Raw genomic sequence first — 133,474 nt, forward strand, 5'->3', positions numbered from 1 at the left:
AAGTTCAAGTATTACTTGGACTTATTTAATGTTGTTGGGTGTTAGACATGACAGGATTCTCAACCCAGGGGACCGAGGTGGATTTATTATTTATCTTCCACGGGACTAAATATTCGTCAAGGTGGAGATTATTGTGCATGACTCATATTTTATGGGCTGGACAAATTTATGGCTTGAACAAAATTATAGAGTAGAGCATAAAGTCCACCTGTTGTTGGGTTGCAAAATGGGTTGGGGTGCGGGTAAAGTCCATAGTATGCATAATAATATGTATTGTGATATAACCTTATTGTTTATAAATAAGAAATAGAAATAGTCCCTCTACTTCCAAGGACGTAGATACACTTGTCGAATCTCGTTAAATCTCTTGTGTTTACATGTGTGTGTGTGATTTCTCTCATACCCTTTAGAATTTCGATTGTTATTGCTAACAATCAAGAACATAAGAAGAATCATAAATTTTTCACTTTGTTTTTCATAAAGTCTTAAGAATAAGCTACCAAACAAAACCCCCCAAAACTAGAGAAGCCACTTCAAATATATCAACCACAAAACAAAACATAAACTCATTGCATCAAATAAACTTCAAGGGTTCAAAGACATGTTAGATGTACAAACCACACAAAATCACAAAACTACATACAACACAATCATGTGAGACCCCCCAAATTTTGTCATTTTCAATAAATTTTAGCTAATGAGAGATGATGTTCTTAACATTTCTCGTAATTAGTTTCTAAAGAATCCAAACTTTGTCATAAGAGAAGAATATATCCATGAATTTAAATGATTGAGACTAGAAACAACATTGTTAATAGTAAAATAAAAACTTCAATCTTACAAACACCTATACAATCCTTATGCACAATTTAAGTTGCCACAAAGAGAAACAGCCTAGGCCTTTTCTCTTGGGGGATTCCTCCCATCCTAATTAAAATGGGGTTGTGATTTGTGTGAAACTGACAAGAATTTAGCAAAAACATCTAGGCAGGTCATTCTATAAGAGTAAGAAAAGGTGGCTCAATCAATCTTCTTAGTAATAGTCTTCTTACCTTTACAAGTTATGTGCATTCACAATCTACCAATCCATACTAAATTCATCATTTGAGCAAAAGCTTCACCTTTGGTTGTGAGAAACAATCTTACATTTGTTCTAAAGGGAGAAGGATCTCAACAATGAATAACATAGACACTAGTGCACGCTTAAACTTGGTCACCAAAAGTAACAATGAGATTAGAAGAGTAAATGCAGGTGCTCAATAGAAAAACGGTGCAATTCTAACCTTGCTTATCAAAAACCCAAAGACCCATTTCCACGTTCCCATCGACTTCAATAATGGAAATTAGGTCATACCCAATGTGCTTCCATAAACACCTAGCAACCAATTAAGTAATGCCAGATGTGCTTCTAGAAACCATTGTTTATGACTTTTTTGGTTTGAACATTAATAGCCCATTATCAAAATCCTTCATCAAAATTAAGTTTAAAGGTGAGGGTCCAAGTGCCAAGAATGAAATCACTAACCATTTAGCTCCATTTTACCAACAATGTCATGTGGTCATTCCATGGCCATAGTCTCAAATGTGATACAATCTTTGTCATTAGATCGAGACATAACATTTGGGTTAGGAAAACTAGTTTCATTAACAAAATGACAACAAACTTGTCTAAGTTGCTAAATACTCACAAAAGTTTTTAAAATTTTGTTGGTGCACCACCTCCTTAAAGCTTTGTTGTGCAATGCTTATAGAAGGCTCAATTGTGGTGAACTTTTCCTTATTCTTGTTGTGACTTGCACCACGTGCATGGGAATTGTTAAAAGAGCTTTGCGCCTAGAGATGACGTTACTATTTGGTTCGCATGTGACTTGGCATAATTATTAGCAACATCATGATGCCTTCTTTTTTCTTTTCTTTTTTGCTTATTCACATTTTAGCCTCTCGATCATCATGCTGTAGGACCAAGTTGTAGCAACATTTGAATTTAATGTTATTAATCGATGGTAATCTGCTTCATATCCCACTAGCATATTTCCTTATTCAAAACAGAATTTGTATCAGTTTCATTTGAAATAAATTCACTCTTAGCTTTTTTCTTCCATATCAATTGAATTGGTTGAGTTACGTTTTTTCTCCTTACAATAAGTTAATCCCCATGCATATATGATTCCATCGATTTTGGCTTGATAAGGTGTGGTGGTAACATCTGATTTTGCCTTCAAATTTGTTGATATTGAACTTAATGTTGCATTTTGGTAGTGTTTCTGCTAGTAGTCTAGCTGACCTGTGTTTGTGGTCCACCATCACCCTTCATAGGATTGGGCTTTAAATTACGATTTTTTTGGTTAAGTGTCTATAGCAACCACTCTTAAAACAAATTATGTGAAGACCCCATATTCAACTAATGGACATTAAGCCATACTTATTGTCAACTGATTGAGTGAAATTGATTTCTATGCAAAATGCCTTTCTACCCAGATAGTGTTATTATTAATCTTAATGGGTCTAACCACTACAACAATTGTTGTAAGTAAACAAAAATCATCATAATAAACCAAATTTAAACCCTAGCTTGTAAAAACATTTGAAATAACAATTGATTGCTAATGATTTGCTTCATGCCCCACTAGCTCATTCCCTATATCCAACACTGAAATTATCATATTTATTTGAAATAAATTCACTCTTGCCTTTTTTTTCTCTCCATATCATCTGCATTTTGAGTTTTTTTTTTTATTTTCTTGTAACAATAAGTCAATCTCATTCAAATATGATTCCACCGATTTTGGCTTTATAGGATGTGATGGTAATTTCTGATTTTGTCCCCAAATTTGTTGATGTTGAGTTTAATGTTGCATTAACTGTGGTGTCTCCATTAGCTCAATCCCCATACAAAAACAACCATACTTAACACAAATTATGTAAAAACCCTCTATTTGACTTAATGCCAATGGTCGTTAAGCCGTTTTCCGACGATCGATTAAGATCGATTTCTACGCAAATACATGCAAATTTCCCTCCTTCCACCTAGTAGTGTTATTATTAATCTTAATGAGTTTACCCACTGTAACAATCATTGCAAGTAAAAAAAACTTTTTTATCATAATAACTAAATTTAAACTAAAGAATATCTAGACCACGGTTCTTTTCACATTAGCATGTAGGAAAACAAAATATAGATTCCTTTTCCGTTACCACCAAATAATGGTAAAAAAAAAATAAAAAATCATCCATAAGCCTTTTGAAGTAATGTTATTCTCATGCTCTATGCGAAATTAAAAATCATAAAAAAAGGCAAAAAAGAACAAAAGAATGTTAGACTACCTGGCTTTTTGTACTTGGATCTCCAAGTTTTTGGAATACTCCAAATTATGCTTGAGCGTCTAAATTTGGGTCGATACCAGCAAAAACATCTCTGAAGAAAATTTTAATACCATGCCAGATGTACTGAAAAAGAATAGCAGAGTAAATAAAACATGTCCAAAAGTAAACCAACTCCTCGGACTGCTATGAAAGATAGGATAAATCAACTTTGACCATGTAAACCAACATCCTTAATGTTGAAACCACCATTAGGTTTTCAAATTTTTGAGAGTTTTTCTTTCATTGTATTGTAACAATGGTCTTTTCCAGACAGTTTAACTATAACATCCTTTCAAGGGCAGCATAACTCATGGAATACATGTTATTCCATATGTAACTTGGGAGCAATCAGTAACAAATATCATATTCTTTGCAAACTAGATTTTGAGCAAGCAAATTTGTCGACAAAGGTTTTGTACTTTCAAAGTTCGTATCAAAATGAGATAACAAGTGCCAATTGTAGTGTTGTTATGTCGTGGGAATTGCCTTTATTTAGTGAGTCATACGGCAGAGATGGAATCTTCATTGCCCTAATCAAGAAAGTGGAACCCTTTCTCACTACTTTGGCATTCATAAACAAATAAAAAGTTAAATAGAAAATAAAACATTTGAGCTATTTTTTCTTTTATTTAATGAATTTTACAAAATTTTATTAATGGAAAACATATAATGTATTAAATATATTCCTAATGTTTTTATGAAAATATTATACATTAATAGTCAAATCAAATTTAATTTTATCCCCCAAAACCTAATTCGAACAACCAATATCTCCAATTGTCTCTTATTAAAAACCACTAACTACCTGTTTCTATTTCCTCTTCATTAAATTTCCTATAATTTTAATTTTTCATGTAATGTCTAATAAAAAAAATTAAATTATTAAAAATATGTATTAACATTTTTAATAAAAATTGCGCGCATACTATCAAAACAATATACAAGTGAACCAAAAAAAAAATATAATCATGGAATTTAATTTTATTCTAGAAACCCACGTCATATAACCGATATTAAAAAAAGTGCGTGGCTAACGTTAGCGTTAAGTAATAAATGAAAAATATAATGGAAATTAATTAATTTAATCCAGAATAAATAAACAAATGACTTAATATTTTTTTATTCTTTTAAAATTGATTAATTTATTTTTTTAGTCTTAAAAAAATTATTTTTATTAATCCCTTTAATTTTTGAAAAATTATTTTTAATCTTTTTTTATTTTTTTGTGTTAATTGTGTTATAGTTTGTGATAATTTATCACCGTTAATTTTTTTTTTTCCTAATTTAATTTTTTTTAAAATAATTTATGATAATTTAACATAGAATATATAAAAAAGTTACAACAATTCTCCATTTTTTTTTATTTTTTTCTTTAAAATCAACAAAATATGTATAAAAAAATATCATCAAATCATATGAGTCAAATATTTGACAAAATAAAATAGTCACAAATCATTTTTTTTTAAAAAAAATTTTAAAAAATCACGATTAAAAATTATGAAATCATTAATATATTTAACAAATAAAAGTGACTTTTCAAAAATTTGAACAACTAATAAAAATAAATTATAAAAACAATTACTCAAATTGAATTAAAAGAATATTTAAAGTCCAAATAAATTGATGGGTTATTTTATTACACGACGTTGCTCCTTTGAAAATTGAATATTTGAGCAACGGAGAGAGAGCAGAGACAGCAGAAGTTGGGTTTTCCTTGTTTGTTCGAATGAGTGAGTCAGAGTAGTCAGAGTCAGGTTAGCAGCGCAGCAAAAACGCCACTATCCTCACCTCACGGGTTTGGCTCTCTCTTCCAACCAAACCCTTTTTTCTCTTCAAATCCTCAAAACTTTACTAGGGTTTGGGAATTGGGAACTAAACTCAACGTCACAACTCAATCCACTTGAAGGAATTTTTGTATATAACAAGCAATATTGGACATTGAGATTGAATTAGGGTTTTGATGTTCTTCGAATGCCGATTTTTGATGACTTATGAATGGAGATTTTCTCTGTCTTGTCGGAACCGTTTCTCGTCGCCCTCGCCGTGACCGCGCTCTGTTTCCTCTTCGCGCTCTTCGCTCTCCTCCGATCCTCCTTCTCCCTGCCCCGCAGATTCACGCCCCCGAGGAAGCACCACTGCGATTGCGCCTCCAATTCCGACGCCGGCGCCGTGCCCTACCTCAACGGCGGCTGCACTGAAATGCTCGAGCCCAGTCCCGTTCCGGCGCCGGCGGTGTTGACGGAGCGGCGAACGGGGTCGTCGATGATGGAGGAACTGGTTCCGGAGATTACAACGCACGCTCTCAGTTACTTGGATTATCCCAGTCTCTGTCGCCTCTCGATGACCAATTCGTTGATGCGAAAGGCTGCGAATGATGATAATGCTTGGAAGGCCCTTTATCACAAGGTATTTACATATATTATTACTCAATTCTAATTCTCGTGCTTCTTTTAACTGTTATCTTATGCTAAATAGACACCCAAAATCGTGAATGAGTGACTGTTAGGATTTTCTAATTTTTTTTAGGTTTTTCTTTTGTGCCGTTTTTGTAGAGTAGACATGAAGAATGCTGCAGGGTTTCCATTGATTTGTTTAAAATGCTTTGTAGCATTTTATTGGCGTTGATGACCTTTTTGGCCCTAATTGCATGTTTTGTACTATTTGTTATCCAAGGAAAAAATTGAATTGAATTGAATTGAATGTTAGGAGTTTTCTTTAAATGTTGTAAAATCTCAGTGACATTTGTTTCTAAGGTTTGTATGCAAAGCTTTAAGGCTTCTTATAAAGCTAGAAGTGGCATTAGGGTTTGTGTGAATCTGTTTGGATAATTGCTGATCGAATCATGCTTGAAGTTTCATTTACGTGCTTTTCCATCATTGTTATATAATAGAAAATCCTATTAATGTCTGTTTGGAAGTATGAAGGTGTTACCTGTCTTGCAAAACCTTTGATGACATGGTAAAGTGGATTGATCTGTTGCAATGTTGTTAAATAGCTGTTATAACGGTGCTATAGTGCTATTGTGTTGCACGGAATTCCTTGAATCAACATTTATGTTGGCAAAACTTTTGTTTGCTATGGGTGGGTGTTGTGGTTGTGGCACAGATCATGCATCCTCTTGTCATCTTTGACGAATCTCCAGTCAATTGAACTTTTTGAGTTAATATTGTGCCAATTTTTATGTTTTTTTCCATCCAATTTAATTTTCTACAATTGATAATTGATATATCTCATAATTTGAAACTGCTATGCAACTTTCACTATTTTCCTGTGATGCTAACTGCTATATGATAATGATATAGCGGATTATTGGCTTCCCCCCGTTTTCCACAATTCACAATTGATAATGCTGGTCCATTGGAACTTCAACTTGCCCTCCATTTAATCTAGAGAAAGAAGGGGATTTGTCTGTTGCGCTTTACTCCTTTAACCGAGTAGACTTCTACAAACAAACATCCGAATAAATGAAGTTTCTTCTCTTCCTTTGCCCAATATTGAAGTGTAAGAGGAGTGGAATGATAAAATAATACAGGGGGAAGTGATTGTGCTGTAGGATAGAGGCATAAAGCAAATTGACATAAATATGCTCTAATTTCTTCTATCAAACTGAGAATATGTGTAATTACTTTCATTGGATTCTTTAGATGAAATCCATCATTCTCATTTTGTCCTATGTATCTTCAGTTCTAACCTTTTTGAATTTCTGGGTTTAGGACTTCACGTTGGAACAAGATAGTGTTACGCCCACTAATGGGTGGAAGGCTTACTATGCTGCAACTAGAGCAATTGTGAATATTAATACAGAATTCTTCAACATTGTAAGAGATAAGTCTCTTCAAGCAATGAGTCGTTTTTGGCTGAATGCAGATTATGTCAAGTGCATTCATGCCTCAGGAGAACTCTTTTCCGGGTATGATTTTTTGTTACTTGAGTAGCTGGTCTGCTTTCTTGTTATAAACTTGTCTGTTTTGCAAGAATATCTTCGTGTTTTTGGACTTGCTGTTCATGTTGATTTTTTGTCGTGACATGTATGATATATGCTGAGTGATACTTGAAGATATTGTTTATCAGGTCTGATATATATCAAATTTACAAAAGTTCTTGGATGCTTTTTATTTGACTTAGGTCATTGAATTTCATTTTTATCGATAATTTAAACCTGGACCAGTGGTCTTGTATTTAGACCAGAAATGAGAGTATATATTATTATGTTATACCTATGCAAAGTTTTACTCCTTAGTGCTGATATTTCTGGGGATAAGAAAGGTGGGGTTTGTTCCTTGTTCTGGAGAGGTCTCATCTAGCTTGTGAGCAATATGGTAGTGCAAAATTCCTATTACTGTTCTTTTAGCATGGATGTTTTGGCTGAATCCTCTAGTATACTAGTTTCAGGCCCATAATACTGGTTTTTGCATTACTGAGGTGTGGAGCTTGATACTCCAGAGATACAAGCACTTTGAACATATGATAGAATATTTTTGCCCTTGGAAAAAAAGTTCTGTTTCTTCCATATATTTATTTTTAAGATTCTCACAAGCTTGTGAAATTATTTATTCATTTTTTTTTACCTTAATCCAATTTCTGCTGTACTAGCGAGCAATTATACAATCAGTAACACAATCATCCATGTTACAGGTACAATGCAGTTATGCAGAGTTGGCAACTCGCATTCAACTGGGAGCAAGGATTGAACACTCAGGTTCAAGATGTACGTGCTCGCATCTTGACAGATATGGCTTGGGTTACAATGAAAACATACGTTGATATGGATACAGGACCATTTAATGTGACCAATATTTATGAGTTCCATAATGGACGGTGGTATATGGTTCATCATCACAGTTGTGTGATGAATGGGGATGTGGACCTGATGATTGTGCATGGATAATAGTGAGAGATGATGACACAGTGTTATGTCTGAAACTGGTTACAGAAGGTGGTTTTATTTGCAGAAGCAAGATGCTTGAAATTTTCGTGATTTCTTTGGAAGATCCTTTTGCAGTTTCCATTTTAGTTTCATTTTTATAATGTATATAAGACAGGAAGTCGCTATGGTGCCAGAAAAAGAGTTATAAGTACAGTAATTGGATTAAAGTACATACAAAAAGATGGGCAGAAAGGGGTTACCTGTGAATGATACGTTGGAACAGGACGTTCGCACTTCGCAGGCATTCCAATGTTTAGACCGTCGAGACTTGTGAAAAGCAAGGCTGAGCAGTGACCGGGGCGGGAGCTAATGCACAAGTGTTTTCCATTTTTGTCGTGCATCTGCATCCTAGTTAATAGTAGTGTGCATCTTTTTCCTGTGAGTTGAATTTTGAATCATATGCTAACAAAATCATGATTTTATTGTAAAGCATGATTATGAGAGATTCAAAATTGATGGTCCGAGAAGTACCTGCTGTTACTTAAGCCCCCGACAGATTTTGGATGGCAAAAGTATAATTTAAGAATCTGCAGAAAGTTTCCAAAATCAGATTGTGTTTCAAACAATATAATCAAGTAAAATCACGGTCTAAGAAATATTGACGGGAGTTAATTTGTTATGTTATAAGAAGAGGTTTTTTGGTAAGTTGTTAGGAGAACAGTTAATGGATAATTCGAATAATAATTAATTAATTATAATGTTCAGCAAGACGTTAAAATAGAAATTTTGCTGAATGATACTTGGAAGAGTCTGTCCATGTAACTTGATTACTGATGAGAAGTGAGTAACGAATTGTGAAGTGTGAAGTGGCCACCTCGTTATCACTTAGGAGCCTCATATCATATTCGGAGAGGTTAATAAAATTAAAGTAGTGGCGCACGTTATCACTTACGAGCCTCATATCATATTGTTAATAAAATTAAAGTAGTGGCGCACGTTATCCTCTCCAGATAGCGCGAGGGGAGAGAGAATGACAATAACTGTTTTCTTAGTTCCTCCGACGCCTCATTTGTGCAACTACAAAAACTCATGGCCAATTTCCACTTATCCTTCTCTTTCTTCTTCTTCTTCCAAGTTAATTGTTCCACTGTGCTCTCCTTCCCCTCCAACATCTATTATCGAAGAGGGTCCTTCTCCTTCACCAGATGAACTTCCCGTTGTTGTTGATAGCTCGGAATTCACGAGGTATAATCATCCTTCCATATGTTATGTCTTGTCTCTTGCAACAACTAATTTTTTCCTTATACAGTGGTTGTAAGGCATGTGGAAGAGAAGAAATTGAGCAAGGATGCAATGGTGAGGGAAGGATTCAGGGTGGGATTGCAACAGTACCAGGCCTTGGTTGGTGGCCTATAAAGGCTTACAGGCCATGCCCTGCATTTATGGCATCCGGTGGTAGGTATAGGCGCCAAGGACAAAGCATGGACGAGGTTGTCTCCGGAAGTGGTAAAAGTAAAACACCCACCACCACTGACTCCAACACAAGGGACACCTGCAACAACACTATTCACTATGTCTTGTTTTTCACTTCCTGAGGATTCTAATATCACCTTTTTTATGGCTATCAGTTTTTTTCTTTCATCCTTTTAAGAAGAGTATCAACAAGAAATGAAAATGTTAAGATAGAGAGGTGTGACACCTATTGAGTAGAAGATGACTATCTATTAAGGTGGTTTGAACATGTGTAAAGAAGACCATTGGAGGCACCCGCAAGGAGAGTAGATTGTTTGGTCTTTAGCATATTATGAAAAAAGGTAGAAGAAAACCAAGGATATTAGAGGAAATTATTACAAGGGATCCCATGGTGTCCTTGAAAATTTGGTTTTTGAATAAGTCCAATGGCATCTTCTGCTAACCTAGCGGGATAACATATTGTTGTTGTTGTTGAGAAGAGTATCAACAGCTACAATCAAAGTCATTTCCCACTAGGTGGGTTGATTACGTGAATTCCAAAACACTACCGTGTTTTGTCCGAAACCAATTCTTCAGAGATGCCATTTGATTTTAGTTGGTTTGAATCTTATGATTTGCATCACTTTGTATATATGATATAGATCATAGGTCCAAGATGCCTAACTGTATGGTTTAATTTCCAATTTTCACCTTGAGGTCAGTGCTAGAATGCATCTTACTAAACTTGTCTTCCTTGTTGTACACAATTTTATGCCTAATTAAACAGAAACCCTGGGATTCCAGAGCTTCTTCCTATAGCTTCAGTTTGCATTTTATTTCCTCTTCCGACTTTCCTACTAGAACTGTACTATTTGCAAAAAAACATGTATTGAAGCACTAGCTCCTAGGTATGTTGAATAAGAATGTCCAAAACCAAGGTAAAAAAATAAGGTCTTGAGTTTCACCCTTTTGAGAACAGTATTTCTCAACGAATACAAGCAAACTCTGATGTAGGTGTTTGATTATCGAACGCCTCAACTATTGATTTGGCATGTCTAGTTGAGAACAGGTCTTGGGGTGGTTAGTTGAGCAGAAGTTGTTTGTGATATTGTGAATGTATTAGACCTGCATGATACTTTGATTTCACAAAAACGCACATAATCTAATTTTGCATCTGTTTTCCACTTTATTTCTGGTTTATTGTACATGCTTCGAAGCTTATACAGATAATTGAAAAGGTTGGGAACAACTATTTGTCAAGCCATGGTCCTAGGAAAATTAGTATTCCAGTGGAGAACTTGAGTATCTGAATTAGCTAGCTAGCCTAAATTATTGTTCAAACTTGTGTATTGATCTTATAGAGTGAGTTGAGGTGAGGTGATACTCTGTTTGAAAATCTGAGCTCTATAATTTGTCATGATTTTCTGATCTTTCACGTACCTCTGTAGCTTCTAAATAGTGTTGTAAAATGGTGCCAAATTTTACAGTATCAAAAAGGAAAGTTCGAAGAAAGCTAAGAGGTAAATGTTTGGGAGGAATATTCCAGTCGTGGCTCTATTGAGGTGACAAAAGCAAGAGATTTAAGGAAGAGGGGTAAAGAAAATGTGGGTGTTCTGGTCTGCTACAAATGTTTAAATTCAATATTCGATAAGGATTATGGAAAGCTATGTACGTCTTATAAATGCATTGGCAAATAGGGTAATGCCATGTAATCATGTATATACTCAGGATTTCTTTGAATCTCGACGGCTTTCTTCATTCATCATCAGTTATCTGTCATTATAATTACTTTAGGCTATCTTTGAAGATAGAAGAGAATGGAATATAATAAATTAATAATGAATATTTCATTGTTCGAATTGGTAAAATGAAGTTGAAATGTAATAAAAAAAAAACTATTTGAACTTTTTTTTACAGCAATAACCATTTGAACTTATTTCATCTTAATTTTTCTTTTAAATTTACATAAATTTAGACAAAATAAATCAAAATGGACCTATTTGACTTAGCTTTACGGGCTATTAGGTCAGACTGGGTTGCAAAAATGATAGTCCAATAAGAAATTTGGGCTGTTCCGAACAGCCCATTTAAAATTGAGATGCTGGACAATCATAAAAAAAAAATCTCGTCTCAAAAGAGTAGGAAAAAAAAGTGTAACCTAAATAATATAATTTTTTTTTACTAATAAATTAAGTATTTGCAAGGTCTGCATTACAATACTTTACATATCTAACAACTAATCAAGTGATTGAACATAGTTGAAGTTAAGATTTAATCATTCCAGAAATCCGCAAGTTTAATCCTTGCCTCTAGGTTGGCAACAATTTGTTTTTTTATAATATCATAAATAACATGTGCGAGTACTTATAAGTGCCAGTATTTTTTTTTTTTTTATCGCAACAAATTATGCTAAGTTTTTCTTACTAAATTCTTCTTGGTGTGCTTGAATTAGATTAATTTTAGAGATTGATATGTTTCCTTAAAAAAATTATAATTTGTTATATTTTCTTTAGTGATATTAGTGAAATTATATTATAATATTAAATTTCCTATTATAAGTTATTTTTTTTAACTAAATAAGTTACATTTCCTATTAAAAACTAATACAATATTTTCTAATGAACTATTATTTTTCATTATATTCCTCACCATTAATTAATTTAGATCATCACCAAGTGAATCAATTGATATGAGACTTTTTAATTTAGTTAATAGTTTAAAGTTTAACTCCTTTCAAAGAAAATACTTATAATTTGTAAAGAAAAGAAAAAAGATACAAAACCAATAATTACAAATATCCAGCGACTATTTGTTTTTTATACCATCATAAATAACATGCGCGGGTACTTATAAGTGAAAGTATTTTTTTAATGCAACAAATTAAAATTTTCTTACTAAATTAAAAAAAAAGACTAAATTCTTCTTGGTGTGACTGAATTAGATTAACTTTAGAGATTGATATGTTTCCTTAAAAAATTATAATTTGTTATCTCTTCTTTAGTGATATTTGTGAAATTATATTATAATATTAAATTTCCTATTATAAGTTGTTTTTTTTAACTGAATAAGTTAAATTTCCGATTAAAAACTAATATATTATTTTCTAGTCAACTATTATTTTTTTTTCATTATATTCCTCACCATTAATAAATTGATATGAGACACTTTCAGTTTAGCTAATAGTTTCAAGTCTGAGTCCTTTTCAAGAAAAAACTTATAATTTGTAAGGGAAAAAAAAAAGATACAAAACCAGAAATTACAAATAACTTCATACTATTTGTATTTTTATTATAAATTAATTATTTAGACAATCTAAATAAATTAAATCTTCTTAAAATATTTTTTAACTAACATATCCAAATATAAATCACATTTCTTTTTTTTTATTATTATTATGAATATAAACATAAGTGATTATATGAATTTCACATATTTGATTATTATAATAATCAATAATGTATATAATTGTTTGTGAGAACAAATAAAATTACAATAGTGTAAGTTATATGAACTATATTATTAAAAAATTTAAATAGAATGTAAATGATACCCATCCAATCATTGATTTATTATATATTACATGTAAAAAACTGTCAAATTTAAACAATATTTTAAAGATAATCAAATAATTATGTTTTTATGTATTTTCAAAACTATATTATTTTAATTTTGATGTACATATCAAATAGTTTTAGATTAATATAATTTTTTTAAATATAATCTATATGAAATGAAATTTTAATCTAATTGTAAATTTTGAAATAAAACTATTTAGTTAAAATTATTGAATATTGTAAGAGTGAGTATACTTTACAACAGTTTAACTTGATAACTTGATGTATCATCTTGATTATTAGAAATTTTCTTAAAAGCAATTAAATCTATACATAATTCATTCAATTTCTAGTTCATATTATTTTTAGAAAATATAATATATTTCTATGAAAAATCATAATTTTTTCCAACTTATTTGGTAATATTTATTAAAAAAATTATAATATTAATTTATTTCTATCACAGGAAAATATTTTAAGAATCAACAAAATTTTTTGGATACCATCATTGAAAACTAATATTTTTTTACTTTAAGTTTTTTTATTTCATCCCCAAATAATTTTATATCCTTTTCGTAAATAAATTATAAAAATTATTATTAACTGAATATAATAACAATTAATTAAATCTATAACTCATTGTTTTCTTTTATTCTGTCTTGTATCGAAAAAAAACTATAATAAATTATGAAAACAATTTCCTAGTTATTACTCTTTGGCTATGGGATGGGAACATGTAAAATTTAAAAAGTATTATTTTTATTTTCATAATTTTTTTATTAATTTATTTATATTTTGTTGGTGTTCAATAACAATTCTATTACATAATAATCTGACTTTATTAATAAACTAACTTTGATTATAAATAAATTAAATAATTTATAATTATTTAAATTCTCAAAAATGAATTAAAAACTTTTCATATTTAGACATCCTACAAGTTATAATTTTTTTTATCACTTTTTACATTTTCTCGTACTTTTTAATAAAATTAGAAATAAAAATAAAACATAAGTGAGTTCTAGTGTTTATTGAGTATTTGGTAAAAAGAGAAATTAATTTTATTAGGCACATAAAAAATCATCTAAAAAATTACTATAAAAAATTAACAAAAATATAAATATACAAAAATTAATAATGTTAAAATTTTTATAAGGACTCAAATATATTTTATCCTATTCTTTTTAACCGAGATTTCCGAGTTATTATGTTGCAGGCTTTCACCCTTCAGCAGAAAGTTAATAAGTCACCCAACACTGTGACACACATCCCCCCGTTTCCGTATCTCTCCGAAATTTCTGTTAGATTGTTTCTGTTCTGTGTCAGAGAAATCAGTGCAACAAAAATGGACGATGCCGAAACCAAAGGAAGAATCGAAGAAACTGTTCGCAGGGTTTTGCAAGAATCGGACATGGACGAGGTTACTGAGTCTAAGATTCGAAAACAGGCCTCCGAACAACTTGGCCTCGACCTGTCTCAGCCCCATTTTAAAGCCTTCGTCAAACAGGTCGTGAAGGCTTTTCTCCAAGAAGAAGAACAAAGACAGCAACAACAGCAACAAGATGAAGATGATGATGATGAAGAAGAAGAACAAGGAGGAGTTTCCAAGGGCAAGGAGTACGATGATGAAGGCGATCTCATCATCTGCAGGGTCTGTTTTTTCTTTCTTTTCTCTGAACCCCTTTTGGGCATTTTACAGGTGGCAATAGGAAAAAAGTGAATTTTCTTTTCTTTTTTGGTGATTTCAGCTTTCAGATAAGAGAAGGGTGACGATTCAGGATTTCAGAGGGAAAACATTGGTCTCCATTCGGGAGTATTATAAAAAGGATGGCAAGGAGCTTCCTACTTCCAAAGGTTACTTAGTGTTCTTTGTTTCCTTTAAGCTTTTTTTTTCTTCTTCTTTCGATTCTGCTGATTCTTTTTGTAAAGGGAAATCGGTTTTGGACTGTGGGGGTCTGAAAGTTTTGATTTTTCTTTTTGTTTTTCGAAATAGGGGTTGGTTATGGTTTTGTTTTAAGTTTTTTTAACCTTATGTACTAAACCTTGTCATTAAATTTTAGCTAATTAGCAGAGGGGGGGGGGGGGGGGGGGGTGGAGTTCCTTTATGATGTTCTATGGTTTCTGAACGCATCTTTCTCTAATTCGAAAACAAAGTCATTAGTCATGACTATAGCCTTTTTTTAAAAAAAATTTGTGGGAATCGAAGATAATGTCAAGAGGTTTACAATAACTCTCACATCCTGTTCAACCAACTGATGCATGGCTGCAGTTATGTTTCAAATGTCTTCAGTTTCAGCTCAACTTTAGCATTTCACATGACGGTCTATAGTTGGGCACATAAAAAAAAGTTTGGGGACTTGGTTATAGATTAACATTAGCTTTGAAACAGTAGGAGTGTAGGGCCAGAGTGGGTTGTAAATAAGAACATTTGGACCAAAATGGATTGGGGTTCTTCCCTGTCTCAGAATTACTTCATTATGTTAATTAATTGGACTGGTCTATATTTATTCCTTTCACATATCATTAAAATGTCTTGAATTGAAACTACCTACCTGTCTTCAATTTAAGTTTGGTTGCATTTTTCATTGGACTACACCTATCCACTCTATGTTGCCAATTTGACTAGATAGAAGCCTCAGTATTGCAGTTGGCATGCCAAAATTCATCCAGTTAATAAATTCCTCTGCAGCTTAGCATGAAAGTGCTTATGCATATTTGAGCCTATCTTGTGTTGCATTTCTGTTCTGCATTTGATTTTGCTTGCTGGTTGTAATGCCCATGTGTGGATTGATAAACAGAACCTTTTACTAACAAACATAGCAGCTTTTATACTATATAGAAAAAGCAAAATTCTGTATCTGCATAAATACATATGTTGTTTGTTCCTGATAAAGTTTTTCTTCTCCTATCTAACCTAGAACCAGAACTATGAAAAGAAAGTAAGATTTGTTGCTACTGCTTTTTGGCCATTTTTTTTTGTATATATAATTTTGGTTTCCTTATACAACTCATGATGCTGATCAATTATTGAAGGTTGTTTTCGAATTCTGACTTTCATTTTGTGTTTCAGGAATAAGTTTGACAGAAGAGCAGTGGTCAACCTTTAAGAAAAATGTGCCTGCCATAGAAAAAGCCATTAAGAAAATGGAGTCAAGTTGATACCGAGTTGACCTCTCAACTCTCAAGTGATGTGGCTTTGCTTGTTTCTTTTTGGTGAATATATCCTGCACCATGGTGCCCCTTTGATACTGGACCTTTTTGTTAAAGGACTTGAAGTCACTGTGAATGTTTTTTGTGTTTTGCAACCTGAGTGGCTAGAGAGCCATTTCAGGAAGGCTAAACTGAATGCCAGTGTAACTTCAAACTGAATACATTTAAGTCTATTATTTCCTTCAATGTCGTTTTAACTCAGTTTCTTACGTGCATGTTTTTGGATTACCCTTGCTATCCTTCCAAAATTACTTTCAACCCAAAAGTAACAAAAAGCATGTGTCCCCTTACGCATTTCTCAACCCTAAAGTATAAAAAAACATGTCTCTCCAAACTTATTTTTCAACCCAAGAGTATCAAAAAGCATTCTTCTCCTAACGTACTTTCAACACCAACAAATGGTAATTCAAACATAGCTTAAGTTGTCACAGCATTTGCTAGACACAGGCTTGTTTCCTGTTAGTAGTTTGCGATGGTTTTGGGTTCAATTTGGTAATGTGCTGCAAAAACATTGGATTATGGTGCAAACTGCGGATAATCATGAACACATTGTGTCCCCACTGATAAACTATTAGGTAGATTGTCTGCGGTCAGATAGAGACAAAGAAAGTGAAAGTATATTCTTTACCATTTATTTTGTTTTTATAGAAAAACAATTGAGCCGTGGGATTATAAATGCAAGGTTACTTGTGTGAATTTGAATGCAGAGAATTCGATTCTTAAGCGAAACTTGCTGCTAAGTGTTTATTGGATCTGGTTTTTGGGAGGAAAAATGTCTTTTGACATCCAAAATCAGTTAACACCTTGAGAGTGATGAAAAGAGGAACAAGCAGAAATTAGGAGTACTTGATATTTAAGGGTGTTGCGATTTTCTTTGGGAAGCTGTTTGATAGTCATGTGTTGTGATTTTATGCTGAGTAGATTTTCAAAAGTTGGAATGTGTGCTTTTTTAGTTCTGATTTTTTTTAAAAATAAATTAATCCTTGAATTTTCACAAATATAATTGAATATTGATTAATAATAATTCATTAACATGTAACTAAATAATAGAATAAATAACACATAAATCAATTGTACAGGTAATTACAATATAAATCAATAATAAAATAGAAATATTCATTATTATTAGTTATTTTTAATAAAATATATTTTTTATCATAACAATTAGTATTTCTTTTTGATACAGATAGCAATTAGTATTTAAGATAGCATAAGAATTTATTTTCTTATAATTAAATACACGTTTATGATTTGCTATTCTAAATTTGAAATTTGAAATAGAATATATACAGTGTACGTTATACTTATAATATAAAACGTGATAATAAAAAAATCGTGATAGTAAAAAAAATATAATAATCATAAAATCAAGATTCATTTAGGTTTTAAAGATTTTATTGAACAAAATATATATACTTGTTATAAGTGTCTTGTTACTATAAATAAATAAATTGATATATTTTTATGAATTTTAAAAAAAGAAAATGAAAGCAAGAAAAGAATGAATATGGTGATATATAATTGATAATTGGTGATAATTAAAAAAGAAAATCAAAATCTAAAAGTTGAAAGTAGGCGTCGAGTGCTGTACGTATCTTGTCATTACTTTGTTAAAGTGTTAATCTCTTCTAAGTTCTAAGGCATATTTCCGCTACACAAAGTCATTGACCATTGACAAAAGCATAGAAAAGTTTTTTCCCTTATAAAGCACTGACTTTCACGCAGAACTAGTTCTGTTGGTGTTGACATTATGGGCGCTGGTGACTACTACAAAATACTGAAGGTGAAGCATGATGCCACGGATGAAGAGTTGAAGAACCATGAAAGGAAGGAAGAGTTTGAGGCCAAGCTCAAGCAGCTTTCTGAGGCCTATGATGTGCTAAGTGACCCTAACAAGCGCCAGATGTATGACTTTTACGGTGATAATTATCTCCTTGACTCTAATACGAAGGATGCAGTGGTGGATCAATGCAGCTTTCTTTGTTCCCTTGAAGAGCTTTACAACGGTTGCAAAGAGAAGTATAAGGTCTCAAGGACGTACTGTTTCTGATAAATTCGGGTAATTATCTAATCCATGCCCTTCTTTGCTTCATTGCATACATGCTGAGATTTAGACACTGATTCTTAGCTATGTTATTGCCCTTTTTAAATCAGAATTGGAGTTTCATACCGGTAACTTACGTTGACATTTAATACGTGAATTAGCTTCGTAAAACTCTAATTTTGATTGAAAAATAACACTAAAAACACCTAAGTTTTGTCCATAACAGAATTGGAAGGGCCGATGTAAATTCAAGATACATACAACTACTATCATTAATTGACATCGCAAGTTTGTGTTTGCTACAAAGCTAGGCTTTGAATTGAAACATTACCAACAATGAACCTTTTTTTTTTAGGGCCACTAACATTGAACTCAAAATCACTTTTGTTTAACTTTAACTGTTATCAAATGTTTTTTTTTTTTTAATTTGCTGCTAATATGGAATTGTATTAAATAAAGTATGATGTTTTTTTTTTTGTTGTACGATAAATCTTGGACAGTTTGCATGGTACCATGCCTTGTCTGTCTGTCCTTTTGTTTGGTTGTCTTTATTATTATTGGTGTTTTTATCATTATTATGTTTGGATTCTATACTTGCTGTTGTTTTCGTAGGTTTTTTCTTTTGGCGTTACACTTAATTATTTGGCTTGATCATGCACGTTTGTCAAGCCACGCATATACCTAACATGTATCTGTATGCTGTGCCCACAAGTGAAGAAAAGAAGGTGAAATTTATTTGTTTTGGGGATTTGCGTTTCCCCCCTTGATGTTATGTGTATGTAAAATATGTTTCATTGGCTTGTGTGAATATCAGGCTTGTGTTATGTAAACTATATTTCTTTGGTTTGTTTGAATATAAGGCTTATTTTCTGTTGAACCTGTCTATTTGGATCGAATTTCTATCAACATAAAAGTTGGAGCATATATTTTTCATTTTTTGTTTTGTCAGAGTATTAAAGTCTGTTGAAGAAATTTTGAAGATAGACATAAAACCTGGTTGGGAAAATGGCACAAAAATCACTTTTCCTGGAAAAGGCAACAAAGAACAAGGTGCTCCAGCTGATCTAGTTTTTGTGTTGGGTGAGAGGCCTCATGCTATTTTCAAGAGGGATAGAAATGATCTTGTAGTGATCCAGAAGATATTACTTGCAGATGCTCTCACGGGAACGAGTCTTAACTTGACTACCTCGGATGGAAGAGATCTCACAATCCAAGTGACAGATATTGTAAAATCAGGCTATGAGCTGGTGGTCCCAAATGAAGGCATGCCCATCTCAAAGAAACCTGGCAAGAAAGAGAATCTTAGAATCAAGTTTGATGTTATCTGTCCATCAAGGCTGACCACACAACAGAAGTGTGATCTAAGAAGGATTCAGAGTGATGCTGATTACTAAACAAATATTTTGAGTCTAATAGTTGTAACTATCCATTAACCTTCTTTCACATGAAAATAAGTTTACACTGTATATAACTAAGTAATTCTAATAATCTGGGGAAAAAATGTAAATTATATTAAACCCAAAATGATACAATAATAAACGGGGTATACCCCGCAGTTAAAGAAAATAAAAAATCTCCTTGATACAAGATGCTAAAACAAATGCAACAGGTGCACTTGTCTATACATAAGAAATCCAATGCTGATGTTTGATGGCTTGGGTATAGGTAGAAGGTTTTGTATCAAGGGAGATAGAGAGGGAGTATGCTTTGTGTTGCGGTGAAAAGGAATCATGCGAGAGGTGGGAACTGATAGGATAGGAACATTTGGATCACTAGTGGGATTTGCATGAACCTCTGTAGAAGAACCACCATGGTTATGTTGCGAGGCATTGATAAGTGTGTTTGTTCAGCACTGCTCCAAGATGGAGCTCTGCTACCATCAAATAATTTTGAAGGAAGTAATTCTAATAATCTATATGAAGTCAGGGGTTGCTCCTGAGATTTTTGATGCCCACGAGCGAACCAAAAAAAAATTATGCTCTTATAATCATTTAAATATTATTCTTGTTTTTTTTTTCACAACTGATAAATAATTTGTTCACAATCAAGATTAAAAAAAACATTTTCAATAAGATTTTAACATCTTCAATTTTGATAGATGCATAGATGCAACTGTAACATAAATAATTAATATTATATTAAAATATGTTTTTTATTCTTAAGAAATAGGAAACGTTCATATTTCATATTTGTAAAGAATTTTGTTTATTTTTTGTCCTCATAAAATTATAATATGTCAAATTTTGACCTAAAACGAGATTCGGGTAAATTCGAACCTGCGTTGGTATTTTTTAAGAATAGAAAATGCAATCTGTGGCATTGTTTTTGAAATTTTTGTCAAATTTTTTACAATTTATGATATTTTTTAAACCCTAAATTTATGACCACATTGGCATTGTCTGATTATAACATTACATAGTTCTTAAGGCCCACATTAGCATTGAAACTTTAGAACCTCATTGGCATTGTCTGATTATAACATTACATAGTTCTTAAGGCCCACATTAGCATTGACACATTAGAACCACATTGGCACTGTCACATTATAACCTTACATATTGCTTAAGCCCACCACTGTATGAAGTTTGTGCATATTACAAATATAACTAAAGAAAGACTATATCAGGAAAACCAACTTTACTTGCTGATCATGTAACTAGTTAAAAGAGTGTAGCTGCACAAACATACCAGCTTGTTAGTTTCTTAGGTGACTTTAAAATGAGCATTCCATTGAAGCTGTGGAGTTGAAAGCAAGGGTGTTGCCCTTGTTGGAATTGGATGACTCTTTTTTTGATGTTGAAGAATTGAATGACTCTGAAAACCTTTTAGAATACGAAAAATTATAGATGATGGGTGCCATGTTGGTTCTTCTGGCGGGGAATTAATGATAAACCAAGAAGCTAGAGGAGTCTGAGGTTTCTTATTTGGTTTGGAATTTGGATGATGGCAAACTGGTTGAAACTTAGAATATATAGAAATTAACAAAGTAGTAGGAAGCTAATATGTGATTTCCTTTGAAATGAATCATATTCTTTCAAGTGGGAAGCTGTAAAATGGACCATTGGAGCTAATTAGACAAAATTCTAGAGCAAAAGTGCTAGAATCAGTAGCTGGTGCTAGCACCATTCAGTATTCAACGTTAGTTAAATGGCCGTTGGCATGACATGACATTATTGTGAAATAAACAAATAATTAAATGATGCAGCCATTTGAGTTTTCCTGTTTCCCCCAAGAAAAGGTATAATCCTGCTTTTAACAATATTTTAAAAGTACTAGAACTATATTGAATTATACTTGTATTAATATTTTTTTTAAAAAAATTTAAAATATAATTATTTTCTTAAAATAAATCGCTATTAAATTATATCGCAGATGGTTAGCTAAAGTAGGAAAAGACAATTCTTGCATGAGCATGAACAGCCTACAAAAAATTTAAGATGAACCGAAAGGGAGTAATTATATTTATAAATTTATTTCCTCTTTCATATCTTGTATCTCATTTCATCTATATTTATCTGTTTGTCGCATTATTTATCACACCCCCTTTCTGTTTTCTGCCCATAACCCTGAATATTAGGTGTACTCGCCCTCCTCCTTCCCCCCCCCCCCCCCAAAAAAAAAATGTTATCTGCAAGAGTATTCGCAGTTCTCTTTTTTGCAATTAGTTTTGAACACTATATCATTGAGTGTTTCTAATAATAAATCATTATTTCATTGGTAAAATTAAAAAAGAAAAAACTTATAATAAGTTATCTACAACGCATTTTTTGATTCTACAACACTTTCAGTACTTGCCCGGTATGCAACCGTGCTCCAGAATCCAGTATGCATGGTCTATTTTACTTTACTGTCCAAATGGCGCATCTTAATTTGTTTTGTTGTTCCCCTCGCTTCCCATTCATTCTAGCAACCTTTTGAATTATTTAGCCTCTCTTATCTTCCTCACATGGTACGATCATTGCTGTCATTTTATGGATTACTAGGCAGATAAACTCATTCCTTTTTTTTTTTTTTTTACTTATTGTTAGAACCTGCTCACCAACTGAACCCCTCTGGTGAGAAAAATCAATCCAAAGAAGTTCAGTTGAATACATTAAAGGGGCAAATAATAGGAAATGGATCATATAATTGCATGATAGTGTATTTACATATCGATTTTGTCATATTGGTGGAGCCGAACCCCTTGTCTAATGTTTTGATGTAAAAAATATTAGAATCGGTGGATGCACAATTCAAACACAACTATGCCTTTTATAAAGATGAAAGCTCAGACTTTTTCACTCCAACATTCACAACTGAAAAATGTTTAATAATCCTTACATTACATCCATATCACATCATTAATATTTGGACAGGTAGTCCAAATACATCATATATAGACCTAATATTTGTTAGAGAAAACTTAGCTAGCATACTAAATGCTTTTCTGCATATATAGATTATACAAATACAAAATAGAAAAGCTTTCCCTAACAAGAACCCAGGTACAAATTAGAACCTGCAGGGGCAGGGACAGGGATAGTGTCTTTAGCAATTTTCCCATTGAAGAGTGTTGTCTTCCACCCCACTTTCTTAGAACTCGTAGTTGGGCTTGGGCTCCTTGAAGGAGAAGGACTGGTAGTAGAACATGAAGTTGCAGCCATCCTCATCTTCTCAATCAGCGCTTCAGTATTCACCTGCTCAGACAAAATTTCCTCAAGTTGTCTCGGGTCAATCAACAACTTCACTCTCCACACCCCATTCTTAGCTGTTGGCAGCACTTCAAGCGCTGACCCATTTGACAAATTCTCAACATAATCACATGCTGCAGATTTGCACATTTCCTCTGATCTTTGAACCACTTGTTGGACTTTGTCGCAGCAACTTTTTTGGTGCTCCACTTGAACCTCCTTCAAAGGGAGAAGATAATAGAAAAGATCATAGCTTAAACTCTCTTGCTCTGGCAAAGGTGCTGAAGCATGACCCTGGCGGAAAATACCATAACCCGGGTAGTGTTGAAGCACTTGAGCCACTGTTTTAGGAGCTTTTAACTGCAAAATGGCACCACTGTCACACATAACACGAATAGAGTGGTGACATTCTCCAGTGGTACCCTTCATTGAGCAATTCCCCATTTGCTTGATTTCAGTGATGGCTTCAATGTTTCTCCCTAGTGTAAAGTGCTAGTAACTTCACTCCACTCAAAACTCATATTTAAGTTTGAAATTTGTTGTGGGAAAACTTGTCCTCGTAGTGTCACCCCACGTTGCTGTCCTGTTAGGACTTTGTTTATTTTAATTGGTGTATTTTTCTTAGCGGCGCGCATGTGAAATTGGACCGTTGGGAACTGCTTTGACAAATACAAAGGGAAAACAACAGAATAAGAAGTGGATTCTCAAATTAAATAGTATTGAGAAAGAATCAAACAACAGTTGAGGAGCAGATTTACTTAAAATATCCGCTCCAGAGGCTCTGCATCCGGCTCTGTTGTTTGCTGGCCCTTATACCCCTCTATGTTTTCTTGTTTGTTACAATGATTTTTTATTTTTCTTTTCCTGGTGGAAATTGTTTGAATGCTTTTGTTCTGCTTGGAAAAACTTATTGGGTGTTGTTGAAATCCATCGTATACACTCCAGAAATATAAAAGAACATAATTACTACACCTCCTCAGGTGATCACTTTTCTTTTATGGAACTTTTATTACACACTCGTAAGTTTTTAATAATACATCTTTTTTTTTTAAAGAATTAAGGGTAATTATATTTATAAACTCAATTTCTCTTTCATCCCACGTACACACATTTTTTTTTTGTGTGTTTATCTCTTTACATGCTATATTTATCAATTTCTCTATCTTTCTTCCCTTCTTTCTTTTTCCTAATTTCTCTCTTCCCTGCACATAAACACTTCAAAATGGAGTTTACTTTGAACGATTTTCAAGAATTAAAGAGCTGGAAGAAATTAAATTAAACAGTGAACAATTATCATCTTCACTTTTGTCAATCTACTATGTTATTAGTTTGGAGATATAAAATAGATTTGATGGTTAAAAAAATCACAAATTTAATTTTCTCTATTAACAAAACTAATATTTTAATAAATTAACATTTGTTAATAAAAAGATAAAAAAAAAACTGTGTTATTAGTCACTTGTTTATAAAAGGTTCAACGTGCAAGTATTTGGGTTGGATATCACTTGTTTATACAATAAAATCATACAATATTGTTTACAATGGTATTTTCCTTCTTTTCTTTACATTTTCAGTTTTTCATTATATGATCACCTTATCCCATATTTTGTGTCTTCTCTCTCTCCATTGTGTAACTTTTTTTACAATTTCTGTTTGGTTTGAAAACAGAAAGGAATATTTTTATTTGGTACAAAGAGACAGAGGTGGTACGATAAAATATTGAACTTTTTGTATCAACTTCACGTTCAAATCTTAAACGACGGGACTAATTGAATCATAAGTTCATTCGTTGAATTTTTACTTCGAACTGAAGAAAATTCCCATACTCTTGTCTGGACTTGAAGCACTTTTGGATAAAGGGGTAGGCGAATTTTTCTGAAATCTAAATTAATGTAGCTCATACTCATAGGTTCGATGTAAGGGCATTAATGGGGCAATAAGGAATACGGTTACTAAGAAACATGAGAAGATGCCTTCATGTGACCTTCCTTTTTGTCTATTTAGTTCGTGACATTTGTCCAAATATGCGAGGATTTTCAGGCATGTCAATGGCATTGGGATCATAACATTTTTTGTTTAACTTATTTTTTTACGTTGAAAGAGTAATTTTTTCTTTTTATTCAATACTTATCATAAAAGATAATAAGAAAATTTGTAAAAGAAATTAACTTTATTTGTTAAAATTACTCTCTTTATCTCAAGATAAGTGTCTTAGATCATGTATAATGAGACTCTTTGAAATGTCTTGAATCTTCGATTATTTTTATGACTCCTCAATGTTCTTTAGCGTGAATAATCAATGAATGTAAATAAAATAAAAACATTATACATAACGATCAAAATTTTTATTTAACACAAGTTACAGGATTAGTCAAACAGAAGTTGTTTTTACATATTAGTCTATTAGCTATGCACGTAGGATAAGTGTTATGTATAAAAAATTGAAATTTAATATGGTAAAGAGTAAATTGAAAATTTTCATTTTATATATATAGAAGCCAAACTAAAAAGTGTTATGTATAAAAAAAAAGTTTAATTTAATACTCACTTAAGAAACAAATAACTAATTTGTCAAGACCAATAAAAATAATTAAATTAGTTAATTTTAATTTATATTGTCATAAATTTTAGTTTTATTTCAAAAGCACTCTTTTAATTAATTGCATTAATGACACCACACCTCCACTAATAGTATGTATAACTTATATTGTTAATAGACCAATAAATATATGAAAAATGAGTGGATGTTTCATTAATAGATTTTACAAAATGAAGAGTATACTATGAAAACTAACAATTTAATACATCTCAACTGAGTAAATGTTTCTTATAATTAAGAAAATGAATAGTATCCGTTTGTTTCTCAATTATAAAAAGGATCAAAGGAGTATAATTAACCAACTGCGAGCAAATATCTCTTAATCACATAAAATGACTATATGATGATGTTATTATTGAGAATAGAGTAAAAAACAATTTTACATAAGGATTAATTTGAATTTTTATATAAATTAAATTAAAAATGAGCAACATCTACAAAGATGGAAAGTTTAATTTTACTTTAACTTTTCTTTTGTGCTAATATACCTAGTTTATTTCAATGTCTTTTTTTTTATTTTGCGCAAATATGCCATATTGGCATGAGATGAGAGATCATGAGACCATGGCGCCAAAAGTAAATAGTTTATAGGTAAGTCCAAGACCAAGTGCATCTTTGGTCGTATCTATGGGCCTGCAATTTCGATAGGTCAGACCAAACCAAATTGAGAAGCATAAAATATAAAAAAAAGCTTAGCATGATTTATGCGGGGTATTTGCTCCAGAACACAGCCACAAATGTCACTTGCCATTTGGAAGAATAGACAGACAGTAGTTGAGGTGGCACTATCTTGCAGGTCCACGTAAATAACACACAGCCAGACATTTATCGTAAGGCCCTCATCTCTCATGTACTCACACTCGCTGTCCATAATTTTGTCCATTATAAACTTAACCACATGGATAATCCTTCTACCAAAGCCACATAAATATTATATCGCACTCGCACCACGCGTGTATCAACATATGTATGCCATATTAGCATTATCATTATCAATAGATTAGCTTGCTAGCTCATCCCCTTGCCTGCTGTTTTCTTTTTCATTTTTACACTTCTTTCATGGGTTATTATTATTAATGATCGAACACATATATCTTGAAAAATATATTTGCATATATTTATATGATTTTTTTAAAAAGTTATACCAACTCTATTCCTTTTTATTTGCCCTTTAAGATTGTTTTATAGAAATCAAAAATTATAATAAATTTCTCTTGATTCTATTAAAGTAGTTGTGTGATGTTCTATTTTATTTTCTTTTTTTCTCACTCCACAATAAATGCATATATAAATTAATTAAAGATTAAAAAATAAAGTAAGAATATAATTGATAAAATAATAATTAATATGATCTTAAACTTTGTAAATGAATAATTTTTTTTCAAAATTCAACAATTTAAAAGGAACGAAGGGATTATGCTTTTAAATTATATAAATTGTTGAAACCACTAGAATCCATCTAGTGATGAGAGTTTGAGATAGTATGTATGAGGCTATAGGTTCAAATATGATTGCAATTATTATATAGAAAATAAAATAGGAATCAAACATAATACTAGAAGGTTAATTAGTGTAAAAGTTAACAATTTTTTTAATACAAAATAGGCTTAATTATATAATGATCTTTTAATTATAATTAAAAATTTGATTGAACCACTTAATTATTAAAAAAGTAAATTAGATTCTCTAATTGTTTAAAAAAACATTACAATCATACATTTTCTGTCACAAAAATAGATATTTTTACATTAATTTTCAATACATGTGTGAAACAATAAATTTTTACATGGGTTACATTGTATAAATAAAGTACTTATTAAGATTTATGGTTGATATAAATAAACATTCTACACCGATTTTCAATACAATCTACGTAAAAATATTTATTTTTACAAACTCATCTATTAAGCTAGTTATGTTGATGAAAATGATGTGATTATGATATATTTAAATAATTAGAAAATTTGATTGAATTTTTCAATAATTAAAAGACTCAATTGAATTTTTAATTATAATTTAAAAATCAATGATATAATTAAGCGAGTAAAATATCATATAATTGAATGAAAAATTTGCTGTTACCGTATTTAAATTAAATCCTATTTTTTATATTATTTTATTTTCATCAATAAAATAAAAGGCACACATTTCAATCAAATAAGTTGATAAAGATATGGATGGATGGTCCTATATGTATTGTGCAGTGTTATATATGATTTGCATATCGAGTGAATTAGAGAAAGGCAAATGGGGTGTGCTTCCTCGAAGCGTGTTGATGCGGCAGCAGTCCCCTACCGTCCCGCACCCACAAGCTTGGCGGTGTTCGACATCAACACCATCGAGGAGCCATGGCTGAAGCACCTCAACAACACCACCCCTCTCCCCCAAGACAATAATAAACCCTCCCTCCCCGCCCCTATTCTCCACAAACTCAACTTGCTCGACGCCACCGATGCCCCCCAATCCTGGGATGAGATTAGCAAAACACTCCAAGACCTCAAACCCCCCTCCACCTCACCCCAACAACAACCTCAACCTCCACAAAAGACCAAGTCCTTCCACACGGTGGAAGAGCTAGACGCCAAGCTCAACCCCAAGCCCGAGCCCAAGCCCAAGCCCAATCCAGAATTGAAAAAGCCCGCTGATCAGATAATTAACAGTAGCATAGTTACCGAGCCAGTCCGAGGGAACAAGTTGAAGGAAAACATGTTCATAGTTCGGGACAGGCTGGAGAGACAGAAGGAAGAGAAGGAGCTCACCTTCGAGCGTCTTCGTCGGGACCCGCTGAGCGCGTTCCCGGAGAAGTGTCCGCCGGGAGGGAGCGAGAAGGTGGTGTTGTACACGACGTCGTTGGGGGGCGTGAGGAAGACGTTCGAGGACTGCAACCGCGCGCGAGACGTGCTGGAGGGGCACAGGGTGGTGTTCGACGAGCGAGACGTGTCGCTGCACGGGGAGTTTCTGAGGGAGGTGAAGGAGCTGGTGGACGGGGAAGGGGTGGCGCTGCCGAGGGTGTTCGTGAAGGGGAGGTACGTGGGTGGGTTGGAGGAGTTGGTGGAGCTGAACGAGACGGGTCGACTCGGGAGAATATTGAATGCGACGCGTGTGGAGAGGGGGATTGGGAGGCAAACGTGTGGAGGTTGTGGTGGGGCTAGGTTCGTTCCTTGCTTCGACTGTGCTGGGAGTTGCAAGCTTCTTCACAGAGAGAGGTGCCCCAATTGTAATGAGAATGGCTTGGTCCACTGCCCTGCTTGTATTTCATAACTTCCATATCTGCTGTTTAATTTTGTTATTCAAATCACCACTAGAATCATACATATTTCACACCTTGTCTCTCTCTCTACCATCAACCCTTCCACCCAATATTTTTGGACCATCTTAATTGTTACCAATCTAGTTATGGGGTTAAAGACTCTCTTTTTTTTATTATCATACGCAGATAAATTTACTTGCGCACCTTAACCTGCACTTAGTTTCATGTTAAGGTTAGAAAAGTTCAAAAGCAATATATTAAAATCATAAAATGTATGTCTACCGAATTTTAACGATAAGAATAATATTTGTACTTATATATTTTTTTATTATTATTTGTACTTATGTGATTTTAGCCTACATGTTGATCTGCGAGCCCATTAAATTAGTAACAGTGGATGGAATTTCTGTCAAATAAAAAAACACAAAAACAGGGCCCAACCGGTTCCTCTTGATCTGCAGTCGAATGCTCTACCACTGAGCTATGGACCCATTGCTTGTTAAAAATGTCTCAAGCTATATTATTAAACCTATATAGCTTTAATTTAACCTTGTAGAAAACTAGAAATAGTCATAAAAATTAAAAAAAAAAAAAGAATTTCTTTAAGAAATGGCTCGTGAGGGATAAGGTGACTCGCCACCGCCCACCAGCATTGGCATCGGCGCAAGCATCCAAAGTAACAGTTGTGTCCGGCTAGTCTTAGCTTGTGACATACAAACTGCAAAATTCACGAAAAATTTAAATAATATATTGGCAAAAGAAATGAAAATGTGTATTGTCAATTAGTGGGAAGAAGAATGCTTCTTCGTTTCGACTCAGTCACTAACAAGAATATTTCTGGTGAAACATTTTTACAATCCCTCGAGAGACAGATAGTTCACTCCCACTGTTTTTGGTTATTATTGACAATTTCTGGCCTCCCGCAACAACTCCGCGAGTCTCTACATTTGGTAATCGAAAAATCTATTTCATTTCATTCCGTCCAAAATCAATTTTACGGTTATGACCTCCTCCACCTCCACTATGTCCTGGGGTAATGATTCCTCTCCCTAACTATTCATTGAAACGAATGTGGAATTAAATTTAATTTTCTTACAATTTTATATTATTATTTTTATTAACTTATGAGACGACGTTCCTTCAAAGTTTATCTATACCTATAATGAGATAATCAATTATTATTTATATTGGCCTTTCGTTTAAACCATGATGCACCGTGAGTCCGTGCCATGTGTTAGGAAATGAAGCATGTTCTTTTATCACGAAACAGATCACCTAATTCTCTTTTGATACTTTTGTCACAATGATCATCAATTTTAACCCTACCATTGTGATGACTGATGAAATGACAATTTCTTCTTGTTCATAAAAGATCATTCATTATTCCCGAAAGACACAGCACAAAATCTTGACGAAGATAATAGTCTAATTTCCTGGTCAATGTTAAATCTCGCCAAGCCTCACGGATTTTGAAGTCGTTGATTTAATGGTCTAGCTTAATTAATAATTACCCCATGATTACAATTAACCCCTCCTGAACCAGGTAATATCTAACTATATTGAGTCATACACGAACCATTAAGATTTAAGATTTTTAAAAACTTGAAAGCATATTAGTGTTAAAAGCACACATGTATCATGTATAAATAACACTGTAATGAACCACCATGGTTTCACACTTTTCCACTATATATTCAGTTCCTTCTGAACACAACACAAGCTACAACATATAGGATTCCATTTGAACCCAATCTGTAGTTTTTGTACAAGAACCCATATGCAAAAATAGTTCATTCTTATTCTATTCTCTTAGTATATATGTGTATAATACTTATAATGGACCATCCTCTATACAAAAGTACCAGTAATACATTATATATAGGTTGTTGAATATCCAAGCGCCCTCCGCTATATATTCATTTTGTTTTGTCTTTCGGACTCTCTTCTTAAGTCCATACTTAATATAACTTTCAAACCAACCGAAACCTCTAATTATCTATTGTCTCTGTGAGTGATATTCTTGTTGCATTATTTGCTATTAATCTCCTTTTATGCCGGCAAAGCCTCGAAAGTGTCATTGAAGGTGTCTTGTTCTGCAAAAATATCCAGAAGAGACAACGCCTATAAACCCAAAAAGCGATAGAGTTTAGTGGACCAGGAAAAATAAAAACACTGAACCATGTTAGTATCTTCTTTCAAATGGGACCAATATTCAGCAAGATAAAAATAAAATACCTCGGGCACATTCAGCTCAAGACGGAACTTGGGACCATCATAGTGGTGAAGGATTGGCCTGAAGGAATCTTCCTCCAGTGGTTCACAAGTTTTCCTAGTTATCACTCGTACCTGCAATCATCATTTATGAAGCATCTTAAGCATCCACAAAGTAATAAATCATACTTCATACCGATACCATTAATTAGTGTAAAAGAATTTTACACTAACAACCAATGTTATCATCAGTATGAATTGTAAGATAGTAATTATCTGTATAAACAATTTATGATTAGATAACCTAATTACTCAAATTAGAGTTGGATTACAGATTTACCTGAGCGGGGAAACGAGATTCACCAGGGCACTTCTTATCCTCCCAAGCTGATGGATCAATATTTGTCCCTCCAAAACTTGCAGCCTGAACAAACCCCACAACAAATTATGAGTTATGACTCATATAAATGGCCTACTCCTTAATTTAATGCAAATTGGGCTCCAGAACAAGCAGCCTCATTAATTAAATTAACTGAGAAAAAAGATGTTGAATTGTTAACAATTAACACACCTCAAAGATTCCATGAAGTTGGTGAGTAGAATAGTTGTAAAGGAAAAGGGGCAACCCCGGAGTAATGGCCCGAACAGAATCTCTGTATCGTGGAGGCAGACCTAAAAACACAAACATTTTCCGATGAAACGAATTTTAATTAGCATCAATCAGATATTATAAGTATACACGGGTCCTCACCTAACAGCTATCAGCATAAACTTTATCATAAAAATGATTCATCAGAACATGTTATGTATTAAGTTGGAAGAAAGAGAAAAAGGGACAGGATAAAATTCTTAGCAAAAGATAATTGATACTGAAGGTTAATGATAATTTAACAGTTCAAGGATTCAATTCCAGTGTATGACTAGGAAATTAAAAAACCTGAAGTATATTGTATCAATAAGATATAACAATTGCATAATTGAGTCTCAACAAGGAAATTAAGGAACATACCGAAGAGTTGTCTCTTGAGATTCTCAGCCATGGTATCATTGTTGCAAACAAAGATATAGCCTCCAATGGTTTCATCCCTAGGAAGAGACTCTGATGGTGGCAGCGTTTTGAATCTCTTGTCGCCAGCAGCCTTGGAATCCTTATTGTTATCATTGTTGTTGTTGTCCCCATGTTTTTTGTTGAGGTTGTTGTTTTTCTTGGAAGATTTGGATGGGTGAAAAAGCTCATCTTCAACCTTGCCCTTGTGTCCCTTAGGATTGATATTGAGATTAATATTGTTGTTGAGATTGGCAAAGGCAGGCTTGGAGTAAATTCCCTTGTTGAAGCCTCCATTGAGACCAACTCCACCAACACCCAAAATAATGTTGTTGTTGTTGTTGTTGTTGTAAGGCATGGCAAGAAGAGATCCATTCACGTTATCGTTGTAATCACAAGCTGGATCCTTTGACTTGAAAGAGTTGATCTCACCCCCCACTTTGATGTCAAAATTAATCCTTTCATCACGCCTCTTGGAGATGTAATTGTTGCTCCAAATCGAATCGTTTAGAGAAAGGTTCGCCAAATTGGATGCCTGTAACCTCAGCTGGTCACTGAATTGCCAAAACGACTGATTATTATTCTCCATGATATGCTAAACAAAACACTAAGCTACTTTGAGTATGAGTAGTAAATGTTGTATTGCCTTAAACAGAGAACAAGAAGAAGAAGAATTGGATTCAGAGCAGGTTCAGGTTGGAATGAGAAAATTTTGATAAGAAATCACTAGTGTTGGTATATAAAAGATGGGAAAAAATGAGATGAGATGAAATGTAACTTCGTGGAAAGTTACTTACGGGTTGCGTATGTAATTGTCAAATGTGAAATGAAAATTTGTTTTCGGTGGTGTTGTCATTTTTTTTTCATTTAATTTAAATTAGGTGGGGTGCTCCTTAGTGAGTGATGAGTGATGATGATGCCAAAACGCGTACACGTGAAAAGGTGGAGTGGAAGGTGGCATTTGGGTTTTGATTTGGTATACTATACTACGTTCTAGAAGCTGATAGAATCGTCTTTACTTTAGTTTGAGTTCAGACCAAGAATTGTTGTTTTTGTTTTACTACTCTGTAGGAAAAAGTATAAGACCAAGCACTGATGCTAGATAAATTAAATTACGTTATCTAATTGGATAATTAAATAAAAAAATATGGCTTCCATTAAGTTATGTTTTTGTTTTGTCGTCTTCTTTATTTGATAAAGTGGATGGATTGAACTTCCTTAGCTGCTAAGACATGGAATGGAAGTGTAGTCTAGAATAGAAAACAGTGTGGAGGCAGTGAGTGTGTGCATGATTTTGTGGTCCGTGACAAACGGGCACGTCGGTGTTTATGCCATGTTCAATGGATCTTTATTGACACCTGTGTCTGTGTTTGGTAGTGCCCCCTTTCTAATTACCACTTCTTTCTTCTTCTTTTTTGAAGCTTCTAATTACCATTTCAGCCTCCTCTCTCCATTCCTTTTTCCCATTATAAATCTCAATTATAAAAAATTAATAAATGTCTTTAAGATATTAACCAGACAATTAAAAATGTTTTTTTTATAAAAATATTATTAAAATTTATTTTCATGATTTTCAATACAATTTTATTATAGTTTTTATTCAAAATATTTATTAAACTTTAATCAACATTTCTAGGTACTAATTAGCAAAAATCTTAACTTCTAAAAAAAAGAAGCAAAACACTTTACTTTTTTAAAGAAATCACCCGTAATTAATATTCGGATATACTATTTTGAATCATGTTAAATGAATATTTGTTGTATAGTTTAAATTTTTTAAGAGCTTTTTTTTATAACTTATAATTTTTTTAACAACTCTCATAAAATGTTAATCAAAATTTACTTATTATTATCCTTTTCTTCACCTTTCCCATTTACATACTAAGTATGTATAAAGATATGAAGTTAATTTCATTTTTCTTTCGCCCTTTATATGTTTGGTCTGTACAAAGATATTTGTTAGCAGATTTTCAGAAGAAAGAGAAAATTACTTGTTAGCCAACAATTTCAGGCTATTCTATTTCGAAGTAGAAAAAATTATTAGAGTGGGTACAAATACTCTAATAAATCCCTTTTCATACACACTATCAAAAATGGAATTTAAGCAATTAAGCCTGTACCCACATGTTTAAGATATTTAGTTAGTTGTCAAATATGTCAACTTTTGTTGGGTCTTTTGCCCTTTATATCTGCAAGCTTGTGATAGATGTAACCTTTTTTTAATGCATAAATGTTTAAGAAAAAAGATAATATTGATTAAGAGATTAATAAATAAAATTTTTGTTGTGTATTCATACGTAACGAATGGCGATCCCATTATGTATTTGGGTTTAAGTACTCAACGAAAATGCAAATTGGGTGCAATTTGTATCATAATTAGTTTGAATATTTGAATTAAAATTTGAATGAATGACTACACAAGTTACCCTTTTAATTGTAGTTGAATTTTGTCAAAAAAAAATATAGTAAAATTAATTATGATACTAATTTGATTATGGTTGTAACTTATAAACGATAACTCATGTCATAATTAATTCAAATTCAATAAAAAAAGGTAGACTATATGATACTTTATTTGACTATTAGTAAAATCGGTAAATTGTATCTTAATTATTTTAATTTTAACTTAAAAAGATAATTTATATCATCAATAATTTAATTAGTATAAAAAAATTCACCAACATTAAGAATTAACTGCAAAAAAAATTATAAAAGTTTAACGTGACAAAAACGTGCTTTCCATTGTGTTAATGGGTGTAAACTCAATACATAATCAAAATGACCCATTAACACACAAAAATGTGTTTTTGTTGTGTATGGAGTTGCACACTTTAACACAACAAAAATTGTTGTGTATTTTGCTTGACAAAAACGCATTTTAGTTAGGAGTATTATCAATAATTGTAAAATCCAAACAAAGAATTAGATGGGATAACATAAAATGAGGTAAGAATAGGAGTTTCAGATTACTTTTCACTATGACTAATCCGGCGGGTGGATTGGTCTAGTTCAAGCCCAAAAAGACCGACCTACATAAGTTACTAGTTATATTTTGAGTGATGCTAAATACATTTAACATTATTACTGATGCACTCAACATTTTAAGTGAATGAATAAAAATATCATTTACTTAAGTTGATCACACATGAATTATACGGATCAAGTTAATCTGCATGAGTCATATGCATCAAATTGATCCATATGACTCATATTACGGATCAAGTTGATCCGTATGAGTCATATAGATCAAGTTGATTCGTATGACTCATACGAACTACTTTCATTTAAGTGGCACAAACTAGAATTTAACTTTTTTTTAAAATAATTTTTGCTTGATTATATGATTCTTTCATCATGTTTGTCAAGTTGATTATCCTTCATATTAAGAGTTGTTTCTTTTAATACCAAGATCATGGAATATTTTTTATATGATTAAAAAATATGATTTTTTTAAGAGCCAAGACAATTAACAATAAAAATTTATAATAGATAAAAAAGCATTAGATTAGGACGGATTTCTGAAATAAATTGCGTGCAAAATTGTTAACTACACTTATAGTAAAGAGTCAAATAGTACATGACTTGAGCACGTGCGAATCAACATTACATAAAAGGAAAAGAGTTTGATGATCCAACTTCCAAGCATCTAAAAGACACACTAAAAAAAAAGCATCTAAAAGACTGCTAGGATCCGTCACTAAAAAAGGAAAGTGTTTAGAGAAGTTGCATTTCATTAAAGTTCATCTTTTCCTTTACTAATTTGTTTTCTTCGTTTTTAACACATTCAATTTTTGTCATGATATTTATTTTTGGATTGATTGTTTATCACAATATATTAAAGTCGACATTATCAGAAGATGTTTCATTTTCTTTTGATTTGCCTTCCTCTTTGTTACTTCTTCTTTACAATATATATTATTTTAAATTAATGACCATAAAGTTTTAAAAAATCTACTATTTTGATCGTCAAAAATTTCATTCTCAATTGTTAGATATATTTATGCATATTATAGTACTATTATATTCACTTCTTAATACATGTTAATATATGTTGGTGTGATTAATTAGGATATTGTAATTCAATTTAAATTGTTCAAATCTAATAACTGATTGATAAATATGTCAGTTGTAAGACCGGAATGATTTGAATTACAATATATTTATCAAATATAAATTAACAAATAAAATTATTTAAAGGGAAATTTGAAAATTAAATAATGAGGTAAACAAGAGACAAGGCCAAATTTCATATTCTTTTCTATCAAGTTAAATAATAAACGACATAAGGCTGAGTTTTACAACCCAAACATTGACTTATTTCATTTATTTTTTAACCTTTTTAATTTGAAAATAACCTTTATTACACTCCTAAAATCATGTTCCTCTCTGTTTTTAATTTTTAAAGTGTATACATTATATAAAGGTATGAAAAACATGCCTTTTCATTCAGCATTCACCACGAATCCTCGTTTCTTTGGTCCAACCTGGCAATACATCACATTTAAGATCATTTCATGGAATAAAAGTACGTAATTTGGAGGCTATTTAATTTAGGGTAAAGTTTACATATTTTTTTATTGTTAAATTTTCAAATTAAATAATAAGACATATTTAGGGATCAAAAAAATAATAAGACGTATTAATTTTTATTTTAACCTAGTAGCATATTATGTCAAGGATAACATATATGTAACTCGATTAAGATAAAATATTCATAATATATTACTTGGTTTAAAATTTTGACGACAAAATTATAAGTTTTTAGTTTCAACTTTATCTTTTAATTTAACAAATATTTTATTTTTGAATCTAATGATAAATATTTAACCCACTTTAAACAGAATAAATAAAATTATAAAAAGGGAAAAACTTTTTTATTATTATCAAATTTAACGAGCTATATTTCCAAATCTCTCGTTCCATGTAGTATATTTTTTGGTAATGGCTCCATCATTCCATGTATGTACTGATAAATGACTACTATATGTAGTAAGTATTGAAGTTTGTAATAAAGCAGTGTTTAATTATTCCAAGAAGTTCTGAATTCTGAAGGTTCACCTAAACTGAAGCCGCATAAGTAGTTAGGACAATAAACATGATCCACCAACAACAAAAGTATGCCATGGACGACGACTTCTCTTTATTGAAGGTCCAATGGGGTTGTTTAGGTAGTTAGGCGATTAAAAGAAAGAAACACTGTTTTTTTCGCCAAAGCCATTGGTTACATAAACGCAATTCAGGACAATAAACACAATGACGGACTTCCCAAACCAAACGTTAAACAATACTTGTTTTATTTTATTTTAATTTACTCTTCTTTTCCATTAGTTCTTTCTTCCACTGATAATCCAAAGTTCCCTCCCTTACTTTAAATCAACAAACATCTCAAGAGAGTGTGTGTGAGAGATGGCAAGCATTGCTGGTACATGTCCTTTAGGAGCATTGCTCAGAAACATCTCAGAAAACAATGGGAAGATATCTGTCGTTCATTATGAGGGGCTTAGATTGCAGCAGAGACTACAAATGCATTCGCCAAGTCACTACATTTCAGCTTCTTCATGTAAGAGCCATTACTCTTTCCTATTGGTACTTGTACTTTTGCTTAATTATATATGAAAGGAAAACCTTGATGACTAGTAAGGGCATGATTGTATTGAAAATGTAAACGTGGTAGTGTGAATTCCAATGTCCTTGAAAATGTATATTGGAGGGAACTAATTACTTGAATGATTAATTGCTAAAATTTATCTCAATTTCACTTCATGTGATGCTGACGTAGACGTATATTTTTTTTATCAATAAATATTAATTGCTAATTTTTGTCAGTGGGAATTCAAATCCACCACCTAGGGATGTAACTGATCCGGGTTGAATTGAAATTTGTTTATTTTTCAACCCAATTCAATTAAACTTAATTGGGTTAGATTAGATTGTGTATATCTTTTTTATTTTGTCAATCCAATCATTAAAAAATCATGACCTTTTAAGTTTTAGAAAAAAATTAAAGAAATTCTCAAATTCAAAAATAGTAAAGATATTTTTAAAAATTAATATTCATAATAATTTATACTATGCATATGATAAACTAAAAAAAATGATAAATATATACTCACAAAATAAAATGGTCACCTAATTCAATTTTAATTAGGTTCAATAAACTAAAATCAATCTAATCTAGTAGCTCAATTCAACCCATAAAAATCTAATTGGGTTGGATTAGATTGGATGGATTCACCATTGGATCTGATCCACTTACATCCCTATTGCCACCTCTCCTCCCTTTCCTTCTCCCTTCACCGTTAGGCCAACCCTACGTCTCCTTGCCGTGTATGTTGTGTTTGTATGTTAGGGACTGCCAATAAATTAGATTCTCAAATGCAGATCGTGAATTAGAAGAGTTTTCTGTTTTCTCTTTTTGTTGGATAGGTAAACATAGTGTATCTAAGATTAATATTTCATTTATCATGTTAGCCACAGACTGTTTAAACGGTGTAGTCTTTTTTTTTTTTTTTAATGTCTATTTCTTCTGCTTTGAATGTGAGCTATTCTACATCCTATTACCAATCTCATCCTACCCATAGTACTAACAGGTTTTGGAACTTCTTATAGAACTAATAATCAACAATTCTGTAATACTGATCAATTAGGTGAGCCTAGCAACTCGCCCATGTTGGCCTTTGTTCACGCTCTATAGGAAGTAGTACTTCTATTGATTGCCATACCAATATTCGGAAGGATAAAGTAAGTAATGATGATTATTGTGAAAAAATCTAACAGTTGGTGTTCTAATGTATTTATGATTTATGTTATGTATGTAAACATAATATTAAATCAATGTTGACAGTGATTACTTATTTTAGCTTCTAAAGGGAATTGTTTGCTCTAGATGAGTCAAATCCCAATATTCCATGGGTAACCGTAAATATCAGGACTTAAACTAGAATGTAAACATAATATTAAATCAATGTTGACAGTGATTCTAAAGGGAATTGTGGATTGAAGCTTTCACCCTTGCACTTGCAGCAGCTCCAAGATGCAGAACAATCAAGGTCATGGCTTCACCAACTGTTGCAGCACCAAAGAGAGAAAAGGATCCAAAAAAGCGAGTAGTAATAACAGGAATGGGTCTTGTGTCTGTCTTTGGTAGTGACATTGATGGCTTTTACAACAAGCTTCTTGAGGGAGAAAGTGGGATAAGCCTAATAGATAGGTTTGATGCCTCAAACTTCCCGGTCCGTTTTGGAGGTCAGATACGTGATTTCTCTTCAGAAGGCTACATTGATGGCAAGAATGACCGGCGCCTTGACGATTGCTGGAGGTATTGCATTGTTGCAGGCAAGAGGGCCCTTGATGATGCCAACCTTGGACAGCAAGTCCTGGACACTGTAAGTGACAGAATTTTTTGAAGCTGCATTTGTAGTTGCCTAACTAATGAAGAAAATTCTGATTGTATCAATTTAATTAATTTGATTGTATTTAAATTCTTAGGTTCACTAACCATATCAGTAGTGATTGATTTGTTGTAAGGACAAATCTAGATACAGTTTCAAAGGTGTTGTTTGTGTTGTTTTTCCGATTAGAATTGCAGTTTTACCTTAGTAATTCACATAATAAAGGTTTGCATTAGAAGATTCGATAGATTATTAAGGTGAAACTCCAATTTTAATTGAAGAAAAGTACAAACAACACCTAAAGAAAGAACAGTATATAAGTTTTGTCCATGTTGTAATCATTAGAACAATGATTTAATAAGGAGGATTGATACGGAATTATACATTCATTATGTTTCTAGCAGATGGACAAAACAAGAATAGGAGTTCTGGTGGGATCAGGAATGGGAGGTATAACGGCTTTCTCTACTGGTGTGGAAGCTCTTGTACAGAAGGGGTATAAGAAAATTACTCCATTTTTCATTCCCTACTCCATCACCAACATGGGTTCTGCCTTGTTGGCCATAGACACAGGCCTAATGGGTCCCAATTATTCCATTTCCACTGCTTGTGCAACGGCGAATTACTGCTTTTGTTCGGCTGCTAATCACATTAGAAAAGGTGAAGCAGATATCATGGTGGTTGGTGGAACTGAGGCTGCAATCATGCCTAGTGGTCTTGGAGGCTTCATTGCTTGCAGGGCTTTGTCTCACAGGAATGAAGGCCCCAAGAAGGCTTCAAGACCATGGGACAAAGATCGTGATGGTTTTGTGATGGGTGAAGGCTCTGGTGTGCTGGTAGAACCTTGAACCCAAAATTTTCTTTTACACCATATGCATCTTTTGCTAGCAATTCTAAAGCAATATGGCTTAACAAGTTTTTGTTTTAACTTACTTTTGTTCACCTAATGACAACTTGATTCTCTATCACCGGAAAAAAAAAAAAGGTAATGGAGAGCTTGGAGAGTGCAACAAAAAGGGGAGCCAGAATAATAGCAGAATATTTGGGGGGTGCCATAACATGTGATGCTCATCACATGACTGATCCAAGAGCTGATGGGCTTGGAGTTTCATCTTGCATAAGCAAGAGTTTAGAAGATGCTGGAGTTTCCCCTGAAGAGGTAAGAAATAGAGAGTATTACCAAGTAACCAGTATCAGAACTGAACTGATATATATATATATATATATATACACTCCTTTAAAAACAATTCAGATTCTTACGTTCAATTGTTTATGTAAAATTGATGAATTCTAATTGGCTTGGCTAACCTCTAAACTGTACAGGTAAACTATGTGAATGCTCATGCCACATCAACACTGGCTGGTGACTTGGCTGAGGTTAATGCAATTAAAAAGGTTTTTAAGGACACGTCAGAATTGAAAATGAATGCAACTAAGGTAAGAAACATTTTTTTTAGTTTTAAATACTTCAGAATCTTAACAGCGTTCTTCTGTCAACCTTGAAGTTATCATTATATTTTCTTATCGTTTCAGTCAATGATTGGTCATGGTCTTGGGGCTGCTGGTGGTTTGGAAGCCATAGCAACAATCAAAGCCATAACAACTGGCTGGTTGCATCCAACCATTAACCAAGATGTAACGTCCTGAACTAGAAATTCATCTTAACCTATTAATCAAATGTTAAACTTTGTAACTTTTGTTGATTCCCACAACATTTTAATATTAAGCGTCTAAGTTTCTCACTTTTCCACAGAACTTGGAGGCTAGTGTTACCATTGACACTGTCCCTAACGTTAAGAAGAAGCACGAAGTGAATGTTGGTATGTATTATCTCTTCAATCGAATAGAGGTAATAATGTAAAATTCATCGTTTCTGATCTTTAGTGTAATCCCTGCAGGTATATCCAACTCATTTGGATTCGGTGGACACAATTCAGTAGTTGTCTTTGCCCCATTCAGGCCATAAGTAGAATTCAAACTCAACCTGAGTATTTCTTTTACTTTGTCTTTTTTTTTTCTTTACACATTTTGAGAACCAGTGATTTTTGGACACAAATTCATAGGACTATATGAGTTATGGATGGAAAATAGTTGTTTCGTATGTATTGAAATCATATACCCAGATCGTGTGGTCTAATGTAATGAGCCCTGAAGACTGAAGTCAATAAAATATAATTTTCAGTAATTGTGTTGAATACTGTCCTTTGCTAAAGTTACATTACGAATGAGAATTCAATCTGGTTAGTGTGCTTAAGAGGTAGTTTTGTTTTTCGTGAATCTGATCTTCAAGAGAATGCCGACACCCTACCATTTGCTTTTTGTAAATTCAGATCTCACACAAAAATTGGACAAACTTTTAACAGTCTAATTTCAAGTCCATTCTAGACATATCACCTTTGCCCATCATTTGGAACAATTGGCCATGGGGTGCAATACAATACTACACGAAAAAAAAATCAATCATTAATATATTCATTTTAAATTGGAAAAATTCCATTTGTACAATAATAACGTACAATTTTTTTCTTACAATTAAGACAGAATAAGAAGAAATAATATGAGATAAATAATATAAATTAGAGAAATAGAGAAAAAAATGTGTTATGGAAAAGCCTTTTAGAAGATTTGTATAGGAAATAGTTCATTGTGTGTCAGAATTAGTAATCTAACTCTTTTCTTTGAATATCGTAAATTATTTCGTGTTTGACTATGCTTATTTAAAGACAACAGTTTGCTTTTATCCATTTCTTGAGAGAATTTTTTTTTGAAAAATGATTTTTTTAAGTAGCTGTTTCAACGTTCAAAACATCTATTAATTAATATTTATAATTCGGGGCAATTAGATCCATAGAAGAAATAATATGAGGTATCTGTTCATTGACTTTTTTGTATGTATATCACTTTCGTTTGTATAATTTAATCTATCACTTATCAAAATAAATTAGTAAAGTAAGGTGGACTGCATGGATTCTGGGTATTGTATTCACTTCAATGAACGTAAATGGCTACACGTATTATCTTTCCCAAGGCATCCGCGAAATCTGTATGTTAGGGAAAAAGGGATGATGCATGGAAAAATGGGGTTATCATGTAGTATATATGTTTCTTGTTCGGAATCAATTCATTGACTACTTTTGTGGAGTGCTTAGGCATCCTCACAAGTCACAGACTCACAGCCCCAGGAGGTTCATTTTGACCATGCAAATTGTGGTTGGAGAAATGGAACACGATTTGTTAGATAATGGTTGTGATCACTCATCACGCTGAACTACGTACGCTTACATGTTTATTGTTCTAATACTTCTTTTCAACGCATGCAGCAGTCAAGTCTTGCAGATGAGGGAAGAATTAACATTTACTTTAATGAATTGAGCTTGGGTTTATATTAAGAGTGTGCGAAAAATCCGCTGTCACCCTAATAGATTCTGGTTAATGCAGATCTTGTGACGCTAAAAACAATACACTAAATTGAAATATTACACAAGTCAGCAAGCATTGGGTATTGGCCTCTTGTATATGTGGTGGTTTTTTATCAATTTTCCGATGATCCCTTTAAACTTATCCTCGATTTGGATTGACTCCAAACATGTCGAAATTTAAATTTAATATGCAACACGAATTTCGATGCTTGAGCGCTAACAATTTTTTGTTGCTTCGATCAAAATTAAAGCCTTTAAGAGGAATCAACCTCAAATTTATGAACCAATGCCCTTTTCTTAGACTCTTCACTAATAGTACTGTATAGGATTCATTAATCATTCTCACTAATGCCTGGTTGGAACATTTTTTGGTCATTAGTCATAAATTGAATCAAACTTCAAATTATTGAGAGAGATAAGGTCCAATACTTACAAAAGCAACCCTTACCCTTGCCAACAAGTAACGAATTTATGAGATAGAGACAATAAAAGAGAATATCAAGAGGTGTTTGGTTTGGTTGTCTTTTGTTTTCATTTTCACTAGAAATAAAAAATGATGATGAAAATGTGTTTGATTGGATTTCTGTTTTCATTTTCAATGAAAATATTTTTCCAAACGAACCAAAAATTGAAAACAATGAAATACCATTTTCAGTATTTTCACTTGAAATCAGGAATCTCATTTTGGTTAAAATAAAAACACGGTGGCAAGAAATATAGTTTTAAGCACATCTAAAAATATATTTCCTTTTGAAAACACATTTTCAGTGTTTTTATTTCTTAAAAGTAGAAAATAAGAAATCAAACCAAACATGTTTCAGAATTTTAATCTTTTAAAAATGAAAACAGTTTTCAAAAAATAAAAACAGAAAATGAAAATACAAATCAAACACACTCTTATTGCTATACACCGAAAGGGATATATATTTATAGGTCAACTTAGTTTGCTTTAAGTTATGAATAAAAAATCTATTAAAATGGATTGACTTAATCAGTTTTATAAATTATATTTGTCAAACCTAAACTAAACTAACCTAATCAACAATAATTTGACTTACATATATATAAAATATATGGATGCGATATATTTAATGAGAAAGTAACTTTTATACGAGAATGAAAAGAGTAAATGTGAGTCTTATATAGATGAATAATTAAGTTTTAAAATGTGTTTATGTGACTTTTTAAACAAAACTCGCATGACTTGTTTTAGTTTTGATAGTTTATGATAAGATACTTGTATTAAAAATAAATATTCCTACTCCTAATTTCAAAAATAATGTTTGAAGTGTATACCTCTAATAACGAGAGAAGAAAGCAAATGTTGAGAGTATAACATAAAGAGTTGGGCAAGTTAGAGGCCAGTCACCTCTAATTTACAATATATAAGTAGATTAGATTAGAAATTTTTTTTTATAAAGAAAATATCTTTTTTAATACAAATAAAGTTTGAGTAGTTCATGATTTTTAAAAAAAATACTATTTTTAGTTCATTTTTATTTTCACCAAATAACTATTTCAAATACAAAACAATTACTACAAACTATTCCATGTCCATTTTTATAATTTTAACATAAAAAGAATTATTTTAAACAATTTAAATAGAATACCTTATTTTAAAATAACCTCTTTACTCAATATATTTAAACATAAAAATTACTTTATATCAATTAATTAATTTGAATGTATTAATGGCATAAAAGTTTTTTGTACTATGATTAAATCATAAATTATTTATACATTAAATTTATTAACTTTTATAATAAATTATTCATAATTACTTTTAAAACTTATATATGAAATTATTTCTATTAGCTTGTCACAAATGTATATACATCCTGTTAAAATTGTTCAACTGAGTTTTCTGGGAAGATTACAGGGATAAATAAAATAAATAGATATTTCACACTAATATAACAATGAAAAAAATGAAAGAAATTTTTTTATATTAATTAACATATGCAAGTTTCAAACCTAGGTGCTTGAAGGTTGAAGGAAATGCTTCAAACCAACAAACAACTTAGGTGACGTTTCAGATCAATTAACATAATAATTTAGCAATCTTATCGGTGAATAATAATAATAATAATAATAATAATAATAATAATAATAATCTCTTAAAAAATAAATAATAATGATGATGATAAAGAATTATAATCATAATTAATTGTTAAAAAAAATCTATTTTAGGTACGTACTGCAAACACACGTATCTTTTTCCAGGTTTCAGTAAAGTCGCAAAACAAAGGCCTGCTTTTCTTTTAAGCAATCATTTGATGCTTTTCTTTTTTGCACGCTATTAGCTTATTCTCCTATCCCCAATTCTGCCCATAACCCAAGTAAATTCACTCAGATACTCTCACCACTTTCTTCCAAATAATGCGCATTACCATGATTGGCAAATGTACGTACGATCATCTAGGCTCCATCCAAATTCAATTAATGGTGGGGTACCAAAATTCCTTTCCAAATGCAAGGTTGCATATACGGGTAGGAATACATCAGGCCAAATTTTAAAAGGTATGAGGTTAGTCTATCATGAATTTTTGAGGTCTGAGCTTGGCCTATAGTCTATCAAAGATTTTTATTTTGGTTTAGCCTGTCTTGTTTAAAAGCCTAGTCTGTCTGATCGTCTTTTTAAAGTCTTTTTCACATTAAATCTTTAATATTGTTTTGCTCCGGAGGAAGTAATAAAAAAGTTAAAGGAAAAAGAAATGTTAACGGAAATAGGAAAAACCAATAAAAATAATGAGGAATATAAAGAGACACATGACTCACACCTAAATTATAAATAAAGTCTTATTTGATTATAGGAATAGAAGTTATGGAGCAGTAATGTGTAATCAAAGTCTGCTAGTTTAAAAAAAATTAATTGTACCCAAAAAATAATATAAATATATATTGGTACCCAAAAGATAATATATATATATAGGTCGACCTATCAGGCTTTTTAATAAGGCTAAGTCTAGTCTATTTAATTTAATAGGCTTTTAAAAAAACTTGAGTCTAACCTTTTAATTAAATAGGTCAATCCAGACTAGGACTTTATGTAGGCAAGGTCGTAGTTCCCTGTAGGCCAGCCTAACTTATTTTCACCCCTAGTTGCACATATTATGTTATGCATACCACAAACTAACCGAATATTCCAATGTAGATAAAGAAAGGCCACATTTTATTTCATACATTAATATTGGTTTTGAATATACAGAACTCTAGACTCATGAGGACCAGTTGAATGCCTCCTCCCCCTACAATTCAAAAGGTATTATTGTCTATTTATTATTTAATACATTATACATCATTCCCTTGAAAAATGGTAGTATTTGTGGAAGCACCAACTTCTTCTTGTTGATGAGGCAATGACAAGATGTGTGATGAAGAGCCTGAAACTCCACCTTGCCGTGTTGGGTCTGATATAATAGGTGGCGCGGGATTAAGGAACTTGGTAGAGGGAATGATGGAGCATCTACAAAGTGGACACGTGGAGTTTGATTGCAGCCAGTTACTTATGCAGCTTATATGAAACACATGCTTGCAATAAGGAATCTGTAGCAACTCTTCCTTCAGCTCAAATTCTCCTAGGCAAACACAACATCTGGTTACAGAAAAATTTCAACAACCTTTTAGCCTTCATTTCATGAATTTATAGTTACTAATATTAGCACAATCATATCCTTAGTTTTGAAATATTGATGCTCAACACTACTAAATTAAATCAGTAGCAGACAAGAGTTTGGATACGTGGGGAGGAAAAAGGATTACAGGGGAACAGCATAAGAAATTAATCCAAGAGCTTCCAAAGTGCAATCCAGCACTTGCCTACTAGAAATTCCCAAGCAAATGTAACCTATATCTATCTATCTTTAAAATTTGGTTTTTTTACTATCCACTGGGGTTACACGTGCACGAATTCTATATATTGTTTTTTCTTTTGACTTTATTCCTGGTGAGTCACCTTCAAATGTGCAAGTTTGGCATAAAAAAAAGGTCATTCTTCATATATTCTTTACACCTTATACTTCCTTTTTCCATATCACTTTTTATGAAAATAATGGATGTCATGAAAGGTTCTAAGAACTTTGGAAATCGAATATTCTGCTAAAAAATTTCAGCTTTTGAAGAACAACAAGCATTTGGGTATAATTTAGTAGAGATGAAACTACTGTATGGAAAATTAGCAATTTAAGTCCAGGGCACCTACTGTAGATACCCTATGTAATAGATAGAGATTAAAGCACAATAAGCAAAATCCAAAAAGAGAGATGGAAAAGAAACCAATAACTACACAGGTACACAGGCGGGGAGTCCTTTGGGATTGGAGGGAAATCCTTTTGCCTATGTGGAGGGTGTTCTTAATGAGGATAGCCTCAACATGTGGAAGGCAGCCATCTTTCAAAGATAATACAAACAAAAAGATCAATCATAGACATATAAAAAGAAAAAAGAATAGAAAAGAAAAGGCTTACACTGAATCTCCTGTTCTTAAATCCTCATGAAACAAAATTCTTGGAAGTTTGTCCAGAAATTGCACTGTCAGATCTAAACGGCAAGGCTGTGATATTAACAACAACAACAACATAGAGGCTAACATTAGTTTTTTATTCAATTACTGATATATAATGGATGCATGGTGGTGCAGTGCAGAAAGTTGTTGAAGCCAGCCACCTAAGCTAGTCATAGAATCTAGATCCCTTTGTTGTGTTGTGCAATTATGACTTCAAATTACAAAGAAATAAAATCTTACTCACTTGTGAAGGATAAGGATATGTAGTTTGTGAATTAGTAGTACTGGGAAGTATGTGGAGAGGTGGTGATGAGAGAGAAGAAGCCCTCCTTTTGAGGTAGAACAAGTAAAACAAAAGAACCAAAATGATGGAAAAGAGTATGGGAATTGAGAATATGAAGGCTTGGTAAAGTTTAAGCTGAATTTCTTGTGGATAGAGATGTTGAGAGGGAGGTGGAGGTTGTGGAACACCCATCACCACACCTTCAGTACTTCTTCCCTAACATTCACAGTAATTAAACCTTCTTCCACTGCCTTATATTTAGTACAGGTGCAAATGTATGGAACATATTAATAGAAAGATATTGTTGAATAGTAAGAATTGACAGAGAGTTGAAAATGTTATGCAATATTAGCTTTAGTTGAGCATGCACTACTTGTGATGATATGTTGATGGAACGGTGGTTTGCTACTCTAAGAGAATCGGGTTTGTTTGGTTCTTTTCTTTGTTTGGGCGGCAGAGAGAGACATCAAAAAATAAATGTTTGTTAGAATTGGTGATTAGGGAAAGGAAGATATTTACCAAATGTTTAAAATTGTCAATAGTCTATTTTATTAATTTTGTTAGTTGAAGGATTGAAATCTGGGAACTTTTTTTCTTTCCTTCTTCGTTTATTACTGGACTAATCTTATATATCCAGTATATTTATATTTATGAGATTATTATGTGTGACGTTTATGAAAATGATAATGGCATTAGTACATATTATGTGTTTTGTAATGGTGGAACAGGCCCATGATCCTCCACTACTAAGATGTGGACCCCAACGGCGAACGCCATGTATACTACTAAGAGAATTCTCTGTGTCATTATCAACATGCTAGTGCAAAATTGCATGTTAAATTAACTGAGTGAGAAGGTTATCAAAAGTCTCAAGAATTAGAAAAGGCTGGTTTCAAAATTAATAGTATTTCATTACCGTCCCGCTTGAGAGAGGAAAACCAAAAGTTAATTATGATTGTTGTAAAATGAATAATACCAACAGGCACTAGGCAAGTTGTTTACTCACCAAGTCATAAAATCAATTCACTTGACTGTTCCGTGGCTTGTATCGATCTTTATGAGAAATTCTTTTGTATTTTTTTTTTAAACCACATCTATTCTAACATAGGAGGCAATCTTGTTATATCTTTACAAAACTAAAAAAAATAAGACTTTATTTTAAAAAAAGCCTCTACCAGTTCAATCAATCTCACCTGTTAGTTAATTGTAACTATTTTAAAATAAGAAATAACTTCTTTAATGGGTTTTATTAAAATAGCAATTAAAAACCATTTTAAATACAAAATAAATAAATAAATTGCTTAAGTAATAAGCTTTAAAATTACGGAAACTAATCTCATACATAACTTAACTAATGAAACTAATCAAAAGAAACTTGTTCTAATATCATTTACTGGTCTTAAAAAATAACATTTTAATTCATTTAAATAATTAGTTTCATTTTTTAAATATTATATAGTAAAGCCGTTTATCTAAAAGAGAGAAAAGAAAATTTGGAATGATTATTTTAATAATAACTAGGAATTGCTACTATGTGTGAGATTAAATTTTTACTAGGTCGTAAGAAGAGAATAAACCCATCTTTGAAGAAGGTCCACTTATTTTATAAAATAAAATTGTAAACCTTTTTTTAATGATCATGTTATTAGTATGTTTACTAGTTTTTATCGATAATTAATGTGTCGAATAATTTAACTAATAATCTTTTAGAGATTTTCCCTTCATCCATGTTTTTCTTATTTATTATTTTTAATAAAAAAATATTTTCTAAAATAAATTAAATTATAGAACTTATTATTTATTCATTGATAATGTGAAATAGTTTTATATTGTCAATCAATCATAAATTATCATTTAAATTATTTTAAAACAGTTATTTTAAAAGTTAATAAATTTATGAAAAATTGTAATTGAATTATTAAAAGCCAACAAGTTTACATTCACCATGCATACCTCTTTTTCTCTAAATTATATGTATGGGTTAAACATCAAAATTAATATTTGATGGACTTAAATTCCACGCTACACCTCAAAAATACCAAAGCTGCCGTTGGAGAATTACAAATTAGCGTCACGTGATTCTTTTCTCTATGAATCCTGTTCACATAAGAAGAAGTCAAATACTTGTTTTTTTATTTTTGAGATTAAAGTAAAATACTTGTTAGTTACCATCCAAAGTTTATTTTGACTCTATATATTAATATACGTAATATTGTATTTGTATTTGTATTTCTTAAACGATGATCTTTGAAGTGATAATGGTAGCATGTTTAGATTTTATTCTTCCATGATGCGGACGAAAATGACATACTCTAAATCCTTTTGTCAAAACCAATATGATGAGGAAACACATTCTTCCTTTCTTTCTACTTTTATTTAACCAAAGGCGAGGTTTAGTACTTAGTGCCTTAGTGGTCTGTATGACTTATTCAAAGTCGAACAATTTTTCTTTAAACATGATAAATGACAGAACTTATCGTTGTCCCTTGCATCTCTGTTAATCTTCATATGTACTCAGAGATTAGTCTCCGGGTTTCGGATATCCAAAAATATTTACATAGTTTTTCAGTCAAAATATCAGTACAACGTTGTTACGTTGCATTAGGAAAGGTTATAATTTCGACATGGAGTATTATTTGGCTAAGAAAGTGGAGCATTATACACACACTATGTTTTGCCTAAAGAAAGCAAATAGATAGAAACAAAATGGTGATAAAATTGGTAAAACTTTAGTTTATTTGATAGGAGAAGAATGTGAAAGAAAGTGAAGAAAAGATTTTTTTTTAACTTGTTTGGTTAAATAGAAAGTAAAAAGAAAAGAAAAAACTTTTTTCTTAAATAGACGAACAATTATAAATTTAAAAGGAATATAATTTTATACTATAATATTAATATTGTTCATTTCTTTTATTTCCTTATTTTAATTTTTATTGCATCTCATCATATAACATAAATAATATTTTTTATTAATATTATTTAATGAGGATTTATTATAAAAATAAATAAATTCTCATTTTATCATTTGTCTCTCCAACTTGGCAACTTGCTAATTGTTATAAGGTTGAATAGATATTATGTCACAAATAAAGCATTAAAAAAATTAAGCATTAAAGTTAATGGGTGAAAATTGATTTCTATATATATATAAATTTTGTAATTCTTAGTAGAGACAATTTATTATTGTAAAATGAACATCACATCTTATTGCTTAATTTGGAAATTTAATAGTAAAAATATTCACATGAGTTTAATTTTAATGTTAAAACAATTGGGGGGGGGGGGGGGGGGGGGGGGCGATAGAGTAAAGCTTCAAGTTGGTTCTCAAAAGTTACACGCGTGACTGTATTAGTCTTTCAAAAAATTTAATAGTCTTTTGAAAATTTAAATGTTAGTATATTAATTAAGATTTTTCTATTACACACAGTTTCTGTGTATTCTTAAGAGACTAAAAACAAAAATAAAATAAAGTTTTTTTTTGTCAAATTAAGAAAAATGAATTATCGGTAATAACAAAAAATGATTCATTATTTTAGAAATTTCTACTTTTTTTTAATCAATTAACCATTATATCTAGTACATAGAATAGAAAAAAATAATAATAAATAAGTCCATCAATTCTACGATGCAGTTTCGAACTTGTTTTTTGGCTACCCCTCGTAGAGACCTACCTCATCCTATGTAAAAGTATAATGCACTTTGATGCTAACCTAATTAGGAGGGTCAAGGACTATGACACTGTGCACTGTTGTTGGTGGAACGTGATTAATTGAACCAATTAATTAAGCTCTTTTCTATGAGTGGGTTTAGGATCAGATCTCAATCTGAACACCATACCAGATTCTCTCTTGTTTCAGTGGGTGCAAAGAACCCTGCTGCTTTATTGTTCTACACATGACAAAACAATGTGCAACCACTTATGTTGCTCATGTTATATTTAATACTCGGAAGTACTTAGCATCTTAGAGATTTGCATATACAAAGATAAATTCTTGAGTAGACATTCAAATCATTAGTTTAAAGAAAAAAATGTCTGGTTGGCGGCTGATTCAGTTCATATCACTCTTTATAAGAACTTCTCACTTCAGTGTCCAAGATATCAAATGAAAAACGTGCAGAAAACCATGACCCATTTGACACAACACAACCTTCTAACATGACATGACATTTATTTTCCTAGTTAACAACAGCACTGCTGAATACAACAAATGTTTGGTCGCGTGTAAATCAACAACGTAATCACGAGATTTAGAACCTGAAATATGAAATGTTAGAAAGTAAGAAAGATTATATACAAAATGCAATGTGCGAATCTTACATTAGGAGATAATGAAATGTAAGTCATCAGGGTTGTCCTTCAATAAAATTATGCTAGTGTGACTTCCGGTCGACAATCCCATATACAACAACAACGTGCGCGTTAATTGATGGCTTGTTGAAGCAAACTGCACAGCTTTGCTAAACTATTCTTTCATTTCCCAATTACTCTTAGAATAGGATATATGTAAGGTAATTCTCATTTTACTTAGAATAGGATATAAGTTAGTTTTATAAGGTTCAATTAGAGTCATAATTTATATTTATATTTTAAGATAGTATTAAAGTTTAACATTTTAACATTTGTTATTGGACCTATTGTATTACTTACTTATTATCCGTCAACTAATTATATGACTAAAATAATATATAAATGAAAAATAATCTTTATCTTATTAATCAATTTTGTAAAGTTGAATTAGACTGAAAGTTATAATTCTAGAGACAAAAGTTCAGTATAATCCTGTAGAATACATAATATTTTTGTCCACATATTAAACTAGCATGTTAATACATTGAAGTTGATTAACACGATATGGTCCCTTAAAGTCACATAACATGGTGAAGCCATGGGACAAAAATTGTGAGTTTGATCCTTGCAATAGTTTTGAAAAATGAATTAGATGACTAACTCCACCAGTTATAATTGGGAATCGATGACGGGGTTGATCCAATCAACTTTTAGAATTGGAGCAAAAAAATTGGTCGAACAAGTTAAGAATATGTCAAAAGAACCAAGATAGAAAATTGATTTTAACTAGATTTTTATTATTTTTTCTAATTTTTTATTGTAATATTTTTTTTCAAATTAGTAAACTAAAAAGTGATGCTTGTATGAGATCTACTTATGGATTTTTTATTATTTAATTATTTATTGTAAATTTATTATAAAGAGTAACATTCACATAATTTCGTGCGTCCAAATAAATTTTAAATAGTAATAAAAGTATGTTGAAAAAATATTAATATACTATTCTTTACCTTTATATCTATATGAAATAAAATTACACATTATTTTTTTTGTTTTGACTTAAATATTAATATTTGCTTAGTTCATCAAGAAAAAATAATCATATTTAGTTCACGTAATACATATTTATCTCATATTTCTTTTAACACTTACACCTGTTTGACTTTTAGACAATCAATTAAATGAACTCATACGTCTAAAATATATAACGTTAAATAATTTAATAGTTGCATATAAATTTTGTGGACTAGTGGTATGAAAAAATTAATTCACCAAAAAAAAAGTGGTATGAAAAATTTACAACTTGATTGCCAACACTGCACAGGGCATGGCAACTCTGCAGACTGCAAGTGATAGCACCTACATCTCTCTTTTAATTAAATTCAATCATGCTACAAAAATCCTTGAATCCAAATGAAACGGGGAAAAAATACATAATAACAAATGATACTCTATAAGCATCTCCTTCAAGGAGTTACTCGAGACTTAAAAAGAAAAACTAATATTTCCTCTTCCTAATTTTGGAACTCATTGATCGGATAACATTATCATCCGTTAGCATTGTCTCCTCAAGAGGGGTTATTGATTCAGGCTTGGTGAAGTAGGTGAACAGGAGGTAGATGCCATCCAAATAAGTGTTGGTTTCCCCTGCTTTGTTTTTTTTCTTGATGCTATATGCTAGTGGAATAACTCCTCTGTTAAAAACCTCCACATACATGCCACCTCCAGCAACAAGCACCTGCAAGAAGTAAAACCAAACGAATCTCCCATTATTCAATAATAGCACACCAAATTCATCAGCACACATTGCAGTTTAAGTCCAAGCTCACTATTATTACTTAAATTGCAACGAGACTGTCCCCTCTAATAACACACATAATCCATTAGGCTTCAACTTCATCAAATCAAAGCAACGTCATCAAATTGAGATTCCAATCATGTAAGATTTAGACACAATGAAAAATAATTTTAAACTAGAAATAGATAAAATCACTTAACCATAAAACAAAATGTAAGCTTATATGAGTTTTCAATTTCTTTTACGATATGAGAAATGTTAGGATCACACTCTCTGACGCACTCTCTTTTATTTGTTGAGATTTATTGAAAAATCATAAAATTCAATGAATCTCACATCTTATTTAATGATTCTTTTTTATGATTTTGTAGTTTTCAATTATTTTATTCAATAAGAAAGAGTGTGTTAAGAGTGCATTGCTAGCACTATTCTTACGAGATTAGTTAAAAAAGAAAAAAAAAACGCTTAGTTAAATCGTGTGATCCGTATCCATGATGTTCACTTGTGTATTGTAAGGTACATAGTCTCGTTATGATACAAATGGATAGGCAGCCAAAACGTATTGAATCGTAGGAAAACCGCATCACGTCAATCATCTGATCATAAATATATCCATAAAAAAGCATTTACAATGGTCGAATTCAAGGACTGAGTCACTGAAAAATGATCCCTCTCAAATGAAAAGATAAAACATTCAGCACAACCAATCATACTGAAGACAAGAGTAGTTTCCCAATTATAAAGAGATACAGAATCACGGAACAAAAAACAAATTGCAGACCTAGCTATGGGATATAAAGTTCAATTTGATTATCTTATGTTATGTATGAAAAAAGAAAGTTAAAAGTGTTAGAGAAAATGACCTCCTCGTACTTCTGGGTGAGTGCAAGTCGTTCATCCTCGGACATGTCGGGCCTCAAAACCATCATAGTCTCGTACTGTCTGAGACCCGGTGGGCATTGGGGTTCCTCCTTTTCCTCCACGGCCGTGAAGCCGGGTCCGCCGGGAGAAGAAGGGTCGTCTTCAGAGCCGAAACCCCCTTCGAAGAATGAATCCGAGAAGTCTAGGGTCTGGGCTCTGATGGAAAACCCATAATCGTTTCTCTTCGGGTGAAAGTGGAACCTTGATTCGGCAAACAGGGTTTTGGGGGTGCGAGAGAATGCGCCAATTGGAGAAGATACAAAGCTAGCGGAAGCTTTGGAGGAAGAATGTGGAATGTTGAGTGAAGAAGATGAGAGAGGAACTGAAGTGAGCGAAGACGATGCCATTGCTAAGCTAAGAAGAAGGTGTTGTATCCTATCACCCAAACAAAGAGATACGGATAAGGCCAACTGAGCGTGAGGGCACACCAGCGTAATTTAGAATTTCTGCGTAACAAACAATATTTTTTAGTGATTTATTGTTTGTCAAATACATGGAATTAATTCTTTCCACGGTAGTATATTTCATTATTTCAATGTAAAATTTGTAACTAAAATTAATTATTAACTTTTAAAATATTACACATACATTTATGAACATGACATGACCTGAAACGAACTTATCTTTATTTTTATTCGATCCAACTTTTTAATAAAGTTTTTGTTTAGATTTTAATCTAATCCAATGAAGAAAAGATAATATATGAGATGGATTAGGTGAACCCAATTGTATATACATGAATCATGAAATTAAAGAAATATAAAAAATAAAATCAAGATATATTTTGAAACATATTTTAAATTAAGCAATATCAATACAAATACAATACTACATTACATAAAATATTATTCTTTAAGTTAAGAAATATATCTTATGAATTACTGGTGTAACGTATTACAAATTTAAAAATAAAATATAAATTGAGAGCTTTCAAGTATAATGCATTACAAATTTACACTATACTACATGATAACAATTTTGAAAATGTCGCTCATTTTTTAATTTCGTGAAATTCTGGCCATCATTTTCATAAATCCCTATTCCAATTCGTGAAATTGTAAATATTAATAATTTTAATCGCTAACTTCGAAAAAAACAAATTGATTTTAGTTATTCTCTCTTCATTTCCATCGTTATTTTGCTCCAATAAATAGCATAATGAATAACAATTTGTAAAATTAGTGATTAAATAAGAATTTTTTTTCAATTCTTGTATTGTTTTGTTTAATCAATATTCTTTTTGCTTCGGCAACTAAACAGAATCAAGCCTCAAAATACGACTCTCAGCCTTAAAAAGAATGCCAATCATTTCGTTAATTCTTAATGGAAGAATCCAAGTGGATTTGATACGCCCCAACCAGTGTTTTTCAAGGCCGACCCTGCAATTAAAAAAATGCAAAGCCTGCATACCTGAAAAAGTAACATTTGTTAGAAATTTATAATTTCAATTTAATATTTGAGAATCATATTTTGATACAATTATATTGGTTATAATATAAAGTGGTCTAATTACGATGAGTCCATAAATTGGCAATTGTTAAACATATTTTCTATAGAGCAGATTATATTTTTTCCCTAATCTTTTTCATATTTTAAGTTTTCGTCCTTTGTACTTTTTTGTGATTGACCGGTCTAAAAATAGATTGAGCCGAACAAAGTTTTACTAGTTCTGAGTCTCTAGTTTGAATTACAAGAACATGACATGAATTTGTCTTCTTTATCTATTAAAGATTTTTTTAAAGGACTTAAATCACACCTACATAAAAGTCTAGCATAGCTTACAACTTACAAGCATATTTATTGATTTAATTTTTGATAATTTAACACTAAAATAAAGATAAAAATATGTATGTAAAGTTTTATAATAATCAAATTTCACTTGTTTATATAATATAAGCATATTTTTAAGGTTTAATATAATATTTATGATAACTTATTTAAAAATATATTTTACAATAAGATATAAATTTATTTTTTAATAAACTTAATTAAAAATTTTAGCTTAACTCATTTGTCATTACTCTTGACTATGATAACTTCGTACTAATACATAATCAGGAAAAAAATTGTGTAAATCAACATGATTTATATTTAAAAAAAGATAAATAAATGTAAGATTTTAATGTATTATAAAAAAATTAATATAATAATAAAACTAATAATAAATTATTATTTATAATTGTTAAAATAGACCAGCCTACTAGGCTTAGAAAGCCTTTTGTGGCTTAGAGCTACTTGTTTAACTAAATAGCCTTTAAAAAAAATCTTGATTTAACCTTTTTTTTAAAAAAGAAAATCAAACCCAACCTAGGCTTGATGTAAGCTAGGTTACAGGGCCTATCAAGGAATCTAGCCTATTTGTGTTCCCAGTAACTGGTCTTGATGCTTAAACTTTTATTTTGTCCCTGATTTTAGTTATTTACATATATTTTAGATGTTTAATAATGACTTAACACTTATTTTATTCTACTATATTTTTTGACAGCTAAAAGAATTGCGTGACTGAAATTTTTCATTTTTCAGTGGAACATTGCCATAGATTCAATTTTTAATGGGTAAAAATCAAACCCACAGTGAATCTTTAAACCCGAAATCCCTCATCACCTTCATTGAAACCAAATTCAAAAACACCACCATCAACCTTCACCGTCACCACCAAACAGAACTCGCAGCGGTGGGGAAAGTTCACATCGAAGATTGGCGACTCCACAAATCTTCCATAAATCTGCTCACCACCACCTTCATCACCGCCACGCCGCAACGGCCCTCCCTTCTCCGGCGCCTTCACCGTGTTTCAGATATGATGCTTGTCGACGACAAGGACTGCATCTTCCTCCGTGGGTCTCTTCACCACCACTGCGAACATTCATCTTCTTCGCCGGAACCACAGCACACCGCAATTTCGACCACGACATGACGGAGCTCCTTCTGGTCATCTAGGTTGAGACGAGCTTGAGCATGTAAAATTTTTGTGCATATATTAGAAGCCTTTTCAAAATCCAGTACAGATTTCTAGTGCTTGGTTTGTTTGGTTAAAGTCATCACTGTATAATGGGTCTGTGTGTTTTACTGTATTGTGTTGTTGTGTTGTGTTCAAATGTTAGAAAGCATTTGGATTTTTAATTGTTCGTGTAATAATTTGTGATGACTAAAAGTCATCCTAAAGTATTTAATTATTATAGTTATGTAATTTCTGACCATTTTAACTGTAGAATAAAATAATCATAAAATAAATATCACATCATTTCTTCATACTTAAAATAAATAAAAAAGAATAAAATCATGGAAGAAATAAAAGTTTAAAGAACAAAATCAATCAGGAAAAAGTGTAAGACGAAAATCAGATGTAAAAAATATTAGAGATCAGAAAATATAATTTACTCTTTTCAATGATTATTATTAAATATACTTTTATTATTACACCCCTTACTTGTCACCACCCCTCAAATTTCACTTCAAAAGTAAAAGCTGATGTACGGAGCTGCTGCCAAAACATGTAATGTAACCATGTCATGTGTACACAACACTAGAATTATTAATGATTATTATGTAAGTGATATATATATATGGCCAACACGAAACAATATACAACAAATGCCGCATTGTTTGGGTCGTCTTTAGATAGCTATGGCAGAATTTTTTATGTACCTGATTTTATTTCTTTGCCGCTGTTGGCGGATGTATCTTCGGTCTCTTTCTATAGAGGTTGTTAATTGTTACGTGATACGTCAGTGGGTTTCTTCCCACTGTTTTTGACCAAAAAATACAAATAAAAATGGCGCATCAGTTCATGTCAGCTAGGCAGGAAATGCTTTCTTCATCTCAATTTATTATGTAAGTTATATATATGCCCAGGTAGCGGAAGGTTGCAGCAAGAGTATAATGTCTAGGACGTTGACTTACCAGAAGTAATGAGGAAATAAATTAAGCATGAGTTTAAGATGCATTACCTGTTAAAATCCAAGGTCAAAGCTTGGGAATGTTTCGCTTTCACACGAGAACTCCTCACCACTCTTCCCTCCATTGGTAATGAGGCAGGGTTGACAACCAAAATCTGCCTCACTACTCATATTTGTCTGGGCATCCTTCTGCGAGTCGGACTACATATACATTTTAAAAAGACAATTTGAGACAGCTAGATATAGTGAGGGAAACCGTGTGATATTTTTTGAAATTTTCTGTAATATGTTTTAGTTTGCACAGATTTTAATGATTAGAAGAAAAAAAAAACATGAATTTAGGGATTCTAATCTCTAGAGTAGAAAGGAAAGATATTTTATTTTCTAAAATATAAGTATATAGTTTGCACGATTATTCAATGTCAATGCAATGATTAATGAAATCAATTCTTTCAATCCTAATTCTCCAAACAAAATACCTATTGGAAAAATTGCATACACAAAGAATAGTTGATGAAAATACACATAAAACATCATCACACAAAAAATAATATGATACAAAGGATTTACATGGTTCAGCACCATTCTACACGAAAAACTATAACATACTACTAATTATATCAAAACATGATTACAAGTTCTGCATAAACTTATTAAACCAACCCCAAATTGTGTATTATCTTACATATCCATATATGATATATTCATATATCACATCTAAGAATTATACAAGACATGATAAATATTCGCAACACAAGATACAAACACTACTCAAGTGATCACTTAGACGTTGTATATATAATATACTTCACTTTTCTCTGGGATGATTGGACCTAACCTTGTACCTATTTATAGGTTTTTAGAACTCCTAACCCAAAGTCAAGATATTTTTCCAATTCAAACTTTTTTATCTACCCAAAGTCACATTTTGGAAAGACGCGTGTTCTCCATTTGTTCTCTTTTTTCCATTTTTATTGTTGAAAATTTCAATTGCTATTCCCAACAATACCAGTGCATACAAAACAATCAAAATTCTTCGAACAAAGAACTTTTTCTCCGGGCGCCAAACAATGTTTGAGAAAAGTTCTTAACTATATGATGAACACTAGCACCTTAAACATAACATGTCATCGCTTAAAAGAAAAAACTTCTGCATGCTATCTGCAAGTAATATCAGGAGACTCATTTATGAATCACTTTCAGAAAATGCAAACAAAGAGAGAGATTATACCTGGTGGGACATGTTGACATTCTCGGTGAATTGGAAACTACCACCACTATATGCTGCTGCAGAACCCATTTCAAGCAGAGTCAACCAAGAGTTACTAACATCTCAATATCAACAGTCAAAACAAAGAACAGCTACTAAGAAATGTCCGATAATTCCATCTACTCTTGACTCACCTTCAGAAGACGTAATATCAAGGCATTTCGAAGTTGCGGCTGATTCCCTATCCCCAATATTTTGACGAGACCCATTGGACGATCGGCCTCCTATGGAAATCCCATATAATCAAATCATCAGACCATAAGGGACTTCTATATCTAGTTAGGTCACATGTCTTACCTGTTACATGGCTCTCCTGAGGCTTCAGGTTAGGATTCTGTAAAAGGGACATTATTTGATTGGCTGCGAATAGCAGAAATCAGTTGCGTGTAGAAATAATGAAGTAATTTATTAAGATCAGCAACCCAGGACACATCCTAGACTAGTCATGACGACGTCTCTTGTTGCAGAATAATCAGCCCCATGCAATTTTACAGATGTCAAAAGGACCTCGTTATTTATCTATTTTACAGTCGACATAATAGTATTACCTACTTGTCTGTTCCCTCTATTTTTCGCATAATTCAAAGTTAGGGATGCCATGATAATGGAATAATATCATAATATCAATTAAGTACATTTGAACGTAATTGTTTGAATTAGAAATCACGAATAAACTTAATCCTATTGTGGATATTCATATTCATATTTATGAAGAAAATCATTATCATTGATCTACAAAAGGCATGCAAATGAATAAAACTGAATCAACTTCCTATTGAAGACGGGAGGAAAAAGTAATGCAAATGAAACAGTAAGATGAGTGTCAACACTGCAGGCAATTAATAAGTACGAACCATCGCGTAAAGGCTTGATTGGTGGGGTTATCCTGTTTGATTTTATCTCTTCTAGCTCGGTAATCAGAGAGTTCAATCCTGAATCTTTCCCCAGACAAAGCTCATTTGGCGGTTTTCCTGCATGTTATAACCATAAACATTAAGAAAGAAAAATCGAAACATGTTGCCAGCTCATTCCAAATATACTTCTTGCTTCCTTGCAATTTTACTGATTTTAAGGTTTATAGTAAATTTTATGACATAAGCCTTCATATGATAAGAATTATTAAATAAGCACTTAATTAAGTTGTTTATCCAAACACATACTCATATATACACAGAGAACATAATTTCTTTTCTGCTTCCAGATCATTATTATTCAATATTTTATTTTTGTAATTAATTTCTGAGATAAATGGAAGTCTTTAATTCATAAAAGTTAACACCGGACATAGCTTAAAAGGAAAAAAAACAAACTACATGAGCAAAATATGTATACAACGGACAAGATATTCTAACTATCATAATGAGATCAAGGGCCAAGGGGTTACAATTAAAATGCAAGGGATAATAATGAATTTAAATTCAAATGACATGCACAGAACTAAATAGTAGTACGGACTATACGGATTGAAAAATAAATTTTTGAATTAGTCAAGGACTAACCTTTAGCAAAAGATGGATTGACCTTGTGAAAGCCATTTTGTCCATGTCCTAGTTGTCTCCTTCCAACATTATTGCCAGTCCCTCGTTCATTTAACTTCGCTGGAGAGTGATGACTTCCTTCAGGTTGTCCTACTTCTACTAAATGTCCATCAAAATATACTGATTCACCTTCCCTTATAACTTCATCTTTCCTTACAAACCTGCGTTCTATAGGTCTTTTGCTCAAATCATACAAAACAACCTGGAAAGAGAAGATTAAAGGAAGCATAATTAATAATCTAACTCTATGTCATACACACACACATACAAACACATATAAAGGGTGTGTTTAAGTAAACAACTTAGTTAAGCACTTATTTGACAAGCTTTTATTACATCAACATGAAAACTTACATCATAAATTTAACCATTAAACTTATTGAAATAAGCCAATAAGAACAAATAGGAGTCATAAACCCAAATAAACTCTGTAGAAGCTCATCCAAGGATTCAGTTTCAAAGTAAACAGAAATTAAAAACAAATCGCTGAAAGATAAAAAAGACACATTCAGAGACACATAAAGGACAGATTGAAGAGGTAAATGAGAAAATTATAGCATGTGTGGAAAGACAAAAGTTAACCTGCTTCCCAAAAGATCCACAAAGTTCAATGTGTAAAAAGCCATCATGATATTTCTTGGCTTTTTTAGTTAATTGTGTAGTATATAGGACCTGCCATTCTGAATTGAAAGGAAAGAGATATAAAAGTGAACACTAAATGAAGATGAAAACAATGAAGATAATCAAACCAGAAAACAAATGCAACCTCTGACATAATGGACTGCAGATGAAATTGATGTTCAACCTCAAGTATGAAGGAATCCATTAAAAAGAAAGAAAAGACCGAGGTCCACTGATTCACTAATTGATTTCAGTGAATATAAGTAATACTTTCCCAGCATATATACAGTTATACACATGTGGATGGCATGCTGCACATTGGAGCTTGTGAATTCTTACAACTGTTTGTTCAATTTATATTTAATTTTCTTACAACTGCTTGTTCTGTTAATTAAAAAGCATAAATTTTGTATTCTAAATCCACTATATTAGATTAACAAGGTCAACTAAATAGAACATCTTTATTCACCACTGTGATTTATAGAGCAAATCATGTGAACCACTAGCATGTGCAGACTCTACATTTTATCCCTCTTTTTCTTTTACCCTTTCTTCCTTCAATTTTAAATTTTAAAACAGGTATGATGACAGAATATAGCAATAAGAGAGACAGCTATATTATATGTAAGAATTGATTGGAAATATAAAAGGCAAATGATATCTATAAGCATCCTATTTAAAAAAACATGAAAAAGAATTTATCCATAAAAAAACAGCTGGCCATATATAACAAATTTTCATATCACAATAATTGTCTGCTTACCACTTTTTCCAACATTTACATGGGTATCGGTTTTGAGAGAAGTCTTCTGTCTGTCCATCTTCATTGCCTTAACATCAGTACACTTGTCTGCTAGAACATTGGAATCTGGGGTACAACTTCCTTGCTGCTTGCCAATGTCAATCAAATATGAATCAAATGCAATTGATTCACCAGATTTAATTACATCATCTTTCTTAAGGAATCTACTATCTAAGAGTTTCCTGCTTGTGTCAAACAGCATAACCTGAAATACACACACAAGGGGAGAATTGCCCATTCAAGAATTCTCTATTCATTGTGTTATTCATCGAATCCTGAATACAACTAATACGCGACTACTCATAGCAGCATTCAATGTGTACTTGGATTAGATTATTTTTATTCAAAAAACTTGTAATCAAAATCTTATTGAATGAGCTCTTGGGAAACAAAACTAATTGCTATAAATCACATCATCAGAAGGATAACAAATAAAATGGGTAAGAAAGTGTATTTATTAAATAATCTGACCTCACCGATCATACCCTGAAATCAGAACAAACATTGACTTTTTTGTAATGAAATATGTCTGACACTCACCTGCGCCCCGCTGGATCCATGAAGAACCAGGCGTAAAAAACCATCATGGTACTTCTTTGCCTTTTGAGTCACTTGTGTGGTGTATAGAACAAGCCATTCTAATTTGAAATAGAAAAAATTAAGATGTTTAGAAGATTAAAAAAATGGGAGTTGATTACACAAAAGCATAACGTCCTGCAATTAACTGTCAGTTTCATTATGTATCTGGACTCTGAATATAATACTATTAAGAGAGTGACAACACGTAATATATGCTGCATTCCCTTTTTTTTGCATTAGGATGAGAAACTGAACGAGGAAGCAGAGCAGGGTGTGAACTCAGCATGTAAATTAAAATTTATTTGTATGACACACTAACCTTCGGTACTAGGTTTTGGTGTTTCCTGACTGATCTTTGGTGATCCATACTTGAGCAGTTCTCTCTTCTTAAATTCTGCAAATTTTGCAACTATTATATATAATACCACTAAAGTGTAATCATGCAAGTAACTACAGCTAATAAACTATCACCAGTATCTGATGCACTCTAGATCAATAGCACAACGTTGAATAAGCAATGGCACACACAATGGGACTTGATAATTAAAGGAATAATGAATCTAACCCTCCTCCAGTCTCTTACAATGTGGAAGCCAAATTGTGACAGTTTGAACTTTTAATTAGTTGAAAAGGTCATTAGGATACTCTAAGAACATAAACATACTTTCACAACGTTTTAGAAGCCAAATCCTGGAGAGATAAAAATGATGTTATTATCTACCTCTGATAACTTTTTGTGAAGGACTAAGAGGCCTTCGCACTTGTCCAACATTCTCCTTCTCATTCATTTTGGAATCTTTTACACCATCTCATTAAACAGAAAGACATAAGCAGCAAATAATGATTAAAAACTCCAAATGCCTAAATTTTAAGAAAGAGAAAATGTATATCTCAAGTTTTCAATAATATATAAACTTGAAGAGAGACTATCAGAGAATTTAAACCAGAAGGAGTCCTGAATCTCGAATGATTCCTGAGTTTCCTATCAACATTTAAATCAGATTCAGGCTTGATGCCTCCCTCGGGATCGCCGACGTCAACAAGGTAACCTTTGAAAATCAACGTTTCACCAGAGGTAACAGTTTCGTCGTTCTTCAAGAGCCTACACTCCAACAATTTCTCGCACTCATCATACAGCTTAACCTGCACAGCGAGGCTGTTAGCTATTCCCTTTAAAATCGACTTCCGTGTCCGCTCCTCGTGAGAATTTGTGACTGAGCAATATCAATTTCCGATCCTATCGAACTATTGATTTCGAAAATTTAGGGTGAAAGAGTTGATAGAATACCTTGCCGGTGGAAATGTGGAGCTGTAGGAATCCATCTTGATACACCTTGCGTTTCTGCTTGATGTGTTTTGTGTAGGTCACTGTCCATCGTTTCGAGTCCCCCATTCACAATCACACCAATGGAAACTGAGTGCAGATGCGAACCATGTAGAGGAAAATGACGAGTCTTCTTCACTCTTCACTCGTCTTAGTTCCCTAACCTCTTCAATCTTTCATCGCCAAAATTTGCTTAGTGAGAGCGCGGGAATAAAAAAATAATAATAAACAGATTTAGGAGTTTAATTTCCATATACCAATCAAAATAATAATAATAAATAATTATAAATGTGGATGAAAGTTGTCTTTCATATCCTAGACTCTAGAGCTAGACAAACCTCAAGTAAGTCAATAATAGATTTTGTAGGATATTTTTAAATGACACTTAAAATGTATTTAAACCTCAACTTCTCTTCCTCTCTTCTAGTTTGCTCTCTCTCTCATAATATTTTTATTTTTGTTAATGACACTTACACGTTTTAAAATATGTGATATTGTGTTTATATTTAATGAGTACATTTAATGACACTTCCATGTTTTAAAATAATTATGATTTTGGTTTAGAAAATTATTTGAAATATTAGGGTTTGTTTGATTTACATTTTCATTTCCTATTTTCATTTTTAAAATATTAAAATTCTGAAAGCATATTTGATTTAACTTATTTTTTCTGCTTTCAAAAAATAAAAATACTGAAAATGTGTTTTCAAAAAGAAATGTATTTTTATATTTGCTTAAAATTAGTCACCCCGTTTTCATTTTACCCAAAATGAGATTCCTGATTTCAACTGAAAACGAGATTTTATTATTTCCAGTTTTTGGTTCGTTTGAAAAAATATTTTTACTCAAATTAAAACAGAAATTCAACCAAACACATTTTCATTACCATTTTCTATTTCTAGTGAAAATGAAAACAGAAAACAACCAAATCAAACACCCCTTAGCTTTTTACAATTTTTTGTAATATATGATATTGTGATTTTTTTAACCTGTCATGTAACTTAATTATTATATGTGAGATTGTAAATTGAATTTTTAAAATGTTTGTGATATATGTTTTAATTAATATGGTTTTAAATAAATTTAACTATGTTGTCTTCTTCATCCGGATGACTCCAATTAATGTTACTATAATTAGAAGCATATTTCCAAAATGCAGTCTCACTTCCACCTACAAATAAATCTTAATATAAGGTTTTTTCTCAAAAATATTTATGAAAACAGACATCTTTTAGTGTTATTTAATGTCCATTAATAATTTAAAACTATATACTAATACGGGTCTCTTCTATATACTATTTATGAAAAAATATTATAAGATTATAATATTATTTAATTAAATATACATTTTTCATCTGTGTCAGATATATCATCGATATCTTTCTCATCATTCAACGAGTCCTCAACATATGAATTAGATATCATATAATCATCATCGTCAAAATCTTTATCTAGATTTATTGCAAATCTTTGAACTTTTGATTCATTGGCAGCTATATTATTCCCACATGATAATACCGAATTTGTCACATTCAACGCAGAAGCACCGACAACATCTGCTTCAACGCACAATTCAATGACACCCATTTCTTGTTGTTGTTGAAAACTTTCAATCATTGTTTCAACATCTTCATTGTCACAAATTTGTAATGCAATATATTTACTTACAACTAAAAATCGGCAAGTCATGGTAGATATACTTTCATTTTTATATAATTTTACCTTTCTTTTTTTTAACCCATCAAAAGTTACACCACTTTTAATTTGAATAACCTTTTTAGGTCCTTCAAATCTAATATCGTCGTCACTTTGAAATATTCTTCCATTCAAATAAACCAGAACAACAATCGAAGAATTCATTTTTATAATAAAACCTACAAAATAAATCAATAATGTCATCAACAATTTTCGTTAATAATAATAACATAAAAAAATAATACAAATTAATAAAAATAAATTAATAAAAATATTACTGATTTTCACTCCATAGAAGAAATATTAACAAAGTTGTAATATAGAGTAAAGAATTTTGGAGAGATGCAAAAATAATGTACCAGAAAGTGTGTGGATGGAAGGGAAACGAGGGTTTATATAGGCATGTATTGTGTCGATAGTAATGACACAATACGTTGTACGTAGGACATTTGAGCAAAGAGTTACTCCAACTGACATGACACAGTACCTTTCCAGTTGGTCAACATTCCACACGCTGTCCAAAGTTAGTCAACACTACACACACTGTCAAAAGTCTGTCCAAAAGTGATTGTGTCACTGTAACTGTAATAATCCATTACGCATATCTGTTGCCACAACAACTCAATGTCACATGTCAGCCCCGTTGAATTGCGCTCCTGCCTCTGGCGCAATACAAATAAAAACAGACTCCCTAGTAAATAGTTTGAAAACAATCCCCTTTTGATAAATAGTTTGCAAAAGGAACCTGGTACTTTTACCAAAAGGTAATATTCTAATTTCTTCTATGGTTAAAGGTAATATTCTGATTTCTGACAACAAAAAAACATGATTGGTATTATAAAAAAAAATCATTTTGTCTTCTCTACATTTGTGAACGGAGCACGATGCCCATTCTGTCTTTCTTTTCCTTCAATAAAATCCTTTTCCTTCCCTCCCCCCTCCTTTATATGCAACAAGAATCTAAAGAAACTAGACAAGAATCACGGTTCATTTTTTTGGTCTTTCACATGTTGATGTAGTTCATAATTATCATAAATAGGTCACGAGAATTTCGGGATGCCTTTTGCTATTTCGGATAAAGCACCAAGCATTCGCATAATTCGCAGGCCAAAGAGAAAACAATTTTGCTAGCTCGCTCTACACACAAGATAGATAAGTAAAACACAATCTCATCAAAACTTATTCACTCAGAATAAAAATTTGCTTTCAACATTTTCCGGAAACGGAGGACACAGGTATAGAATTTTGTGGTACAGCTAAAAAGATCACAACACAATTGATAAAGCAATTAACCAAGAGAAACAAATGCATGAACAAATATCAAGAAACAGGGAAGCTCCCTCCCAAATTCAACCCTATACAAGATATCCTATGTTACAGAATGTGCATTCAATATATATATTAATGAACAAAAATATGGTTAAATTCTAAACCCCAAACCAGGCCACCTCTTTGCCCCCTCCTTCTTTGTCCTCTTTGAGCCAGGATCAATAAGGTTTTCCAGAGATTTTGCTTTTCTGTCCCGTGTCTTGCCTGCTTCTTTCAGAAGCTCGGCCAGACGACGCTTCTCATCTTCAAAATCAGGATTTGCTATTCCAAGCTTTTCCTCCCTCAACTTGAGCACATATTCTAAGATTTCAATCGCATCTCCCACTCTGAAGCATGCCATCATATCAGGTTTTGAGTTAATTATGTCAAGAAGTTCAACATCAAAAAATATAGAATCACTTTAAAGTTTGAACATACAAGTATTCTGGCATAGCACAACATAAAATAGACGTACAGTTTTTCTATTTGAACAAAATAAATAACTAGGAATCCATCCTCTTGAAGAGACTAGAAGATAGGTATTAAATATGAGAAAAATTGAGGAGTCCCCTGCAAAGAATTTTCAGCTCCCAATCGAAACAGAAAGGCTATATATAATGGTGCAAAGAAACACAGAGTACCCCAGCAAAGGGGCAGTGCTAGAAAATATTTATTGGGGTAGCCAAATTATAAGATCAATGGAAGTCCAAAAGAATGACAAAATAATAATATTAATGTTCGATTAAATTAATTAGTAGATCCCAAAATTATTTAGGGATTTTTAAAAAGTCTCTATGTTTTAAAGTTTGTAATTAGGTCCCTCAATTTATATATTATTTTTAATTGAGTCCCTAACTAAATTTTCATTAGGGTTCCATTAAGTAGAAAGACAAAGATTTAGTGCATGTTTTTTCCTATTTTTAAAAACTATTTTATGCTTTTAAACACAAAACTATCTTATCAAAAGCTTGTTTGGTAAGAATAATTTTTTTAAACTATCAGCAGCAACCATGCAAGCATATAACTATACTAATAACTACACTAAGCTTCCAGTCAGTCAATCCTAATCTATAACTATCTTTTACCTTTTTAGGCTGCTTCAAAAGGGAATACTTTAACAGCATGAATTGAATCAGGGAACAAAGCAATATATCTGTAACTATGAGTTAAAAGAAAACAAGGGTGGTGAGAAATGAATTTTACCTTCCCATAGCATCATATGTAGCTGCAAGATTGCTGTACACCCCAAGAGTATCCTGATGACAAGGGCCACACTCCTGTTCAAGAATTCCCCTAGCTTCTTCAAACAACTCAGCAGCCTCGTCAATCTTGAACAGTTGAACACACGCCAATCCCATCTGGTTCAAAACAACTCCAAAGAAGGCACTCTTCCTCTCCCCACTAGCCCTGAGTTTCGCCACAGCACTCTCAAACGAGTTCCTTGAGTCCTCATACCTCCCAATCATGTAATACATCACTCCCATTCGTGCCTCAATCCCTGCAATCGTGCTCTGCTGCCCTGGCTTATCCTCCAACAACTTCATCGCCCTGTTCAACAGCTTCAGTGCCTCCTCCGGCTCATCCACAGATTCAAAAACTGCTGAAATCTCCGTCAATCCACCGGCAATCTCCTCCGCAGTGGTCCCCGGAACAGGCTTTGAGTAAATCCTAAGAGCATTCTCGCAGTAAGACTTTGACTCACGAAGCTTCCCAGTCCTGTGGTACAAATCAGCCAGCCGCACAAAAACAGATGCAACAGAAGGGTGGTTCTCACCCTTGGCAGACTTAAACACAGTTAGTGCCTTCTGGTAAGAGAAAATCGCCTCATCAAATCGACAAAGTGACATGTAAATGTTCCCAATGCTAACATCAATTGACGCAACCTCATTATCTTGACCATTTGCAATCATAGCCATGCTAGCAAGCACAAGATGCTCCAACGCTGATTCGTAATCTCCCTTCGCCTCGCAAATCAGCGCCATGAGCCTCCTATCTGCAGCTTCCTCAAGCGAAGCCGGTTCACTATGTGCCCGATGAATCTCCAGTGTCTTCTTACACAGCTCCTCTGCTTTATCAAACTGCATTGCTTGCACATTTGCCTCCGCCAAGTATCTACCACACAAAACACCAATTCAAAAATGCAATTATCCCCATATCAGAATTAGGACAAAATTTATATGGAATTCCATAGGTACTTTTGGTCTTGCTCTCCAATAAGAATTATAATTTCAATCGGTAATATGTGTTGACGTTAAACGTATTGATATTAAATGAAATCCTTTATTATGCAGATTACCAAGATAAAACTCCAATTCTATTCGACCTACATCTAGGTTTTGTCCAACCAATTATCAATTCAACAACACAATTGAATTATCCAATTATAATTTGAACCAAACTTAGATACAGTGCTATAAGTGCTTCTAGTGTTGTTCACCAATCAGAATCGAAGTTTCACCTAGGTAGTCCGAGTCAACATATAATATTATGTAGATTACTGATCCAATTCTAATTTGACTGCATCTAACTTTGTCAAAACAATTACGAATGGACAAAATGAACAAGATAGATCCATTAAGTACCGGCAAGTTTCACCGACGCGGGGATCGGTGTCACCGAGGGCTTGGATCTGGATCTGGAGGCCTTGGTCGTAGCAGGAGATGGATCGGTCAACCTGACCGAGCATGGAGAAGGTGTCGCCGAGCTGCATGTAGCCGGAGAACGAGGCGAGGGCGTGATCGGGGCCGCGGTCGACGTCGGGGACCAGGATGGCGCGTTCGAGGACGGGGACGGCTTCTTCGAAGCGTCCGAGGCTGCAGTAGATGGCGGCGAGGACGTGGAGGCTCATGGCGAGGTCGAGGCTGGGCTCGCCCTGGATGGCGCAGCGCTCAAAGGAAGTGGAGGCCCGGATGGCGAAGTCGAGGGCCTTGGCGGGGCCATCGCCAGAGGCAATGGTGTCGCGGGCCAGCTTGAGAAGGAATGGGCCGAGATCAGGGTTGTCCAGAGAGGCATCGGAGAGAAGTGGGGCTTTCTTTTTGGAGGAGCCAGAAGGGGATGGGGAGGCTGCTTTCTTGGGAACTGGGGAAGGGGATCTTTGGGGGGTGTCCGCTACGGAGACCAGACCCGGCATTGTGCTGAGCTGCTCAGGAGTGTTGGGATGCTCAAATTTTTATTGATTAGGGAGCGCAAGGACAACAACTGCCCACCACTCTCAACTAAAATTGGGGAGATGTCTCTTCTCTGCTATTTCAATGATGATGACACCTTTCTTTTTTTATTAATACGTAAAACTCATCTTCTATATTTTCACTCACTTTAATCTTCAGTTAACTTACAGCTAACAAGTAACTACTCGTCCTATGCATGGATTATATAGGTTTTGCAGCTTTGGGTCATGGATCATCAATATGACTCAGAGAAAGGGTAGAGAATTAGAGATGGATGTTAAGGAAAATAGTCAATATAATATATTTATTGTACAACTTTTTTTTATAAATTTAAATTCCTACATTCAAATGTTTGCTCTTTCCGGTTTACATTGCTTTTGAAATACTGTAGGACTAGGAGTACTATTTAGCTTGATACTTTAATTATTGAGATTGAAATTGTAATTACTTAAAACGTTTTGCAATATTTCTTTCTCCAATTTCTCCCATATGAAAAAAAAAATCGATTGAAATAGATATTTTTTCTTAATACGAATGGAATGGATTTTTAACTGATTATTAGTAATTTTCTACTCAGTTTCATTAGGAGTGGAATCAAGTTTGCTTGCAATTTGAAACAACCGAAACACTTGTTTTAACACTTTCACTAGACATAGAACATTTAAGGATTTTTAAGTTATTGTTCAGAAAGAAAACTTCTATATATGAAATTTTTATATTCGGAAAGGATTTTTAATTTTTAACTCGTTCACTATTTATATTTATTTTTATTCTTTTAAAAAAACAAATTTCTTTACTTTATTTCTCAGTTTGCACTGGTATATGAATGAATGTACATGATAAAATAGTAAATTTCACTCAACAATTTGTAGTTTCTAGCACTACAATAATAGAATTTGCAATCAGCCATATATAGTCTGACAATTTACATGAAGTGGGTGAAACTATTACTTGACCTATTTATTCCTTGCTCTGCTTTATGCCCTGTGAATTGTGAGGATGGATCATGATTCATGCTCATTTCATGCTTCCTCCTATCTTAAAAGTTGCTCAGAACCTTCATTAGTAAGCTTCAACTCTGACAAAGCAGGAGAAGAACATGCATTTACCTTCTGCACATATAGAGAATGATAGCTAGTGAAAGTCTTCAGTTGAGGAGGCATTGCTATAATCCTAGGTTAATAGTGTATATCTTGTTCTGAATTTTGTGCCAAGCACCTTCAGTGTAGGAGAACCATAAGAGCCATTTGGAAAAATTGAGTAGGATATTTGAATTGCTGATCATTTTTTTCTCTATGTATTTATCCCAAAGTCAACAGGACTAGATTATATGATTAGTTAGCTTGATTTTAGTTTCTATCATAGATCATAGGTGCCGCCACTGTGTCCCTCCCTATACCTGCTAAATAAAAATAGGTTGGTTAGTTATAGGCACATTATTTGGTGGTAGTTAGCGATTAGATTTTGTGTACCATCTCATTAATATATTTACCTTTTAATTTTCCTCTTTTTGCTCCCTTCAGAACCAGAGGGCCAATTAAGACATGTTAGACATTTGTAACTTGCTAAAAGGAACCGGCTGTTTACTCTTGATAAAGTTGCTTTTTTGAACAAGGGTTCCCTCTGCCCTTTATGTTCAAATGAGGCTGAGTCAAATGCTCATTTATTCTTTTCTTGCAGGAAATCTCTCCAAGTTTGGGCTCACATTCGTGATTTGGCTCCTTTCCGCAGGCGTTTCACTTCTTTACAACATATTACTGACTCTTTAATTAGGGGCAGATCCAAATCAGGTGTTCAAGGAAAATTACGTTGTCTGGCTATAGCAATTACAGTCTACTGCATTTGGCTGTCTAAGAACAAACTGATTTTTGAATATTATCAATTTTCTGTAATAGATGTTATTAGTAAGATTAAGTTTCTTATGTATACACAAGCACACATGTTATAACTGTTTTAGCATCTTGATATAGGCCTTCTTGTATTAGGAAGACTTTTGATTTTCTCTAGCTGTGGAGTATACCCGATTTATTGTTGTATCATTTTGGGTTTAATATAATTTATTTTTGCCAGAAAAAGACATGTTAGGCATCTACCCTTGACTTTATAGTTAACATATATCCTGCTTTAGTTAGTGAGTCTGATCCTTATACACAGTGATCAACAGTAGATTAAAAGGCAAAGACACATCAATTATTGTCGTTCAACTAATCATATCATTGCAGATGAACTCTTTAGGTTGGACTGTCAAATGTCAATTAAGAATAATATCTATTATATACCGTAGTATATGTATAGAAAATTGGTGAGAAGCATGTAAAACCATAATTTCTATTAGCTACAAAAGTCACCTATAGTACCCATTCTAATACCTGCATACTGATCTCGTATTCTCATTAACAATAATTTCAGAGAAAGCACTAACATTTTGAGCTTCCATTTGGATCATAGCGGTGCATAAATGCTATTTATTGCAAAGTTGCGGATCTGCCGGATCATATTGGGTGATACATATAGATAGAGAAGTAACATTAAAAGTTCAGTCGCATTTACAATGAAATCAAAGTAGTGGATTAGTTCGTATCCATTACCCACCTTTTTTGTTTTGTATACTGAAAGATGCTTTAAAACAATTTAAACTTGGAATCAGTTCACCAAAAAAAGTAAAAGATCTCTAAGGATTTTTACTCTTTTATTCCAAATATTTAGGCTACGCTCTTATTATGTTATGTGGATGTTCATACCACATGACAATGCTTTTAATTAAAACATAGTAGTATTACATATGCTTTTTTTGGTTATAAATATTATCAATATCTTTTTTTAAAAGGCTCATATATATCTTTTTATGAGAAGTAATTATGCTTGAGTCACATAAGTTTTTTATACGAGCAATAAAGTTTTCCTTTAAAATATTTAATACAGTTGTATATTTGTATTCTTTGGGTTGGATCCTAATCTGATCCAACACATACTTAATCTCTTTGTACTGTGTTTGAAACTTGAGAATTGTGTATCTTTCGGGTTGGGTCTTAATTCAATCCAACACATACTCAGTCTCTTTACACTTTGTGTTTGAGGCTGGAGAGTTGTGTATTCTTCTAGATTCGGTCAAATCCGATTCAAGACATACTTAATCTTTTTGTAAATTGTGCTTGAGGCTCGAGAGTTGTGTACCCTCTAAGGTTTTAGTCCAATTCAATCACCTCCCATGATGTGTACCAAGCGTGTCATAAAGCTAACATGGATATAATCATGTGTAAAAATCCTCAGGATATATAAAGTAACATTTTGATACACCATAATGTCTCAATCCATGAATATCAGAGGAGGGATACGAACAACTAATAGAATAAATGATCTTCATTTTGACCTAAGATAAAAAAGTTAGATATTATACTTCACTTGAATGCTATGAACTAGATCGCTTCACTTTGACCTAAGATAAACAAATTAAATATTATATTTTACTTGAATGTTCTAAACTAAATCGCCTCTATATAAAGGAAACCTATATCAGAATAATGTCTTAATTTAAACTTTATATTACTTGTTAAATTGAAATAGTACATTATTGGTATGTCACATAATAACTTGTTAATTTCTACCATTCGTTAATATCGGATACAAGGCTCTGCCGCACGAAAAATTAACTAACCCATTAAAGTATTTAATCAACAAATTCAGAATAAGCTTGTGGTCATTGAGGCATGCAATATTTATTGTTTTGAGGAAAATAAAATAATACACAATCTGTAGTTCTGTACCCAAAAGATAATATAATATATATGAAGATACATATCAAACTCCCGAATACATATATATAGTCAAGTTTACTTTCTCATCAAATATAATAATACCAATTTTTGGTGAAAAACGTATATATATAATGATCAAAACAGAATTGAGATGTAGGGAACGTTGAGGGTCACATCATTGAAACCACTGCACTAGCTATGAAGTTGACTTCCTATCCTTGCGCCAATTATATACCCATCATCATTTCATTTATCAAGAGAATGCAACTATAAATGAAGTACCCTTACATGGTAAATTATTAGGTAAGTATTATCTATCTACCAATCTATTCGCTATTAAACACATATAAAATTGATTTAATAATTCACTTAAAAAATACTTGCATAAACTAATCTTTTAGTCTCTATATTTAGTACTCATTTGCATGTAATTCCCCGCAAAGAAGACATTTTGGAACCTCCAAACAAATAGAACATAGGCATTTAGGCAATATCCACCTAATGATTAGCAAAATTTCACATAAGATACATTCTAGGTTTACTATCATGACATTTGTTTGACAAACCTAGCTTTACCTAGTTTGTGTTATAGAATCACCTTTGAACGAACTAAACACATACGTAGTAATAAGAGTGTCAATACTCTGTCAAAAAAAAAAGAGTGTCAATACTCTGTCAAAAAAAAAAAGAGTGTCAATACACTAATTAACTCTTCACTTACTTCTTTCTTCCGAAGCCTTTAAATAAAGTCTTTATATTATTCTCCTCATTAACTTATAGAAAACAATAGTTGGGGGAGAGACAAAAAAAATCTCATATGAAATAAGTTAAAATGCTTTCATTCATAACATTATAAGAAATAGTAACGGCGACATTTCAAAATTTGCTTGTATATATTTGATCAAGTGAATATATTTTTTGTTAAAACATTGTCATAGTATTTGAAAGATTACATCTACAATATATATATATATATATATATATATATATATATATATATATATATATATATATATATATATAAAGAACATGATCAACAATCAAGAAAATCAAATAATATTTCGAGTATACACTGCTTTAAATACATATTATTTTTATTTTCCTTAGAATCAATTAATTTCCTTATTTCCCACATTATATAATGCTATTTCATATAGGATTAAAACGTTAGACTCATGTATTAATGTAAGTATGTAACCAAAAAAGACTAATGTATTATGTCAAATTTTTATCATTACACGCATCGGTATCTCTTAAGTAGATATGTATGAGCATAATGGATCTAAACAACTAAGACGGTAATATAATGTTAATTTTATCTAGAGACTAAAAATTAAGATTTTTTCATATAAGAATTAGTTTATAAATGAGTGTAAATAATTAGTAGTAAGTAAATAATTTAACCAAAATACTCTTAAACATGTCATTCAAAATACACTACTACTTACCAGTTAGAGCCTCACCAGAAAACTGATTGTGTCTGCTAATAGTAGTGATACAGCATATGACGATGTGAAACCAAACAAAGCTATTGATCAACAAAGATTATACAATAAATAAAGAAAGCTGCAGAAAATTAAAGCAATTTATAATTTCATAAAATGCTCTAGATACAAATTTAAACAGTCGTTGGTATTCATAGAGATCGATCAGAATCTAGATATCTTAATCAGCACTTGATTTTAACATAACATACTACAGAAATATAAAACTCATAGTGGAAGGAGATCTTCTGCTGTCAGCTTTTCTTATATATTTATTTTGTACATATTTTTCATATATTTCTGCTGTTTTACAGCTACAAGCAGTGTGAGGTGGCTTGAATAATTTATTCCATTAAAATATATATAATATAATATTAGAAGCAACAGAGCACAACAGGTTAACTTCAACCGTGAGGCTTCGTTTTCCCTTGATCATTCCGTGGATTAGCACCAGATTCTTTGTAGTCGTCAGTGTCAAGGTTCAAAAGCTTTCTTCCCTTCATCTGAAAAGAAACCTTCAACAAAAAAGGGTGTTTAATTAATAATTAGATTAATGTTACACTCACATATTCCCAAATGCAGTTACGACGAAGACATATATCTAATTATCTATCGCCATTTATAACTCATATATATAGTCCTATCTTTTTTTTCTCTCTCTCCATTTTGGTCTCGGAAATCAGTGGTCCTTTGTTTAACTTCTGTACTAAAAAATCCTGAAACTTGTCATTATTGTTTAATTAATTAAGCCATATTAATTAAGACACAAGTAGTACTTTTTAGTTTGTAAGGAGTAAAATGAATATTAATCTGATAGAGAAAGGAAAATAATTTTGATTTTTACCTCGCATACTTTTAAAGAAAATTAATTAGTACCAGCTAGAAACTAGAAATTGAATACAGGATAACTATATATATATATATATATATATATAAATCCACATGTATCATCTACTCAAATTACTTCAACAAGTAAGATCACTATATATATGCATGATTAAATTATACCTTTAAATATTTTACACAACTGTATACTTAAAATTTAATCTTAAATCTTATGATTAAGTTAGAAGAATCACTCACTACGCATTGAGTGGTGAACAAAGGATAGTTTGAAAGGTGTGCATAGTATGTGGTGAATTTAAATATTTCTAAACTTGTGCGTATATATGCAAATACTTTACCTTGGTTGGTGATTTTTCTACATCCACTCTCATACTCAAGCTGTTGACTCTATCTACACCAGCAAGAGATCCACAAAATGAATTTAGTTTAACTAGTTATCATTTATTCTGGTAGAATATATATATATATATATATATATATATATATATATACACTTTTAAAAATATACCTGGAGAACATGCTTACCTGGATACAGTTCAACAAACAGCAAAAGGAAGATGATAATAAAGAATCTGAGCTTGGGATCCATAAAGTTGGGTATAGAGTTTGAACGATGACCGAAATTTAAGAGGCTGGGGGAATATCAACCTTTTTATAGTACGTATAGTATAGGTATGCCAATGAGAAATAATGCATGAAGCCTTTTTCTGTTCAAGGTTAGAATGGGAAAATTGCCCTTGTAAGTTGTAACTTAACTAAAGTGAATAAAAGTTATCGCAGGCTACATGTGGATAAAGTCAACTTTATTGTCTGTATGTAGTTTAAAGTTTGATAGAAATGGTTTTGACAAAATTCATTTTAAATTGTTAAATGTAATTAGGTGTTGGAGTATAAATATACGGTAAAATCTTATATGAAATAAAAATAAAAAAATTTAAATATCATATAATTGAAAAAATAATTCATAAATCTGAACATTAAAATTGAGTTAAGGTATAATATCACTTCATTTATATCATTATTCATAACTCATTTATATAATTCACCCATTGTTTAGCCCCTCATATGCACAACATTAAGAATAATAAATTATACTAATCACCCGGGAGTGGAAATGTGGAATTGAAATTTTAGTTGCATTGGGACCTAATAAAACTTGACGTCTGTGTTGCACTAGCTAGATCTGTTTGGTTCATATATTGACCAAAATATTGTATTGTGTACACAATCAGAATAAATTAAACTGTCTTATCCGATCTAAATTTAGTACTGATAAGTAATCTCATTCAAAGATGGTCAACAACGTCTCCGTACGTGCTCATGGACTATTATGATGTGTAATTTTCATGCTAGCTTAGTGGCATTATAAGTTCATTCGACGTACACATGATTTTTAATGTTAGTTTTAGAAGTGCCACATTTTCTGGCTACGGACAAAGTTGGCTTCTAAGCACTCAGCAGATCGAGAGCTTTCAAGGAAAAAAAATAAAAATAAACCTTCACTTTAGTTCCAAAATTAAATTACAAGTGTCAGTCACTCACTAATTTTATTCCTTAATTTTACGTAACTTTTATTTTAATTAAATTTCTAACTGTATCAGATATTTTGTACGTACAATAATCATTTGGAAAATAGAACAGAAAAAACAGAGAATCAGTAGTACAGGATATGTTAATATCTAACTTGAGTTGAAGCTTTGATAAGACGTTGGCATGGTTGTCTACAAGAGACTTAAGGTTAAGACCTATTTTGAATAAACATGTTTTCCTAGTTGAACCTGATAATTAATTTCCCAATATTGGACAGCATATTGTCTCGTAGCAACAAAGAATATTTTTTCTGAAATTTCTCGCTCAATCATACAGTAGGTGCAAGCAATTGAAACCATCAATTGTACATATTAATCATGATACACGAGAAAAAAAGATATGAATGATAAATAAACTTATTCGTAGAAAATCTACTTGATATATATATATATACGTCAAGAAAAACGCGTCTTGTAGCTAGCACTACTGGAGTCAATATGATGAATCATTTCATGGTCCAAATGAGGTGTCACGCACCAAATAGTACCCACAGACACTATACCACAACGGCCAATATTGGAATTGGAGATATGAGATATATCTAAATAGACACGTCCAAGAAAAAAAGAAAGTTGACTATGTAAGTGACAATTCCCTCTGTGGCTGAAACTTACCAGAAATAATAATGCTTTGTTTTTTCATGCAGAGGTATGCAATATCATAAGATAACGAGGATGTTTTTTGTTTCAAAGGGAGCATAATTGCGGCGTTGAATTAGGTTAGATAAAAATCCAAATCAATATTGATGGATCAACAATATCGATGGGATTTTGAGAACGCATGCAATGCACTCGATCTCTTTTACGGATCGCTGAAATTTCGTTTTCCTTTTTAATTTTGGTATTTTTCGGCTTACTAAAATTCGTATAGAAAACGTCATTTTATTCATTAAGCTAAAGAAAATTTGCTAAGCCAATGGCCAAGTCAAGTTCGCGGTTAAAATGCATCCTTGCATTTTAAACCTTAAATCACAAACTATGGTCGCTTCTTTAAATGTGAAACTTAAAAAATAAGTTATATCATGCTGAGAATTTTTTTTCATAGTATATATACCATGATAATAATGAATTTAAGAACTTATATTTTTTTTATCGCCAAAAAAGGCTAAGTCAAGGCTCAATGGCAGTGATCATCACAACTAAGTTCACACCACCATAATCAAAGATCCATAACAACAAAGCCAGAATATATTAATAATAAAAAAAGAAAGAAAAGCAAAACAACATGGGAGGACAATAACCGAACTCATGGCAAAGAAAAAAGAAACTATGCCGTAATCTCTAATATGGAATAACTTGCCTACCATTTACAAAATAAAAATAAAAAATAGTAATAATGGTAGGAACAAAATCCCACCAACAAAAATTAACTATAGACAACCCTTGAGAAACAAGCCTATCTGTGCACTTCATTAAAAGAAAAAGAAATAATTTTTTATTAAGTTTTATTTACATTTTGATCAAATTCTAATTAGTTAGAATTCATTCCTCTAATGAAGTACAGGGTTAAGATTTTTCTTTTAATGGAGAATTTTTCTCTTAAAGAGCTTTAATGGAGATGTTAGATTTAACACGTTTTTTTTTATAAAAAAAAACAAAAGTAAAGCAATTAATCAGCAAATTTTTTATAAACAAAATTGGAAAAAACATGCTTTTGTTCTTCCTCACTTCTTTGTCCTCTCTCTCCTTTCTACCCTGGCTCTCTTTATCTCCACTTTTTCTCTCTTTCTTCCCTCTCTGTCTCTCATCTTTCTTGCAATTTTTTCATTTCTTTCTTGAGTGATGGATGATCTCTTTTAAGATAAAAAAAATTAAAAACTTCTATTATATTTTTAAAACTTTTATTTTGGTCTTTCATAGTTTTTAAGCAAAAATAAAAAGTTGTGCCAAACCTAGGATAACACATGTAAACAAGATTAGTTACTCATAAATTATTTGAGTTCAAATTTTTAAATGTTTGATTGAATTCGTCTATTTTAATTAAATAAATAAGCACAATTTTGTATATGTACATTGTTGCATTTTTCTTCCAACAAGAATTCAAATCTTTATTCATCTCACTGTGACAAACTAATCTCATCCGAATTCATTCAAAAAAAAACTAACCCCACCCGTGAGACCAACTCTCATTGGTACATTAGTACATTATAGATAAAAAAAAATGATAATGTTATATGAAAAAAAAAATGTACTTTAATAAGTTATAATTTTATCTTAAAATTATCATTACATACAGTTAATATTCATTTTTTTTTTTTGCTTTTTTCATTGCTTTTATCTTGACTTCTAACATTCACAAAACTATCTAAGTCATTACAGATAAATATTTCAAGAAAATTATTACAAATAAATATTAAGATTATAAATAAATTAAACAAGTTAAACTCAAGTATTATTTTACTTCGAGAATAATTATTGATTTAGGGTTTAAATAACTTATTGTATAAATTAATTTTATTAATTCAATTGTTAAATATTTTTATGTTGACTCAACGACCATGCACCAAATTTTAGGTGAACAAGACACTTATAATTATCTAATTTTATTATTAATATTTACTTATATTTTTTTTTAAAAGTACATTATTCATTAAATCTAATTTATTTCATAAAATATGCACTAGGTGTCAACCACAGGATAGAGTATAATTGAAAACATCAATCTAGGTTTAGTTTAAGCCTAACTCTATTATGGTATCATATCATATCCAGTTCTAAGTTTGATTAAAGGATGACTGGTGTGTCAACCACAAAAAGATGCTTAATGTACATTGCTCATAATTCAAGATTTTTTTTTCCAATAATGAGTACGGCTTAAATTGTTAATAGACCAATAACTCTATCCACTTACATAAAGAATAAATAAGTGTTTCATTAATAAATTTCACAATAAATTAAAGATATAAAAATTAACAATTAATAACTAATACATTTAAATATGAATTTATATTTTTATAATTGAAAAGATGCACTCGTATATTTCTTATTTAAAGTACCATACATAGTATCTCTGAAAACTTAGTTTTTAATTAGATTAACTGTCAATATGTAATTCATATAGTGAACTTCGCCGTCATGAGATAAGATGTTGTATGTTTCACATACTCATGCATCGAGTAATATATTTTTCTTTTTTCACATTTCATTTTTAGTGCTATACTAATATTAGCCATTGGCTACAACAATCGAGCACTAATTTAAAATAACATCCTCTTATTTTTAAATTTCACGTTCCGAACTCTTTATGTTTCAATTTTTAACATATTTATCCTAAACTGAGTTGAAGACCACAACTCGGCGGAAATAAATAACAAAGAGTCACTTGCGGATTACGATGTGCTAAATCTGTGGGGTTAAAGCTTTTGACAAATTTGTGACATTATGCAATTTATTTCCTTCAAAATTGAAAGATTCGACGGCATATAAATTCTTGTTGTACAGTATGATTTTATAATTATATAAAACAAAACCATACACAATAATAAAATACAAGCCAAAAGTCAGATTATTTGGTACTCAACAAACCTAGAAACAACTTGTCTCGTACACAACATCATTCAAAAGAAAATAGTATTCATCAAATTGGACAAATCCCTTATTAACGCCAATGGAAAACCAATAAGTCTCACGGCCTCCTACCCAGCGCAACCTCCAGCAGTCATCAAATCCAAAATTGCCGATGTTGTGCCAAATCCAAACATCAAACAAAACAAAAAAGATATGTTACACTATATTTTTCTATTTATGTTGCCCATTAATGTGCATCACATTTTTCAGAGAAAATATAAGCTACAAACACGGAATGTAACAATAATGCACAGCAGTTTGAAATGACAATAGACAATCTACTCTTTAAGATATCTACCACAGCTATATAAAACCAGCATATCAAGAGTCCATCTCAACAGGAAAAAAAAAATATTAAAAAGAGAAGGCTGTGAAGAACCAAGATCTCAACAGTAACTGGTTTTAAACTATATCTCTGTCTACTGGAAATACAGGTACAAGTGGATAACATGCCACCCATATCAAAAAAAAAAACTGGAAGGCAATGTAATGTGTTACCTTGGGGAAGTAACTTCTTGCCAAAAAGCAATAAAAGAATCATTTGAAGAATCAGCAGTTACTACACATTTAACAACATTCGACCGGAGGTCATCATACTTTCTTGCATCGATCGCATAAATACTACATATGCCTAAAGAAAAAAGGCCAACACTAGTTTCAAGAGTGCTGATATAGGTGATACAATAGTCCCACTGCTGCTACCACTGGTGTGGTCTTCAACCGTACGTCACGAACAGAATTTAATCTGGCTCGAAAAATGTTTCCATTAGACATTTGTCTCACAAAACGAGTAAACCGATCCCAATTTCGGGATTCAAACAATCTTTTGTCCATTCTTACAAAGTTGAATGAGAAAGATCGCTTCTCAATCCCATCTGAGTAAAATTTTGACATCTTAAGCACCTGGGTGAATGCACCATCATCCAAATTAGTTGAAAAATTTTGACCTTCGAGTGATATATCACAGAGCCTAGCAGCCAGCAAAAGCTGTCTAAGAAAACCTTCAGGACTACCATCTGGATTGATCTTCTGCATTACAGCATCTTGCATTTCAAAACAAGAGCAGCACATTGAAAATCCATACTTGCTAAACATGCGAGCAATGGGTAAGTATCCATCCCTGTTAGAAGTATTATAATAACCAGCTGTTAACTCTGATGGATGGGATTGCGTGACATAGTGCCAGTGAATGGCAGCCAATTTTGCTGATATATGGACTTCCGAACCCCTAAATATAGTTTCAGCTTCCCTACAAATCCTCTCCCCATGCAGCAGCAACATATCTGAGTACCATTCAAGGAAAAATTTACCATATGGTGTGTCCCAAGAGCCACCGTCATTTTTGAAAAAATCAGTATGCTCCGGATTTTGCATCAAACTTCCACTACCAAATGGACCACCATTTCCCCATTCACGCTTTCCAATATTTCTTGCAGAGGCATTCAGAGAAGCAAGCATATACTGGCAGATGGCAAACAAGAAAAAACAAAGTTAAATACGATACTATTCACTGAACATCATAGAGTATGCAAATGGGTAATCGCCAGTCTCCCACAACCTACACAAAGCAACAAGTCTAAAACTCCACAAACTACAAAGTCATGCCTAAATCTGAATCTTCAGCCTACCTTATCATAGCACTGAAACTCTCCAAGTTCATGAGGCCAAGCCAAATTTGGCTCCTGTGAAGAGAATGAAGGATATCTTAGTTCACCACCAGGACCCATGCCAATCTGTACACCCTGCAAAACAAAACAGTGTTACACAAATTACAACAAACATCTAATAGTAATAGCTGGGAATTCAAATCCTAATTGTATTATAACATCCAAAAATCATCATAGAACCTTACTGTGATGATAACACCAAGCAAAGACCCGAAAGTGTCCCTAAAATTCCTCATAAAATCTGCATACGCTTGAATAGGTGAACGCCCATGTAGCACAGGAAGAATATCACATCCAAGGGAAATGTATTCAATATTTCTTCTTCCAAACCTGTCACAATACGCTAACTCTATATCTTTCTGTATCTCATCAAGCACCCATAGAGGAAGAGGTATCCTACACAAGGGGGACAAACTTCCACAGTATGAGGCTCATGACTAGGAAAATACCTACCTACAAAAATAATAATAATAATTCAAAATAAACCAAATCAACTCTGCTTAGATCATCAACACAACCCAGGTCAAACGTCCATAAAGCATTGAATAAAACAGTTAAACACTTGAATTATCATTTTCACACACTAAAACATATTATAAGAAAAAAAATTACTCTTAGGATTTGAATTTGGGTCTAACTCAATCACAAAAGTTGACTCGTGAGATTACAGATATCCGTTCCTTATATACACTATCTTTGGTCATATCACTACACACCCCTCAAGTTAAGGACTGGACGTCTCAAACATGAAAATGTGAAATTTGCAAAAATTGACATCTCCGGGTGCTCCGACAACATGCTCGGATAACAGGTGTCCCAAGAAAACTACTAGAACGATACCAATTTAGAAAGAATAGGCTTTGATAACATTTTAAAATTTATAATTATCTCTTGTATACCAAAAGTTAACTGGTGAGGTAATCTTTTACTTATATACACTATTTTAGACATCGAGCACTGGACATCTCAAGCACGAAATCTGCAAAATTTGACATCTAAGGAAACTTCGATAACAGATAGCCTGACACGACCAACAACCACTACTAGGATAGGTTCTGGTATCATGTTAGAATTTGAAATTTGAGTTTAGACCTAACTCGACCCAAAAACTTCCTATCTTGCAAGGTGAGAGTCGTCCACCACTTATATACATTATTTTGATCGTATGGTTAAGGAATCTTGAACTATTACCACATACCAATTGGGGTGAAGGTGTGATTTTCGATAATTAGCACATACCAATTGGGATCATCAGGTCCCGTGCCATGCTGATGAAAGGCGAGAACCACTCGAACCTTAAGGCCACACTTGCACGCCATCGCGACGAGTTCCTCATACCCTCTCCAATCGTAAACCCTAGGTTTGTTCTTCTCGACCAATCCCCACCAAATTTCAATAACCACGCCTTCCACGCCGGCCGTGGCGAGAGCCTTGAGTGAGAACATCATCGCCTTGGGCCGCGCGACACGGCCCTCCCGGCCGACGGAATTCACCGGCAGCGTGACGAACACCGGCGAGCCGCGGCGCCGGCGCCGCGGAGAGAAGTCGTGGTGGAGCTGGTAGGCGACGTCACCGCTGCCGTTGTCCGGCGACAGGGAGCCGCCGGCGTCGGGGGACCTGGAGGAGTTGAGGCGCGAAGAGACGAGGGCGTGGCGGCGAGGGGGCGAGCGGGCTCGGAAGGTGACGCGGGAGGGGAAGCGAGTTAGGCGAGTGGAATCGGTCCGAGTGGAGACGAAGGAGAAGGAGAAGGAGAAGCTGGCGGTGGATTGAGAGAGGATCGCCATTGATTGGGGATTGGAGGGATAGGGTTTGAGAGAGAGTGTCACATAGAAATAGAATAGAGAAGAGAGGGAGCACAGTGTCTCAGACTCTACACTCTACCTCTCGCCCTGTGGAGGAGAGAGATTATATGCCATTTTTCACTTTTTCATTTTCAAATAAAATGCCTTTCTCCACTTCTTCTTCTATAACTTTAAATTCTATCATTTAGTTTTAAATAACTTTTAGTTATTGTAATTTTTTATTTTTTATTTTTTTTCTTGTAATTTTTTTTTCTTTTACTGTTTATAAATTATGTTTGTTTTTATTTTATTTTTAAAATACTTTAAATAACACTTTGATCAATGACAAAAAATTACCTAAAATACTATGAAAATAAAAAATAAAAAAAATACTAAATAAAATGCTAAAAAATATTTAAATCTATCATCTAATAAGAAATTAACATTGAATTTTAAATAAATTATTACAAAACTGAGGAGTATACATAATGTTATGATTAAATATTAATGCAAACAAATATATTATTATTATATTCATAATCTATTCATATTATATGATATGATGTTTTTTTCTGAATTAATATATGATATGATGTATTCTCTTTTAAAGAATTAAATAACAAATATTTTGATTAAAAAAACATACCTTTTTCCTCTAATGCATTTTAATTTTTTAATTAACTTGTTTAAATTAATTTTACATGTTATAAATTTATCACAAGTATTATTTCAAATGTTAATTTTGTCTTACTCCTACAGTGTTAATTTTAAAAAATAATGTTGGCAAACCCACGTGAGAGCACAACGTAGAAGCTAATTAAAATTAAATATTAATAGTATAAAAAGGTAAGCAATACTAATATCTAGAAAATATTGTGTTAAAAAAGAAATTTGTTGTGTTGACCGTTGATTTATTAAGTTCGTATTTTGCGCGTGATGAGAAGGTTAAAAAGAGAATTTGCATATGAACAAAAATTAAACAATAAAAACAAATTTATAACCAATTTTTTTTAGTGAACAGCTTATTACCAATTAATGCATATATAATGTTTAAATAATTTATATTGAATTGTACCCCAAAAAATAAGTATTTTTTACACAAAAAAAAAAAATTGTAACTATCATTAATAACATCATTAAATAATATATTACAAACATTCATCCTCTCTTTAAGTAACATCACATCAGTGGTTACTTTTAGATTTTTATGACTAAAATATTTAAGTGTGTGAGTTATAGTGCAATAAAAGCAATTAAATTCATTTTTCACATTTTTTAAGTGATAATATGTTACCTCAGGGCAATTAAATACGTGCCAAAATCAATGGTTTAAATAGGTTCTGTTAATAAATAGAAATAACACTTTGTGGTTATTATATTAATATACATTTTCTATGGAGATAAGTATATGTAAACAAAAATGGTAGAGATTAAAAGTGAGTAAAATAAAAATTAAAAGAATAACAAATTACAAATAATGCTGCAATTATAAGGTAAAAACTTTTACATTATATATAAATATAGATATTTTACATTATATATTACGTCTTGTACAACCAAAGCAAGAAATTTATCCTTAAAATTGTTGAGGAAAAGTTTTAAGCTCAGTCAGTTAACGCAAAAAATACATAGGTCATATGCAAGTTATAAGGAGTAAAATTGAACCAAGACTCAATCATTAACTTTATTTTAGAAAACAATGTACTACAAAATTAATACACCACTAATTTTTTCCTTGAGATAAGGGTTTGCGTCAGAGAAAAGGACATCCTAAAGTTTAATCATACTAAACAAAACAATCAATCCCTTGTATAAGTTACGTGTAGAGGCTTGCTTTTATGCTTCTATGTTGTTTGTTTGCGAATTTTTATAACATTTTTAAATATCTAATATTTTGTTAATTAAAAATTTAATGTGTAACGCATTTTTTAAAACACAAATAAAAATTAGCTATAAGATTATATAATTGCAGAAATTAATTTATCTAAAATTTGATATACATAACTATTAAAATAAGACTTAAATGTAATTTTGTTTCTTTTATTTTGTTCCATCTATGATTTTGTCTTTCATTCTAAAATAGAGATATTTGATCTTTTATTTTAAAAAATTCATAATTTTAAATCTTTCTTTTATTTTGTTTAATCTATGATTTTGTCTTTCATTTTAAAATAGAGATATTTGATCTTTTTATTTTAAAAAATTCATAATTTTAAATCTCATATTTCAAAATGTTATTTGGTCATTTTATTTGATCCCGTATTTTAACAAATAAAAAAATTTAGTTCAATTTTCAATTTTATTTATATTATTTCTCACATTATTTAAAATAAATTACTATAATTGTGATTTTTTTTTTTTTACTAAATGGAAGAATCAAATATCTCTGTTTTAAAATGAAGAAACTAATTACCTATCCAATAAAATGAAATATCAAAATTACATTTAAACCTTAAAATAACTATCATTCCAAACACCCAAATTTTGGCTAAAGGATAATGTACCCTTGGCCTACGCAGTTCAATTAAATCCTATTAGAATTTCCTTTTGAAAATTCATTCTAGCAAAATATTTAAAAAAAAAAAAAAAGATTCAAATAGTCATCCTTAATTATTGAAAGGTTGGTGCATTGTCAAGATTGGAGTACACGCAAAATTACTTGATAGAAAAGATAATCGGAACAAATAGCCAAAGTATATAAACACGTCAGAATATCAGGTCTTTACCCAAAAAAAATAGTTTCTTTTTTTATCAAAAGAGTAACAGAAATCAGACATTAAACGATTCTAATTAAATTCAGTAAAAAAACACAAGCAGCTAAAGTTAGCAATAATTCGAGTAGACATTAATTTTGAACAATCAGCTTGAGTGTAAATATGACATTTGCCTTCTTGTAAAAAACTACATTAACGAATCAGAACCCGCTTTAAACTGCATGCTGGCGTCCGAACCAACTTGGTATAACCAAACACTCAACTCAAATTGAATGCCATATAAACACGCTACCAACAATTGGCTTGGCTACGACATTTTAATCATGTAACGGCCACCTATGTGTACCACTAAAAGGTAAGGCCTTGATAGTAAGGGCATCTAAAAACCATGTACGATATATTATATTACACGACATACGAACTTCAAAACTAAAAGGCAGCGAATAAGAAACACGCCCCATGACACATTCCTCATACATGCGAGTATGCGACTTTAAACATAGGTGATCAAAGAATTAAAAAAAAACTTTGATGCGGGAGACAAAAAATTATTTGAATAATTTCAAGGAACGGCTAAAATATGTTGCATTACCTATCCCAAACACATGGATGGATGGACTAAGATGATTGTTTCACTCTACAGCCAATAGTAATAGGAAAAGAAAAAAAAAAGTAAAGGACATAATATCTGGACCACCATAGACTCCTATAGTTACGGTATCAGCAGATATCATGGGATATCATCTATCTCCTTTCTTGCTCCTTCCCCCATTTCACCCTGTTTCTCCTCCTGTACGTAAAAACCACATCTTTTCTGCCAAGTTAGCAGAAGAAAGATTGGTCATCACCCACCGACTTCCTCCATAGCAATGCAGAACAATAAATTTTTAAAAATAAAAATGAAAAAGCAGACTCCATGACCATGTTATGTTGTTGCTGACATGAAATGCAGACCCAAATGACCGAACACCTGTTCCCAAAAATGGTGATGACCCGACTCATGTATGCAGTTGAGACCCCCACGCAACAAATGCAGATGTATGCAAGAACTAGAAGCCATGAAATAGCAATAGCCTCAAAATGAAATTGCTCGACTGATTGCCAACTTGGCCCATTCGGCAGATTCCTTAATCAAATGGTCATCAGATGATAAACACTCTTTGAGGAAGTCTTTGCTAGACACAGATTGCTGAATCAAGGGGCCAGCACTACTGCCCAAAGTATCAGCTAAATCTCCAAGCACGCCAATTGCTGTCTTAGTCACAACATCATCCCTGGAAGGACAAGAGGCACCAATAAATTAAAATAACAAATTAAAAAATTTGAAGATGCAAAATTCACAAACAGGCAGAATTAGAATTACAGAAAATTACTTACATGTCCTTCTCCATATACAAACTATCCAAGAATTGCAGCACATGAGGAGCATAAGACATCAGAAGCTGGGTCTTTGGGGAACCTTTAAATCCTTGGAAGATCCCTGAGTATGCCTCTAGAATTCCATTTCTCAAAGAATTTGTGTATTCTGTCATATCATCATCAGCACCAGATGTATGAGCAGAGAGTTCTGCAGCACTCTGAAGCATAGGCATTGCATATAACAAGTACTTCTCAAAGTTTTCTCCAATTGCCAAGGCTATGTCTCCAAAACATGAAAAAATAGGAGGCTTAACAGACCTATGCAGCTGATTGCTGGACAAATCCTTAAGAAGTTGGGTCATTATCCCATCACAATAAGGCAGTACTTTCTCCTCCAAGGCTCTGCATACATCACCAACCACACCCACTGTGATAGCACATACCTGGTAGTCCTCAAAATTTTGGAGACCCATCTCCAAGTACTTGTAAAATTCTGTCATGTATTTCGCAAAATCAGCACCAGTTGCATAGGCCAAAGCTCCAATGGCAAGCATAGCCTCCTCATGAGCTGTTGCACTTCGAGAAGCAAACACTCTCAAAAATAAACCCATTATTTGGTCAGCATACTGCATGAAATGATACTTTGTTGGTTCAGATGATCCTAACTTCTGTATGATAACCTGCAAGCAACCACATAGAAGGCCTTGTAACTCATTCTGCCTCTCGTCAGATGAAACCTTCTGATTCTCAAGAGTCTGATGGAGCTCCATCATGATGAGAGGAACAAGTTGTACCACCATAGGAGCTGTTTCATCATTAGAACACCTCACTACTTCATTTAAGGCTTCATAGGCTGCTGTTCTAAGGCGGGATTCTCCAGCATCCTCTCTGTGAGTTACAGTGAGAAGAGCATGAACAATATCTTGAAAGAAGGGGGTCAATGGAGAGGACGCAGATGCAGCATCCTCATAGCCTTGGGCAAGAAAATAAAGAGCACCACAAGCCTTCTCAGCAACATTTGGAACATCCTTCATGCTCTGAAGCAGCACAGTAATAATCTGTTGGCAGTTTGCTGGAGTAATAATCGGAGTATCCAGAGCTGATCCATGCAAAAATTCGAACATTCGCCCTAGAGTCCATGCAGTTGTGTCCTTCACGTGATTATTTGGATCTTTCATCAATGCAGTGAGCATGAAATTCAAAGCCATATTCACCAGTGGCACAAGTTTATCAGGGGAGGGACCTTCTAAAATAGAGCCAAAGGCATAAGTTGCAGCTTCCCTTTGCCTCCAATCTGGTTTGGTTATATTCTCTTCAATAAACGGCATAACCAAAGGTACAATGTCATCACCAACTGTCCGTGCAACTAATCCCAAGCAGGTACCTCCAGCCATAGCAATGTTCCATGCTCCTTCATCCTGGTCTTGATCTTCTTCTTGCTTCAGCAGTGTCTCCAATAACATGGGGACAAGAAATGAAAGTGCCTGTTTAATAAAATAAAAGCAGGGAACCTCTGAATCCCCACTAAAATCACCACCATATTCTTCTAGTATATCAATTTCTTCGTCACATATTGAACTCCAAAACTCAATTGCCTGAAGTGCAACCGGCTCCTCATCTTCCCTCACAGCCTTGGCAGTGATGTTGAAGATATCTTGGATATAAGGAGCTAACTTTTCATAGTATGTCGAAGAAATAGCTACCAAGCACTCAAAAGCTGCTCGTCGAATCTTCAATTCAGGAGATTGTGTTGTCTCACACACAATTCTCATGATATAATCCCGCTCCATGTCATTAGAAAAATTCGCCTGAGCAAAACCCAATGCATTGTACAATGCTTTTATGGCAGCAAGCCTGACATCATTGTTTTCTTCTGTTGAATTCATCCCTTGAACAACAGCAGTGAGTATCTTATTTACATGATCCTGGTCTACTACATCAGGGGAAACTTCTTCACAGATGTAACCAAGGGTCTCAAGTGTTGCCTGTCTTGTAGGGGCAGGAAGCTGATGAGCATTAGACAAGAGGGATCCTATCAATTCAGGCCACTGTTTATGAGGCAACTCAATGCCAGCAACTTTAGCAATAACCTGTGATGCAGTTGACCGGGCATCAAGAGAAGGAGAAGAAAGTGTCCTTAACAAGAATGCCTTAATCTGGGATTTCAAAGTTGGGTCCAATGACAACCATCTTTGAACAAATTCTATTTTTCTGTGCTGCTCTTTAGCATCCAGAGCATTCTTCAGAATTAAACCTGCTAGCTTGCGACTCTCTGCAGGCTTGTCGTCATTTGCCAGTTCCCCAGCAAGAGAAAACAAGAAACTTGGAAGATTCTGTTCCTGAAATTGTTTCAAGCTTTCCTCGGCTTGTTTCCTTAATGTGCCATCGACTGCTTGCGCGTTTAAAAGGATTTGAGTAACCTCCATGGCCATCTGAACCTGAAACACATTAAAGGCATGAAAAATTATCCACCAAAACAAACTAGCAACCATGACTTATCACAAACATTAGTATGAAAATATAACTTAACCAAATTACAAAATACAAACCAGACAAGCAAAAAAGGAAAAAATTCAAAAAAAAATAATGAATGTACAATACTAACAAAAAATGGATATAGCTGGCAATGAAAAAATGCAAAATAATTGCAGAAGTAAAGTGTTAACAACAAAAGACCAGCTGATTCAGCGTGCAACAAATTTAAAAGTGGTGAGATTAAGAAGGACAAATAAATCGTAAATGATAGACAAAGTGTCATGTATGCGTACGGCTATGGGCCTGTGACACCATAAAGCATACAAAACTAGACTCCTGAAGTGTGTTCTCATTATCTCAACAGGAAAAAAATAAACAAAGAGATATTGATATATAACCATAGCACAGACAGTATAGATAAAACTAGTGTTTTCTACTCATGAGAAATTGACCTAAACCTCTCATAAACCCTATGTCACCACATAAAGAGAACATGGTAATAACAAGTGTATAATAACATTAAGAAGTAACCCCAGAAATGCAACAAACTACATCCCAAATAATCAAAATGGAAGCACCCCATTGCTCAGAAAATACGCTTCAGCACATTCAAACACTGTTTGCAGATGTCCCAACAGATCGAAAATGCAAGAAGTAAGAACTACATATCGATGTTCTACATTTCCTCAAACAGCCAAACAACACAGTGCATCAACAATCCCGAACACTCCCGATTCAAATAAAACACAAAATCAAACAGTACTAAAAAAGAAGGTTTACGAAGTGATTCTGATCAAAAAAAAAAAAAACCTAAACCAGTGGAATGAAGTAAAACCACTGACTCGGATCAGCGGCGGAAGCAGTGGAAATAATAAGAAGAACAAAGCAAGGGTTCTAATAAGGGATTATAGCGAGTATAAGAAAATCAATGGAAGGGAGAACTCACTTAGTGACGACGAGATAACGAGTGGAATCAGCGATTGAGAGAGCGAGTCGAAGCCAAGTGAGGGAGCGCGGCGACTCTGAAACCCTAGCAGAGTGTGGGAAAAAGCAGAGACGCCAATGTTTCAAGTTTTTTCGGTTCTTCAATACTTGCTTTTTTATATTCGCTGTACAACACACCCGGACAATATCCGCCGTTGATTCAAATAGGGTTAATCTCCACGCTACGATCCTCCCATCAACGGCTCTATTTTGAAATGCTTGCTCGATATCGATTTTCATTTTTCGTGTGCGAGCGGTGTCATTTGGGGCCACGCGACATTTCCCGCGCGTGTTACGAGCTCCAGGTTCAAATCAATGCCATATGATGTGAGGTATCGGTCGATTCTTTTCTACGCGCCGTGTCAATGGTGTGGGCTTTGCAGTCACTGGATTATGGGGGTATTATAACAGCTATGATTGCTCTTTATTTTATCAAATCAAAAATACCATATCATATGGTATAGCCATAGCTATACTCACTGCCACTGCTCTTTTGTTATTATTGAATTGTTTTACGATTTTAATGGTTATGTACAGCTTAAATAATATTTGGGTTAATTCAGTTTTTATTCTTTTAAGATTTTTAGTTTTTTAATTTTTTTATGATAACTTTTAATTCTTTATTAATTTTTTCTCATAACTTGTATTCTTTTATTAATTTTTTGTCATAACGTTTAATCCTTTTAAATTTTTTTGTCCATTTTTAGTTTTTTATTTATTTTTATTACTCAAAATTAATCCTAAATATAAATAAACGAGGGGCTAAAAATACATAAAGTATGAACTATGTTTGAATAATAAAAATAAACTGTAGGCTAAAAATGGACAAAAAAATTAAAAAAAACTAAAAGTGATGATAACAAATTAATCAAGAATTAAAAATTGTCATAAAATTTTGAGGGACTTAAAATTGGAAGTTAGAAATTTTGAGAATTAAAATCTTAATTAACCCATAATTTTATGTTGTCATTTAATCTTAAATAAATTATCGTTGATATGATTTTTAAAATAATTATCCTAAAATTAATAAATTTATCATATATGATAGATTATAATTGAATAATGATATAAAATTATTTTCTAATGTTAATGTATAATCAATTTTTTTTATTTTTTATCGTTGTAGTGAGGAATTTGTATTAATAATATATTAATATTTCAATTATTTATTAACTTTAAAAGTATACATACATTTAAGTTAAATTTAACTATAATTTGTAATGTCAGTAGATATACGTAATTAACATGAAAATCATGACTATCAATAAAAAATTATCATTTATATATCTAAAAACCTTTTAAAAAATAGTTGAAATAAATTATTTTAAGTTGTACCGAAGTTAAAATTTTATCACTGTAATAGTTTTTTTTTTTTAAGTTTGCAATTAGATTTAAGGGGAAAAAATTACATTATTATAACATATGTACTTATAAAAACATCCACATTAGACTCAATTCTTAAGTAAAATTTTATGTTTGAACCTTATAAATAAAAAAACGTAATTGATTTAAGAGTTAAATTGTGATATAAAAATCACTATTGTTTGTCGTGTTTGTAGTGTAAGACAATGATATTTTAAAAAATGTTAAGGCACAAACAATAATTAATGACTTAAAATCATGTTTTTTCAAATAAACAAAAATAATAAGAAAAGCCAACAAGAAAATACAATAATTTATATTGTTTCTTTTCGAGATTGTGTCTAGTTTTTGACACTTCACAAAATTTTCACTATCTTTAACAAAAGATACAAGTATTTTTTTACCACCACTTTTGAATCTTACAATAAACTCATCTGCAAGCTTCCACAACACAAATATTATTACCTACCAAAATATTTTTAGCGCTAAAACAAATAAACATATTTGTTTAAGTTGAGGGTGCTTACAAACAAGATTGTTGTCTTACAAATGCACATCTAACTTAAATACAATTGTGTTTTTTTCTCAAAAGATATAAAAGTATTTTGAGAATTTTTTACAACTTAAATTTTTTTACTGGATCAAGCTTAAAGGTAAAAGAGAATAAAAATTTAAATTTGAGTAAGTTGTTCTAACTTCAACTATTCAAAGCTTTTAGATTTATAGAGTTCATCAACAAGTAGCTATTATATCTAAAAGGTATTTGTTTTGCTTTTAATATTGAGTTTGAATAAGGTATTTATTGGTGTATTAAATGCACATTCACTCCTTGTTGATACACCACTCTACTTATCTTTAGCCTAAATCAAGCCCAAAATAAATTTGTTCTCCTTGAAATTTCTCATTTATTAAATAATTTTATATAACTATTTTCATGTAAAAATGATAAATAATTACCCAATAAATCAGTTTTGTTCCAAACTTTTTCCAATTTAAAAAATACTTGATTTTTTTTCCCTTTAAATGAAAATTTTCAAATTATAGACATATTAAAAATATTTTTTTTTTGGGAAAAAAAAAGTCCTGGATAGATTTATGCCGTCAACCGAGAGTATTTTGATTATTTTACAGAAATATTTTTAAGTAATTTCTAAAAAAAGTTATAAAATTGCATTTAATTATTCTAGCTTGAAATTAAATTTTAAACAATCCTATATTTTTTTTAACGATGGTCATCGTATTCACTCTTATACTAATACTCTTTGATCAATATTAAAAATAAAAGACCAACAAGATTAAAACTCAATTACACACCCTCTTATATTGTCATCATTAAACATTAGTTTGTTTAAATTTATTTGTTAGAATGAACAGTTCTATATTTTTTTAGTGTGTTTGTCTAAATTATTTTGCTTGAAAGAACAATTTTTTCACTTATTTTAATAAGCAAATTCTATTTATTTATTAAAAAACTATATAAAAAATATATTTTTTTAGTTTAAACTAACTTACCTTAAACATGGTTTGGTATACATATTTCTTGTAATGCCTTTCACTAAAATAACAATTCGTACTAAAAAAATATAAAATCTCAAAATTATAATAGTCTTAAATTACTTAATAAATAAAGTCAAATAAATAATTTTTTATAAAAGTAAAAATATTATCCTCAAAATATGAACATCTAAATTAAATGAATATTAACAATATAACGAAAGTGATGCATTTTATGTTTAATTCTGAAGTAGTAACCAAACTAAAATAAATGTAACTAAGTAAATTATATCTTTAAGTATGTTCATACTCGACAAATTTATGCTTTGAAAACAACACTTACACTGAGATGATAATTTTAGTGAATAAAACAACTAACAAAAGTTAGTTCGCAAACAATGTTGTTCTCAACCATTGTGCTAATATGAAAAACCATGGTATCTAAAATGAATTTAAAATAAGATTACATATGTATATATTTACACATCAATAAAAATCATATTAAACAAACACAATTCATGAAAATTTTGAATACAAAATATTTAAATAACGACAATACTTCAATGCATCTAAATAAATATAACAAACACAACTGAGTAATTCATAGAATCACAAGACTAAATTGTTTGGTTCTCAAGTATATCTCAAATTCTTCAAAGGATCTATGAGTTTATATTATATTTTATGCAATGATATTAAGAGTTGTTTAAATTTTTAATTTCTTTTAAATAAGTATTTTTTTAAGAAATAGAAAGAATTTACTTCTTAAAATAAGTAAAAAAAATTATATTTTTTTAAGTGAAAATAGTTTAGATAAACATACTAAAAATATAAAAAGTTACTTATTTGATTAAAATAAATATTTATTTCAATAAATAAGTTTAAATAAACTCACCCTAAATAGAAAGAACAGAAAAAAAAATTAACTTTGATGTGAATCCTACACCTTTATTTTTTTCTTTAATTCAAATATTTATTTTCTTTCATTTTTTTTTTTATTTTCAACCAAATAACTCTTAAGAGAGGGTGGCAGTATCTTTAAGGCAAATGGAAGGATTAAGACAAAAAGAAGTAAGATTCTCATCTAAAGATAAATTTTAAGCAAAAGATATAAATTTTCTCTATCTCGTAATTGTTGCTTATTATCAAAGACCTTGTCTCCAAAAAAAAAAAAAAAACACTGATGAAGAAGAGTAAGGCATGTTATTCTTTCCACTTAATTGGCTTCTAAGGTTGCTCCTCAGACACAGTCAACGTAGAGAAAGTAAGCCTTTTCATTTCCTTTGTGTTTTATTAGTTGCTTTAGTATTTTTAGTTATGTAAATATTGCTTTTTTGGGTAGATAATGACTCAATTAGTTATTATATTTTATAGTGTTGATTTTTTTTATTAGTTACCAAATAAAATCTCCAACATTACGTTGGTCAGAATAAAATTAAACTTAAATCTCTTAAATAAGACATTAAATTTAAATATTATGGATGGAAAAAAAATCATTAAAGGAGAGATAACGATGTATGATAAGATTTTTTTAATCTATTTTTAAAATTGAAATCATAGAAAAATAAATTTAAAAATATGAAAACTTGTCAAAACAATCCAAATTGAATAATAAAAAAATTTAATTTGATTTAATTAAAATTTAATATTACATTCAAGTCAGACAACATCAAACCATATATTATTTATATGCTTGATTTGTATGATTTTTGTAAAAAAAAATCAAACTAAACCACGCGTGAACACTTCTAAATCTATCATTAGTATGCTATTATTTTGAAATTAATATTAAATCATATTTTATTTCAAAAATTGAAAAATCCTATTATATGTAAAATATTATTGTTTTATATTGTTATATTTAAATGTTATTTTTCATATTATTTGATTTACTAAAATAATACAATAAAAAATTTTAGTTTATATGATATGATTAAATGACTATTATATATAAAAATATTTACCTTTAACTAAAATTTAATAATAATAACAATAATATTAGCAATAAGAAGAAGAAGAACCTAGATGATTGAGTCTTGTAAGTTGAGGTCATAAAGATGGACGGCACAGGTGTTCCCAACACTAGAAGGAATGGGATTGGTTGAAAAAACAAAAAGCCAAATTTCTATTGGTCCACGTCATCATCAATGACATGTTCGAGCGTCAAGCTTCAAGTTCACGAAATGACCAGGTTTCGGTAGAGTCCCTCACCACACTACATAAAAGCCTCGCTCCCTCGTGCCATTTCAAAACCCAGAAACCAATTACAAATTACACTCTTTGCCCTCGCACCTTCAACTTAACCTTTTCTACTCATAATCTTAACAACTTGCTAGAAGAAGATAAAGAAAGAGAAAAAGTGTGTGTGTGAGAGAGAGAGCAATGGCTGGCTCGTGGGCACGCCGTTCTCTGATTGTTCTGGCTATCATTTCCTTCGGTAACTTTCACCACATAATAGATCTGATCATGTTTTCTTTTAGCTCTTTGCTGTTTTTGTTTAAATGCGCAAGTGGAAAAATGTAACCAGATCTCTCTTTCTTTGAACTTTTTTTTGGATCTGTTTTGTTTGATTCGTTGTGTTACGTAGCGGTAGATCAGTGACTGAGATCTTAGACGTAGTTGCTTAGGAGGATTTCGTAAATCGTGCCATGTTCTGCTTTTTGGTGACGTTCTTTGCGAACTCGTTAGTTCCAGGATCTTTCACGTTTGAGTTTGAGTAATATGCGTTTCTCTGCATCTGAGAATTTCGTCAACAGTGATCAGTTGGAGTTGTTATTCCGATTTCCGAGGGAGCGTTTTGTTTTTGAAAATGCTAATTGTTGCAAAATACTTTTGGTAACCAACACATTTATCTCTGATTTCTGTTCAATCAGATTTTATATTTCGTAACTAACACACGTACCTTTGATTTCTTTTAAATCAGATTTTATATATTTTAAAGTTTTTTTAATCAACATTTGTTTTCAAAATTATCATTGGTCGACGTTAATGTTTCGTGCAAATATGTTTCTAACTAACTAGCAATGCTCGTTTGTTTTTTGTTTTTTAAGTTGTCGATAAAGATTTTCACTATTAAGCGGAGTGATTAGTATTAGCCATGGAAAGAAGTTTTGTTCCGTTTGTTGCTTAAGATTATTGCTTTCATTGCATGGTTTTTCAAAGGATTGACGTTTGCGTATTTGCGATTTGAATATGACATCGTGAAGTTTCCTCCGGCTGATAATTGAATACATTAGTAAAAAGTATAAAGTAGAAATGTCTTTATGGTAATTTGTTAACGGATTCATATCATTATTGTATTTTATCGTTTATTATGCTAAATAAATTTTAGTTTATCGGGCTTGTCATTTGTCAAGCACTATTATGTGCAAATGCAGAAATTAATTCCATTTTGATGAGTTTCAGTGTTGTAAAACTGCAATTATGTAACTAACATTGAGATATTTTTCCATAGGATGTTTATTTGCAATTTCCATTGCTAAGGAGGAAGCCACAAAATTGGGGACGGTCATCGGGATTGATCTTGGAACGACCTATTCATGTGTTGGTGTTTACAAGAACGGCCATGTTGAAATCATAGCCAATGATCAAGGTAACCGTATCACCCCATCGTGGGTTGCTTTCACCGACAGTGAGAGACTAATTGGAGAGGCTGCCAAGAATCTGGCAGCTGTCAACCCAGAAAGGACCATCTTTGATGTCAAGAGACTTATTGGAAGAAAGTAAGACTTACTCAAGTTGATTTTTGACAATTTGATTTGATGGGATCAATGGTGACTGACATTTATCTTTTTGCAGGTTCGAAGATAAGGAAGTTCAAAGAGATATGAAGCTTGTTCCTTATAAGATTGTCAACAAGGATGGAAAACCTTACATACAAGTGAAAATTAAGGATGGTGAGACCAAGGTGTTCAGCCCTGAGGAAATCAGTGCCATGATTCTGACTAAGATGAAGGAAACTGCGGAAGCATTCCTTGGAAAGAAAATTAATGATGCCGTGGTCACTGTCCCAGGTAACTGGAAGTCTGGAACAATTCACGACTTATTTCAACTGCAATTTGATTGTTTTCCTCCTGCTTTTGCCTTTATTTCAATATCTCACATTTTCCTTTAAAATGCACAGCTTACTTCAATGATGCTCAGAGGCAGGCCACCAAGGATGCTGGTGTCATTGCTGGTCTCAATGTTGCTAGAATTATCAATGAACCCACTGCTGCTGCCATTGCCTATGGATTGGACAAGAAAGGTGGCGAGAAGAACATTCTAGTCTTTGATCTTGGTGGTGGGACCTTTGATGTCAGTATCTTGACAATTGATAATGGTGTTTTTGAAGTTCTTGCCACAAATGGAGATACTCATCTTGGAGGTGAGTACTTTTATACACATACACACAAGCTAATGTCTGTTATTCTATGGAAATGAAATTATATAATCTTTCCTTAAATTTTTCCTTTTGTTGCTAATGTCTGCTATTCTGTTTCCCCTTTCCAGGTGAGGACTTTGATCAGAGAATAATGGAGTACTTCATTAAATTGATCAAGAAAAAGCATGGAAAGGATATTAGCAAGGACAACAGAGCACTTGGCAAGCTGAGGAGAGAGGCTGAGCGTGCAAAGAGGGCTCTCAGCAGCCAGCACCAGGTCCGCGTGGAAATTGAATCACTTTTTGATGGTGTTGATTTTTCTGAGCCACTCACCCGAGCTCGTTTTGAGGAGTTGAACAATGATTTGTTCCGGAAGACCATGGGGCCAGTGAAGAAGGCTATGGAAGATGCAGGATTACAGAAGAGTCAGATTGATGAGATTGTTCTTGTTGGTGGAAGCACAAGGATTCCAAAGGTACAACAGCTTTTGAAGGACTACTTTGATGGAAAGGAGCCAAACAAGGGTGTCAACCCTGATGAAGCAGTTGCCTATGGTGCTGCAGTGCAAGGAAGCATTTTGAGTGGAGAGGGTGGTGAAGAAACCAAAGGTACCGTAGTCTGTAATGTAGCTTTTAAATTACTTGTCCCGAAGTCATAAATATTATTTACGCAATTAGATTGCTAAGCATAACACTTTCTAATCGTTGTGTGGCAATATCTATCCAGACATCCTTCTCCTGGATGTGGCTCCCCTCACTCTCGGAATTGAAACTGTTGGTGGAGTCATGACAAAGTTGATTCCCAGAAACACTGTTATCCCAACCAAGAAATCTCAGGTGTTCACCACCTATCAGGACCAGCAGACTACAGTCTCCATTCAGGTATGGTGCCATTATTCAATTTGCATTAAAGGGCATGATGCGTGTTTTTCTTCTAAATCTAAAATGCATGACTGTAGTGAACTATGACGGGGTTGACTCGAATTCACTGCTTTTTCTTAATACAGGTTTTCGAAGGCGAGAGGAGTCTCACAAAGGATTGCCGCCTTCTTGGGAAATTTGATCTGTCTGGAATTCCTCCAGCCCCAAGGTTTGTTACCTGCTTTGATGATGCAGTGTCCTCTCTCAATATTGCTCAATTTAATGTTTGTAATTCATTGGTATTTTATTTGGTAATTGAACAGGGGTACGCCTCAAATTGAAGTGACCTTCGAAGTTGATGCCAACGGCATTCTAAATGTGAAGGCAGAAGACAAGGGCACTGGTAAATCAGAAAAGATCACCATTACAAACGAAAAGGGACGTCTTAGCCAGGAAGAAATTGAGAGAATGGTTCGCGAAGCAGAGGAGTTTGCAGAGGAAGACAAGAAGGTGAAGGAGAGGATCGATGCTCGCAACAGTCTTGAAACCTATGTATACAACATGAAGAACCAGATCAGTGACAAGGACAAGCTCGCTGACAAGTTGGAGTCTGATGAAAAGGAGAAAATTGAGACTGCTGTGAAAGAAGCACTGGAATGGCTGGATGACAACCAGAGTATGGAGAAAGAAGATTATGAAGAGAAGCTGAAGGAGGTTGAAGCCGTTTGCAACCCAATCATTAGTGCTGTGTATCAGAGATCTGGAGGAGCCCCAGGCGGTGGTGGTGCATCAGGCGAAGAAGACGAGGACGATTCTCACGATGAGCTCTAGATTAGTCGGAGTCTGTTAAATTTTTATGATAGCTGGGAATTAAGAAGTCCCCTGCGCTTGCTTTTTTGGTGGCGATGATAAGATACTTTGTGAAATTACTTGTACTTTACTTTTTTGCTTAGTTTTACGACGAAACTTCTTCAGCTGTATGAATGAGCCTTGTTTCACTTCTATTCTCTTACGCTCCTGTTTTTCGCGTGCTTCGTGCCTGTTTTGCCGACCATAAGTTTTTAAATCAAGTCTTTGTAATTTAAAACAGGAAACCTCCGTAAAATATTATTGAGCCATTTTATAAAAACTCACGTACGGATATCAAATTTCTATCGGTTGCTATTTGTTTTTGATATTTTACCTGGAGTTTGTGACATGGCTACAATAGAGTCAGTCATAACTAGAACCGTAGACGTATAGCGAGTGAATGAAGTTTAAAGATGGATTCGTCAAATGCAGCGTCCGGAAGTTAGAATTTTTGTTTATGAAATGATGTTTTCTATTGTTTTAACCTTTTTTATACATGTCATGCTTCTTTTACATAGTGACCGCACCACTTGCCTTTCTATTCTGTAACAATGGTTACTGACAAGGGATACTGTTATCAAATTTGATGGGATTAGAAAATGAAATGGAGAAGCTGTTATATATAATACCTTGATCACATGCAGAACATGGTAATGGATGGCTTTGGTCATATTATGTTAGTCCCTGTTTGTTCAATGTCGAGAATGCGATTCGAATGACTAGACGTTAAGGATTTATGGTAACGAAATTCGTTATTTTTTTTTTGTTTGTTTAGAAAAATCGTGGATTTTGTTAGAATCTGACATTTTGACATTCTTGGTTCATCTATACGTCAAAATCTATTTCTTCTATATCTATTTTTATATGTTTGAGGTTTTATAACCACAATTGTACAAATTCTATTGTCTCATTGCCTCATCTAATTTTAAACGGACGATTTAGGGACCTAAAAATAAATACTTTTGGGAAAACAATTTTTTTACTAGAAATTGAAGGAAAAAGTTCAGAAATTGACATATTTATAGAGACTTGTAGATTAATTCAACCTTAATTTTTTAATTTAATTTGGTTGTGGTTAACAAGTACCAAAGGACTGAGCGACTATGAAGCCTTGAAATAGCAGGCCCTGACGACGGACAAAGAGATTTGGCTACAAACGCACAGAATAATTTCTAGCCATCATGCCAAATTTTCACAAATCCATAAACGATAGCCAGTAATGTATTAATTATTGTCATATTCAATTTATAAGAATATGAACATCACCCCATTTCACTTATTTTTGGTCTTGTCATATTTTTAATTTGAAAATCTTCGTCTCACATCGCAACATCCAGTTGGAATCATGTAAACAGGCAAACACAAATTCTTGCTTCTCAATTTCATGTTTTGGAAAGTGTGAACCCGTGTTTGCATCACTGAAAATGGGTTCCAGAACGCACACATGTCTCCCTCTTTCAAATATAGCGAAACTGCTGAAACATGATTGACATTGACTAATTAATAATACTTTTAGACTGACATAATAAAAGCCGGGATGAAAGGTTGAATGAATTTCATCAGTCCTGCGTATGAAAATCTATAATTCATTTATTTTATTTTATTAGGGGAAGGGTTAATTTTAATTAGAATCCAACATTAGGATTGCCTGAACCAGCAGCAGCAACTCCCATCCCACCAACACCATCTGATGTAGCTGCCACTGCCTCATGGTCTCCTGAATCTTTAACATCTTTAACATCCAATTCATTTACAAGTTCATCAATTTTCCTAAATTGATATGGCCATCTTGCATTATAGAGAAACTGGCGAAGATCAAACCTATTATCCTCTGGTGAATAACTCTGCAAGATGATCGAAAAATCAGCTCTCATTAGCCAACAAAAAAATATAATAAGCCAAAATCCGGGGACACCAAAGAGCTATCCAGCAGAATCCAACTCTGACTCACATACATACCTCAGCATGGTAGGAAGGTGTCAAGACAGTCATTTTGTGTCGATTGATAGAATAATACTTGAAGAAGTGTTTTACTTTTTCAGCCACTTGTGATGGTGTCAATCTTGCACCCCATCTGTAGCATAGATTCTACAACAGTAAATTACAAAACAACGAGTTATGGCTGAAGGGCGAAATGGACAAAACATTAAATGACAAAACTCTATTCAGACAGCAAACTTTGGATGCCAAAAGTTTCTTCGTCATGCCAAGTAGAGCAATTATTCTTTCCGCTAAGCTTTATACTTCAATTGGTAACATGGGTAGTTTAGACATAAATAAGACAGGATCGAGAAGCACAAAATAAACCTGGAACATGGAAACTGGACCACAACGGAAAATTTTCCGTAGTCTTCCATAAATTGAAAGCTCCTCGTAAGTCATTCCCATATCAACTTCATCAAGCTGTTCAACAAAGAATGAGGTATTTGTTTATAACTCAATTATAAACAATTTACAGATGCATATATATAGAACCAGGTGCAGAAAAAGGCATAGAAAAGTCAAATATCCACAAGCAAAAGCTAATAGAGCACTGCTAAAGAGAGAATAAATGAATATACCAGTTCTTTGATTTCACCTAGACCACCTTACCATGTAAATAAACATGTAATAAAGTGTGTACACACACAGGTCACACATTGCCTGCAAGTGTAGTCAGTAGAAGGAGAAAACAGCAAAGCTTGGTAATTAAAACAGCCCAACTCCGTCCAGCTTGAAGTGGTAAAAAATAGTTGCTATGCAGCTATTAGGTAGTTAAGGCTTAAAACAATCAATCCTGCTTTTATATATGACGTTCATAATATATCTATTTTGACCCTGTCACAAAGACCATTCTTTTCCAGCTCTTACATTTTCATAAGATTAAGTTCATTATAAGACTCATGCCTCTAGTTGCTTTAATTGTTTATCCACACAATGGAAGAACTAAAGAAGTTATACAAAACATTTTTTTTGGAAAAGGTATGCAAAGGCATCACAAAAGAAAATAGAAGCCAAACTATGTTGGCACCCTACACCTTATCTATCATTTGCAGTATACCTAAAATTAGTTTTACTAAACATATTTGCTTCATGGTTTTTTGTTTATGAAAACATTACTAGTATTTAATTCCAAAAGATCAGTCCTCTTTGACTTCCATCTTCTCTAGTATTGCCCTGGTTACCATGGATCCTTATTAATGATTGGATGAGGGAGTTGGTCATTGGATTTTTCTGTTGTTTCTACTGTATTCTGAGATTCAAGAGATTACAACAAACTTCAGGTGTGAAAACAAACCAATTATCTAGCTACCAACTTCTCTAGATAAAGTAAAGATATTTTCACATCATTATGAGCTGAGATTTAAACTCTTGCTCTCAGGTAATGTTGACAATAATCCTTCACTTTGGCACAATAAAAATAAAGATAATAATTTAATTCTGTATTGTTAATGATAACCACCCCCACCCTCCAATTTAGACCCACTATACGCAAAAATCCTACATATGGCTACACATATCGAATATGGTATTATATTTAATATTTATGTGCATTTGCAATTTAAACACAACTACAAGAGTCCATCAAGTGATTCAAGATCAGTACTGAAAGGTGTAACAGAATTTACAGAACAGAATATTACCTGACTGTAATTAGAACGTATAGGCTCCAGTTCAGCTGTGGGTGGAGCTGCTTCAATATCTGCCAAAGATGAGTAACCAAGATGGATGGCTGCCCATCGCAGGAATGCCCGAAGGTCCTGCTTACTTATACTACCAATGGGATTTATATCTGCTGAGCTGCAGTCATACTATAAAAAGAGTTAAACTTTGATAACAAGAGTGAAATGGACCACATACATGAAAAATATTTGAGAAACAAAGGATCCGTTTTAAGAAAATCTTTCTATTTCCACGAATAATTACAAAACCACCTTGATTTCCAGTTTTCATAGATTCAAGTGTTTTTATAATTTTTTGTATAATATTTGTAGTCAGGAAGCAAAGTAAAAATAAATTGACATTTTTGTAAGTAGTGAAAACAAGAAATGGAAGAAAAACATAAAGTCCCTTACAAATAAAGGCATAATCCAAAGCAAAATAGAGATACCTTGGTCAGGTAACCACGTAACCCTTCATCCACATTGGAGCTCCCCAAGACAAGATAAAACCCAGGCTTACTGTGAACCCAAGGTAAGAGTGATGCTAACATGAAAGCTAGCACCATTCTGATTCGAGCTTGAATGTTCTGCAAGCTTAAATTCTCAACATTAGATCCACCATCTACCTGTAGGAACAATACCATACAAAGAAATTATTTGAGGCTACCATGAAATAGAAACATAAAATATACAAGATGATTCAAATCTTTAGTTAGGAAAGAAAGAGAGATTCCCCATAAAGAAACTACACAGTTATTTTACTAGTCTCATTTATGGTTGAGAGAATTCTCAAGTTCATGCTTCATTTACCTTATACCGTGGTCGCTTTCCTGTAAGTGTTTGGAACAATGACAAAAAAGCAGACACAACTACATCAATGCTAACATCAAGGTGCCATGAACCAATTTCATCAGCCAGCACCTTCGCTCGTGACCTTGTCATTTCAGAACTGAAATGAGAGATTTTTTAGTGAACATCACATCTGATAAGAGTGTGTTTTTAGTTGAACTCAAGTAATTTATTTGACATGTCTCTTCTTATACAAATATAGATGGAGTATCAATGGAATATAGCAGATAGAAACTTAGGGAGATACATCTGAATAGTGTAAAACACTAAAACCTGAAATTTATCACTTGCCTGTTTTCAGATCCCATAAACACAGTATAGAATATTCTTTTAGCAAATTCCCTGCTGTCTGTAGGATACTGGCCATCTTTATAGTTTCCTATTCGTATCGCATCAGCTTTAACTTGCTCATCCCCATTTGCAATTTCTGCAGGCAAATATGAATCATTAGCAAATGATGTCCGAAATTCTTAATTACAAATGTCACTGTTTTTTCCACATTGAAAATATAAAAATAAAAAACAAAAGGAGGCCAATAGAGTCTGTCTCAATTTTCTTATTGACCATCATTTGACAGTTTAGCACTTTAGCTTCTTTGCAAGTTGAACCCTTTGAAGTAATAAAAGGCCATCATGCTCTATATTCAAGCAATTTAGCAGGATTTTCAAGAAAGGAACCATGAATATTCAGGTTCACTTCTCCAGCTAATTCAGCTGTCAATGAATTATACATGACCTCTTAACTATTCAAGCAATTTAGCAGGATTTTCAAGAAAGGAACCATGAATATTCAGGTTCACTTCTCCAGCTAATTCAGCTGTCAATGAATTATACATGACCTCTTAACTATCCTTCCCTGAGATCTTTATACAGTTCATACTTATCAAAAGCTAGACTAGTGCTCACTTGAAGTATTTCTTTATTCCTAAATAAGCAGGATGATAAATGCAATAATGCTGCCTCCTAATACTGTCACAAGTTGATCAGAAATAGAAACTTTACTTTGAAAGTATACTTGAATCTAACAGCACTTCTCATTGCATCTGAACTTACCTTTCACAACCAGCTGGCACATGCACCCAACAATTGCAGCGACAGAGGAACTGTCTGCTCCACCAGAAAGAGGAAGCAGAAAACCAGATGCCCCACTTCTTCTTAAGTAGTCCCATAACCAGCAACCAGGTCCAAATGCTATTTCCTCCTCAGGAGTGTGGTACTTTATCTGTAATGAATATATCATATTAAACTTAGCAGCTTGGAGACCTGAGTAAGCAGTAATGTTGTGAAAGAAGAATTCAAGATGTCATCAATTTTAACTATCTCGAAAGTTGCAACTCAAAATGAAAATAAACTAACCTTAAGTGGAAGAGAAAGGCGCGTTTTAAGGTTAAAAGGAAGACAGAGACTGTAAGGTACTTCCACTGAAGGAACCTTTGTTTTACAACTTGCTTGCTCTTGGAAGCTACTTAAAGATCCTCTAAGGCTTGCAACCTACCAACAGACAAAATGAGTAAAGGAATCAAATCCAACGATAGTCTTAATGATTGTGTACATTGATATATGGAATACCATGCAATACATACCACGTCTAGATCTATTTGAGCAACCACAACCTCAACATCTTTTAAAGAAAATTGTGAACCCTGAGCGACAACATCTCCATTTACCACAACACTAGCACAGCCATCTGTTGCAAAGGCAAGATAAAATTATAGAAATATGGAAAAATCCTATGTAAATGAAATATAAACAAGCTAAGCGGAAATTAAAATGCCCTTATACTAATTTTGATGATATGCAATGGGACAAATGTGAAAAGTACAAAATAGCATTCTATTAAGAGAAAAGTATTTTTTTACCATAGTAAAGGCGACTGCCATCACAGCCTTGGTGATTACTATAGATGTAAACCCCTCCACGAGTATGAGTGGCACCTATAAAAGCACGAAGACAAACATCAAGCTTTCTAAGTTGGTGGTGACTTCCACTCGCATTCATAAACACTTCAACCCCATTCAACGCAAGTTCAGAATGAGGGGGAGTTGGAGTAAAAAGCTCTTCACAAATTTCATCCGCAATAGCTCTAAAAAGGGGGAAATGCTTTATATTTAGCACTTGATAAACATCTGACTAAAACTTGGAAACGCCCAATAAATAAATCAAACACACGCATGCAGACACAACAAATAGTTGAAACACACTAATTCTTGGGTGCATGAAAGAGTGGACAGGTATGCCAATCAACTAAACACTGCATGGATGCAACTCTGATGGGTATGTCAACTTTAAAACACAATAATAATCCAAATCTGTATCTACTAATAGTAAGTTAAGTACACACATAAGAAGAAGGAACCAAGAATCTGTTTACCATTTGCATTTATCATTTAGCAATAGTTTATCATAACTTCAAAACCATATATGCGATTATATTGGACACAGAGAGTACACAACTTAACTTTTAAGTAACAATAAAAAAAAGAAACAGAAAACAAATGCAGTGATAGTGTAAAGGGTTGACTTTTACAATGTCATTCAATCACGAATTGTCATGTATAATGTCAGTTGACTTTTACAATAACTACCTTAGAAGTCTGATCATCCCTGATTTTATGTTAGTTGACAGCATAATTACACTGAGAGTGCATGAATATTAAAGTCGAGTGAAACATAAATTGTGAATTGATAACTTACGTGTCTTGAAACTTAACGAAGCCATAACCGAAAGGAACCGAATTTTGGCCAATTGCCTTGGAAATTTGAGGGGGCAACTGAAAATCGATGAGTTGATCCCTCTGCTTCCAAGCAGTGAACCATCGAAGTTCTCTATAATTGCCATCATTGGCAAGACACATCTTGGGTCGTATGATAAGAATCTTTCGATTGAGACAGAGAACCTGACAATTGTAGCGCTCGGAGGCTTTGATAACGGGCATGCCGAAGCTACACACAATGCCATCAGTCCAATTCCCAATCAGTAAATCTTTCAAGCACTCCCATCTGCAATTTCACAGTGTCCTCAAAATCAAAACACTGAACAGAGAGAGAACTGAAGGAGAAAAAGAAACTAGTACACACGAATGGTTAACTGTGTCGAGCTCTAAGAAGTGGTCTTCGCAGCCATAACCGGGAATCTCGAGTTCGGGTCCGAGCCTAATGGCAGCGCCGGCTTCTTTGGCCTTCGCTATGGACTCCTTGATTTGCTTCGCGTTGCAATCGAAGTCCATCGCCCATTGGTTCAGATTGCATGTCGCAACCTTCAATATCCTCATCGTGCTTTTGCTTTGGAATTGGGTTACAATTCCATGGCTTCTGGGTTAGATTCAATATTCATTATTCAAAATTCTCTCTTCCAGTAGCCTTGGACCGTGTCAAGTTGAATGCTTTGAGATTGAAAAAAAATATACAATTTAATTATTTTAGTCAATTAATCTCCTTATTCAATTTCAAGGTTGTCCGGTCGATTTTTTGTTTTAATCTTTTTTTATTTTATTTTTTGAAAAAAATATTGAATAATCGATAAGATGTATAATAATAAATAGAATTAAATATAATTTAAAATATTAAATATTTTATTTATAAGTTATTATATAAATAATATTTCTTTCGCTTCTAATTATAAGATATAATTGACTCATTTATATTTATTAAGAAAGTTAATCAATTTAATTATTAGTATTAAATTTGTTTATAATTAATTAATTATAATATTTTTCTAAATTTATTCTTTGAAAATTTACTCACCTTCTCTTATCTTTATAGGAGAGAGACACTTTAATTAATTTTAACAAAAAATAATTAATATACAATAGAGATAAAATAAAGTCTTATAGTAAATAAAAAAATATTAATTATGAATATCTTAACTCAAATAGTTTTAGGAGTGGTGTCTGAAAAAAAAAACTCAAATAATTTTTGTAATCTTAAAAGAGATGCTTTAAGGGTGATTGTTCCCATATTGTTGTTTTTGTTTGCTCTTTTGTTTTTTTTTTCTTTATTTTCTCTCAAGTAACCAAAAAAAACTCAAATAGTTCAGAAAAAATATTTTTAATTAAATCTATTTTTCATAAATAAACATAAGCTACATGATAATTTTATAAATATCTAAAAAATAAAAATAGAAATGTGAGTGACAATGTTCTAACATTATAAATTTTAATTTTAATTTATTTCTAAAAGTACATCCTGGAGTATTATAATTTTAGTTTCTAATTTAATTTTAAGCATATGTATTTTTTTTATAGATTAATTATTTTGATTTTTTTTTTTACTTTCAAATACCATATTTGTTACCTATTGTGTTTTTATTATTCATGTTATATCTTAAAATATTTTTAATCACATTTAAAATGAAGTAAAAATATCATAGTTTTAAGTAGACATAACACTTTTATTTAGTCTCTTAGAATAGTGTTCATTTGTTAGGATTAGAGGTTGTCTAGTCTATACCATATAATTAGTGTATATAGACAAAACTAACTGAAAAGTTAACTGTGAGATGATAATTAAAAAATTAACTTATTGATTTATAAATGTTTAATAAAATTAACTATTAAAGTAACAGAAAAATGTAAAATGATAAAAATTGACATATATATATATATCAAATTTTATTTTATGGATAAGATTATATTTTGAAGTGTTATATTTTTTTATAACTAATTTTAAATTCTTGTAATTTTTTATTTGTATATAAATTATTTTAATTACATTTTAAGTTCAAATTATTACATTCCATCCCTATTATACTGAAAAAAAAAACTAATACAAACATCATAGCACTGTATCCCTATCTATTACACAAGATTCACATAAAGTTTTTTAGCTAAATAAAAAATAAAAAAAATTGACTAAAATGTTTGATTGAATATGACCTATGTTTTGCTTGTAAGTTGACTGTGGATTAGATAGTACTTCCTTAATTATAATATGACCAAATCATATATCTCTATGATTTCTATAGATAATATATGATTAGGTAAGATGTGGTCTAATACGATCAAGATATAATTAAGATATATGATTAGATTTAAATCATTTAGAATTTATAATATAAGATAAGGCACTAATGATGGTATAGTCGAGTGTGTTCTGCGTTCTAGATCAAATAGGTCGACACCCTGATAGGTTAGATAATGGTCTCGATTTAGTGAAGATTTGATGGTACACATCTCTTAAGCTGGAGTTTGATGACATGAAAATGATAAAAAACATAAAGTTGTTAACCATTGTGCTCGATTTAATGAAAACCGAAAGATGCAAATAGTTACCGTAATGGTTAGAATATCTTAAAATATAATATTAAAAAGAATAATAAAATAATATGAAAAGAACAATAATTAAAATAAGTAAGTTAATATTAATAGCTTTTTATATTTATTAAAATATTTTAAAGATTAGAGAAGGCTAGAAGCTATCGTGAAAAAAATGAGGTAAATCTGGGCTATGTTGACACCTATCCCTAACACCCTCAACCAGCCAACGTATTATACATAAGAAAAAAGATAACAAAAAAGCATGGGGGACTATACCAAAATCCATGGAAGGAAGAATCAACAATACCTGTAGTTAGGTTGACCTGACCTATTGTGCATATAATCAATTATATAAAAATTAGGAACAAAATTTCACCATGTAAGAGTATTAATATTTATGGTGTGTTTGGTAGAGAGGAGAAAAATAATATTAGAGATAAATTTTATATTTTTTTTAGACCCACACTTTTTACGTCCTAGTTTAATTCAAAAAAAATTCTTATATATATTTCCATTTTCTAAACCTAATACACCCTTAAAAATGGTTAGTTTAACTTGTTCGTCCAAGAATTTTCTTCTCTACATGTGGGAAACATGAAAATGCATTTTAGAAACAAGATCAATACAATTGAGCCAAGGATTTTTCAGCCTCCAAGGAATTCGGGATGGCTTGGAGAAAGACAGAACAACTTAAGTGGAATTACTTTCTAGAGAGTTCAAATAGAATCAAATTCTCCTTTAATATTGTCACGCTATTTAAGGAAAAAAAAAGTATATTTATTTACATTTGTTCAAATATTACATTAATTAATAACATTAAATGCTTATTCTAAGAAAAACATTAAATGCTATATTAATATGTTTTTTTACTGCATAACATTAAATGCTAATTCTAAGAAAAATATTAAATATCATATTAATATTTTTTTACTGCATTACATTAAATGCATATTTGAATTTTAAAGACAAAATATATATACTTGAAATTGGTTTTCAGTATTTAATTACAGTTAAACCGTTATTATTAAAAGTATAAGAATATATGTGATATGCATGTTACAAGAGTGAAGTCACCACTTCATGAGAAGAGTATTATTCAAATGAAAGTGGATGTGAGAGGCAGAGTGGAACAATGAGAGCACGTAAAGACTTTTTCATTCTATGTATTTTAACTTGTGCACTGCACACAATCAATATCTAATTTATAATTGGTAATAAATAAATGCTTCTAAATATATAAATTATATTATGATTAAAACTTGTAATAAATAAATATTTTGAACATTACTACTATTTTAGATTTATCATAAATAATTTATATTGTGATTTATTGTTATTATTAATTAGAGACAATAAATTAAGTTAAATCCATCAGTTGGCGTTAAAAACACAAGATCACATCTGAAATGTATGTTAGGAGCATGTTCTAATTTTGAATGTATATATATATATATATATAATCTTTGATATTCGGTCAGAGTTTGTTAACTTAATTTTTTTTCAAAAAAAAAAGATAGCATAAGGTAAAGAAGTGAACGAAGGTAGAAATATTTAAATATTTAATTTTCTTAATCACCTATTTCTTTCCATTTTTTATTTTTTTAATGGTCAAGTGACCTATTTAGTCTTTTTTTTTCACTATGGTCCTTTATCTTTTCAAACTAATCATTCCTCTTCTTTTTTTCAGAGAATTAATTGAAGTCATATTTTTTTTGTCTTTCTTTTATTGGTTTTAGTAGTTGATAGCCTTAGTGTCTTTATGTGTGCACTAGTGAAATTAAAGTCTTGTCTTTATAACTTCAGTTAATGTACTTAGAGTAATTAAAGACTCATAATTTCATAATTACAGTTAATGGTATATCTAGAATAATTAAAGGTTACTGGATCGTCCATCACCCTTACGATGTCTTTCATTAATTTGTCAACTTCTCGACGACTTTCACATTATTCAACATCTTTGTAGGATCAATCGATCTCACAAACTAACATAAAATTTTTTAAAGTGTTTTGTCATTATTCACATACTTTATAAGAAATTTCGTAGAAAGTCACATATCTCATAACTACTCTAAGTAAATCATGCTTAAATATGAAGTTTTTAAATAATGGGTTAACAAAAAAGTATATATATCTTGTTGATATAGGTAGTATCAATTAATTTTTTTAAGTCTTAATTGTACAGTCTCACACTTGCACATACGATCTCTCTCTCTTTCCGGTGTGATTCATCGAGATGTTACAAATGACATCTTGCACCTATCATCAAACGATATGTAACCAGAATCATATCAAAGGAGAAGAGGAAGAAGGAGATACGAGAAAAATATATTTTATGACGGTTAAAATACACAAATATTTGAGTATTATTAATAATGTTAATTTTAAACTGATAAAAAAATAACCTTAAACTATTTTAAAAAAAATGACCAACATAATTTTTTTAAAAGATTAAGGACCAAAGTGAAAAAAACAAGATAAAAGATCAAATAAGTCATTTAGCTTATTTTAATTGTGTTTTAATAATTATTTAAAAGATTATTAGTATTGAAAAGTAACTTTATATTATAATTTAAATTATTTATTATAAATTTAAAATATATTTAGATATGTTTTTATTATAAAATTAAATTATAATGTGATTTATATATTTATTATTAAAACATATTTATATATTATAAAATTTCAATTGTATAAAGTTAAACACTAAACATATATCACCATCTAAAATCCTAGTTTTGAATAAATGAAGCAGAGAAGGAGATGCGAGGTGTCCCCAAGCGAAAGGACCAATTTTATTGGCCAAACAATCCTTTCGGAACCTACGATTGGTCCACGTCACCACGTATGACATGCTCGTACTTTCGAGTGAGCACTATAAATGGCGAAGTCCCCGTCGTAAACTCAATAAAACTGCAATTCGTCCATCAAGAAAGGAAAGAAAAGGTGACATGATAATGGCTCGCTCGTTTTCACGCGGGTCTCTGCTTCCTCTCGCCATCGTTTCCTTAGGTAACAACCAGATCTCATCACTTTTCTCTTTCAATTTCAAATGTACGTAGTATCCAGATCCATCTCACTGCGATTCCTTTCAACCTTGTTTAGATCCCCTATTTTCATGGATCTGATGAGATCCTGACCCTACTTGCTTAACATTCTCATCACCGCCCTCGTTTTACTGCCACTGAGTATTATCATCATGCGTCTCTCGCTCTCTCCACATCTTAGAAATGCCTCAACAATGATTAGTCGCTGTTTTTCATTTGCGTCATTATTGTATCCATAATTTCTCTAATTTCGCAAAAACAACGCATGCTGCATAAACCTTTTTTTCTTCGTTAGACTAGTCGTGTTGCGTGTCTTGTGCAACAATAAATTAATTACGTGCTTGATTGCTTATTAATTTAGTTTCTCGTATTATAATATTCCTCATCCTTGGTCACTGATTAGATTACATGATGCATGATTTGATACCTAAAACATTTTTTTTCTTTCGTTTATGTCAATCTTTGTCACGCCTCCAAATAATTGATTTCTTCCTTTTAAAATAAGATTTGCCTCCTCCACTAAAGCAAGTAAGAGTAAATAAGTTATCTAGTTGATGAGAAAATCAATTTATTGATATTTCATCACATTCATAATTCAATGCTGTGCATGTATACTTGATTATCAACCATTTATATTGTCATGAATGAATGAGACTACCTACTTTACGTGAGTCAGTTTGCCATCAATTTAACTAGTTTGAGTTTACATTGTAATTAATGTTGAGAGAGTTCATCGCAGTATGTCTATTTGTGATTTCCATTGCAAAGGAGGAAGCCACCAAGTTGGGGACGGTCATTGGGATTGATCTTGGAACAACCTATTCATGTGTTGGTGTTTACAAGAACGGCCATGTTGAAATCATAGCCAATGATCAAGGTAACCGTATCACCCCATCGTGGGTTGCTTTCACCGACAGTGAGAGACTAATTGGAGAGGCTGCCAAGAATCTGGCAGCTGTCAATCCAGAAAGGACCATCTTTGATGTCAAGAGACTTATTGGAAGAAAGTAAGACTTACTCAAGTTGTTGATTTTTGACAATTTGATTTGATGGGATCAATGGTGACTGACATGTATCCTTTTGCAGGTTTGAAGATAAGGAAGTTCAAAGAGATATGAAGCTTGTTCCTTATAAGATTGTTAACAAGGATGGAAAACCTTACATACAGGTGAAAATTAAGGATGGTGAGACCAAGGTGTTCAGCCCTGAGGAAATCAGTGCCATGATTCTGACTAAGATGAAGGAAACTGCGGAAGCATTCCTTGGGAAGAAAATTAATGATGCTGTGGTCACTGTCCCAGGTAACTGGAAGTCTGGAACAACTCATGACTTATTTCTCCTGCAATCTTGATTGTTTTCTTCCTGCTTTTGCTTTTATGCCAATTTCTCACATTTTCCTTTCAACTGTACAGCTTACTTCAATGATGCTCAGAGGCAGGCCACCAAGGATGCTGGTGTCATTGCTGGTCTCAATGTTGCTAGAATTATTAATGAACCTACTGCTGCTGCCATTGCGTATGGATTGGACAAGAAAGGTGGCGAGAAGAACATTCTTGTTTTTGACCTTGGGGGTGGAACATTTGATGTTAGTATCTTGACAATTGATAATGGTGTTTTTGAGGTTCTTGCTACAAATGGAGATACTCATCTTGGAGGTGAGAATTTTTTTTTTTTATGAGTCTTAATAAGAAGAACTTATTATGTAGAAAAATATATTATTCTTTCCACCAAATTCTCCTCTGATGTTAATGCTTGCTATGTCTCCTTCGCCTTGCCAGGTGAGGACTTTGATCAGAGAATAATGGAGTACTTCATTAAATTGATCAAGAAAAAGCATGGAAAGGATATTAGCAAGGACAGTAGAGCACTTGGCAAGCTGAGGAGAGAGGCTGAGCGTGCAAAGAGAGCTCTCAGCAGCCAGCACCAGGTCCGTGTGGAAATTGAATCACTTTTTGATGGTGTTGATTTTTCTGAGCCACTCACCCGAGCTCGGTTTGAGGAGTTGAACAATGACTTGTTCCGGAAGACCATGGGTCCAGTGAAGAAGGCTATGGAAGATGCTGGATTACAGAAGAGTCAGATTGATGAGATTGTTCTTGTTGGTGGAAGCACAAGGATTCCAAAGGTACAACAACTTTTGAAGGACTACTTTGATGGAAAGGAGCCAAACAAGGGTGTCAACCCTGATGAAGCAGTTGCCTATGGTGCTGCAGTGCAAGGAAGCATTTTGAGTGGAGAGGGTGGTGAAGAAACCAAAGGTACTACAGTCTGTAATCTAACTTCTCATTACTTGTCCAGAAATCCTAAATATTATTTATGCAAGTAGATTGCCACGCATTACACTTTCTCATTGTTGTGTGGCTCTCTGGATCCAGATATCCTTCTCTTGGATGTGGCTCCCCTCACCCTTGGAATTGAAACTGTTGGTGGGGTGATGACGAAGTTGATTCCCAGAAACACTGTTATCCCTACCAAGAAATCTCAGGTGTTCACCACCTACCAGGATCAGCAGACTACCGTCTCCATTCAGGTATGGCTCATTATCTGACTGCATAAAAGTGCACGATGCTTGTTTTTCTTCTAAATCCAAAATTCATGACTGTGTAGTGGACTTTAATAATTTGATGCTTTTTCTCAATACATAGGTTTTTGAAGGTGAGAGGAGTCTCACAAAGGATTGCCGTCTGCTTGGGAAATTTGAACTGTCTGGAATTCCTCCAGCTCCAAGGTTTATTACCTGCTTTGATGATGCAGTGTCCTCTCTCAATATTGCTCAATTTAATGTTTGTAATTCATTGGTATTTTATTTGGTAATTGAACAGGGGTACCCCTCAAATTGAAGTGACCTTCGAAGTTGATGCCAACGGCATTCTAAATGTGAAGGCAGAAGACAAGGGCACTGGTAAATCAGAAAAGATCACCATTACAAACGAAAAGGGACGTCTTAGCCAGGAAGAAATTGAGAGAATGGTTCGTGAAGCAGAGGAGTTTGCCGAGGAAGACAAGAAGGTGAAGGAGAGGATTGATGCTCGCAACAGTCTTGAAACCTATGTCTACAACATGAAAAACCAGATCGGTGACAAGGACAAGCTCGCTGACAAGTTGGAGTCTGATGAAAAGGAGAAAATTGAGACTGCAGTAAAAGAAGCATTGGAATGGCTGGATGACAACCAGAGTGTGGAGAAAGAAGAATATGAGGAGAAGCTCAAAGAGGTGGAAGCTGTTTGCAACCCAATCATCAGTGCTGTATATCAGAGATCAGGTGGAGCCCCAGGTGGTGGTGCATCAGGCGAGGAGGATGATGATTCTCATGACGAGCTCTAGAGATGTTCTTGCGTAGCAATGAATGATGAGCAGTAGTGTAGTTTAAGCGGAGTCTTAAAGTTTTTATAACAGGTGGAAGTTGAGAAAAGCTTCCCCAGCTCTTGTATTTTTGGTGCCGAAAATACTTTAAAAGATAAATGCTTGAATTTGTTTTAGGTTGGCTAGTTTTACCACTCACCTTGCGTCTCGGTTTTCCGAGATTCGTTTTATTTTCATGCTGTATGTTCCTCTGCGTGCTTTTGGCTTGTGACTTTCCCCTTAGGACTAGGGAAGACGGTTGGACTCGGAACGACAGGCGTCTACGTAATGTATGCATTAGTGTCTGTTACGTACATTGATCTTGAAATGGTGGTTTAAAATTTAAATAAAATGTTTGACAAATAATAAAATGAATCTCTAGAAAAGTCTATTTAAGACTGTATACGAGACCATCAGAAAAATGAAAGAAAAGAAAAAAGAAATAATTTTTAGAAAAATTCCCTTAGAATGAAAATGGATTTAATAATTTTGAAGAAGGAAAGTCATCCTAATTTTCTTCACTTAGTTTTTTTCAATTGTTTGAGACTTATTTAAGTTGTTGGTTACTTGTATAAAAATAAAGAAAAGTCATCGTGACTTTCTCTGTCTCTTTTAAGACAATTTCATTTTTTTTTATCTCTTTTAAGACAACCGTGATTTAGAAAGAAAAGTAAAAGGAAAGAAATTATTTAATTTTAAAATAAAGGTAGATGAACGATCTAACAACTGAAGTTTGAAGTAAGAAAAGAAAAACAATTTTTGTGGTTTGATATAATTAATTATTGTTTTTAAAAATTGGTTATATAATGAGTTATGAATACATAACCCTTTTTTTTTAACATGAGAAACAATACAAGAGGGAATATGATCAAATCATGAGAGCTAGTATATAATCTTGAAGGTTAAGAGTCACATAGTGGCGGGGAAGGTTATGTTTTGAAATCATTGTTTCAGTGTTGAGTGTGAAAACCTCTATTTAATGTGCAAGTGTTGTGGTCTATGTGGACATATTGCTGGAAACAACCAGGAAAAAAAAGTAGTGTTGCCAGAAAACTATACTGGTGATGGCGAAGGAGAATTGAATGCAGAGGAGATGCCCAACATGTAATCCTTAGATCCATGCATGTCAATCACTTGAATTAGGGCCATAATGATATGTACGAGGATTGATTGGTGATGACAAAAAAGGATAAAGATCAAGAAAATCTAGCCAAAGCAAGACATAGGGCATGAAAATATGTTCCAAGCATTGGATATCCATATAATAAGAAGAAGGATTTAGTGGATAATGACGTAATGTTGCAACAAATATTTAATGTTGGCAACTTAGAAGGTCAAAACAAGTTTTCCAAAGGAAAAAAAAACGAATTCAAAGTGACCCAAAAATGGTAATTAGGGCTATACCACCTGGCGTGCAAATCTTGATTAAGAAATAAGCAGTTTTTTTTTTTTAATTCGCGCCCAAGAATTATGCAACTCTTTTCTCACAATGTACATCACTTAAATGTTTGAGATTGTATTTTGCACTCCACCATCAAGAAAAATAAAGTTTTACCACATGTTTGCAAAAGTTTCGAAAATTTTCCAATCACAAATTTCTTTAAGTGTGGTATTTTATTAATTGTAATGGGACTAAGGTTAAAGTGGATGAAAAAGTCATTTAGGATTTTATTATTTCCAGAAGTTTTTTCCTTTGGAAGCAATTATGTTTGAGATACCATCGAATATTAAATGTGAATATTTCTTTCAGCAAGGATTCAGACCTTGGTTTACCATATTGTGAAATATTAATTCCTTCCGTTAGATCCAACCCTAGTTAGTAAAATCATTTAGACTTTGCTGATTGAAAAGTGAATTCATAAATTAAGTTTATCCAAAAAATATCCTTAGAAGATTTTCAATTGACATATAAATCCATAATGCCTTACCTAAAGATGGCAAAGTGTTTTCTTTTGATAATTTTTGTTTTTCTTTCTGTTTTATTTTCAAATTTATAGTTTTTATTATGATCTTTCCTTACCCAATTTCAATTTTCAATTCCCATTTTTCAATTAAACAATCTTCAATAGCTTGTTATACCCTCACTTTAAACTTAAATTTTTTACTTGCTTCCAAGCAAGTTTCAATAGGTAATCCCAAACTTAAGCTTATAGCTTAAGGGCTCACGTTTCAATTTTAAATTTCTTATAAATTCAAATAAGAATATATATATATATATATATATACTAGTCACAATTATCTTAATTAATTCAAGTCATAATTATTTTAATTCATATAATCATGTATTTATATTAACTGAATAAATACAAAATTTGAACTACATTTCAAAAGAAAAAAAAAGAATAAGATATCAATATTACTTACGTGGCAATTGGGCATCAATTTGTGAAAAGTTAAGGCGGTGTCATTTTTATTTTAATTAATAATTAATATCCTTTTTTCCAAAATATTATATTTATTTTGAATTAGTTTTATATTTTAAAAATCGAGAAGCAAATCGAAGTTTAACGATTTCATAATTATTAATAAAATATTAAGTAAAAATAAAACTAACGGGCCTATGAAGGGCCCAATAGCATCCGAAGTCCAGACTAGATCAAGAATAGTAAAAAAAAAAAATTAATTAAATGGATTATTTATACAACACAACTGACCGTGACAAAGTACAATTAGTAAACTTCACCAAAAAAAAGTACAATTAGTAAATTCAGAAGAAAAAAACAAGAAATCAGGGGCAACAGGGTAATTTCAGAAACTCTGTCTCCCTCCCTTGTTTATTCCTCCCAAAACAAAAAAGACGGTTTCGTTGGAAGAAAGAAAGGACGAAATTGAGTTTAAGATCTGATTGGGCGGCGACGATGGAGAACAACGACAGTATCATATCGCGGGAGAAGATCGACCAGGCGGCCGTGTGGCTCGGCTCCGCCGTCTCTTCCGCTTTCTTTTCCTCTTTGGAACGCTTTTCCTGCGTCAACGTCGCCACCTCTGACCCCGACAACGACGAAGACGACGACGATTATTACTCCACCACCACCGCCACTCCCACCGCCGCATCCACCACCACCACTAGCCCTCCCTCCATTCAGATCGACGGGAAAAAAACAAACGACGTCTCCAACCTCCCCGTTTGAGACAATATAACGACGACGTCGTTGCTGCGCTGTGTATAGACCTTTTTCCTTTTCCTTCTTTCGTGTGTGTTATGTAAGGAATCCCGATTTTCATTTCTTCATACTTTCGACGTCGTGAAAAAGAAAAGATGTGATGCAATTTTATTATGCCTGTCTACATATATAATTAACTAATTACATGCTTATATATTTCTATTAAATTGTATTATTAATTTATTTTATTTTATCTTATCTCGCCGTTGTGTTATGTTATTGACGCTATTTCAATTTGTTTGAGCTAGGGTAGATGCTTTTTTGATTTTGATTTGGACAAGGCTTTGAATTAATCATTGCAAATTTCGTATTGATCATGGATTTAATTTCTAATGTACAAGCGAAGCGTTTAGATCTTTTACTGTCTCAGAATTCTATCTACATTACAAGTTTTCTAGCTAGGCTAAGGTCCTGATTCATTTATTGCATTGTGGTGGTCCATTGTGAGTTGAGCCTTATATTGCTAAGAGTAACTCGCAGAAATGTTATTACACTGCAGAATGCAGACAATGATTTCAATTTTTTTAAAAATGTGATGAAACATGATTGATGTGTGGATTTGGATGTTCAGTTAAATATTTGGACTTGTTGGATGGGTAGGGAAAGATGTCTAAGGGATAAAAAAAGATAAAGATACATACACCATTGCCAGTTGCTTCCATATATCAAATAAATAGGTAAGCACAAACACTCAGGAATCACCTTTAAGATAAGGTTTATTGAATCTGTTTTTACAGCAGGTATGGGAATGAATACGTGTATCCTCTGATGCTTATCTAATGGGCTGATCACAAGTCCTAGTTTCATTCATTTATCTCATTGGGGTTGTCAAATCACAAATGATTGCTTTAGTTTGGTTCTTGTGGTTGTGGGGGAAAACACTTCTAGGATTTTTTTTTCTTTCTATGTCATGGTTCTTGGAAAATTAAAAAACTTATCATGACTACAATAGTTTGCTGGGATGGAAAACGAAATGAAAGCTGTTACGATGGTTTGTTTAACATTGAGGATTGTACAAGGGATTGTGTTATATCTCCAAATTCTGATATTCAATTTCTCAGACATAATAATTTTGGCTCAGCAAATTCAAATTTCTTTTTAGTTCATAAATATATCCTATTAACATTAGGAGAGAGACTTGCATAGTCTTGATCAACATGTTTCTTTCAACCACTTCGCACAAATTAAGAAATTTAGTTAGTAGTATTAAATTTGTTAACAATTTGTATTATTTTTTTAAAATTATCTTTAAAACTATTTAGATTTCATTATTCTAACCTCTTTTAAGTTTTAACATAATTAATTGGTGCATCTCCACTTAAGAGTATTTTTGTAAGCAAAACAAAAAATAATAATGTTTTAGAGAATAGACAATAGACAATTTGGAAGGGATCTATAAAATGGATCATGACAAACTTCCCTTCTTATAAAAAGACCAAAAGTAGTATAAGTCATTTGGTTTTAGTCTGCAAAATTTATCTAATCTATGACAACATGGGAGTAGATTTAGTTTAAGAGTATGCTTGGAGGACAAGATTTTCTGCATAGTTAATTCTTGTTAAAATTGATACATTATGCTTGATCTAAGTCATTTGGTTTTAGTCTGCAAAATTTATCTAATCTATAACAACATGGGAGTAGATTTAGTTTTAGAGTATGCTTGGAGGACAAGATTTTCTGCATAGTTAATTCTTGTTAAAATTGATACATTATGCTTGATCTAAGCCTGGGAAAGGTTAAGTGGAGTGCCCTTTACTTTTGGTTATGAGGGAATAGGGATGCTGGATATGGGTAATAAATATCTCTTGTATCTGTAATGTTGAGGTATAATGCCATATAGTCTAAGCATAGAACATGCAATGTGAGAGTAGAGACTGATTTGAGCTTAAGCTGTGTCCTTTTCTTTCTAGGTTACATCTTTCTCCTCTTCCCTGCGTGACACTTTAAAAGTGCTTGTGTGTGGGTGAATCACTGTGTATAGTTCCTATGGTATATGTATATGTATTGTTTCTGTAGTTAGAAATCATAACTAACAGAAAGAAAAGAAGAATACTAGGAGAAAAAACTTTCTTGATATGTTGCTTTTGGTCATCATGCAGTGCTTCTCTTTTTGGCAGATAATCCGGACCTACTGGTTCTTTGCCCAGAACCGCTGCAGTGTTATAACCAATTTATTTTCCTTAGAATAATACAATAAATACAATATGAACAGTAGTCAGTGCTCTTGTGAGTGTTTTTACCGGCTTTACTGATCTCCATTCTCCTTCCAACATAGAAGCATGACTATGCATCGTCGAATTATGTAAAGCTTTGCTCTCTTCTCCTTCAAAATTCTACTCTTTGGTGGCTGAAATTTGACTTGCTTTTCTGTGGGTGTGGATTTGTCCATGATCTGGTTTCTCTTTACAAACTATCCCTGTTAGAATTCTTCTCCTGCGTCAAGAGTTTAAGGAATTTCTCTGGGTAGAAGTGTGTCTGTTTGTAGGAGTTACTGAAATTATGCTTGAGTTGAGTTTGAAGTCAATAATAGTGGTGAAAGTAAAGGCAAATAGTTATTAGTAATTGGAGTTAGCTTTCTGCGGTCAAACATAGAGCTGATTTTGCTGCTTTAAGTCGTGGTCTTGGGCTTCTCTGGTCTAACGTCCGGAATCCCGGGACTGCTGTCTTCTCTGCTCTGCCTCTCCATTTACTGCCAAAAGACAAAGAAACTGCCTTGCCTCTTATTTTTATCGGATGACTTTAAATGCTTAAGATTGACTGACTGGGTCTCTCTTCATCATCATATTGTCTAACTGAAAGAGAAATACTATACAAGTAATGTGTGGACCTTTGCACTCGGTGAGATTCTTGCCTCTCAAAATGGTCATAGATCCTAGATACAAGACATTTAATCTTCAATAAAGTAGATGGATAGTTTGCACAATGCCATGGTGGTGATCCAAAAGTATTTCATATTTATGATTTTAAGAGATTAAATGTTTTTTTACTAGAAAAAGTATCTCCAGCATTTCTTTAGGGACTATTTGATTTTAGTGATTAGTGATTTTATTTTAGGAACTTATTTAAGTATTTATCTTAATATTTATTACAAGTTAGAATAGAAAATCAATACTTTCTCAAATATCAAATATAAGATAAAAAATTATTTCACGCTAACTAAGAAAGATAGATAACTATATTTAATTGTATCAATCTCAATTTAAAATTAACTTTTTTCAACTTATCTTTAATTGAAACTTGATATAAAAAAAAATAAAAGAGTTATTAGAACTAAAATTTCAATTAAATGAAGTGTTTTTTTTTAAATAGTATTAAATAAGGCAAAATTAATTAATTTTTTTATATTATATAAAAAAATGTGCTTATTATTTCCTATATTTGAGGCCGTGGTAGTAATTAATAATGAACTTCTAGATACGTTTTATTTTTACCTTGTCATCCTCCGGCTTTCTCTCTTCTGCTTTCTCATGTATGCACATAAGACCAATTTGTGCAACCGATAAAGTGAAAAGTAAATAAGAAGTAACAGATCAACTGAACATATAAAAAAAATCCGGTCAATTGCACTCTTTTCCGCTGCAATTCATTCTGCCGATGCATTTTTATATTGTCTCTGATTAGCAAATTACATACACTTAATAGTTTTTTAGGTTATGCATCCGTCAAATTAGAAGTTAGCCCTTAAAATTAATGCGAAAACCATCGCATGAAATAGATATGCGAAAACCAAACAATTTGAACAGTTTTTTCCTATCGTACGTGAGCATTTTAATTCATCACACATGTGCATTGTATATTTAAAGTTCGTCCAAAATATTGACCAACACGAGTAGTACTTTGATGTTCTTCGCTGTTAGGATGCATCTGATTAAAAAATGGATCTGGATTACTATTGATGAATGGAGGTTGAAGACAGTCAAGCTCAAACCAAAGTCCATATTCCATTTCCATACCATAGGATAGCGTGTTTGGAATCTCATTTGTAAGTTGTAACGTACGTGCATCTCATATTTTTCAGGTTAATGCAAAGAAAGACGTAGAAACTATTAAGAATAGTTTTGTTATTGATATATATATATATATATATATATATATATATATATATATATATATATATATATATATATATATATAACATGTTTGGATCGCCATTGGTAAAAGAAAAAGTATGGTATCTAACGTCAAAAATTGAAGCAAAGAAAAGTAACTTGTACATCAAATGAAAAAAGTGACCTGATTTTAGGGCTTCACAACACAGATCCAAACAGGCTAGTAGTTTTTCTACATCCTAAACGTGTTACCAGACACGTATCAGATAAGCCACTATTCTATGATGACAATTTTATTGTGTGACAGTGCTTGTAATATTGGTTGCAGCACAGAATTGCTAAGAAGCAATGTTTCAGCCTCACAGAGTGCATATGTATTGAATTATGTCAGAGTGTTATTGTTTATTTTAATGAACAATGATTTTTTTTTTTCTCGATTCCTTATTTTACCCTCTCATCTGCGAAAAAGAGAAAATATAGCGTCAGGATTATGTAAAAAAAATATTTTTTTCTTTTTATTGTCTTCCATGTAATTCTTGTTTTTGCTCCTTTTGTGAACACAAGGATAAATTAGTCAATGTAATATACTATATTAATGCTTGTTTGATGCCTAATTTTTTTTCAGAGTCAATGTTAATTGTTAGTTTTTTTTAGAATGTTAGTTGTTTGGTGCTTAAATTAAATATAAATTAGAACTTGAACTTGAAAATTAATTCTAATTTTTATGTTAAGTTTCTTCATAAAAAAAATAGTATTGCTATTCTATGAAATGATTGAGTAAATCTTCATTTTAATCCTTGAAAATTGAGATTATATATGTAAGCTTTTGTTTTTTTTATCAATAAAACTAGGCACTTCGACCTTGGTAGCTTTTCTGAAAGTGGTATTAGACCTTTACGTAGCTTTCATGTGTAATTCCTCTATGAAACTATGTAATATGATCCAATAGATTGCAACGTAATATGGTCCAAAATCGGATTATAATATGTTCTTAGATGTAATATAACTATGTAAGAATATGATAAAAAAATTGAATCATCAAATCTAATCTAAACTACATTCTATCATTTGGATTACATTGACTATATTTCTATGAAAATAATTGACTATATTTCTATGAAAATAATTCAAATCGAATCAAACCCCATATTATGTTAATCTTTGGATTGAACGACTTTTTTTGACTCAAAATTCATTTGTTAACACCACAAGCAAGCTTACTAAAGGAGAAATAAGACCAACAACTTTTCATGATGTTCAATAATAGTTTTAAGTGAATATATAAAAAAAATGTTATTATAAAATATGTGTTACTATCACCTTATATCATTAACTCCTAGGTATCAAATAAAATTTGTGTATATTTATCAAAAGATGTTATGTGTTGGATGTAAAGAAATGATATTTGTATTGAAGCAATAATAAACCAATGACAACAGAGTTGGGGTAGAACTAGAAAGCATCCCTAGCAAAAGTCAAGGTTGGCCCCTTGCGTCAATCGCCGGCTTCGAAATCGCTGTCAATTATGGGTTTGTTCTCTTCTTCTTCTTCTTCATGTTATGTGTTTGATTAATTACCAAAATAAAAAAGTTTCCAAACAATGGCCGAGTACGCTCAAAATTATAAAGTGCTCATCCTCACATGGCTCTCACTAACACTAGTCACTGTAACAGCATCACACTGTGTAATGGCCGTGACGCCCTCAACCCCTCTTCTCTCCTTCCTCGAACGCCTCCAAGAAACAGCCTTCGAAACCTTCGCCCATTCCAACTTCGATCCCAAAACCTACGTGGACATGCCTCTCAAGTCCGCCCTCACGGTTACCGAGGACGCGTTCCAGAAGCTTCCGAGGAACGCCAACGGGTCCGTGCCGGTTGAGGATTTGAAGCGTTTCATAGAAGCCTACTTTGAAGGTGCAGGGGATGATCTGGTGTACCGGGACCCACAGGATTTCGTTCCCGAGCCGGAGGGTTTCTTGCCCAAGGTGAACCACCCTCAGGTTAGGGCCTGGGCCTTGCAGGTCCATTCGCTTTGGAAAAACTTGAGCCGGAAAATATCCGGTGCGGTGAAGGCACAGCCAGACTTACATACGCTGCTCCCTCTCCCTGGTTCGGTTGTCATTCCCGGGTCGCGTTTTCGCGAGGTTTATTACTGGGATTCCTATTGGGTTATTAGGTGGCCTTGACTTTGACCTTGCTTCTGCACTTTGTTATTATTGCTACTTGGCCTGCCACTGCTTACCTGCTTTTGTTTTTTGGCTTCAGGGGCCTGCTGGCCAGTAAAATGCATGACACAGCTAAGGCTATTGTCACCAATCTCATTTCCTTGATAGATAAATATGGCTTTGTTCTTAATGGGGCTAGAGCTTACTACACTAACAGGAGGTACTCCACTCCACTCGTCTTGTGCCTGTTATGCTATGCCATTTGCCAAAACATTCATTTTTATGTCAGAATAATAATACCTCTAACTAATAATTTTTCATGTTGAACTTAAATATAAATAAATTTAACAAATTTTAATTCTATTTTTAATGATTCTTTTTTTTATTCATGATAATAAGTTCCAATTAAAGGTATTTTTAAAAATAATCTTATTTTTTATTAAAGATTAAAAAAATTAAATGATGTCAACTAACTTTCTCAATTAGTATGAAATTAATTATTCTTATTATAATGAGTTTAGAGGGAGTAGTGTACTAGTAACATGTAACTTTTGTCCTATAATAAATAAGTATTGCCTGACTTTGGTGTTTTTGTGTGCTTATGATTTAGTTGCATGCCCTTTCATACAACGTTATTAATGCCATTTATTGAATTAGACTTTACGAATATCAATTTTTTTCTGGTTTTATAATTTACTAATTTTTTTATTTTAAAATAACTTAACGAATTGCTTGATTTCACTCTCGTCATCTTACCTTTGATATCATGCCACATTCTCATTCATATCAGCACTCTGTTCCTTGTGAAATAAAACTATAAAAGGAAGTTATTATAAATAATTATTGTTCTTATAAACTGAAATGGTGACTATAAGCTTTACTATGATTTTATAGCCAGCCTCCCCTTTTAAGCGCCATGATTTATGAGATATACAATAGCACGGGTGACTTGGAATTAGTTAAAAGATCTCTACCTGCCTTACTGAAAGAATATGAATTTTGGAATTCAGGTATTGCACTACAACTTTTGGCCTCAATCACTTTATTAACTGTGGTTGGATGATATTTGTATATTTATTTTCTAGTTTGCCTAAGTGGTCAAGTCTAATGGTTTGCCATATATTTTATCTTGTAGATATACATAAACTGACCATTTTGGATGATCAAGGTTGCACTCATACCTTAAATCGTTATTATGCAAAGTGGGACAAACCCAGGCCGGAATCGTCCATAATGGTGTGTGTGGTTTGTTAACTACTGGGGTATTCATGAAATGGCACTTAAACAGTTAAATTATAACTTTGGGTAATTCATCGTGCAATAGGACAAGGCATCTGCTTCCAACTTCTCCAGTGTTTCAGAAAAACAGCAGTTTTACCGTGAACTGGCATCAGCTGCTGAATCAGGATGGGATTTCAGCACCAGATGGATGAGGTACTATTTTGTATACGCTAACATTTTCGACCTCCTAAAAAGAAAGAGAAAAAACCATAAAAGTTAGGCATTGAGATGCTGTTGTGGCAACTCAGTGTTTGTAAGGCTCCCAAGCCTAAGGCTAAGTACTTTCAATCAAATGCTCGCCTTTCTCAAGTTTGATTCTAACACTTTGCCTTCTTTAAGAGTCGACAATACTTACAGTTCAATGAAATCATATCTCTTATGACGCAGAAATCCACCTAATTTCACAACATTGGCTACAACATCTGTAATACCTGTTGATTTGAACGCATTTCTACTCGGGGTATGTCTTAGACTAATGAATAAAAGAAGAACTGAAATCAGTGTCTATAACCTTATCAATTTTGTGATGCCCATTGGTTCAGATGGAACTTAATATTGCCTTATTTGCAAAAGTTACTGGAGATAATAGCACTGCTGAACGGTTCCTGGAAAATTCTGATCTTAGAAAGAAGGCAATGGACTCTATTTTCTGGAATGCAAACAAGAAACAGTGGCTTGATTACTGGCTCAGCAGTACATGTGAGGTATTTCCTGGAGCCCTCTGTATTAATCTACCATAAGATGAGCTGTCTTTGCCTTCTGTACTTCTTATGACGGTCTATTTGATACTTTTAGGAGGTTCATGTTTGGAAAAACGAGCATCAGAATCAAAATGTATTTGCTTCCAATTTTGTTCCTTTGTGGATGAAGCCATTTTACTCAGGTATGCTTGATAGATATGCTATCACATCAACTTTAGTTGCGACTGGCAAGTGAATTTAAGTACACAAGTGGTTGCTGCAAATTGTGGTATCAGTTTAGTATTGAGTTCAAGTGGTTGTTGCAAATTGTGGTATCAGTTTAGTATCGAGTTCAATCCTTGTTGTTGCTAATCAGCAAGCTTGAACTTTATTTACAGGAGGTTGCCTTGAATACACACATTCATGCATAGAGAATCATGAACTTAAGATCAATTTCCCAAGTGTAAACAATTACACCATCCATACTTTGGACTGTGATTTTGTCAGTTTGATTGTTCAATTATAGGTTAACTAGTTGCCTTATTGATCTTGCATGCCAAGTTTTAAAGTAACTGTAGATTATTAAGTACTTAAGTTGAATTGTTGGTCGTTAAAGATATGGATAGATTGCTAAACTAGTTTAGATTAGCATGTGATTTTATCATTTTTATGAAAAATGATCTAAAAAGCTGTTAAGCAGCGTAACATTAGTTTATTTTATTGGTGTATATATTAATTTAATTAAGGAAGGAGTCTCTATTGAATGCACACAAAGGATGCTTTAACAAATTTCTTCTTCTAAAATTGTTTTTGATTGGATATCAAACGAGCACCACCAACCAATAACTAAAATTGTTTACCTTTATCTCTGAAACATTGAAAAAAAATCCTCCTGCATTTTAAGTTGATTATTGATGTTTTATTTTTATCAAGATACTTCGCTTGTGAGTAGTGTTGTTGAAAGTCTCAAAACATCTGGCCTGCTCCGTGATGCTGGAGTTGCAACTTCTTTGACTGATTCAGGGCAACAGTGGTAAGTAATAAGCAAGGTGAGGGAGGGAAAGATAGGTAAAATATTACACTTAATCAGCCTTTGTTAATGACCCTTAAATACTTTCAATAGGGACTTTCCAAATGGGTGGGCGCCGCTTCAACACATGCTAGTGGAAGGACTGCTAAAATCAGGATTGAAAGAAGCAAGGTTATTGGCTGAGGAAATTGCCATCAGATGGGTCACAACCAATTATATTGTTTATAAGAAAACAGGTGTAATGCATGAAAAGTTTGACGTGGAGCATTGTGGAGAATTTGGAGGTGGGGGCGAATATGTACCCCAGGTATGGCTATGCTTCACCATTATTGTTTTTGGTCTAGGGAAACGTTCGAGAAAAATATAAGATGATTTGGGTGACTGGAAGAAATTTGACTTTTACTTTCTTCTCTATGGATTTGTTATTAGGCTTCTTATTTCAGAGGGAAAAAAATTAATGTTATTATTAGACTGTATGGAAGAAATTTTCTGTATGGATTTGTTAACTTTTTATTTCAGTGAGAAAAAAGTAAATGACATCTTTGCCATCTGCCTGTTTCACATGTATCTGACTGAACTGTATTGCAATGCAGACTGGTTTTGGCTGGTCAAATGGAGTTGTGTTGGCATTCTTGGAGGAGTTTGGATGGCCTGAAGATCGGAACATAGAATGCTGATGTGCCCAGAGATAGAAAGGTGGAAAAAATTTGGTACGCTGCAAGAATTTATTCATGAAAGCTATTTGCATGAGGGGTTGAAGAAAAGTAGTTAATAAATGCGTCAAAAGCCACTTGTTAAAGCCTATAATGAAAGTTGAGATGATTTGAGTTTATTACTTTATTTGCCATTTGATGTTTTACTTGGAAGTATGTTCAGAAAATTCAACAAAAGTGATGGATGTCATCACATATCAATGCTTTGGCACAAATTGATGCATAATTGGACCATTTGATGTGAGTTGCTTAATATTACTGGCGTCTGACGGGATTAAACACGATCCAAATGTGACACGTATATTGGGCGGCGTTAACACCGTGATACAAGACTGTATTGGGCTTATATTGTTTGTTACACTCACAACTCCCCTCTCTTCACACCTCCCTCCCCCCCTCCCCCCCTCCCGTCACCTCCTTTTTTTTCTGTGTTGCCAATATGACGGAAATAATGTATTTTGACAAAATCTTATTAAACTAAATATTTTGTCGATGAACATAATGAAAATTGGTTTCTGCTGTATATCTTGACAGTTTTGGTCAATACACTCAACGAGAAATAAATTTTCATTGAAGGTATTGTTGGAAATAATCTAAGTCCCACATCGACTAAAATAATTTCACATTAGAATATATAAGTGAGGAATAACTCTCACCTCTTAAGTTAGCTTTTGAAGTTGAGTTAGGCCTCTCAAATTATTCAGTCTAAGAGATATTTTATTTATACAAAAAATACCAAAAAAAGTTGTGTGTGGGAAGATTAAAAAAAAGGGCTTGAGAAAATCATGGGCCTTTTGTTTCGTGCAACTCTCCAATGCCCCATCAAACCTCAAAATTCAAGTGCTTGGCGTTTGACGTAATGAATCTGAAGCCCACAACACAGTTTCTAAAAGGTGTAATAAATAAATAAAAATAAAGATGGAATACACTTCAAAAGGTTCGAGAATCTCTTCGTCCATCTATTAGCAAAGTCGTTACTCTGACGAAAAAGATGATCTGGTAATATTTGTGCTATGTTTACAAAACACAAATAAGTTGTCTAGTGATGTATTTAATATTTAGTAGTTGTCAGGACTCAGGTGGTATTTTATATTTTATTGAAAATATTTTGTACGGTTTAAGTTTTTATTTCTCTCTTTCGGTGCAACGAAATACAGTTTCAATCTGCAGGAACCAACTGGATTCGTTAATGTATACTATGTCCCACCTGGGCACTACGCTCATTTTATTTTATTTTTTTTATCCAAGATATATACTACATGTACCACATCCATGAAATGAAATCTACAATAAGGTTATTTGTTATATCAAATTGCTTTCTTTATAATGTTTCCGTTAACTTTCTCCATTTCGGTTAACGAGTCACAGAACTTAATATTTTGCGTTTCTGGCATGTGTCACCAACCATTCCCCCACGCATCACCCTCTTTACTTTTTCTTTTTTGGCATATATTGGTGGAGATTTGCCCAACCTTGCCTTACCAATCAACAAATGTAAGCTATTATTCGGTAATCAATCGAACAATAGATTATAGATTATTAAATTAAAATGGTGGATGGATGATTAGTATCACTAAATCATTTTATAGTTTATTTATGTAGATTAAGAAACTAGAAAAGCTTATTCCTAAAACCAAGGACGCGGGTCCTCCAAGATTCTACTCTAACCCATGAAAGAGCGGCAATCATTGAAGAATACTTTCACTCAATAATGAAAACAAGCGAGAAATGTGTTTATGGGGTCTTTAATATATACAAATAGCCACCCTATAATGAGTGAGTGGGAAGTAATTGCCACAAATACAATTTAATATGCGATACATAGTTAATGGATTTTGCTTCTCCTGACTCGAGTCCCACAATTGATTGGTCAAATAAAGATGGCTAGGAATCACTAATGACCCAAAAGCAGTGGATAAACGGGGATGATATATGATTGATGATTGTGGCATATTAAAAAATGCACATAAAATCTAGGGCTCGATAGGATGGGTTGTGTTTATATGCAGGAGACAAATCGAAGAGAAAGCCACTTTTAGGTACAA

General features: G+C 32.6%; 18 protein-coding genes and 1 pseudogene across 32 annotated transcripts; 10 read left to right on the forward strand and 9 right to left on the reverse strand.

Moving 5' to 3' along the window:
* Nucleotides 1-5,015: 5,015 nt before the first annotated feature.
* On the forward strand, nucleotides 5,016-8,836 carry LOC114413464 (F-box protein SKIP8). The gene is made up of 3 exons (XM_028377898.1): nucleotides 5,016-5,769; nucleotides 7,077-7,273; nucleotides 7,999-8,836. Exons 1-3 carry the CDS (start codon nucleotides 5,359-5,361, stop codon nucleotides 8,249-8,251), a joined length of 861 nt encoding a protein of 286 aa, XP_028233699.1. The 5' UTR covers nucleotides 5,016-5,358; the 3' UTR covers nucleotides 8,252-8,836.
* A 355-nt stretch (nucleotides 8,837-9,191) lies between these two features.
* Nucleotides 9,192-11,470, forward strand: LOC114413465. 4 transcript variants are annotated; one of them, XR_003666915.1, is made up of 3 exons: nucleotides 9,192-9,475; nucleotides 9,540-10,044; nucleotides 11,170-11,470. XR_003666915.1 is itself a non-coding variant. In XM_028377901.1 (3 exons), the coding sequence occupies exons 1-3, from the start codon at nucleotides 9,261-9,263 to the stop codon at nucleotides 9,878-9,880; spliced, it is 474 nt and encodes a 157-aa protein (XP_028233702.1). In that variant the 5' UTR covers nucleotides 9,192-9,260; the 3' UTR covers nucleotides 9,881-10,500. The 4 variants fall into 4 exon arrangements, 3 of the variants coding, with proteins under 3 accessions (XP_028233702.1, XP_028233700.1, XP_028233701.1); XM_028377901.1 differs by lacking the exon at nucleotides 11,170-11,470 and having other exon boundaries at nucleotides 9,540-9,776; nucleotides 9,859-10,500; XM_028377900.1 differs by having other exon boundaries at nucleotides 9,195-9,475; nucleotides 9,540-9,776.
* Nucleotides 11,471-14,458: 2,988 nt separating this feature from the next.
* Nucleotides 14,459-16,647, forward strand: LOC114413467 (RNA polymerase II transcriptional coactivator KELP-like). The gene is made up of 3 exons (XM_028377902.1): nucleotides 14,459-14,887; nucleotides 14,985-15,090; nucleotides 16,307-16,647. The coding sequence occupies exons 1-3, from the start codon at nucleotides 14,582-14,584 to the stop codon at nucleotides 16,393-16,395; spliced, it is 501 nt and encodes a 166-aa protein (XP_028233703.1). The 5' UTR covers nucleotides 14,459-14,581; the 3' UTR covers nucleotides 16,396-16,647.
* A 1,392-nt stretch (nucleotides 16,648-18,039) lies between these two features.
* Nucleotides 18,040-19,965, forward strand: LOC114411573 (annotated as a pseudogene).
* Nucleotides 19,966-22,721: 2,756 nt separating this feature from the next.
* Nucleotides 22,722-23,812, reverse strand: LOC114413468. Its single transcript, XM_028377904.1, has one exon. The coding sequence runs from the start codon at nucleotides 23,602-23,604 to the stop codon at nucleotides 22,960-22,962; it is 645 nt and encodes a 214-aa protein (XP_028233705.1). The 5' UTR covers nucleotides 23,605-23,812; the 3' UTR covers nucleotides 22,722-22,959.
* Nucleotides 23,813-27,959: 4,147 nt separating this feature from the next.
* LOC114413469 lies at nucleotides 27,960-29,337 on the forward strand. Its single transcript, XM_028377905.1, has one exon. The coding sequence runs from the start codon at nucleotides 28,007-28,009 to the stop codon at nucleotides 29,018-29,020; it is 1,014 nt and encodes a 337-aa protein (XP_028233706.1). The 5' UTR covers nucleotides 27,960-28,006; the 3' UTR covers nucleotides 29,021-29,337.
* Nucleotides 29,338-30,648: 1,311 nt separating this feature from the next.
* On the reverse strand, nucleotides 30,649-33,038 carry LOC114413470 (B2 protein-like). The gene is made up of 5 exons (XM_028377906.1): nucleotides 32,230-33,038; nucleotides 31,792-31,892; nucleotides 31,561-31,644; nucleotides 31,245-31,355; nucleotides 30,649-31,130 (listed from the first exon to the last, which is right to left on the reverse strand). Exons 1-5 carry the CDS (start codon nucleotides 32,852-32,854, stop codon nucleotides 31,059-31,061), a joined length of 993 nt encoding a protein of 330 aa, XP_028233707.1. The 5' UTR covers nucleotides 32,855-33,038; the 3' UTR covers nucleotides 30,649-31,058.
* A 4,436-nt stretch (nucleotides 33,039-37,474) lies between these two features.
* Nucleotides 37,475-41,851, forward strand: LOC114413471 (3-oxoacyl-[acyl-carrier-protein] synthase I, chloroplastic-like). 4 transcript variants are annotated; one of them, XM_028377907.1, is made up of 8 exons: nucleotides 37,475-37,825; nucleotides 39,289-39,650; nucleotides 40,058-40,492; nucleotides 40,642-40,815; nucleotides 40,980-41,093; nucleotides 41,190-41,291; nucleotides 41,410-41,476; nucleotides 41,555-41,851. In XM_028377907.1, exons 1-8 carry the CDS (start codon nucleotides 37,672-37,674, stop codon nucleotides 41,620-41,622), a joined length of 1,476 nt encoding a protein of 491 aa, XP_028233708.1. In that variant the 5' UTR covers nucleotides 37,475-37,671; the 3' UTR covers nucleotides 41,623-41,851. The 4 variants fall into 4 exon arrangements, with proteins under 4 accessions (XP_028233708.1, XP_028233709.1, XP_028233710.1 ...); XM_028377908.1 differs by having other exon boundaries at nucleotides 37,477-37,825; nucleotides 40,061-40,492; XM_028377909.1 differs by lacking the exon at nucleotides 37,475-37,825 and adding an exon at nucleotides 38,491-38,691.
* A 4,375-nt stretch (nucleotides 41,852-46,226) lies between these two features.
* LOC114413472 (probable E3 ubiquitin-protein ligase RHA4A) lies at nucleotides 46,227-48,222 on the reverse strand. Its single transcript, XM_028377911.1, has 3 exons — nucleotides 47,824-48,222; nucleotides 47,542-47,627; nucleotides 46,227-46,670 (listed from the first exon to the last, which is right to left on the reverse strand). The coding sequence occupies exons 1-3, from the start codon at nucleotides 48,052-48,054 to the stop codon at nucleotides 46,367-46,369; spliced, it is 621 nt and encodes a 206-aa protein (XP_028233712.1). The 5' UTR covers nucleotides 48,055-48,222; the 3' UTR covers nucleotides 46,227-46,366.
* Nucleotides 48,223-53,400: 5,178 nt separating this feature from the next.
* On the reverse strand, nucleotides 53,401-55,310 carry LOC114413474 (30S ribosomal protein S6 alpha, chloroplastic-like). The gene is made up of 2 exons (XM_028377912.1): nucleotides 54,809-55,310; nucleotides 53,401-53,885 (listed from the first exon to the last, which is right to left on the reverse strand). The coding sequence occupies exons 1-2, from the start codon at nucleotides 55,211-55,213 to the stop codon at nucleotides 53,646-53,648; spliced, it is 645 nt and encodes a 214-aa protein (XP_028233713.1). The 5' UTR covers nucleotides 55,214-55,310; the 3' UTR covers nucleotides 53,401-53,645.
* A 725-nt stretch (nucleotides 55,311-56,035) lies between these two features.
* On the reverse strand, nucleotides 56,036-65,125 carry LOC114413475. Of its 8 annotated transcripts, none has more exons than XM_028377914.1 (15): nucleotides 64,864-65,124; nucleotides 64,520-64,718; nucleotides 64,297-64,383; nucleotides 63,895-63,969; nucleotides 63,537-63,634; nucleotides 62,958-63,201; nucleotides 62,156-62,253; nucleotides 61,535-61,775; nucleotides 60,890-61,006; nucleotides 60,333-60,395; nucleotides 60,170-60,259; nucleotides 59,997-60,052; nucleotides 58,817-58,966; nucleotides 58,515-58,612; nucleotides 56,036-56,276 (listed from the first exon to the last, which is right to left on the reverse strand). In XM_028377914.1, the coding sequence occupies exons 1-13, from the start codon at nucleotides 64,966-64,968 to the stop codon at nucleotides 58,820-58,822; spliced, it is 1,620 nt and encodes a 539-aa protein (XP_028233715.1). In that variant the 5' UTR covers nucleotides 64,969-65,124; the 3' UTR covers nucleotides 56,036-56,276; nucleotides 58,515-58,612; nucleotides 58,817-58,819. The 8 variants fall into 8 exon arrangements, with proteins under 8 accessions (XP_028233715.1, XP_028233719.1, XP_028233721.1 ...); XM_028377920.1 differs by lacking the exon at nucleotides 56,036-56,276 and adding an exon at nucleotides 57,361-57,817 and having other exon boundaries at nucleotides 64,297-64,371; nucleotides 64,864-65,125; XM_028377919.1 differs by lacking the exon at nucleotides 56,036-56,276 and adding an exon at nucleotides 57,361-57,817 and having other exon boundaries at nucleotides 59,997-60,049; nucleotides 64,864-65,125.
* Nucleotides 65,126-67,751: 2,626 nt separating this feature from the next.
* Nucleotides 67,752-71,215, reverse strand: LOC114413476 (protein KINESIN LIGHT CHAIN-RELATED 1-like). The gene is made up of 3 exons (XM_028377922.1): nucleotides 70,485-71,215; nucleotides 69,106-70,014; nucleotides 67,752-68,249 (listed from the first exon to the last, which is right to left on the reverse strand). The coding sequence occupies exons 1-3, from the start codon at nucleotides 71,030-71,032 to the stop codon at nucleotides 68,015-68,017; spliced, it is 1,692 nt and encodes a 563-aa protein (XP_028233723.1). The 5' UTR covers nucleotides 71,033-71,215; the 3' UTR covers nucleotides 67,752-68,014.
* An 11,429-nt stretch (nucleotides 71,216-82,644) lies between these two features.
* On the reverse strand, nucleotides 82,645-85,884 carry LOC114413477 (beta-amylase 3, chloroplastic-like). Its single transcript, XM_028377923.1, has 4 exons — nucleotides 85,217-85,884; nucleotides 84,163-84,373; nucleotides 83,939-84,052; nucleotides 82,645-83,771 (listed from the first exon to the last, which is right to left on the reverse strand). Exons 1-4 carry the CDS (start codon nucleotides 85,759-85,761, stop codon nucleotides 82,968-82,970), a joined length of 1,674 nt encoding a protein of 557 aa, XP_028233724.1. The 5' UTR covers nucleotides 85,762-85,884; the 3' UTR covers nucleotides 82,645-82,967.
* A 3,115-nt stretch (nucleotides 85,885-88,999) lies between these two features.
* Nucleotides 89,000-93,379, reverse strand: LOC114413478 (importin subunit beta-1-like). The gene is made up of 3 exons (XM_028377924.1): nucleotides 93,253-93,379; nucleotides 89,850-92,269; nucleotides 89,000-89,746 (listed from the first exon to the last, which is right to left on the reverse strand). Exons 2-3 carry the CDS (start codon nucleotides 92,261-92,263, stop codon nucleotides 89,548-89,550), a joined length of 2,613 nt encoding a protein of 870 aa, XP_028233725.1. The 5' UTR covers nucleotides 92,264-92,269; nucleotides 93,253-93,379; the 3' UTR covers nucleotides 89,000-89,547.
* A 5,000-nt stretch (nucleotides 93,380-98,379) lies between these two features.
* LOC114413480 (luminal-binding protein 5-like) lies at nucleotides 98,380-102,373 on the forward strand. Its single transcript, XM_028377925.1, has 8 exons — nucleotides 98,380-98,583; nucleotides 99,601-99,868; nucleotides 99,945-100,159; nucleotides 100,270-100,512; nucleotides 100,638-101,117; nucleotides 101,236-101,390; nucleotides 101,516-101,598; nucleotides 101,693-102,373. The coding sequence occupies exons 1-8, from the start codon at nucleotides 98,529-98,531 to the stop codon at nucleotides 102,198-102,200; spliced, it is 2,007 nt and encodes a 668-aa protein (XP_028233726.1). The 5' UTR covers nucleotides 98,380-98,528; the 3' UTR covers nucleotides 102,201-102,373.
* A 1,193-nt stretch (nucleotides 102,374-103,566) lies between these two features.
* LOC114413481 (glutamine-dependent NAD(+) synthetase-like) lies at nucleotides 103,567-110,108 on the reverse strand. The gene is made up of 13 exons (XM_028377926.1): nucleotides 109,786-110,108; nucleotides 109,402-109,707; nucleotides 108,567-108,790; nucleotides 108,291-108,394; nucleotides 108,064-108,198; nucleotides 107,761-107,929; nucleotides 107,000-107,135; nucleotides 106,670-106,808; nucleotides 106,309-106,485; nucleotides 105,842-106,009; nucleotides 104,526-104,621; nucleotides 104,178-104,306; nucleotides 103,567-104,062 (listed from the first exon to the last, which is right to left on the reverse strand). Exons 1-13 carry the CDS (start codon nucleotides 109,977-109,979, stop codon nucleotides 103,844-103,846), a joined length of 2,196 nt encoding a protein of 731 aa, XP_028233727.1. The 5' UTR covers nucleotides 109,980-110,108; the 3' UTR covers nucleotides 103,567-103,843.
* A 4,739-nt stretch (nucleotides 110,109-114,847) lies between these two features.
* On the forward strand, nucleotides 114,848-118,545 carry LOC114413482 (luminal-binding protein-like). The gene is made up of 8 exons (XM_028377927.1): nucleotides 114,848-114,971; nucleotides 115,746-116,013; nucleotides 116,093-116,307; nucleotides 116,419-116,661; nucleotides 116,785-117,264; nucleotides 117,382-117,536; nucleotides 117,652-117,734; nucleotides 117,829-118,545. Exons 1-8 carry the CDS (start codon nucleotides 114,911-114,913, stop codon nucleotides 118,328-118,330), a joined length of 2,007 nt encoding a protein of 668 aa, XP_028233728.1. The 5' UTR covers nucleotides 114,848-114,910; the 3' UTR covers nucleotides 118,331-118,545.
* Nucleotides 118,546-121,094: 2,549 nt separating this feature from the next.
* On the forward strand, nucleotides 121,095-121,710 carry LOC114413484. Its single transcript, XM_028377930.1, has one exon. The coding sequence runs from the start codon at nucleotides 121,207-121,209 to the stop codon at nucleotides 121,477-121,479; it is 273 nt and encodes a 90-aa protein (XP_028233731.1). The 5' UTR covers nucleotides 121,095-121,206; the 3' UTR covers nucleotides 121,480-121,710.
* Nucleotides 121,711-126,946: 5,236 nt separating this feature from the next.
* Nucleotides 126,947-131,775, forward strand: LOC114413483 (trehalase). 2 transcript variants are annotated; one of them, XM_028377929.1, is made up of 12 exons: nucleotides 126,947-127,090; nucleotides 127,235-127,736; nucleotides 127,826-127,945; nucleotides 128,620-128,735; nucleotides 128,861-128,961; nucleotides 129,050-129,159; nucleotides 129,394-129,466; nucleotides 129,549-129,710; nucleotides 129,802-129,889; nucleotides 130,620-130,719; nucleotides 130,810-131,023; nucleotides 131,310-131,775. In XM_028377929.1, the coding sequence occupies exons 1-12, from the start codon at nucleotides 127,087-127,089 to the stop codon at nucleotides 131,391-131,393; spliced, it is 1,674 nt and encodes a 557-aa protein (XP_028233730.1). In that variant the 5' UTR covers nucleotides 126,947-127,086; the 3' UTR covers nucleotides 131,394-131,775. The 2 variants fall into 2 exon arrangements, with proteins under 2 accessions (XP_028233730.1, XP_028233729.1); XM_028377928.1 differs by lacking the exon at nucleotides 126,947-127,090 and having other exon boundaries at nucleotides 127,106-127,736.
* The last annotated feature ends 1,699 nt before the right edge of the window (nucleotides 131,776-133,474 follow it).

Source organism: Glycine soja, chromosome 5, assembly GCF_004193775.1.
Source record: "Glycine soja cultivar W05 chromosome 5, ASM419377v2, whole genome shotgun sequence".
NCBI lineage: Eukaryota > Viridiplantae > Streptophyta > Magnoliopsida > Fabales > Fabaceae > Glycine > Glycine soja.

What these genes read in the sequence shown, in the direction of transcription:
- LOC114413464 (XM_028377898.1), top strand. Translation starts at nt 5,359, where the DNA reads ATGGAGATTTTCTCTGTCTTGTCGGAACCGTTTCTCGTCGCCCTCGCC. An exon ending in GGAAGGCCCTTTATCACAAG is followed by an intron (nt 5,770 to 7,076) that starts GTATTTACATAT and finishes TTCTGGGTTTAG; the next exon opens with GACTTCACGTTGGAACAAGA. An exon ending in TCAGGAGAACTCTTTTCCGG is followed by an intron (nt 7,274 to 7,998) that starts GTATGATTTTTT and finishes TCCATGTTACAG; the next exon opens with GTACAATGCAGTTATGCAGA.
- LOC114413465 (XM_028377899.1), top strand. Translation starts at nt 9,261, where the DNA reads ATGACAATAACTGTTTTCTTAGTTCCTCCGACGCCTCATTTGTGCAAC. An exon ending in GATAGCTCGGAATTCACGAG is followed by an intron (nt 9,476 to 9,539) that starts GTATAATCATCC and finishes TTCCTTATACAG; the next exon opens with TGGTTGTAAGGCATGTGGAA.
- LOC114413467 (XM_028377902.1), top strand. Translation starts at nt 14,582, where the DNA reads ATGGACGATGCCGAAACCAAAGGAAGAATCGAAGAAACTGTTCGCAGG. An exon ending in GCGATCTCATCATCTGCAGG is followed by an intron (nt 14,888 to 14,984) that starts GTCTGTTTTTTC and finishes TGGTGATTTCAG; the next exon opens with CTTTCAGATAAGAGAAGGGT. An exon ending in GGAGCTTCCTACTTCCAAAG is followed by an intron (nt 15,091 to 16,306) that starts GTTACTTAGTGT and finishes TTTGTGTTTCAG; the next exon opens with GAATAAGTTTGACAGAAGAG.
- LOC114413468 (XM_028377904.1), bottom strand. Translation starts at nt 23,604, where the DNA reads ATGGGGAATTGCTCAATGAAGGGTACCACTGGAGAATGTCACCACTCT.
- LOC114413469 (XM_028377905.1), top strand. Translation starts at nt 28,007, where the DNA reads ATGGGGTGTGCTTCCTCGAAGCGTGTTGATGCGGCAGCAGTCCCCTAC.
- LOC114413470 (XM_028377906.1), bottom strand. Translation starts at nt 32,854, where the DNA reads ATGGAGAATAATAATCAGTCGTTTTGGCAATTCAGTGACCAGCTGAGG. An exon ending in AACTTCATGGAATCTTTGAG is followed by an intron (nt 31,645 to 31,791) that starts GTGTGTTAATTG and finishes GGGTTTGTTCAG; the next exon opens with GCTGCAAGTTTTGGAGGGAC. An exon ending in AATCTCGTTTCCCCGCTCAG is followed by an intron (nt 31,356 to 31,560) that starts GTAAATCTGTAA and finishes TGATGATTGCAG; the next exon opens with GTACGAGTGATAACTAGGAA.
- LOC114413471 (XM_028377907.1), top strand. Translation starts at nt 37,672, where the DNA reads ATGGCAAGCATTGCTGGTACATGTCCTTTAGGAGCATTGCTCAGAAAC. An exon ending in GACAGCAAGTCCTGGACACT is followed by an intron (nt 39,651 to 40,057) that starts GTAAGTGACAGA and finishes TTATGTTTCTAG; the next exon opens with CAGATGGACAAAACAAGAAT. An exon ending in TGAAAATGAATGCAACTAAG is followed by an intron (nt 41,094 to 41,189) that starts GTAAGAAACATT and finishes TTATCGTTTCAG; the next exon opens with TCAATGATTGGTCATGGTCT.
- LOC114413472 (XM_028377911.1), bottom strand. Translation starts at nt 48,054, where the DNA reads ATGGGTGTTCCACAACCTCCACCTCCCTCTCAACATCTCTATCCACAA. An exon ending in CATATCCTTATCCTTCACAA is followed by an intron (nt 47,628 to 47,823) that starts GTGAGTAAGATT and finishes TTAATATCACAG; the next exon opens with CCTTGCCGTTTAGATCTGAC. An exon ending in TTAAGAACAGGAGATTCAGT is followed by an intron (nt 46,671 to 47,541) that starts GTAAGCCTTTTC and finishes TTCTGTAACCAG; the next exon opens with ATGTTGTGTTTGCCTAGGAG.
- LOC114413474 (XM_028377912.1), bottom strand. Translation starts at nt 55,213, where the DNA reads ATGGCATCGTCTTCGCTCACTTCAGTTCCTCTCTCATCTTCTTCACTC. An exon ending in TCACCCAGAAGTACGAGGAG is followed by an intron (nt 53,886 to 54,808) that starts GTCATTTTCTCT and finishes TACTTCTTGCAG; the next exon opens with GTGCTTGTTGCTGGAGGTGG.
- LOC114413475 (XM_028377918.1), bottom strand. Translation starts at nt 64,968, where the DNA reads ATGGGGGACTCGAAACGATGGACAGTGACCTACACAAAACACATCAAG. An exon ending in ATGGATCCAGCGGGGCGCAG is followed by an intron (nt 63,202 to 63,536) that starts GTGAGTGTCAGA and finishes TGTGTATTTCAG; the next exon opens with GTTATGCTGTTTGACACAAG. An exon ending in AATCAAGCCTTTACGCGATG is followed by an intron (nt 60,396 to 60,889) that starts GTTCGTACTTAT and finishes TGCTATTCGCAG; the next exon opens with CCAATCAAATAATGTCCCTT.
- LOC114413476 (XM_028377922.1), bottom strand. Translation starts at nt 71,032, where the DNA reads ATGCCGGGTCTGGTCTCCGTAGCGGACACCCCCCAAAGATCCCCTTCC. An exon ending in CGCGTCGGTGAAACTTGCCG is followed by an intron (nt 70,015 to 70,484) that starts GTACTTAATGGA and finishes TTTGTGTGGTAG; the next exon opens with ATACTTGGCGGAGGCAAATG. An exon ending in ACATATGATGCTATGGGAAG is followed by an intron (nt 68,250 to 69,105) that starts GTAAAATTCATT and finishes GGCATGCTTCAG; the next exon opens with AGTGGGAGATGCGATTGAAA.
- LOC114413477 (XM_028377923.1), bottom strand. Translation starts at nt 85,761, where the DNA reads ATGGCGATCCTCTCTCAATCCACCGCCAGCTTCTCCTTCTCCTTCTCC. An exon ending in GGACCTGATGATCCCAATTG is followed by an intron (nt 84,374 to 85,216) that starts GTATGTGCTAAT and finishes CCCCTTGTGTAG; the next exon opens with GATACCTCTTCCTCTATGGG. An exon ending in TGCTTGGTGTTATCATCACA is followed by an intron (nt 84,053 to 84,162) that starts GTAAGGTTCTAT and finishes TTTGTTTTGCAG; the next exon opens with GGTGTACAGATTGGCATGGG.
- LOC114413478 (XM_028377924.1), bottom strand. Translation starts at nt 92,263, where the DNA reads ATGGCCATGGAGGTTACTCAAATCCTTTTAAACGCGCAAGCAGTCGAT. An exon ending in TTGTATATGGAGAAGGACAT is followed by an intron (nt 89,747 to 89,849) that starts GTAAGTAATTTT and finishes TTGTCCTTCCAG; the next exon opens with GGATGATGTTGTGACTAAGA.
- LOC114413480 (XM_028377925.1), top strand. Translation starts at nt 98,529, where the DNA reads ATGGCTGGCTCGTGGGCACGCCGTTCTCTGATTGTTCTGGCTATCATT. An exon ending in TGCCGTGGTCACTGTCCCAG is followed by an intron (nt 100,160 to 100,269) that starts GTAACTGGAAGT and finishes TAAAATGCACAG; the next exon opens with CTTACTTCAATGATGCTCAG. An exon ending in TGGAGATACTCATCTTGGAG is followed by an intron (nt 100,513 to 100,637) that starts GTGAGTACTTTT and finishes TCCCCTTTCCAG; the next exon opens with GTGAGGACTTTGATCAGAGA.
- LOC114413481 (XM_028377926.1), bottom strand. Translation starts at nt 109,979, where the DNA reads ATGAGGATATTGAAGGTTGCGACATGCAATCTGAACCAATGGGCGATG. An exon ending in GTCCAGTTTCCATGTTCCAG is followed by an intron (nt 104,307 to 104,525) that starts GTTTATTTTGTG and finishes TTACTGTTGTAG; the next exon opens with AATCTATGCTACAGATGGGG. An exon ending in CACCTTCCTACCATGCTGAG is followed by an intron (nt 104,063 to 104,177) that starts GTATGTATGTGA and finishes ATCATCTTGCAG; the next exon opens with AGTTATTCACCAGAGGATAA.
- LOC114413482 (XM_028377927.1), top strand. Translation starts at nt 114,911, where the DNA reads ATGATAATGGCTCGCTCGTTTTCACGCGGGTCTCTGCTTCCTCTCGCC. An exon ending in AAGAGACTTATTGGAAGAAA is followed by an intron (nt 116,014 to 116,092) that starts GTAAGACTTACT and finishes ATCCTTTTGCAG; the next exon opens with GTTTGAAGATAAGGAAGTTC. An exon ending in GGGTGGTGAAGAAACCAAAG is followed by an intron (nt 117,265 to 117,381) that starts GTACTACAGTCT and finishes CTCTGGATCCAG; the next exon opens with ATATCCTTCTCTTGGATGTG.
- LOC114413484 (XM_028377930.1), top strand. Translation starts at nt 121,207, where the DNA reads ATGGAGAACAACGACAGTATCATATCGCGGGAGAAGATCGACCAGGCG.
- LOC114413483 (XM_028377928.1), top strand. Translation starts at nt 127,162, where the DNA reads ATGGCCGAGTACGCTCAAAATTATAAAGTGCTCATCCTCACATGGCTC. An exon ending in GGCCGGAATCGTCCATAATG is followed by an intron (nt 128,962 to 129,049) that starts GTGTGTGTGGTT and finishes ATCGTGCAATAG; the next exon opens with GACAAGGCATCTGCTTCCAA. An exon ending in ACTGATTCAGGGCAACAGTG is followed by an intron (nt 130,720 to 130,809) that starts GTAAGTAATAAG and finishes TACTTTCAATAG; the next exon opens with GGACTTTCCAAATGGGTGGG.